At 40.4% G+C, this 144,179-nt stretch overlaps 2 protein-coding genes across 10 annotated transcripts; both read right to left on the bottom strand.

Annotated features, from left to right (window-relative positions):
- Positions 1 to 33,073: 33,073 nt before the first annotated feature.
- Positions 33,074 to 46,619, bottom strand: LOC120306613 (Golgi apparatus membrane protein TVP23 homolog B-like). Of its 2 annotated transcripts, none has more exons than XM_039340195.1 (7): positions 46,483 to 46,619; positions 43,937 to 44,019; positions 39,440 to 39,584; positions 37,905 to 37,994; positions 35,868 to 35,999; positions 35,647 to 35,775; positions 33,074 to 34,835 (listed from the first exon to the last, which is right to left on the bottom strand). In XM_039340195.1, exons 1-7 carry the CDS (start codon positions 46,492 to 46,494, stop codon positions 34,803 to 34,805), a joined length of 624 nt encoding a protein of 207 aa, XP_039196129.1. In that variant the 5' UTR covers positions 46,495 to 46,619; the 3' UTR covers positions 33,074 to 34,802. The 2 variants fall into 2 exon arrangements, with proteins under 2 accessions (XP_039196129.1, XP_039196130.1); XM_039340196.1 differs by having other exon boundaries at positions 46,384 to 46,490.
- A 2,535-nt stretch (positions 46,620 to 49,154) lies between these two features.
- Positions 49,155 to 103,105, bottom strand: LOC120306612 (F-box/WD repeat-containing protein 10-like). Of its 8 annotated transcripts, none has more exons than XM_039340186.1 (20): positions 102,966 to 103,105; positions 102,242 to 102,398; positions 101,378 to 101,473; positions 100,618 to 100,753; positions 96,621 to 96,808; positions 95,247 to 95,348; positions 94,019 to 94,160; positions 83,366 to 83,482; positions 82,162 to 82,365; positions 81,139 to 81,266; positions 79,141 to 79,254; positions 68,718 to 68,863; positions 67,534 to 67,737; positions 67,211 to 67,332; positions 65,064 to 65,212; positions 63,603 to 63,745; positions 61,871 to 62,029; positions 58,319 to 58,590; positions 52,964 to 53,119; positions 49,155 to 50,431 (listed from the first exon to the last, which is right to left on the bottom strand). In XM_039340186.1, the coding sequence occupies exons 2-20, from the start codon at positions 102,242 to 102,244 to the stop codon at positions 49,569 to 49,571; spliced, it is 3,444 nt and encodes a 1,147-aa protein (XP_039196120.1). In that variant the 5' UTR covers positions 102,245 to 102,398; positions 102,966 to 103,105; the 3' UTR covers positions 49,155 to 49,568. The 8 variants fall into 8 exon arrangements, with proteins under 8 accessions (XP_039196120.1, XP_039196122.1, XP_039196119.1 ...); XM_039340188.1 differs by having other exon boundaries at positions 101,390 to 101,473; XM_039340185.1 differs by having other exon boundaries at positions 101,378 to 102,398.
- Between the last annotated feature and the right edge of the window lie 41,074 nt (positions 103,106 to 144,179).

Genomic DNA, 144,179 nt, shown 5'->3' with positions numbered 1-144,179 from the left:
GTTCCTTGGTGGGGTGGAATTCCCCAAGTCCACAATTCCCCAAGACCCCTCTTGGGAGCACTGTCCTGTGAGCCCAAGACCAGCAGATGGAGTGGCCTGAAAAGCCAGTTGCAAGCAATGTCCCATGGACCTGGTGCCTGTGCCTGAATCAGAAGCCGCCTCAGTGGCAAAACCCCCTACTGGTGCCTGTGAAGCTCCACTTTTGCGGACAGACTGTGGTCCATGATCGTAATCGTGGTCCTCCTCCCCCCGAGAGCAGAGTCAGAAGCGGAAGTGTGGCTGGGAAGCCTCCAGCACAGTTGGTCGATGTGTCGACAGAGCACCCAACCATCATCCAGGGCCACTTTGTATGACAGCGGCCCAGTGACTTTGCAGACCACTGCTGTCATCGAGAGATGTCCAGGTCCATAGTTCCTTGCTCAGACTGAATCGCTCACCTGTAGTCTCCTAGGTGCCCGCGGCTGTGACACCTGTGAAGCCACCCGGTCTGGGTGCAACCTGTCCAGTTTTGTAATGAGTCTGCGACCCCAGTGGAGTTCAGCTGGGCTCTTTCCAGTAGCTGTGCAAGGTGTGGTGTGTTGGCAAAGAAGAAAGTCAGCTAACCTGTGATGCCAGCTTCCATGAGTGATCCTCTTTAACCTATGTACAGGAGCCTGGGGCATTTCAGGCCTAGACTGTTAGCAAACAGTGCACCCGTGGATCTGGGCCTCAACCTCTTTATCGAACCCAGGCCACCAAAGATGGCTGCGCACAAGCGCCTTCATCCAGACTATTCCTGGATGTCCCTCATGCAGAGAGAGCAAGACTCTAGTCCTCAATGAGACTGGGATGACTACCCTGCTACCCCATAGGACACACCTCTTGAAGGTGGATAGCTCGTGCTTCCTCTTCCAGAAACTCTGGAACTCTGTGCCAGGAAACGTGTCAGGCCATCCTGACAGCACCCATACCAGCATGTGTGTTAGCGTGTGATCAGTGGCTGTTTCAGCAGCCACGTCCCTAGCATTGAGGGGAAACTCAGGCAATTCCTGAATGGAAAGTATGTGGTGAGCTAGTGCAGGATCTGACTCTACTAGCTGTAGAGGTAATCTGCTGAGGCCATCTGCATGGCCCTTTTCTTTACCTGGTTTGTGAACCAGTGTGTAGTCATATGCAGAAAGGAAAATAGACCATCTCAGCATTCTAGGAGAGATTATATGTGGGGTTTGCTTGTTGGTTGTAAACAACCCCAGCAGTGGCTTATGGTCTGTAAAGACTGTGAAATGGCGACCATATAAAAAGTCATGGAACTTTTTTATGCCAGCCACTATGGCCAAGGCTTCCCTATCTATCTGTGCATAATTATGTTCAGCAGATGATAGGGTCCTAGAATAGTAGACTATAGGGACTTGTGTCCCATCAGCCTTCAAATGACTTAACACAGCCCCAATCCCATAAGGGGATGCATCACAGGCTATGCACACCGGCAGTTGCTCATTGAAATAAGCTAGAACCGTATTTGAAGACAGCAAGGCTTTGACCTAAGCAAAACTCCTTTCATGGACCTTTGTCCACTGCCATGGAGCCTGTTTATCCAAGAGCCGGTGTAACGGCTCAGCCACTGCAGCCTTGTGAGGAAGGAAGGAATGGTAAAAGTTTAACAGTCCCAGAAAAGCCTGAAGTTCACTTTTAGACTTAGGACTTGGGGCCTGCTGAATTGCTTTGAGCCTCTGCCGTTGCCTCATCAACTGGAAGTAGAATGAGCGTTCTCGTACTGGCAGGCAGCATCACAATCTTTGGACGCCGAACTTCCCAGTGCTTCAGGCCTTCTGTGGTGAGTCAACCTATCTTCTCTTCGTCGTTTCCTTTGCATCAGATCCCACCTTCATCGCCAATGTTCTGTTCTCGATGAAAAGGTATTGAGACGAGGCAGGAGTAACAACAGTCTTCTCTTTATTTCAATCACCAACAGAACCAAAATCAAAATGGCACGGATACCTTTTATACCCCTTTGCAGGACAGTGTCAGCCAATCAATGCAACATATTTCTCTCACCTTGTGTATACACAATAGGCTGGAGACAGCCTGTCTGGTCCCGGGCATCCATGTGGTCTGCCTGGGCCTCTCTGCAGCTTCCTGCACCTGCTGAGTCACTCAGCAGCCCCAGGACATAACAAGTCTCAATATCTTTTTTACATCATGGTGACCAAAACCGGATGTGGTATTCCAAGTGTGGCCTTACCAAGGCATTATAAAGTGGTATTAACACTTCATGTGATCTTGATAGCTGCAGCTGTGTGGATTTACAATGAGAAGATTTAGAGGGTTTCATGCTGGATATTCATTTAATCAAAGAGTGTCAATTAATTCCAGGATCAAAATCATTTCATGAGAACTGAGGCCTCTGCATGCTGTGAATAAACCGCCCATCCATTGCTCAGATTACGAGATGCACAGTGACATGAAACTGAAGTGCAGCCAAATGTTCCCTTGACTTTCAACATCCCTGGAAGTGAATCAGTTTTTCCTTGTTTTTATTGCCATGAGCTCTGGATATTTGTTCCTTCCTTTGTTCTGAGTGGAGGAAAAGACAAAAAGCAAGAGAAGCAATAGAACCTGTGGCTATAAATGGCTACTTTGGGACAGGGTGGAGGTACAAAGGCAGGCCAAGGTTGGGGTAGGGGCAGGAGATACTACTCTTACAGGAAGGTCAGGGTGCTCATAGAGCTTGGCAAAGCCTATGTAGCTGAGTGGTTCTGAGATCATCAGCTCCAAGACAGGAACTGTGTTTGAGTACATCATGCACTGACAGCTCAGCTCCAGCCCTTCGCTCCTCTTTCCTCCTCTTGGGCAGTGTTCCTTTTCTCCAAATGCCTGCAGAGTGTAGGTCATTGGAAAGCCTCAGTTACTACATGAATCAGACGCCTCCACATTTAGTGTTGGTTCTTCCAGGGGAAATTCCTGAATGTGAAGCACAGCAGGGAAGTTTGACTCATGCTTTAACTCAGAGCAGTTATCCCATGGAGTGGAATGCCTTGGATTCTGGGAAATATTCCAGATGCACCTGCCTTATTCTCAGTAAATCTGAAATCTGCAAAAAAAAAAAAGAGAGAAGAAATTTTGACAGCCACTTTGTACATGTTTTCTTCTGCAAGGTACATGTTGTTCTTTTATCAAATGGTCCCACAAAGTTACCACACTTTTTGTTTTCTTGATGTGTATCCCTTTGATTCAGTTTTGACTCTTAGATTCAGCCTGAATCTAAGCCCTGCAATTTTCTTGGCAAGATTTCAGAAGTGGTTTGCCAATGCTTGCTTCTAGGGCTGAGAGAAAGGGATTGGCCCAGGGTCACCCAATTGACTTTGTGCCTAAGGTGGGACTAGAACTCATGCCAAACTGGCTCTCCTCTCTAAATGTACCTTTTCCTTTACCAGTGCTTGAGCCTGGGGCCCCAGGTGTACAATGCAGCCTGTTTCCTGGTTGCATTGATTGTGTGCTTTTATATTTGTTCTTGGCTGCTATATACTTTAGGTGATATTTCGTATTTGGGTTTGTTATTTGTAATAGGATTAGCCATCCACAATTACGTATCTGAGATGGGCAGCAATATAAACATAAAAATGTATTCATTCATTCATTCAATAAATTTATAAGTCCACTCATTTCCTATATGTAACTCTGGGTAATTAAGAATTAAGCAAAAGCAAAATAAAATATAGCCAATAATTAAAAATATAAATAACACAGAATAACTGAGAACAATCATAGCATCCCAAAAGTAATATAACCAAGAAATGCGTTCATCCACAGTATCAGGGCCTCAAGCTTGACATCAGAGTCCAGTTTTTAATGACTTGCAAAATGTCAATGTCTTGACTTGACTTGCAAAGTCTCATGGGGAGGGGGGGTATGTTTGAAGGGCATCAAGGCAGAAAGTTTGTGCAGTGGAGCAGCCATCACTCAAATTCTCAGCTATATTACCTTATCCAGGTCTAATCACTGGCCAAACTATCAGTGGTTGGTTTTCTCACCATCTATGATAGTGAAAAGGTGTAGTGAGTGAAATGGGGACTGTGTCCTCTGCCCACAGGCCACAATTGAGACATTAGGGGGAAAATGGTTACACCAGTTTAATGGACAGTAGAATAACTTTGGAGATTGGAAAAAGAGTCATTACCAAGAAAATGGTCAATAAAAGGAATCTGAATTTGAGACAGAACTGTAACTGGAGCAAATATTTCAGATAAGACCCACCCTAATTCTCCCAAATATAAAGGAAGGGAGGGGGAAGCATATTTGAGCATATGCAAGATTAATGTCAGTCCTTCAAGGTAGACCAGCCTAGGAAAGAAAAAGTCATGAAGGCCAATACTAGTTTTATTGTCAGTTTACAGTAACAGAATCTTGTGCCATACAATCAATATCTGGACAGAATTTTTGTGGTTTAGGCAATCTTCAGATACACTGGAGCTGAACTATTAAAAGGAAGCAAGCAGAATTAGGCTTCAACGTAACTAGAAACCTGGTTGAGTTCTCTACTCACCTGCCCTTTCCAAACAAAGTCTATTCTGAAAAATGTATTTTTAGAAAACTTGTGGTGAGAAAACCTCAATTTACATATTGCACATATGTGAGGCCAATTTTCTGTATATTCTTACAGAAAAAATCCATAACTTAGATCCTCCCAAGCTATTACGCTCTGGCTGCATTAGACTATAATTCTCAGCAAGATTAACTGTCTATCTGCTGGCTGGACAGAAAAATAAATAAATGACGATACAGTGGAAAAAAAACAAATTTATTATGGTGATTAAAATAAACTATTAAATGTGATAAAAAAGAGAAGAAGCTAATTAATAAAAGAAAAAAAAGTCCATATAATATCCACAGGTGTCATTATAAAATCAATCCAGTCCTTAAGCTTATCATTAAATCTAGTCATACAGAAACACAGTGCTTCAACTTCTTACTTTTAGACATGGGAATTTCTCAAAAATAAATAATATTAATTTCTTGAATCCAATTCATAAATCAGGAAGACAAGTTTCTTTCCATTTTATGAAATACCGTTTGATTCGTCGCAAAAGACAAAGCTCTTTATGGGATGAACAATTCCATGTTTTAGGGCCATAGTTCAACATTACATTAAGGTCCTTAACTATATTTCTTTCAAAACTGTTTTGCTATATGTAATAATCTGAAACCAAAATGAGGCCATAACTGGATAAAGCCAGGTCATATGCATTAAAGCAGTGGTTTCCAACCTTTCTGGCTTTATAGACCAGAGGAGGGGGGGGGTGAGAGGGGATGGTTCTAAGCAAGCGGCAGGCAAGCCCATGTACAGCTCCATTTGTGCAAGCACATGTTCAAGCTCGCCCACCGGTTCTGTGGCCCAGTTCCAAACTGGGCCATTACCTAGAGCTTGGGGACTCCTGCATTAAAGAATTTTTAGCACATTAGGGGAAACTTTCTATACACATTTATAAACAATTTGTATTTGAGAGTGCCCACTGTAATAAACTGAGGTTGGCAGGAGAAGCAGTGCAGGTATAAAATGTAATCTGTATTTCTTCCCAACTCAAAATATATGAATTTATGTTCATATGCTTCAAATCTACTTTTCAAATAAAAACTTGTGATGGTCTAAGGAAGGACTCTGGTTTGATCATAACTTTACTGTTTATCAAGTCTAGGTTTGTACTATAAATTCTGATACTCTGGTTATGAGTATGTGAAACCACATAAACCAGATCATGAAGCTGAGACATCAAAGACCAAGCACAGAGTATATTGTGCCAAAACAGCAAATGATACCCAGTGGCTAAAAAGAATCAGCCAAGGAACATGCTAGAAGAGAAAAGAGAACTGCTTTTGTGTACCTGTGAGCTATGTAAATATTAACCTTCTATAATCTGGTTTCTTTAGGTAAATTGGATTAGAATTTATATCCCAATTTACTGATATGATGGAATGTAGTCCTTCACATCTAGAAGGAAGCAGATTGGAGATAATTGAGAGAGCTAGAGGATGAACTAATTTAGGAAGGACAAATTTTTCTATGAACTTGTGATGCCTTTGTGTCTCCTTAACTACCCACAAAATCTGTGATGCTTTTGTGTCTCCTTAACTACCCACAAAATCTAAAACAATAGCCCTAAGATTCAGCCATCCTAGAAACAGCATCTCTGATGAGAACAGACCCTCTTGTTTTCAGCACTCTAACCTTAAACTAGCCTCACTTCCCAAGGTTCCAAACTATAACCAAATAAAATGATTCCTCATCTGCCTTCAGCCATCAGAAGTTTCTGCTTTTGGTTTTGACATCCAGTCAAATGAAAGACATGTATACTTTATTTTGGGAACTATACTTTATTTTGGGTGCTGTTGTCTGACCCCAACATTTCAAGGGCAAATTTTATCCTCAACTTCCAAATTGTCAAGTTTTGAAAATCCATTAGATTTTAAAATGTTGCAGAGTTCATTTCAGCCTTAATTAAATCTGATGGGAAAATATGTGGAGCAGTTGAAAGTCCACCGAGAACATCAATGATCCGTAAATTAGTTCAGGCATAGTAACCAAAAAATGAGTTTGTAATAAATGTGCCTTTTAATATATGCAGATTGATGTACTTATTTTCACACAGCAAGAGGCAGTTTGTACATCTCACAAAATTATGGAATGGGGCTAGTAATAGCATATATCACGGGTGTCAAACTCAATTGTGTCACATTACATATTGTGACATATCACGTTTTTTGCCTTTGCAGAGCCAAGGTGGGCATGGCCTGCACATGACACATCTGGCCCGTGGACCACCAGTTTGACATACATGAAATTATTTCCTGTAAATGGTTATGTAAATGGTATAAATGCTTGAGCAGGGGGTTGGACTAGAACAGAGGTCCCCAACCTTTTGGGCTCCAGGGACCGGTTCCATGGAGAGAGTTTTTTCCGCAGACCAGAGGGGGCGTGGTTTTGTGTGCTGCCTGCATCCAGCGAATGGGGCTTTGCTTGTTTGTGCGGCCCAGTTGCTGGCATGCTGTGGCCCAGTACCGGTCCACAGACCAAGGGTTGGGGACCTCTGGACTAGAAGACCTTCAAGGTCCCTTCCAGCTCTATTCTGATTGATTTAGTGACTGAAATATGATCCCATTGCAGATCTGCTTCTGGGAGAGGGAATGATCATTCCCATTTCCCTGGAAAGTCCAAGCAAAGCAAGAAAATAAAAAAGCTCCTGTTTTAAAAACATGATTAAGAGGAATAAGAAATACAGTCTTTCCCTATTTTCAACTTACATTCCGGATTTGTCCTCATTGTACTTTGTGGTCCTGTCTTTGGAAGGACCTCTGTATTTCTTATTTCAGTTTTTCTCAAATTTGACAGCTTTCAGATGGATGCACACTAACTCCCAGAATTCTTCAGCCAGCTTGGGGAATTCTGGGAATTGGAGTCCATACATCTGAAAGCTGCTAAGACAGAAAAACACTACCTTGTTTTGATCTGACACCAGAAAACAAAACAAAATGGTTTATCTATCGAAAAGGATAAATTATAGCAGTAAATTATAGCAGTAATGACCTAGTGAATAGAGAAGGGCTTCCAAAAACAGAGGCAAGAACTAAATAAAGGGTTCAAAAGAAATACTTAGCAAAGGAAAAAGTGCAAATTCAGCACTTCTCTTTGCAGTGTTAAAGCCGCCACATCCTTTGCAACTCTCCCACAGCTCTGCCTGGTTGTCTGGATATTTGTGGAGTATGTACAGAGACCAAAAGGGATGCTTTTAAAGCAGCACTGTAAGCCTTGTAAAAGAAATGGTGGCTTTCACTTTTCAGTATTGGGTGTTTTTTTTTTTATTTAGACACTTTTTAAAGTGTATTTAAAAATTAAAATTTTAAATGCTTTGCACAGTCCTATAGAAGACTACAGATGAAAGTATCAAATGGTTATAAAATGGGTTTGAAAATTTTCTTTTGACTTCTACCACTGTTCTTCAATTACTTTGTCTAAATAGGAGATACTGAAAGAAATCTATTCCAGTGATGAAGGACTGAATTGGGTTTCAATGGATTTTTTAAAATTGCAGCTGTTGTTCTAGGATGCAAAGTGACTACATAATGAAATCAATGTTATACATCAGGCAGTAGTTAACAAAGATGGTATGGTTGGACATTTGACAGCTCATCAATTAAATCTTCTGGATTCAGAGAAAGGGAAAATGTTTTTCAGATGCCATTTATAATTAGAAAACTCCTTCCTTGGAAGAAATATAACTCAGCCTAATTTAGCAACTATGAATATTAACATTCTGCAACACATTACTTTACTCTTTGGTCTTGACTTAAAGTGATGTGGAATCCATTTATTCTGGTTGGTGGGTACAGACTTGTGACATAGAACTATGTGTGAATTGCATTAGAATGGTTTCTTTGATAAACTAGGATTAACTCAAACCATGTTTTAGTGTACATATCCACAAGTAAGCCACCTCCCATGCCCTGAGCATTCTTTTTGATCACAGAGACCTTTTCATTCTATCCTGTTGGTGGAAAGATTGGATGAAGGCTAGGCATTGTGTACCCTCTAAATCATGGGTGGGCAGCCTATGGTTCATATATTCCTCCCAGAGCCATTGTGTAATCCCCAGAACCCCATCAAAATGTTTTGTGGTGTAAAGGTTTGCATTTGATAGCCAAAATAATATACATAACAGATGTTGTTACTGTCTGTCAGGCTTAAGTCAACCATTTCATGCACCATAAATACCTTAATGAAATCCTGTATAGAAGAAAGTCCAATTGGATTTCTCATCAAGGCATAAGATTGCATTGTAAATGACTATCTTATAAATCATTCAATAGACTGATACAAGAAAGAATGCAATATTTGATCAAAAGAGATATTCACGATGTAGATTCCATATGGTTGAATTGAACATTCAGCTATGGAATGTTCATATTTATGCCACAGCATAAATGGCAACAAAGCCAGAAGGATGCTTTATGAATTGGATCCTCCCGTTAAAAGCTTTTTTTTTTGTCCAATCTAGTGTGTCCAGTATTTGTTCTCTAAATACTTTCACAGCACAAAATGTGTAATGGCTAAGTGAATTAGATTAATTCCCACAATATAATAGGTAGCACATGAGACTCGTAAAGTTACATTTAGAAAAATATGCAATTTCTAGGACCATTCTTGCAGAACTACAGATTTTCATCAGATGTACAAACAACATCAGAGAGGTTACGAGTTTAAATTAGAACTACATGACACTCAAAATGGGAACAAATGCTCACCAATTTTGGTCTCCCATTATATGCATATTTCTTTCCTTCCTACAGCAGTGAAATGGTGCAAAGCTCTAGAACATTACAGCTGAAATAATAGACAGAATTAAGTAGTTCTGCAGAAAACCTCTGATTTTGTACTTTTTCAAGGAGTGGTGGGGAATATTTTCTATATGTGTGTTACTCAGCCCACATTTTTTATTTTAAAAGATCAGCCAAACTAGATCACCAGATCTTCTGTTGCTAGGTTCACACAACTCATTGAAATAAGCTGAAATGGAGTTGGATAATTTGTAACAGAGTATTGTAAGAACTGAAGCATTAGCTAAGGATATTTTGTAAATAAGTATATCACTTTAAGCCATAATGTTGGTTTGTTTATAGTATGCTGTGTTTTGTTAACACAAGTACATCCCATTGTGTGAATCTATTTCTAAGAAGGTAAGAAATGGTTGAATTATTGAGACTTGTCTGCTTTTCAGAAAACACTTCCCTGGCAGAAAATGAAGTAAATGAAGTTCTCCATTCAATATGGAGATATTTTTACAAAGATGGACAAAGCAGACAGTAGAGCTTTCAATAGACATAGCCTTGTCTGAGTTGCAAAGCATTTATTTATTTAAACCATTTATATCAGTGGTGGCGAACCTATGGCACGGGTGCCAGAGGCGGCACTCAGAGCCCTCTCTGTGGGCATGCGTGCCGTCACCCTAGTCCTAGGCCTTCAGCTGGGTTTTATAAAACCTTTTCACTTTAGGCCTTCACTGCTGTGTACAAAAAAAAAAAAAAGGTTCAATCAATCAGGCAATTTCAACTTGCGGGGGAAAAAAAAGATCTTGCAAAGTTGGAATTGATTGATTAAACTTTTTAGTCCCACCCAGTCTGCTGTTACCACCGCAGTCACACCCACCCAATGGGCCACTCCCAGCCAGCACCCGACGATTCATAAGTGGGTTTTGGATTGCGGTTTGGGCACTTGGTCTTTAAAAGGTTCGCCATCATTGATTTATATCATCACCCAACTTCTGAACTGCAACTCTGGTAGCTAATGTAGGATTCAAGACAGAAAACAAAATAGCCAAAACACATTTTAATAATTACACAGTATAACAAAAGGAAGGCCAAACTGCAGTCATATCAACATTCCCTGATCCATTTCAGGACTCTGGCCCAAAATCCATGGAGAAAACAGGTTTTTAAGACCTTGTGGAAAAGCAATAAGGTCAGTCCTATCTTAATTTCAGCAGGTGTGCTGTCCCAATTGTTACCAATTTCATTGCATTCCTCCTTTTGCACCAGAGTAGCAGTCCTAGCAGATCTGGACTAACTCCCAGAAACAGTGTATTTGTATGCTAGTCTCCATCTACTGGGACTCATAGATTCTTCTGGCATTCATTCTGCAATGTAGCTTCTTGCCAGTGTTTCTCTTTCCATGAACTCATGCTAGAAACATTTCCACACACCCTTCCCTTGATGCAGGGTTCAGCAGATCCAGGCAGGGAGAAGGGAGCTGTTTTTCATTGACTGCTGCTGCTGCTGCTGAGGGGTAGAAAAAGAAAGTTTGGAAGGGGGGGGAATATTTCCTCCTCACCTAACTTGTCAATCAACAGCAGAGATCAGCTGAGCAATTTTTTCCTAACTGTGCTTATCGTCTGAATGTGAATGAAAGGAAAGGTTTTCTTCAGCTTTCCCTGGAAGATTCTATCTCTGTGGGACAGAATAATGCCTGCCCCATCATCGAACTAGTCCATAGCTCCAGTAAATGGAAGCATTTTGCTTATCTGACTTTTGTCTCACAAAATAATCTAACTCTAATCAGAGCCATTCCTATAACTACAAGGGACCAAATACTGCATTTTCCTGAAAGACCAGGTCTCCCCTTCCCATGACATGCTTTCAGCGTGGATCATCTTAGCTTCATAGCAACTATAACTCAAGCAGCTTTCTTGCTATTTAACCTTGCCTTTCATATCAAAACTTAGGGTTGATGTAATAACCACATATTAAAATTGACTCAAGTGACAGGTGCACTTACTGCAATGCTAACGATGATACAGCATCATTCATCATGTCTGACAACAGCAAAGTAACAAGCTGAGAAGAGTTTGAAGCTCAGTTTCTAATGTGGAACATTTGGGCTAGAGTGGTATCCTTAAGGTTGGATGTATTCCTTGATACTCAAACTCCCACAGCTATTCATTTAAAAATAGGAGCAAAGGACTTGTATATACCTATAAGAAAGAACAATGGATAATTAAGTTTATTTTTCTCTCTTTCTCTCTGTATGTATGTATAATTTTTATTAAATGTTTTTTAAAAGTAAAAGATCTAAAAAAGAAAAAAGGAAAGAAGGAATTAAATATAAAGAAAAAGACAACTAAAGGAACTAAATGACTTTCAACCCTCTTTTAACACATATTAACAAACTCACCATCCCCACTCCCTTCAGCTCTTATTTAACACTAATCTTTTTCAATCACTAAATAAATCATTTCATTTCAATCCATAAAATATTTCCAGTTGTTCAAAAAAGTATTTCTTGCTTTCTCCCTTACTAAACTGGTCATTTTTGTTTTCTTTGCCAGTTCTGACATATTCATAGTCCATTGGTCCATTGTGGAAATTTCAGTGCTAAAACTGAGTGGAGTGCTCTCTACCGCTGCATGTATAATAGTGTATTGTGTGGATACCATATCCAAATTCAAGCTAAATAGCACTTTTGATGCAGCGACAGCTTTAATTGCGTGAGATTAAAAGAGTAAATTAACAGGTCAAACAATATTCCCTAATCTGGTAACCTCCCAATCTGATGGGATTGCAGCAGCAATTCCCTCTGGCGGCCCTGTGACATGGAACCCAGCATGTAATTCTGGAAGCAGAATTAGAAGAGAAGTTCTACACCACCCATTTCCAGCAGATCTCCTCCTAGTGAGGAAAAGATTCACATGTACGTCCTATTCAGTTCAGCAAAGTTTTAAAATTATTTTATTGGCTTAATGGTGATAGCTTAGACTTATATACCACAGCACTCTCTAAGCGGTTTACAGAATCGGCACATTGCCCCAACAATCTGTGTCCTTATTTTGCTAACCTCGGAAGGATGGAAGGCTGAATCAACCTCAAGCCCTGTTAGGATTGAACTCCTGGAGATGGGCAGAGTTAGCCTGCAATACTGCATTCTAACCACTGCACCACCATAATGTAGCACCAGATGAGGACATGAATTATCAGTACCATATTCTCTTGCTGTGGAAAACTACACGATCAGCTGAATCTGGGCTTCTTGGACTTCACTCCCCTTCTCCACTGAACAATAGGCATTGGAATTATGGATCTTATATTTCAGGACAAATGCTATCCCATCCAGAGTAAGCCCCATAGCAAACAATAAACTAGATTTATTTATTTATTTATTTATTTATATTCATCACTTTGCTGTATCACCCAACTCACCTAAATCCATAATCTCTGATTCATGGATAGAGAAAATTCTCTAATCCTTAGTTGAAATATCCCCCTTTCTACTATTTAATATTGTCTTGAGACTACCAATAACATCATTTTCATATTTGGGAAATAGCAAAAATTAAAAGTCCTCATATAATAATAATATTTAATATATTTCAGGTTTAAAAAATCTGCATTTCTAAAGACTTGGTTGAGGTATACTGTAAATTACAAAATGAAACAGTAAATCACAAAATCAAACATGCTTTGATTACTAAATTCAGTTTTGTTTGAATGCCTTTCTAGTGGAACATTTTTTTAAAAAAAAATTGAGGAAAAAGCATTTTTCACACAAGAGTTTTTGTCTCAAGAGACTCTATTCTTCATTCTTCTTAGGAGAGAAACATAATGTGCATTTGAGTTCAAAGGATCAGGGCTGCACAATGTTTGCTATTTAGAGAATGAGCATATGGGAAATACTAATCTGAAAAAGGAAAAATAACCATGGAAAGAATCTTTATTAAATTAAAGATACTCTAATTTACCAAAAAGAAGTAAATACTTTAAAGAAAGAGAGAGAAATCTCATAAAGGCATTTTCAAGAATCCAATTCATAAAAATCAGGCAGACTGATCTTAAGTGATAATTCTTGTTTTAATATTGTCATAATATTTAATCTAATAAATCATTCAGCCTTGGTTCAAATTGGCCCTTGCTCCCCTTTCCTTCCCCTCCTTACTGAATAATTTATCTCATTATCTAACTCCAGAATATCAAACATCCCAACATTTTGCCATGTATGTTATTATCACATGCTCAGTTGTGGTTGTGATGTTACCACACTACCAATGTCCTCTCTGATTCTCTAGGAGTTTGACAGCCAGAAATACATTTTTGTTTTTTGTTTTTTTAAAAAAAACCAATTATAATAATCTCAGTTAACTTAAAAAAAAAAAAAGCCTCCAAATCCCTCTTTGTATCATTCATGTGATTTCTCCAAATCACAATTGGAGAAAACAAGAAAAAAACCTCATCAGTGACCATATTTAGAGAAGCCCAAAGCTGTTTGTTTCCCCTGCTCCAATAGATTGAAAATTAAGCCATTTTAAGAATTTACTGTCCAGAATTCAATTTTACAGATTTGGTAACAACACTGGCCAGATGTTATATTCAGAAGATCATTACCACGGCTCCCAATTGGTAGATTCCCCTTCTTGTTTACGCCTTTTACTTGTGTGAGGAAAGAAAGGGTCAATTGTATTCCTTTTTGTGGGCAGATCTTTGACCAGTTTGCAGTTTCAATTGATAAGACTTTTTATGTAGAAGTTTACTCCTTCTCCTCTGACTCCATATTTGACACCAGGCAAATATCATGCTGAGAAGACAAAAGGGTTCAACCTTCTCTTTGCTCCTCGAGTTAGAAGATGAAACTCATAAAATGTCTGTGATTTCACCTTGAAACAAAGGCCACTCATGAATAATAAAAAAGTGATTTACTTATTTATTAGATTTTTATCCCGCCTTTATTACTTTATAGATAATTTAAGGCAGTGAACATATATAATACTTCTTCCTCCTCCTGTTTTCCCCACAATTTTGTGAGGTGGCTGAATGTTGATGCTGTAGTTTAAAAGTCACCATAAAAAGTTAAATACGAGGACAGAGGAAGGACAGTACAGTTTCTACTCTTTGACTTTTGATCTTTGGGTCATCTGGGGATCTGGTTCCAATAACTGTGCATCTGTGATACTAATAAAACCTCATTTCTAAAACTTTTCCTTTCTTTTTTTTTTAAGACACATCGACACCATCCTTATGACCTATTTAGAGCTGAGAATTGAATGCAATTTCCTTTATTTCCATCACAGCCAAGGAAGAAGGAAGCAGGTCACCATGCATATAGCATATGTCAGTGTGCTGACTAAGGAACTCTGAGAATTGGGAAACAGAAAAGAAACAAGTGGCATTTTGCTTAGAAGGCCTGTGATTTACTTTCTGGAAGGAATGCAATAAATTCATCTTCAGGAAACATGATTCATTTCTTGGATGGAAATGAATTTCAAGAATTTCTCTTGATAAATGGTTTGTATAAAAATACCTTCTTTAGTCACCTCCAAGCACCAGCAGGGCCTGAAAAGGAGCAAAACTCAATCAATTCCTTTCTGCTTAGAAGCTTGAAATGGCCAGTTTTTGTTTTATGAACTTTGTTTCCTGAAGTTTTTAATTTCATGGTGAGCTGCTTCTTCACATATTCATGTAGGGGCAAGCAAAGTATACAAGATTCCATTTAAATCCCCTTGGACTGATTCAGAGCCTCTCCTTTTTTATTCAGAGCATAAAGTTCAGCCTCAACTCAAAAATCTGAATTTCCCCATCTATTAATAGTAGAAATGATTGCTATTTTTCCTCTTTCTCTTGCAATGTTGATGACCATTATCCATAGTCCTTATTAAGAATAATGTGCGAAAATCTTCAGAGGAATAAATGTGGGGCAAGTCCTTTAAGGGCCTTTAATTTTGATTTAAAAACAGTGAACATTGTAAACATATTTTACCTTTTAGGATCAGATGTGATATCTACAGTAGAAAAAAACAAGGTAAGGTTTTCCTCTGTCCCTTTAATTGTTCATTTTTGTTCTAGAAGTGATGAACAAAGACATTAGACAAGATAAAAATATAATGGGATTAAAACTCAAAAAAGAGATGTATAAGTTTAGAGCTTTTGTAGATGACCTGGAAGGCGTTCAAACTGGTCAGTCCTAGAAGAGATCAACCCCGACTGCTCTTTAGAAGGCCAGATCCTGAAGTTGAAACTCAAATACTTTGGCCACCTAATGAGAAGGAAGGACTCACTGGAGAAGGGCCTAATGCTGGGAACGATTGAGGGCAATAGAAGAAGGGGATGACAGAGAATGAGATGGCTGGATGGAGTCACTGAAACAGTAGGTGTGAACTTAAATGGACTCCAGAAGATGGTAGAGGACAGGAAGACCTGGAGGAACGTTGTTCATGGGGTCGCGATGGGTCGGACATGACTTTGCAATTAACAACAACAACAAGATGACCTGGTTTTGTTTTTACTAGATCCCTGAAAAGGGATTGAGTTTTTGATTGAAAAACTGAATGGCTTTGGTTTATTAGCAGGTGTTAATATTAATGACACACAAAAAAAGATCCTGGTGAAGTTCTGAATATACAAGATAAAGAAGACTTGACGAAAAAAAACCTGGCTTAAATACTGAGAAAAGATTAAATATCTGGGTGTTACTTTGACTAATCTGTACTCTATGTTACCAGGATTTCAAAACATGTTAAAGTACAGAATGAAGTTAAAAAATATGTGTTGAGATAGGAAAAACTGCATTTGTCATTACTAGAAGGAATTTCTGTGATCAAATGTTTTACCTAGAATGTTATTTCTATTTCATATACTTAGCTTGATGACTGATTTGGAATTGGAAGATTATGCATGTCATTGGTTTTCCTATGTTCAGCTGATGGAAAGATTTAAATTTGATAAGAACTATGGCTTTGAAAATGGGCAAGAATGAATTTGATGTGGAATTGTATACAATGATCACATTATTGCTGTGTAAACTTTTATTGAAAATGAAAACAGAGGATGAATAAATTAATGACTTATAACAGTGGTGGCAAACCTATAGCATGCATGCCAGAGGCGGCACTCAGAGCCTTCTCTGTGGGCACGTGCACTGTCACCCCAACCCCGCCTCCCCCTGTGGCCCCCTCCTCACCAGCAGCCCCTCTGGAGGAGAGTCACCCCCAGGCGCAGCCCACGCAGAGCAGCACAGCCAAGGACATGGCAGCCGGGCAGCAGGGACAAGACTTTGCCCTCGCACCCCGTCGCACGCAGATGATGCTGCGGGTGGAGGGCGTGGCCTCCATGGCGCTGCAGGACCACCTGGGCAATCTGCTGCGGCAGGCCGTGGAGGCAGTAGGAACAGCGCAGTTTTTGGCACTCGGTGTCTAAAAGGTTCACCATCACTTATAAGATGGGCAAAAAATCTTGGAAATATACCTTGGTACCAATGGAAAAATATGTGAAAAAAGGAGTTGAAATTCACTTTGAATTATAGCCTTAAAGAGAAATAAATGATATATCATTGGTATTTGACACTGGATAAATTGTCAAAAATGCATAAAGGAATTTCAAATATTTCAAATATAATTAATCTGAGATTACATTTTTTCATCTTAGGTGGACATGCAAGAAAGCCAGAAAATATTGGGACCAAATATGTATTTTGCTTCAGAAAATTTAGAACTAGAAATCAGAGGTTTTTCTTTTTGGTGAATGGACAAGCAGATTGAAAGTTCTCATGGAACTTTGTTTTTATATATGATAGCAATGACAAGACTCTATATAAATACACAATGGTGGAAGGACTTACAAATACCTGCATTGAAAGAATGGATGGCTAAACAGATAGAACTGGCGGAGATGGAAAAATTAACAGCTTTGAATATTTAAAATTTAATAAATCATTTTTAAACAATTAAGTTACACTTGTACACAACAGGGCTGGGTTGCTTTGTTGAGTTATTTCAGCGCTATTATTGAACAGTCTTCCATGAAAATTTCAATATAATCTTCCTCCCTTCCTTCCCCCTACTCTTGATCCCTACAGTGGCAGCTTCTTAATTTCCCCTAGAATAAAATAACCTGCCAGGTCCCAGCCTAAATTTTCCCTGCATTTCATAAATAGATACATCCAGCAGAGGATTGTAAATGAATATGTGAGCATGAAAATACTTATGCAACTTGCCTAACTCTCCATCTGCATGTAAACAAAAGTGACCTTCTGACACTGTATTCATCTTGCCTTCAGCCCCTGAGTAAAATCACAGTAAGTTGTCCTTAGTTTTACTATTCTTACAGATACATTTTCCCTTGTCTTGCAACATTCTCCAAAAAGCATCTCCGGGGATATAAAGTCAGTTAAGTTTCACTACCTGTTATTTTGGTGATAAAGTCAGATGACATAAGGCAAGTAGGATCCCAGAAATGTTTATTGGGTGTTTGAGGTTAATGCAGACATGCTGCTCCCATTCAGTATCTTCTGTTGTCTATCAGCAATTATTTCCCATAATAGCTGGTCACAATTTGGGGTGTAAAATATCACAAAACCTAATAAATAATATTAGTGATAGAAAATTGTTTTGTTGCCAAGAAAATTGAACAAATATGACTGTGTATCTACCAGGATTTAAACTTAACTGGATCAAGACTTTTAGGTTATCATTTACATGTACCATGTTTCCCCAAAAATAACACGGGGTCTTATTTTATTTTTATTTTTTTTGTCTCCAAATGAGGCACCAGGTCTTATTTTGGGGGGATGTCTTAACCATCTCGGGCACCGACAGCCTCGCCCAGCAGGTCCACTTCTTCTGCAGCCAAAGGAGCAGCTTCATTCTGCAGTTGCATTCCGGCCTGCATTTTGCAGTCACGTCTTTCCTGAAGGCCTATGCAGCTGAGTACTGAGCTGTGGATTCAATCCATAGCTTGGTCCTGGGCTGCAGAGATCTTGCAGAATTGAGCGATGGATTGAATCCATAGCTCAGTTCTTGGCTGCAGTGGCTTTCCGGAATGGCCTGTGACTGAGAAATGAAAGCCTGGCAGCAGAAGACACCGCAGAAGAAGTGGGCTGGTGAGGAGAGACCTGGCTGCAAGGTAAGTGGGTGCAGGGTGTGGGGCAGCTCCACCCCCACCCTAGCTTGATTTTTAGGTGTGTGCCTCACCCCAAAACTAGGGCTTATTTTGGGGATAGGGTTATATTAGGCCCACCCCCAAAAATCAAGATAGGACTTATTTTCGGAAGTGATTGGCCTGATTAGTGCAGTAATGCTAGGCACCTCCAGCTTGCTTTTATTTTATAGCCTTTTCTGGTTTTGCCCAAAGCTAACACTGAACTGATGGAAAGAGGAGGAAATTCTAAATAAAAATTCTTTCTCCCAGAAAGAATTGCTATTCCAAAGGGAATAGCACATATTTATCAAATTCCACCCTACCGTATCCCAGCTGTAATGTTGACTGTTGCCAACTCAGAAGATACAAAGGATGGAGAGGCACTAGAGTCAACCAATCTCTTTGCTAGCACAATGCCATTATGCAGTGATTCTGAACAGATACAACACAGCAAGATCGCAAGCAGTAATAGGAATAGGGCATTTCATATATTTTGGGTGGACTCAAGGCTAAAGGGATGTCACTTTAATTCAGTAGTATAAAAAAGCTTGAGATGAGATGCAGGCAGCTCTGAACACTCAGTTTGTACATTCCTGATTTAGACAATGACAACACTATATATAAATAATTATACAGCTACTGGACCAGGATTCTTCAGAGCTTACGGTAAACTTTTGACTTTAACTATGCCTGAATTTGCACATAATGCAAAACAAAGTGAACAAATCACATGGAGACTGGTGAGTGAGGAGCAAGAAGTTCAGGTTGGCCAAGACAGAATTTGCAGACCCAGGCTACGAAAATTGGGAGTTCTGAAAGTCTATTTCCACAACTGCAGATTTGCATCTGTTTCTGCTGAGTTAGATGGATTTTAAAAGCAGCTCCCTGGAAGGTAACCAAGCCACGCTGGGAAATGCAGAGAAAATTAGTGCCCCCTCCCCATCTCGCTGCTTGGTCTGTAATGAAAAAAATCTGGTCAAATAGGACTCCAGCCTGATTTCTTTAATATGCCCTGTTAAGTAGGGAGCAGTGCTCCTCCCTGAAACTGGATTCCTGGCACCTAAATGGGATTTTGAAAGCAGCTTGAAAGTCAAACCAAACTTAAGATCTCATCCTCACTTACACCCTCCTGGTCCCAATTTGCTTCTTTCCACTTTACCAGTAGCTCCGAGTTATAGCTTCACAACCATTTCCTGCTATAGCCCCAATCTGAGTAGGAATGAGCTAGTCTGGGAGATGACAGAGTGTAAATAAAGATTATTTCTCTGCTTGGTATGCATTTCCTGTATCGTTCAGCAGCAAATGAGTGGCAATGGGATAGGGGATGTTAATAAAAACCGACATATATTAAGAATAGTACACTGTTGCTCTCAAAGAAGCTGTACATTTGTATATGTTCCCTTTTTCCTGCCGCTGCGGCTTCCCCTCTGCTTTCCAGAGAAATAAAGTTAGGACTGGCGTGATTGTCTTTTGACACTTATCATATTTCAACAGATCTTTGGAACCATGAGTGAAAGAAGGAAAAAGTGCCTTCGAAAAGACTTTATAAAATAAAATGTCGCCATTTTCTAGCCTGCTGTGCCTGCAGTTAGAATAGAAAGAAGGCATGTGGTTCCCCCTGCTGGTAAGATTTTGAATGGGTCTGGATCTAGTGTGATAGGGAATTTACAATTTCGAAAATAAGAAGCCAAACAATAGTTTGCTTATTTCTTCTTCAGGAAAAATCTTGGAAGAGCTCTTAGTGAAATCCAGTCTACTCTGTTTATAATAGTAGAGTTTTGCATATCTGGAGACTTTCCTTCCCTTCCTCAAAAGATTGATCAAACAAATATTGCACAGCAATGGTGGGATTCAACCAGTTCGCACTAGTTCAGCAGAACCGGTAGCTAATTTTTTGTTGCCCAGGCCCAGAACAGACTTCTGGAAGCAGCATCCACACAGAAAATATGTTCACATATTTGAATCCCACCACTGCTGCACAGACCTGACTTAAGCAACGTTTTTACTTGAAGATGGGCTTCAGCATGAGTCCGAAAACTCGGAAGAGTACATCTCTGGTCCCGGTTGATTTGATCTGGCAACATTTTTACTCACCATCCCTTTTTTTCCCTGCTTTCCAACTATCTTAAAGTGCTTTGGGAAACATGGATGCTTGTACTTATTTTGTCATCTTTCAATTTGCCTAAGATATTGGAATTGCCTACATAAACTGCTTCCTGCAATGCAGTGATATTCTGCTAACCATTTGCTGTTGACACGGAGCAACCAATACAAGGCCAGCCCCTACTGAGACAGGCTGAAGTTGATCTAAGATGTTCTGGCAATATAAAAGCATTTTCCCTCTTATGCCAGCAACCGACCTCCCATTCATAGACAATTCAGAGGGAACAGAGGAATGGTCTTTAGAGACTGTCTGCAATTGCTCTTTCCTGTTTAAACACTAGGGTCTGGCCCTTCATGGCCATTTGTGCTGTGGGCTTCTGAAGACACCAGACATCTCTCTTTTTGGCTGTTTTATTTCTCTCTCACGGTGCGGGTGTGGGTGTGTCAGAGAGGAGACGCTAATCACATATAAGACCAAATGCAAACTTTCCTGGCAGATAGACATAGAATTAAAGTCTCCAGGATCCTAGTGTTCATATTGACATGCAAGAAAATGAATTCTTATATCTTCAAAAGACAGTTGAAAGTCATCTTCAGAAGCTCCAATTTTAAATTAGTATTTGTGCATTTCTCCTGACACATTTTACTTTAGATGCAATCTTGTATGCTTCATCAATAATATATGTGATGGGATTGTCATTGGCCATTTGAGGCTGCAATGGGCAGGTCACTCCCTTCCGATTTCTTGGCATTGCTCTCCTTTTTGGCTTGAGATTTAGGACTCAGTGGGCACCTGAATTCCCCAGAGACTCGTGACTGGTGCTTTCTGAAGCAGCTGTCAGGGCTTCTTTAGCATCCTTATATACAGAGGTTTAGCACTTTTCTGAGAAGAGTGTTGGGCTTGCTTCTTTAATGACACATTTACTATTCATGAGAGAATTCTAGTTCTGTGCTGCACAGGTAGATTGCAATTTGGAAAGAGAGCCAGGGTCTGCCAGGGGTGTGTAGCTTGTTGTATAACCAATGAGTGCATTGGAGATTTTCCACTCCTTCTGTTGGCATAAATGTTTAATAATTTTATTACTGGATCGGAGGGCTGCCATTTAGTTCACTCTCATGCCATTGCCTTCTTCCTGAATTACTCCCAGATGTCATTGGCCAGGTTTCCTTGCTGCTCACCTTGGTAATCCTTTGTAGTACCAGTTCAGGACAGAGTTTGCTCTCCATTGATTGTTTCACCTCACACACACCCCATTCACTTTTGACTGTCTATTTTTGGACAGAGTTAGCACTCTTTCAGAAGCACAGTAGGCCGGTGTTCAGAAATAGCCTGATAGACAGGTAAAAAGTGCAGAGCCCTTCTATGCTTGTAACTTGTTAGTCAGGCCATTTGATGTGTGGTCTCACTAGTTGTTCTAAGCACCTGTCTACATCCATCCATCCCTACCTCATCATGATTGATGGTCACTTTTTCCACTGCCAGACAACTTTCAATAGGAAGAGGAACAAAGCCAGGGGACCCCACCAATTACTTTCCTTAACAGGTACCTTCCTTAATAGGTACCATGTTAAAGCTGTATGGACAGCCCCAGTTGCTGGTTTCTTTCCGAGGTAGAGGAGAGATCTGCAAAGAGGGCAGTGCCACTTGTGCCAACATGCTTTTCTGCCAGCTCACCAATTCAAAGATAGTATTTGGCCACCTGTCTGTGCTCTTAATTTGTTTGATGCCAAGAGAAAATAAACAGGAGTAAAGTGATAACAGGAAGTTTTATGTTATGCTTTTTATATTGAACATTCAACCTTACATATTTTCTGGTTTTTTAACTTCTTAAAACTGCCAGAAGTCATTCTGTTTGGGCATGATGATTCTTGTACTCTAATAGATTGGATGGTATCCAGCAGGAATAGTTGATGTAGTTTATTCCTTGCTTCACTCATCCTCTATGTTGCTACTTCTGATGACCACATAATGCCTTTGAAAACATTGTTTCTATTTCTATTATACCAAAAGTTCATCCAAAATCCTTTTAATGTTTACATTCCATCAACTATCAAATTGGGTGGCAAATAAAGGCCACTGCATTCTCACATCATAATGGGATGTGTTGCTTCCCAATTGGCAGGAAAAGCAAGGTTACAAAAAGACTATAATTAGCTAATGTTGTTAGTACGTGGGTGGATTTTGTTTTTTTTTTTGCTTGGGGGGGGAAGTACTCCTAAGAAATTAAGTAAACACAACCACAACAAAAGAAAGAACCAAAGCCCTTCCCAACATGCATTCACAAAATTACATACTATTACAATATTCACTGTAATAGATTTGCGAGTAAATCCACTCATGGATAAACAACCCAATTTTGGGAGGATATTTTGGCACCTAAAATTTTCAGCTAATCTGCATTTATCTACAAGGTTTTAAGAACATCCAAAATCTATAGGTGTGTGGAGGTCTGCACTTTAGGGCTCTGCAAAACAGCCGCTGGTTCTCTTTCTTTTCACATAACGATATTTATGGTCATGTTGTTACACTTTATTGGTACACAAATTCCCCAACATTTAATCTATTCCCTAAATTTAGCAGCTTCAGCCCCTTCATGGAAAAGGTTTGCCAATCTGATATCAATTTTACCAGACTTGCTATCAACTTAATTCATAAACAGCAATCTTTGAATGGAATATAAATGTATTATTGATGCAGTAGTTGACAACTGCTTAAACGCCTCAGGGTCTCGGGGTAACCCTGTCAATTTGCAGTTCCATCTCAAGAATTAGGGTCACTTAAATGAATTTAATCTGCCAACTCATTTTCAAGCACCATTCTCTGCTACTTCTTGTCTGCTGTCAATCCAGAGCTCTACATCTTCAGTAGCCAATGACAGGGGTTGTTCTTTATCTAGTAATGGGCAGCTGGTGGTACTTCATTGAAGGCCTCAGGGCTGGCCATCCTTCTCTGCTAAGAAGGTATAAGACTCTGTGGGCTTTTACAAGCATACAAAGCAGGTGGCTGGAAATAAACTTTTTGTTCTTCTCAGCCACCCATTTTTCAAAGTCTAGGTTATAGCAAGACATGAGATTCAAAAGTTCTAGGGTATTTCCCCATAGATAGATGTGATGTCTCAGTGGTTGAAGACACTGAGCTTGTCAGCTGAAAAGATGACAGCCTAGATTCGAGACCTGAGCGCTGTGCAATGGATTGAGCTTCTGTTACTTGCCTCAGTGTCAGACCCAGCGTGAATCCTACCTGTGTGTGGTCCAGAGTCCGGTCTTCTTACAGACGGTACCTGCTTCTCCAAGCATTCCCGTGTGAGCTGCATCAACAGCGCCGCTACCGGAATGCTACCGGCGCTTCCACAGTGACGAGCGGACCACGTGACCAATTAGTATGGAAACGGGAGAACAGGATACACCGGGACTATACGGGACGGAAACGCTGACCTGGGGGATGAACTATAACGCTGGGTCTGACAAGACGTGGTCGCTGAGAAGAGGGGGCGGGGCGGAGACGTGGGTGTCCCGCTATGCTATGGAACCGATGGACGACACATGGGGGAGACAGGGTGTGGTGTAGGTGGGGTTGTAATTTATGGGGGTAATTGGGATAATTGGGGCGTGCGCGGTGGGTGTGGTGACGGGTTGTATTTAGGACACTGAGACGGGGAGTTTCCCAGAGCTGACTTTGTTTTCAACATAGAGCAATAAACCCTTGTTGACTACTGCAACGTTCCTGGTGGCTTGTTTGATTCACGCACCAGCAGGACGTTCTTACAGTAAGTCAGCTCTCACAATCTCGCTCACTGTGCGGCCAGCTGGTACTGCGGAACTATGGCCGAGGGGACACAGGGAGAGGACCCAGTTGTTGGCGAGGAACCTACGGAGGCCGACGAGCAGCTGGAGAGCCCGGATGCCGGAGTCGGGGGGGGAGGAGCAGCCAGCGGTGCGCCCGAAGGAGAGGGGACGCATCCCTGCGGCCGCGGAGCTAGGGACCAGACGGCGCAGGCCGACATCGGCGGACGGCGAGTGGTGGCTCAATTCAGCCTCAGGCCTCCCGGAGGATGGTAGGGGACGGCGGCTGGCACCCAGTTTCACCGGCTGGAGGGAACGCTGGCTGACTGGAGATGATGAAGAGGACTGGAGCTGTTCTACAGGTCCAGGACAATATACGTTAGAGGTTCTTAGGGAACAATTCGGGGAACGCATTTATCCAGCTACCATCCGCAGCCCTGCTAAGGACAGCCCAACTTACGTGTCCCATTTCCAATTATCAAGTCCAGAGTTTAAACTACAGCCAGGGACTGGATACATGGGGAGTGCGGGCTCAACCGGAAGGTCCTGATGGGGATGGGGCGGGATCCCTGGGAGCAGGACCCCATCCTATGGCGCATCCAGAGACGGCCCCGTATGGTGGCCAGGTGTCGGTCCCATGGCCTCAGCACATGATATGGAATCCCCCTCCGATTTCACTCACATTCGATGGAGATCCGGATCACCTGGCGGTATTCCTTAGCCACGTACTTAACCATCTGGACCGTTATACAACCCTGTACTCGTCCAATTGGGCAATGGTGATCACGGTAACCGCGAGCTTGCAAGGAGAGGCCGCTGCTTGGGCCGCAGACCTATATAGCGACCAGGCTAGGGAGCTAGCCGACGTGGGCCTTTTCCTCGATGCACTGAAAACGAGGTTTGAGGACCCAACATGCCTACAACGGGCGGAGGCCCAGCTAGTGGGGTTGCAGCAAAAGGGTAGACCAGTGCAGGAATACATTCGCGAGTTCCAAAAGGTAGCAGGGAGACTTAGGTCGTGGCCAGACAGCTTGCTAATTCACCATTTCCGCACTGGCCTGGATACCACCATACGTCAAGCTTGTATAGTCAGGGGGGTGGTGGGGCGTCTGGCCGATTGGTTTAGGGCAGCAGTAGAGTTGGACATTGGGTTGAGGGATCGTCCCGGAGGGCGTGAGGATAGACCCCGCCAAAATCAGGACCAGCCCGTGGGTGGCGCCATGCAAGCCGTGCCGGGTACGGTACGTCCAAGGCCTATCTTCAGATGCTTCCGCTGCAACCGGCCGGGCCACCGGGCTGCGGAGTGTGGAATACCCAAGCCAATAGATACACCAACGGCGATTGGTACACCAGGCGCCACACCAAAGAGACCAGCAGAGAAGTCACGGGTTGCCTACCAACTGGGACAGTCACCCATCCAGCAACCCCCCGATGATGCATCCCCTGTATTGCAGGAATACGGGGAGGAAGGGTCGGTGGAGGATCCAATGGTGAGTGAACCCATCGTCCCCTTCACCATCCCGATCACATTGACAAGCCCGGTTACTGGTGAGTCGATGCCCTTCCCGGCATTACTAGACACAGGGTGCACCAGGTGCCTAATCAGTAAGGGAGTAGTGCAACAGATGCGGATTAGGGTGGCCCGATTAAAGTCCCCAATTCGCTTCGAGCAAGTGGACGGCTCTCTGTTAGGAGGCATCCCGACTACATTGGTGACAGAACCTGTCAGAATGGATATAGGGGGCCATTGGGAGATTATAAGATTTGTAGTCGTTCCTACTATGTCCGAATCTGTTATTCTTGGATTGGCGTGGATGGATAAGTGGACACCAACTATCTGGTGGGCGGATGGCTCTCGGCATCTAAGGCTTGCAGTCGGTCCCCAACCACGGGCCCCGGAAGACCAGGATAGGGATAAGAAATTGAACGTCTCAAACACGGTGCAGGAGAGGGGTGATGCCCAATACCCACAGGTATATGATGATCTCGCAGTGGTGTTCAGCGAGCAGGAGTGTGACAGTTTGCCACCTCACAGACTGACAGATTGTGCCATCGAACTCGCTCCTGGTGCCAAGCTACCCAAACCCAGGATGTACCCTATGACATTCGCAGAATTGCAGGAGATGAGGAAATACATTGATAAAAACCTGGCTAGGGGCTTTATAGAGCCAGCACGTTCGAGGATAGCGGCCCCCGTCATATTCCAGGGGAAAAAGGACGGGGGGTTAAGGTTGTGTGTAGACTTTCGAGGTCTGAACGCTGTGTGTATAGAACAAGTATATCCCCTGCCACTTATGAAAGACCTCCTTGCCCATTTGGCGGCCGGGAAAATCTTTACAAAACTAGACCTCCGTGAGGCATACTACAGGGTACGAATTAGAGAAGGGGATGAGTGGAAAACAGCGTTTAACTGTCCACTGGGTAGCTATCAATTCAAGGTGATGCCTTTCGGATTACAAGGAACGCCAGCTGTATTTATGCAGTTGATCAACGAAGTGTTGCATGACCATCTATATAGAGGCGTTCTTGTATATCTGGATGACATACTCATCTACTCACAGACGTTAGAGGACCATGTACAATTAGTACGGACGGTATTGCGAAAATTATTGGATGCCAACCTATACTGTAAATTATCAAAGTGCGAGTTCCACAAAGATCGCATTGACTATTTAGGTTTCAGAGTGTCAGCAGCGGGGATAGAAATGGACCCTAGTAAAGTCCGCAGTGTATTAGAATGGCAGGCCCCGAGAACCCATCGTCAACTACAGAGATTCTTGGGGTTTGCCAATTTCTACCGACAATTCATCCCCTCTTTCGCCGACGTGGCCCTACCATTAACTCAACTGTTACGCACCAAAAATACAACTGGAAAACCCCACCCGAAACAATCGTTAGATTGGACTGTGGCCTGTCAACAGGCCTTTGAGTCTTTAAAACGACTATTTGCAGAGGAACCGGTGTTAATACATCCTGACCCGAATAGGCCATTCGTTGTACAAGACGACGCCAGTGATGTGGCCGTCGGAGCACTCTTGATGCAACGTAATGAGCAGGGTGAACTACAACCGTGCGCATACACCTCCAAAAAATTCACCAACACAGAACGACGGTGGGAGGTGTGGGAGAAGGAGGCATTTGCAGTAAAATGGGCATTGTCCACATGGCGTCATTTGTTGGAGGGTGCGCAGTACCCCTTCGAGGTGTGGACGGACCACCAGAACCTAACGGTCCTCCAAACCCCAAGGAGATTGGCGCCGAAACACGTTCGATGGGCGCAGTATTTTCAGCGTTTCAGATTTCACCTGAAGGTGGTGCCTGGAGGGAAGAATTTCCTGGCAGACGCACTCTCCCGACTACCGCAATACGATAGTAAAAAGGAACAGGTGGTCCAGACTATTATGCCGCCATGTACTATGGATCCCGCACAAGTGGATGGGTGCGCAAAAATAGTAACGTTTGAGGAGGAACTGCAGTCCGTATTGTTGACCGATCCCTGGCTACAGGCGAATCCCGGATTGTTAACCCATCATAATGGATTGGCCTGGTATAGGAATAGGTTATATATCCCTCAGGAGTTGCGTCATCGGGTATACCACCAATGCCACAACTCCAAGGTGGCAGGTCATTTTGGGTTTGTAAAAACGCTACACCTGGCGAGACGCCGGTTCTGGTGGCCGAGCTTGAGGAAAGACATTGAGCGGTATGTCAAGGAATGTCATATTTGCGCACAGGCAAAAGTGGTACCGAAGAGACCAATGGGGTTGCTACAATCGGTATCTAACCCAGTTCGGCCCTGGCAGGACATTGGGATGGATTTCCTCATTGAGTTACCGAATGTCAGGGGTTACATGGTCATATGGACGGTAGTTGACCTATTCTCGAAGCAGGCGCACTTTATCCCCTGCAAGGGACTGCCGTCCGCAAGAAGGTTAGCAAAATTGTTTGTGCAACACATTTATCGACTACATGGAGCGCCCCGTCGAATTATTTCAGACCGAGGCGTTCAATTCACGGCCCAATTCTGGCGTCGATTCCTTGCAAGCATCGGAACCACACAGGGACTGAGCTCTGCATACCATCCTTGTACCAACGGGGCGGCGGAACGGGCCAATGCAGCAATTGCCCGATATCTACGATCTTATGTATCTTACCAGCAGTCGGATTGGATAGATTTCGTACCTTTCGCAGAGTTAGCGTATAACAACGCAGTGCATAAAAGCACCGGATTAACCCCCTTTCAAGTAATTTACGGGTACGACCCAGTTCCATTGCCCAGGGGCGAGTCGCAGGAAGCCCTGGACCAACAACCTGGAGACTGGTTGTCTCGGGCAGGTCAAGTATGGGGTACAGTAAAACATGCATTGCAGCAAGCAGAAAAGGCCGCAAAAGATCAGGCTGACAAGGGTCGTAGAATGCCAATTCAGTTACAAGTGGGTGACCAGGTATACTTATCAACCAAGTATATTAAGTTACAGGTACCATGCAAGAAGCTAGCGCCAAAATACATTGGGCCCTTCCGTATAGTACGTATCATCAATCCTGTTACGGTGCAACTTCAATTGCCGGAAATGCTTGGTAAGATACACCCGGTCTTCCATGTGAGTTTGTTGAAGCCTGTAAAGGGGGACACCCACAAAGACCCTCCAGGACCCATCACTCCGGGGCGGTATGAAATACAAGACATACTAGACTCACGGTGGCGGAAGGGCAACATGTATTATCTGGTATTATGGAAGGGGTACCCCCTATCCGATGCTTCCTGGGTGCGGGGGGAGGATGTCTTTGCCCCTGCCCTCACCCGTCGGTATCACAAGACGTGGCCGCACAGGCCGAGGAAAAGGGGGGATAGATAACACTTCCTGGATAGGTTAGATGATATACGTAACTTCTTATATTCCGTTTCAGAGGGCCCTGTGGTGAGGGGGAGCCGAATGTCAGACCCAGCGTGAGTCCTACCTATGTGTGGTCCAGAGTCCGGTCTTCTTACAGACGGTACCTGCTTCTCCAAGCATTCCCGTGTGAGCTGCATCAACGGCGCCGTTACCGGAATGCTACCGGCGCTTCCACAGTGACGAGCGGACCACGTGACCAATTAGTATGGAAACGGGAGAACAGGATACACCGGGACTATACGGGACGGAAACGCTGACCTGGGGGATGAACTATAACGCTGGGTCTGACAAGACGTGGTCGCTGAGAAGAGGGGGCGGGGCGGAGACGCGGGTGTCCCGCTATGCTATGGAACCGATGGACGACACATGGGGGAGACAGGGTGTGGTGTAGGTGGGGTTGTAATTTATGGGGGTAATTGGGATAATTGGGGCGTGCGCGGTGGGTGTGGTGACGGGTTGTATTTAGGACACTGAGACGGGGAGTTTCCCAGAGCTGACTTTGTTTTCAACATAGAGCAATAAACCCTTGTTGACTACTGCAACGTTCCTGGTGGCTTGTTTGATTCACGCACCAGCAGGACGTTCTTACACTCAGCTCCTGCCCACTAGCAGTTTGAAAGCATGAAAGTGTGAGTAGATAAATAGGTACCAAAAGAGGTAACACTTTGGTGATAAGGTAACCACATTCTGTGCGCCTCAATGTATAGTCATGCTGACCACATGACCATAGAAGTATCTTCAGACAACACTGGCTCCCTCAGTTAAGAAACAGAGATGAGCACCATCCGCTAGAGTTGGACACATCTGAACAGGGGAAACCTTCACCTTTACTAGATAGAATATCACAAACTGAAGAACTGGCCTTTCCAGAAAACTATACCTACTAAACTGCATTTCTTAAGAAAAATTAGGGAACAGACCAATCAATGGACAAATTTGACCATTGTAAATCCAACATATAGATATATTCTGAGAACAGACTATAATAGGAATACTCTGGCAAACTGATGACCTCTAGAAACTTTGAACTACAGCTTCTATAATAGCTTGTCATTTGCCATAGTGGCTGGGATTGATTAGGGAAAATTCCTTTATGTTAGCGAAAAATAAGGTGGAGGTTTTCACACATCTAGTTCAGAAACTGCAGTTGTACAGACATATATAAAGCATTTTTAAATGCTCATTTCTAGACAGCTATCTCACCTTTACGCATACAAATGAAATGTTTCTGAAAGTGAACAAAACACTACAAACCTTATTTCCTAAATTATTTAAAATTTGAAATGTTTGCACACATATTGAAAAGAACCTGAATTCTAAGAGAGGAGATAGGGCAAACAATCACAGTAGCACTGCTGACATTAATTTCCTAACCCCACCCAGTATCTTATAAAAAGAGATTAATGGCACAACTATCATTTTGGACATACATGCTTCTTTTTCAGGGCTTTCCATCTGAAAAGATTATCCCAGAACAGAAAGAAGAGGGCATTTGGGGATGTTGACAGAAGAATAAGGCTGTCTGGATGCTTATCAAATAACTGCACAAGGGAAGTATACATTGTACATTAAGATGCCCATCAAGAAACAGCCAGAATGAAAAATGATACTCATAATTAGTAGAAAGTGCAGTAAACCACCAGGGAAGGCAATAGTCTATGTACAGGAAACACAAATGCATACTAATCTTGAAAAATTTCCAGAAGTAAGAATTATAGCAAGGCAACAATTACAGCTGAAAAGAAGGACAGCTTTGCCTTTTAATTTACAAGCAAGAAAGGCACTTTAAATGAAACTGCTCATTTTGCAATGCCTTTATATACTTTCCAGGTGCAATTATCTTTGGAATATTGTGTGCAAAACCCCAGACTCTCTCTGATAAAAGGATTGTTGCAGAAATGGTGAAGGTGCAGAAAATGATTGTGGAGCTGGAACAGTTTACTTAAGAGGAAAGGAAGGTGACAATGTTCAAGGCTTTTTACGTAGAAAAAAAAGGTAAAGCAGGAGGTACTAATTCAACTCAAACTTGACTCAGTTACTTCATGGATACAGTATGTCCAAACAGATGTGCTAGCAACAAATGGAAGCAGAAATTCAAAATATTGTTTGTTGTTATTGTTGACATCCCAATGTAGCTCACATCTCTATTATTTCCTGGGGGAGGGGGGGTTCTCTCTTGCAAGTAAAAATCAGATCTCATTCAGCTTAGATTTTGGAGATCAACCAGGTTAGCTGTGAGGAAGTCATAATAACAGTGTAAATTTAGACATGCAGACCTTCAGGTTTTTCTCCCTTTAATATAAAAATTTATTCATTCCATAAATCTAAATTGTGGAAGAATCATGACAGAAAAAACCATTCCACAATATACTAGGCAATATACTAGCATACAATACAGCTGGAAGGTTAATTAACTTTAAAAAGCAACTGGATAGATTTATACAGAATAAGGTTATCAGTGGCTGATAGATACGCCTTCATTATGTCAAAGAGGTAGTCTCCTCTCTAAACCCAGGTTTGCTTGAAATCTGATCAGCATTTGATGGACATTTGCTTGGCATCTGATGGGCAAATTTGGAACATAGAATGATGGTTTATTTATTAAATTTAACTACCACCCATCTTTCTAGTTCAGCATGGTCCTTCACTTCTTACAACCATTGGGGAAATTGCCAGTAATTCAATGTGCTATGTAAAAATTATTGCTGGGGAAGGTCCAGCAATGAAAAGTTCCTTGATTTTATTAGATGATACTGTATAGAATAAGAGTTTTAAAAAGAAATTATACTGAACTTTAGAAATGCAAAGACCAGAAAAATTGATGAGTGAGAAGAAAGGAAATATGAACAGCAAAAAAACCTGCAAAATTGGGAGATTCTCAAGAATACCAGCTTGTATATATTTTTATTTTAAAGCTTGAATACTGTTGATACAGTATAAGCAGAAACAAAACATCTCAAAGGTGATGTGATTCACCCATGTAGGCACAACAGTATCTTACTCTCTCTCAGTTAAATGGGTGAAAAGATTTCCTAGAAAATATCATTAGCTTTGCAGTGGTATGAATGTTTTTATGATATTCAATCTTTTGCGACTCATTTCAGATAATAATAAAATTATTAGAAAACAGTTAAGGAAAAATGAATATGCAATCTTAAGTCATTTATGCCAGTGTCCACTGTTTAGATAACCAAGGCTTTTTAATATATCACTAAGGAATGCCAGCAACCAACAAGAAAGTGCTCAATTGGATGACTGCACTGTCCAGCTAAAAAGATAAAGATCAAGTTGATTAGTAAGACTATTAATAATGCACTTGATGAGCATCTCTGAAGGGAATGCAGCCGCTTCCCACATAATACAGTTGTGAAAAAATGGAAACTGACAAAGCTCAAAACTAGATTCAAGATATAAGCTTGTTAATCGACATGAAACTCACTATAGCAGTGATGGCGAACTTTTAGAGACCGAGTGCCTAAAATGCAACCCAAAACCCACTTATGCATCATCGGGTGCTGGGTGGGTGTGGCCCATTGGCTGGGCATGGCTGTAGTGGTACCAGCAGACTGGGTGGGACTAAAAAGTTCAATCAATCAATTCCAACTTTGCAAGATCTTTTTTTTTCCCGTGAGAAGTTGAAATTTACTGATTGACTGAACCTTTTTTTTTTTTTACATGGCGGTGGAGGCCTAAGGCGAAAAGGTTTTATAAAACCCAGCTGAAGGCCTAGGACTGGGGCGATGGCGCGCATGCCCGCAGAGAGGGCTCTCAGTGCCGCCTCTGGCACCTGTGCCATAGGTTCGCCACGACTGCAATATAGTGTATCACCTGAGACACATGATATTGGCACACTAAATCAAACCCATTCAGAATTTCACAGCTTTAAAAAAATATATTTCTTTGTAAAACAGGTTAATTCGAAAGGTCCACAAACATGCACAATGCAAAACAGAGATTTTAAATACACTGTTTCTGTATTCCAAGAACCTTTACTTTTTATATCCAAATATGAACATTAACAATCAGCATTCATGTAGAAACTTGCCAACCACTTTTCCTTTTAAAATGAACAATAAATCACCATTAGGCTTATATTAAAGTTTTTTATAATCAATATTTCTTTCCTAAGTTTATCTTATAAACTATCTGAACAGTAACATAGCTTTAACTCCTGTTTAAGCATCTTGAGAAATATACAAATTGATCATGTTTGAAGTGAAGAATTGGATGTCCATACAGTAATCAGCAATAACTGAATAAATTTTAATTCTGATTTTGAAAAACAGCCCAATTACCAGTAGCACATCGTGACAAGGTAGGCCCTGTACATAGAACTCACTCTACTCAAAGCAAGAAAGTTTGCAGAAATCTACATTCTTAGTAGAGCCTAAATTCACTGAAGCATTGCTTACATTTGCAAATAAATATTTGCAGATGAGCTAAATCAGTGGTCCCCAGCCTTTGTGGCTTGGCGGTCCAGCTGGGGAGGGGACTTGTGCAAGTTGAGCTGCATGCATTTGCGCATGCCTGCTGGCCTGCCGCTTGCACAACTCAAGCTGCAAATAGGCCATGGCCCAGTAGTGAGCTGCTGCCCAGGAGTTGGGGACTCCTGGGCTATATTAATCCAGTGGATTACTTGGGCTAATTTTACATGAGCCGCCTAGTTTAAATTAGCTCAATCTCTTATTTCAACCATTCTAAAGTTGCTTGTTTGGGTTTATTATGAGTTCATGGCTCTAGCAATTTCAGAATAGTCTTTCTATAATATCAATAATCTGTAAGTGGCACAAAGGGGCACACTCAAATCCCTCCTCTCTCTATAGAATGCTGTGAATTGAGATCTACATCCTTGTAGGCTACCATAGTTGTAGCCTGAGAATTCACTTTTACTCAGATAGTAAGCTGAAGGGAACTTGCCCTTGTTCCTCAGGAAATCTAAATATTCAAGAAGGCTCAGATCAAAACCAAACAAAACAGGAAAGTTAATTTTTGCCAGTCAACAGGCATCAGTGTTTTTCTATTCTGATTGTGAAACTGGAACTCTTAGCTCTTCCTCCTGACCTTTAGCTGAAATTATCCAATTGTTGTTGTTATTTTCTATTTTCCTCATTAAGATCTAAAAACCTGCTTAAAAATACCTGATCTCACATTAATGTAGACATTAAGTCATGCGTTAAAGGTTACATTCCACAGTTCTCCCATGAGGAAAGATTGCTCAAGCCCTTATCATCAGACTTCTTGAACAAGCTGGTTTTGAAACAGCACAATATTTGATTGCAAAGTTCTTGAGGACAGATCCGGCTATTTCAGGAATGCAATGTTATAGTCACAGATATCATCACTATTTTTTAAAACCTAATTCAAAGTGGAGAATTAATCATTTAATTAATTAAAGAGTCTAGCAGTCAGTTGAGTCAAGAAGAGCTTTGTAAAATCTAAGTTGTAAGAAATGGTAACAATTAACACTTCTTTGAGACATATTTAATTACAAAAATCCATACACAGATTATAAATTTCCTGTACAGAGGCCAAGAAATAGGGTTTCCCCCCCCCCATTCTCCATAAGGACTGAAAATGGTAGGTAGTGTTTCTTCATGAACCTCAAGATACTGCTTGGTCCTCCTTGGGCGTGGTCTGTAAAAGAAAGATAAATAGCATTAGATCAGGACTATAATGACTATAGTTAAACTCTTTGAAAAATCATCTTGTAGGGTGCACTTGCCCTGATTCTGGAAAAAATATTCTCTGTACCACTTTATGTGGGCAGATACAATCACTGGACCTTTGCCTAGAAAAGGCTGTTATCAAACCACCTGTAGAGTTTTTTCAAGGAAACAATACTGCCTAAACAGCGTCTCTGAAGATAGTTAAATGGAGCAAATAAGATTATTAAAGTCATGAGGATCCTCTAAGCCAGAGGTTCCCAACCCCCAAGCCGCGGCCCACTATTGGGCTTCAATCCACTTAGAACTGGGCCGTGGAAGCAGCGGCAAGCGCATGCGCTACTCCACATGCACGCACAGCAACCATACCTGCCACTTGTGCAAATGGAGCTGCGCACGCGCTTGTCTGCCACTCATGCAGAACCATCTTCTCTCCACCCTCCACCGGTCTGCCAAACCAGAAAGGCCGGAGACCGCTGGTCTAAGCTTCAGACCCTCAAAGTCAAATTTCTCAAAGATCAGTCATATGTATTCAAATTACAGGCAAGAGCACTCTGAAAGCATATGTGACATATTTCCTCAACAGTCCAAGGAAGAGCTGTAATACATACAACTGAAAGAAGCACCCATCCTAGCTATAACAGAACCTGAACAGGCTAGTGTTGGATCTTGAATTCTTTAAATCTCTAGGCCTACAAAAAATAGCAAAATCAGGAAATGCAAAATTAGATAAGCACCAAGGCAAATGCTTGGAGAGGAACAGAAAATAAAATCTGACCTACCTGCCGCAGGAACTGCCTTCCCAAGTAGAAAGTTGCTGCGCTAGTCAGGTTCTTCCTGCTACCCACTTTGCACCGAATATAGCCATAAAGATTAGCTCCTTGCAATACTACACCCATAATTACCACTGCCTATAAAAGGAGAGGAAGATATGTGAGAGAACCAAAGCCTCACTGTTCCCCCAAGAATGAGCTTAGCAGGAACAAATGAACATTTTACTCACCAGCCACTTAACTTTGAAAGAAAATAGGGCACTGAAGGCAAAAATCACCCAGAGTAAAGGACATGTGATTAATCCTAACCAGAAGATTCTGGACTCTGCTTCTGAAATAGCTTTCCTCCCTTGAGCAGATGCCTAAAAATGAATGGTAGTAGTATTTTATTTACACTGTATTTTATTTTTTTAATTAAGCGTAAAGCCACATTATAAAAAGTTTACTTTCGTTAAATACTGAAAAATCTCAGTAATGATAATACAGTTTCTGAAACAGCAGAATCTAATTATTCTTTAAAGAAATCATGCAATAGAAAGCTTTATGTCTTTGGATTTCAGAATGGAAACAGAATGAAGTATCCTTTTATCAAAAAGGGCTATCAAGGGAGAGAGCCCTTCCTGACCAATGCAGCACCACTTTATAGAGCCTCAGCTATCCCTGTCACCCTGTGCTCTGCTGGCCTTGCCATGCCCAGCTGGCCTTCACTGTCTTACTCCAACTGCCCATACCACATGCCTGGTCTGGCTCTATGTGAGGCAGCTGCTGGCTGCAACAGGCCTTTCTCCCAAGGCTGCTCATGATTTGGAGAATATAACCAGCAGTTGCCTCACATAGGGCAGGCCTCATCAGCAGTGGAAGATGGTGAAGGTCAGCTGAATGTGGCATAAGCGTCTGGCCAGTTTATTGCTTGAGGTGGCATTGGGCCCATTGGTGGTGCTGGCTGGCTCTCACTTCCCAAGGCCCCAAGCCACCACTTCAACCCCAGCCGTGCTGCTTCTGCCAATAAGTTTCGTTGTGCAGAACGTTCAAAGGGGCAGAGATGCGGGGAGATAGCCAAAGGGAATTGAAGTGCCCCTGCTGTCATAAATGCAGGCAGCTATTGCCAAGTACCTGAATTCTGATCATGTAACCACAAAACTTCAGGAACTGGGTGTAAATACCATTCGTTCAGCATCGCTGTAACTTCAGTTGCTGAAATGAATGGTTGTAAAGTGAGAACTATTTGTAAAGAACAGTAAATATTGCTTATGCAAGTTTTCATGTTATGAAGACCTAAGGGGATCAAATGTTTGAAAACTTGTAGTTAGTTAGTCAGGAAACAGACAACACAAGAACTACAGTTACTCATCTTTATTGTCATAGAATCCTGGAAAGCCTGACAGAGTTTCTCTGTCCCTTTTATAGTCAAAGTGAAGTAATTTTGAGTTTCTTCCTCACCGCATCTGTATTTCCTAGCTAAGATGTTGTTGTTGTTGTTTTTGTGATGACTGTTGCGTATTCTTCTTCAAGGCTATCTTCATATTCCTGTTCAAGCCTGAAAGATTTATAAACTGAGACCCTACCTTACCCTCCCCTCAAATTCATTTGCATTAGCCTGATGTATTTAAATATTTTCACGACATAAGGTTGAAAAAAGATTTTCAGCGTGCCTAAAAACTGTTGCTTGTGTTTGGTTCTTTAAAGTAATTATAGGAACTCTAAAATGCATTGCTTGTATGATTTGATAGTTTCATATTAGCTCATTCAATCATAATTCTTTAAAACAGGTTTAATTGTTTAATAACAAAGAGCCGAGGTGGCGCAGCAGTTAGAGTGCAGTACTGCAGGCCACTTTAGCTGACTGTGTTCAGCAGGTCAGCGGTTCAAATCTTACCGGCTCAAGGTTGACTCAGCCTTCCATCCTTCTGGGGTAGGTAAAATGAGGACCCAGATTGTTGGGGGCAATGTAAATATATATATACATTGCTTACTGGTGTACACCGCTTAGAGAGTGCTTGCACTTAAAGCGGTATATAAGTCTCATAAATAAATAAATAAATAAATAAATAAATATCATTTATCTCACTGCAAATAAACATATACTGTGCATCTTTTTTGGCCTCTAAATCAGAGGGTAAAGCATGTTATATTACAAATACTACCTTCAATAATTGTGCTGTGATTTGTGTGTAGTGACCTTGTATCCAATTCTGGAATTAAAAGTGCTCTAAGCTGTAGAGTACACTATTCACAGTCATTCCCTCAGCAACAAGGGAGATATTTACCTTCCTGGCTTCAAACACCCAGTGACTTTTGCCATCATCATCAACCTGGTTCCACCATCGGAGGCCAACCATCAACCTCCCTGTGACATTCTGGAGAGAGTTAAATACAGCATGAAAGTACTTCCTGCAACAGCAATCATACATTTTACTAAATAAGCTCCCCCAAATGCCTCCACTGTTGTATGCACAAAACTTAATGAAACAAGAATCTCATTCCTGTTGTGCTGTTCAACAGTAGAACTATGGGCAGTTATTAGAGTCACAGTTCTAAGTGAGCTACCAATTGCTCAGCTTGCCCTAGTATGCCCCTGGGCTACATTCTTAGAAATCCTATTAAGTTTACTGCAAATAGCTGCTTGGCAAGCAAGTTATAATTTCACTAGTGACATGGAGACATGTTGTGACAAAGTCCTCTTAGACTACTATCATGAATATACGTTATATGCCTTCTGGTTATTTCAAAAGCAACAATAATAGTTTGCCATGTGTCTTCCTGCCCAAATAACTCTGGAATGTTTACAACAAGATATAAAACTATTACATGATGGAAGTGTTTTTTCAAACATCCAAACGTATTTGTAACGTATTGTCAGGCATAAAAGTGCAATTATACATATTTAACAATTTGAATTTTCCTATCTCACTTTGACACGCTATCTAAAATAAGTTACAATAATAACAGCATGACCAAGGAGGACAACTGGTCTGTACAAGAGCAAGAGGCTTTTTTTTTTCCTTCAGTATCTGTAATAATGATGAGCAAGCCTAAGCAAGCCAAGAGACAAATCTAATACTGTTTTCCAATTGGAACATATACTCTACCCTCTTAAGCCCTTGTTCTCTTAACACATAATCGTGCTGTGTTAATTAATATATAAATGTGCACAACATCCTTCTACAATGAAAAGTTTTTGCTTTTTCTTCTTTTTATGTTTTTGGCTACATTCTGACTTTCATGAATGCAAAAGAACCATGCATGTTTTCCAGAGGATCTCCATCCTCCCAGGTCAAAAACTGTGTAGTAACTTCTTATGCTTCTATAAAGGTTAGGAGAATAAATATTAAAAAAATTGCTGTCTACTTTGGTGGCAGAAACATCACATAAGCAGGACTCTGACAAAGTAATGTCCCAATCAAAATGTTAATTAAAATAAAAAAGTAGCTATAAAGTGTCATAGAGAGCAAGCTTTCTGCATGTATATACAGGCATGGTAAAATGTCTATGAACAGAATAAAGCATAGAAATAGCCACTTCGTTATATTTGAATGCAAATACAAACTTCATTATACGTTAAGATGGAAATTCCATTCTACACGTGTTCTAATATAACTTTAGTAAAATAGCTCAAAGCACCAAAGAGCACCCTCCCTCCAGCTCATTACTTTGATCTCTGTACTTGAGGAGCAGAGAGAAAAGCAAGCTAAGTAAAATCAAAATTAGTATTCTAATTTTGATTAATAGTACTGTTCCCTGTACTACCAATTTCTCTGATAACAAGCATTTTCAAGTATCAACATATTACAAAATGACTTACCTTCACTGCCCAAAAGTCACACGACAGAAGTAAGATGATTGTCACCATACAAGCAATATAGCTGTTGCTGAGCAATTCACAAAGTAAGTAGACAATTATTGCACTGACCCGGAAGAACAAGTGGAAAAAGGAAGCTATAGGGTGTCTGTAAAAGACGTAGGAAGAAAATAATTTGGTTATTGATTTCAGTGTTTAATCTGGCCAAATCAAGCTTTAGAATTTATGCCATTATTCCAATTTCATAAAGGCAACAATGTTCTTATTAGCATAACTATATTATTATGATTGGTCACACAGTCAGTCAAGTGTTTAGAGTGGATTTGGCATTTTTGTCCATCTACTGAGTCCTTCCCAAGGACCTGAGCTAGGTAGAAGTTGCTTAGGAGTATTAAAGGTATTATTGCAGGATGAAAACTATTATTATTATTATTATTATTATTATGGATCATCGCACAGTCAGCCAGATGTTCAGACTGGATTTGGCATTTTGTCTACCTATCGAGTCCTTACTCAGGACCTGGGATAGGCAGATGTGGATGTTTGATGGTATTATAGATATCGTCGGAGGATGGAAGCAGTTCCTAGTAAGACCGCCTTTTGCAATTGACTAATAGCGAATTTGTCAATGCCAATGGTGTTCAAGTGGTGCTCCAGTTGTTTTGGGATTCCACCCAAGGAGCCTATGACTATTGGTACTACCCTTGCTTGCTTTTGCCACAGTCTTTCTATTTCTATTTGTTGGTCTTTGTATTTTGTGATCTTCTCCAGTTCTTTCTCGTCTATTCTGCTGTCTCCAGGCACTGCCACGTCCATTATCCAGACTTTTTTGTCTTTCTTATCAACAACTGTTAAGTCTGGGGTGCTATGTTGCAGGTGCTTGTCTGTTTGAATTCTGAAGTCCCAGAGCAGTTTAATTTTATCATTTTCTATGACTTTCTCTATTTTATGATCCCACCAGTTTTTGCTTACAGGCAAATGATATTTTTTGCAGATCTTCCAATTCACCATTGTTGCTACTTTGTCATGCCGCTGCTTGTAGTCAGTCTATACAATCTTCTTGCAACAGCTTACCAGGTGGTCCACTGTTTCTTCAGCTTCTTTGCATAGGCGGCACTTACTGTCTGTTGCTGTCTTCTCAATTTTGACTTTGTATGCATTTGTCCTTAAGGCTTGGTCTTGTGCAGCCAGAATTAGTCCCTCGGTCTCTTTCTTCAATTTTCCTGCTCTTAGCCATTGCCAGGTTTTATTATTATCTGCTTTCCCAGCTATTTTTTTAATGTATTGGCCATGTAGTGCTTTGTCTTCCCATGCCTCTATTCTGTTCTTCATTTGGTCTTTCTTGTAGGCCAGTTTGGTCTCTCCAGTAGTCAGTAAGCCTTCCTGATATACTAATTTCAGTGCATCTTCATCATTGTTCTTCAGATATTCTTCCAAAGCCATTTTTTCTTCTTCAACCATCTGATGTACTTGTAGCATTCCACGCCCACCTATTTGCCTTGGTAGATAAAGTCTATCAATGTCACTGCGTGGATGAAGGGCATGATTCATTGTCATTATTTTTCTGGTCTGCCTATCCATTGCTTTTAGTTCTGCTTGAGTCCAGTCCACTATTCCAGCTGTGTACCTAATGACTGGAATTGCCCAGGTGTTGATTGCCTTTATGGTATTTCCTCCATTGAGTTTGGACTTTAAGATCTTCTTCACTCTCTTGATGTATTCACCTCTAATCTTTTTCTTGACTTCAGTGTGCTTGATGTTGTCAGCTTGAAGGATACCCAAGTATTTGTAGTACTCTTCCTCATCCAGACTCTTAATGTTATTTTCGTGGGGCATCTTGATTCCTTCAGTTTTCACTATTTTTCCTTGTTTGATAGTAAGTGTGGCACATTTGTCCAAGCCAAACTCCATTACAATATCTTGGCTATATATACGGACAGTGTTGAGCAGCGATTCTATTTCAGATGATGTTTTTCCATACAGCTTCAGATCATCCATGTAAAGGAGTGGGATAGTCTGGCAGATGTTTTTGATGTTTGATAGCCATGTCCTGAGTTATTCAGTATTGTTGACAGAGGAAACAGTGCAATAACAAATAGTAATGGTGATAATGAATCTCCTTGAAATATTCCTCTCTTGATATTAACCTCTCCCAGTCTCTCACCATTGATCTGCAACTGTGTCTTCCATTGTGCCATCGATCTTTGCACAAATTTTCTGATGTTTCTACTGACTCCTGTTATTTCTAGGCACTTGATTATCCAATCATGTGGCAGAGAGTCAAATGCCTTTTTGTAGTCAATCCATGCCACATTCAGGTTGGTCTTCCTTCTCTTGCAGTTTTCCAAGATCATTTTGTCTATTAGGAGTTGATCTTTTGTTCCTCTGCTATTGGGGCGGTTTCCTTTCTGCTCAGGTGGAAAGAGATTGTTTTCAACTAGATGCTGTTGTACTGCATCAGCTACCACACCAGTTAGTAATTTGAAAGTTGTTGGTAAGCAGGTAATTGGCCTGTAGTTGCCTGGTGTTGCCCCTTTTGCTGGATTTTTTATTATTAGGTAGGTTTTCCCAGTTGTTAGCCACTTTTCAATTTCTCCTCCTTGTAGTATATTGTTGAACTGCTTGGCAATGAGTGGGTGTATAACAGTTAGATGTTTCAACCAAAACCCATGCAGTTCATCTTCACCTGGTGCTGACCAATTTTTGATTTTCTTTGCTCTTTTTTCTACCATTTTTGTTGTTATTACTAGTTCTTTCATTTCAACTTCTGTTCTATTTGCATCCACCTCTTTTAACCAAGCCGCATCCTTGTTGTATTTCTTTGGGTTATCCCATATCTGCTTCCAGAACTGCACTGTTTCTTCCTTGTCAGGTACTGACTGATTCCTTGCAGTTTCTCCATTGATGGATTGGTAGAAACGTTTCTGATTGGATTGAAATTGGAGGTTCTGCCTATAGTTTGCAATTCGAGCTTCATATCTACTGATTTTCCTGGCTATAGCTGTTATTTGTTGCTTTATTATTTCCAGTGCTTCCTTGATCTTCCTTGTTTCTAAGTGGTATTTCTTGATTAGGTATTCTTTGGTCTTCTTGTTCTTCAGCTTCTTTTCTTTCATCTGTTCTAGCTTGCTTGCATGTGATCTTAACTTGCTGATCTTATTTTCTAGTCTAACTTTCCATTTTTCTGGTGCACTGTTTGTTTGTTTTTCTTCTTTGTTAATTTTGCATCACAGGTATTCAGTTATAACTGCAGCTTTGCTGTACATTAGTTGGTTTGTTTCTTGCAGTGAATTGGTGCTTATACTTGATATTGCAGTATTTGCATCTTTTAATGCTTGTGCTAGCTGTTTCTTTGGAACAAGCTTCAATGCAGGCAGCCTTATTCTGTTGTTTTTGTGCTATTCTAGATGCTCAGTTATTCTTTGTTTCAATTCTTTTATTTCTTTAGTTAGAAGGTTTTGTTCTTCCTGAGGAAGAGGTGCCTGGTTTCCAAATGAGAGCAGTTGTATATCTCTGCTGGATTCCTTCACTGCCAACTCCCCTTGGTTTGCCTCTACATTCTGAATTACTTCTGGTAAGGCTTTGATTTCTTTGCCCTGGGTAAACCTTTGCAGTTTGTCCAATTCTGTTTCTGTGAATACTTTATTTTGTATTATAAATCGGCGTTGATCTGCTAGTCTCTGTTCTGTTATTTCTGATTCTGGATGTTGTTCTTTCCAGAACTGGTGCATTCGTTTTAGATATCCTTGTCTTGTTGGATTTGATCTGTAGTAACAGATCATTATTTCTTTGTTTTCCATCACTGTGTATCTGCGACGGGTAAACACCTTTTCTTCCAGTATTTCTGCAGCTGCTGGCCCTGGTTGCTCAGCCAACAGTCCTGAGTCCTGTAACCCATTTTTCACCAGATATCCAGGAACTCCAATATCTAGCGCGGACCTTGTTAACCCGGGCGACATCCGAGCCGGTATGGCATTCTGAAATTTACGTCTCACCATATTTTTTATGGGAGAGACACTCTTTGTCTGACTCCTCTGATGAGACCAATATGGTTGAACTTCTGGCATAGCTCTCATCTTCCTCAGAGTACACAAGCCCCACAACCACGTCAAGGTAGTGCCTCACTGGGGGATGATGATGATGATGATGATGATTATTAATGTGAAAAATATAAATCAAACAAATTCTTTAACTTGAAAGACCATACTCCACAACATCATTTTCTTGCAAATGTCTGCTGAGGGTAAAGAGATAAGTAAATATTGCAGTTCATTTTATGGAAGTCTTCCCCTAAATTTGACCACGAAAGCAGAATCTATGCTGATATTAATGAAAATATTTTCAACCTCTACACCTACACAGGATTCTACCACCATGGTTACTAAATCAAATTATATTTGTAAATGTTTCTTAAGAGACTTAAGTCATGCCAGAACTTTTTTTTTAACTATAGCCCCAAAAGCCTGTTAAGACATAGCAGCCTCTTACTTCCAGACTTACTTTATTCTTGATTTCCTGGGCTTTCTGGACATTTCAACTTCTCCATCAAAAAGCGAAACATCTTCTGTCTCATCATTACTATCCTAGAGAGATAAATATAGATTTAAAACATGGTTTTTTATAAATATATACCCTTGTGCAACAATTCAACAAAAAAACTCCAACCTATGCCATTGTGATAAAACTATAGGTGCCTGGAGGTGAGGATATGGGGAAGATGATTAAACAAACATTCTGATGCAAGCTCCATCCCCTTTGAACATATGATGTGAGGTGGAATGCCACTATGATTCTCACAGAGTTATTATATGAGAAAAATAAGAAGCAGGAGTATTAGGTATGTTTACAGGCTTGACTTATATATATAACAAATCAAGATAAAGCTTTTATCAGCATCAGCATCATTCTGGTGAAAATGCCAGATTCTGTGGTGCTTCCGGATGAAATTTAGAAAATTACATAGAAATGAGGAACCAGTATTTTGGTATAGTAATACATAATTTCACTTGAAATTATTATTTTAAACTCTGATTAAAATAATAGCAACATAATCTAAGTTTTTTATTTTAAAACTCTATAGCAAAACATGGGTCTATTTCTTGTTTAGTTAATATCAATATAAAAAGGAATGCAACAGATTAAACAAAAATTTTATTTCTTTTAATAAGAGTAGTTATTCTATATTAAACTAGAAAATATTTCATGGGCCCTTCAACAAGATTTCTAAAGCAAGTTTTCAGGAAGATGTACATTCTTGAAACTAAGATTATGCAATGTTAAAAAGCAGATGGCTAAATAAGTATATTGGGGACTATGTTTAATTATTTGATATTTGAAGCCAATACCAATGATGCCAAAATCTGTATTACACTTTCACCCTCAGAATATTTGTTTGTCTAATCTTCTGTTTATTAATTAGCAATAATTCTTCAATGCAGCATTTGGGCCTTATTTTTGCACACTATCTTCTCCTTAAAAATTATTTTAAAGGTGTATGGGGAGATCACACTCCTTGTCTCACCATCACTGCAACCATTTACATACTTATTTACTTTATATAACTTGGCAGCTAAAAAAGTGAATAATCATAGTCTTCTTTGTACATAGGTGGAACAAACATGTTTATGAATTTACTGTAAGCATTATCATTGGTATCATTGGTAAGACTGGGGCAAAAAATAAACTCTGGTTATTGGATTTGTTATCGATTTCTTAGCCTTCAATCAACCAATATAATTATTTCAAAGAAAGCATAAAATAAGTGATCAAAAAACAGCACCACAAAGAAAACATCAATTCTGATGATTTTCTATGAATGTGTATATAGCATTTTAACATACCATTATTAATAAACTAAAAATACTTAAAACCTGAGCTAAGAATAACCTAAAATTAAGGATAAAATCATGGCATTGTTTAAAGCTAAAATTATATCCCTAATGAAAACCAAATAACACAATTCTGAAAACATTCTCTGATATCATTGTTGATAATGCTCTGATGTTAGTAAAATTTTACATTTAGAGCTGTCAGATATATTTAAGAAGGTAACAATAGGATACTGGTATCCCTTTACTGCACATGAGTATTTCTTTCTGAGAATCTCTAGCCTCAGCACCCCAGGGTTGTTGTTGCAGGGAAAATTATAAGTGAATTCCAAGTTCATTACTTTGAGCCTGTGAGTGAAGGGAGGGTATAACTTAAATATTAAATCCATTTCTTCATTAATGAATTATAAACCTTCAGGGCCATCTACCCAATTTGGGGAAAAATAGACTCATACTCATAACTGATCTTTCAGAATGATTGTTGGATGACTCTAGAAGATATTATAAATCGTAAGTGGAACATATACCTAGTTGCATAACTACTAAATGAAACTACTCTAAGCATAATGTAATCCTGCAGTCAACCTGCTATTTGTGCGTTATCTTAGGGGCATCTTACAATATTTGAGCTAAAAATGCAGATGACCAGTAGGCAACAGCAATCGTTAGAGTTCGCTATATGCTGCTGTCTTGCTGACGTCGGATTTTCATACCCTATAGTCCTAATCTTAACTTGTTGCTAGAGTTCATCAGAGGATTTTACTTCGATATTATACAATTCCATTCCAATTATGCCTGGGAGCCTTAGAAATGCAACTCCTCCACACACACCCAAATTAAAAGCTATATACAAAAACATTTAACAATTGGGGGGCAGGGACAGAAAGCAATGCTTTGTGAGCATAGCCCAGACATCGCAGGAGAAGGAAGATGCGAGCATAGCCCAGACATCGCAGGAGAAGGAAGAAAGATGAGAGTAAGAACCAAGCTGGTCTTCCCCTCTTCTAACAAAGCAGCTATAACTTGTGTAGGTTAGGATGGGCTTCATCTAGATGTACTCATTTTCTGCAGCCACGACCTTGGCTTGAAAGTCCTCCACCAGATCCTTTTCCAGCTCACCTCCCTCTCCAATATTTAAAAGTCCCTTCAGCCCCGAAGTCGGAAACCCATTCAGCGTCCCTGACCCAAGCGAGGAAATAATAGCCCCTTAGCGCCCACCTGCCGCAACATTGCTTCCGCCTTCTGCCACGTCACAACCGACTCCCCAAGCAAAGCCGTCTACGTCATCAACGTGCGACGGACGCCAAGATATGCGTCCAATTCCAATTCCAATGGAAAGCCGTCAACATTGACTGAGAGATATACAATATAGAGCGCTCATCTCAGTTTTACGATTAGAATATCTCCATCCCAAGTAAAGTAAGAGAGACTTCTCTAAGCCATGTTTTTCAGCTTTATCAACTTTAAGATGTTTGGACTAAAACTGTCAGAATACCATGCCGGCTGTTGCTAAGGTTGAGAAACACTGCATCATAGGACATCCCATTATGACTCTCTGGAGAAAGTCAGGAATTTAAAGTGAATAAAATGGGGAAGGTGTAGCTTGGCACTCAAAATGAAACATATTGCAATAATAATTGTTCTATTCTTTTAGCTCTTAAGCTGCCGGCACAGTGTTTAGCTTTATTATAGATTAGGTGTTGTGCAGCTTTTGGTTCAACTCGCAAAACTGTTCTAATATCTCCCGAAAAATTACTTCATAGAGATGAATAATCCGCACAGCAAAGGGACACTGCACAGGATGTTCTCAGGAGCAGTTTTTCTTTCAGATTTTTCCAGGGATGCCGCCCATCCCAAGGTTAGGCCGGGATCTTGGCTTCTATGTATCCGAAGGAATCAGCAATTGTGCAGATTGAAGAGCAGCATGAAAATTAAGGACACTTACTTATCAAGGCTTTGCATCATTCCATAATTAGATTTGCACTTGTATTGCACACTGGCAGCTGAGCCCATTTATTTCTGGATTCATCCTAACGTTGCAGTTTTTTGAGGAAAGTGTGCTCTTGAGTCTGTCTTCACTCCTGACAACTGCCTGGATAAATCCCTGCAATTTTCCTGGCAAGATTTTTGGAAACGGGTTGCTCCCTAAACATTGCAATAAAGATTGTTTCCATTCCACTATGAAGCTCTCTACAGTCTCCGGGCTGGTCATTCTCCAATTGACAGCAACCTTTTCTTCTTAAACTAATCTCTCTCCTTTTCCTGCAGATGTATAGGATTTGTAGTAGCATGCCAAAACTGGATTTCATCAGTATTTTAAATACAACTAAGTATACAGACTTAGAAGCTTTCCAGGTCTCCCTCAGTTTTTTTTTTTTTTAACTGCAAAGCATCAATGAAAGCACTGAACGTGATTTAACAATGTGGGTGGGAGGAGGGCCCTGATAAAATCTATCTGGCTATATTTTTAGAGTGTTGGATGGATGGCCTCTAGGATCTTCAAGGACATTGACAGATGTAACAACCCATTTTTGTCTTTTTCTGTAATAATCTTGCTCCATATTTGTAGCTCCCATTATCTTCTGTGAAGAAAACTGAGAGATGGATGTCTCTGTGAAAGATCTGAGTAATGATGCAAAATAAAAAATATTTTGTCATAACAATACAATAGTGAATGTTAAATACTTGAGCTTATTTTTTTCCTAACAATTAGTGCACTAAGGAAGTATGTGGAAGTGCATAAGACCCATCTGCTAATACAACCTACTGGCAAAATAAAAGGGTTTTTTTTATATATAGGACATCCCACTATAATGCTTACAAATGATGTTTTTGTGTGTGCTACCCACTGCATACTTGTGAAACATGAGAAAATAAACTTGCCTTTAAATATTTACTATTAATAATTATATGGTTCAAAAATATTTAACTTTCCTATTATATTTTTCTGTCCATGGCTGCTCTCAAAATAGTTTGCTTCATTCTTCCAAAACACATGATTTTAACATTATTCTTAAGCATGATTTGCAGGCAAAATCTTTGAATTTGAATTGTTATTTTAAGTTCTTTCCATATCTTTGAGGAATATAGCCAAATTAAACTACACGCAAGGAGCAGGCGCATAGGCTATAGTGATGGCTGACCTGATGCAGTTAAGCTGAAATTCAATCTTTCCTGCCAAAAGCCTCTGCAATATTTGGGGCCAGATGACGGTAGAAAGCACCCATGCTAAAATATGTTTAACTTCCATCTTACTTTTTTCAATAGCATTTGCATCTCCCTTCCCCACTGTCCCATCTAGTCTGTGAAAAAATGACCTGAAAAAATGTAAATGAGAACCTGGATCTCTTCAGTGCAGACTAATACTTTAGCTTTAATACCATCCATCCATTTTTTTTTCAAATTGTTATTTTTGTGGCCATTGTTTTTCCTTCTGATCAGCTCAGAGTGATGTACAGTGCACTGCAATGTTGTGTCCCAAGTCCTACCCAATTTTTGACTGTGTCCCAAGTCCTACCCAATTTTTGAATGTGTGCCTAATTTTTGATTGCATGCATACTTCAAAGGGGCAGAGCTTTGACAAATGTAGCAAGAACCTATAGATGCTCCTGTTATTTTATAACAGCTTCCCTCTCCCCTCAGGTATCTGCTAACAAAAAGGTATTGCTGGAAGTGTGATTCAGTTGCTCCCAAGGAGCTTTTTATGTGAGGAGAAGGGTCACTAACTTAAATTTTCCTTCTAGGACTATATACAGTACTTCTACCCTGCTGTGTCATTTATGCAAATTATAAATAAAAGCATTTGATTTGATCTCTGTTGTTTTGCAGCTAAGAACAAAGTCTGTAAAGCAAAGACTTACTCTATAAGAAAGTACAGTACAAAACAATACTAATTTCAAGTTCTTAAAAATATTTTGTAAAGATATAATTTTGATAACTTTTATAACTACACAGTGAAACAGTTACATTAAGATATCAGCTAAGTAAGACACAACAGGAATGCACACATATAATTTCTGAAGCAAAATTTACAAAAGGTATCATCAATCTTTTAAATAAACCTGCATGAACAGAACGGGAACTTTAAAATAGAAATGTTGCAAACTGGAATTATTTTGGGAAAGGGAGGGAAACTCAAGAGTCCCAATTTTTGAAAACAAAGGTCTAATCGATATAGTACAGTTTGTCACAGTCTCCCAAAAGAGGGAAATAGGGCAAAGTTTCAGCAGAGGACATCAAGAGTACCTGGGCCAGAATTTTGCATTTGTTTGCAGGGTTTGTCAGTTGTATTAAAACAATTAGTCTCAAATGAAAACATTATCTCCAAGTTCAGGAGCAGCAGTTCTGCCCTCCTTAGTAAAGTCATCTATAGGAAGCCCTTTAATTTTCCTCACCCAAGCATTTTTACACACTTTTTCTCTATTTGCAATAACTTTTGTCTTGGTTGCCTGATACTCTGCAATCTTAGCTTCTTCATATTCTTTCATTTGTTGTGTAGTCAGAAGTTGAAACCCAGAATTATAACGATAAGGATTTACATTAAGGGCATGGAAAAATTTTCTGCGCCGTGAAGTTACATTGGTATCAGGTTGGGCAATCTTCATTCGTGGTATTTTGATGGATTCAACTGAACTTGTAAAGCCACCAATGATATTACTCTCAGCAGCAGCAGCAGATGAGATCTTAAAATAAGCTTTTTTTCTTGACAAACTGCTGCAAGACTTGGAACGTGTGATAGAGGGGGGAGGAATGAAGGATTTCACATTACCCCCAAGCAAAGAATTCTTTGTGTTGAGCTGTAGTATTTTGGTTTCATAAGGTGAGGAAATCTTTTCCATACCTAAAGTGCCACCAGCAGCCTTTAGTTGTTTCACTTGGGTTGCTAGATCTATTGCCTTGTACTTTGAACTTTGAGTAGATAGAGATGATCTGGGCAGTTCTTTCTTGGGCTGAACAGGTTCCCAAGCATCATTAATGTTCATGTTGTATGCCATATTGGCATTGACATCATCATTTTGGTAGGCATGGTGTACTGTACTGACAGTGAGGAGTATCTGATCATTAGATATGGGACCAATAGGATGCCTCTTCTTTATGTGATTTAACAAAGCCTTGGTATTCTGGGCAAATGAGGAAGGGGCTGGAGCTTCTGATACTAATTCCTCATCTGTTTTAAAAAAAGAAAAGAGAGGAGTTTAAGCCTAAAATACTACCTACTGACATCAGAACAGAACTTGAGGACAGAAAGCAGGGGCAACTCAGCAGAAGGCCCCCAACCTGGTCTTCAAAAACTGACATAAAAAGGTACTTCTAGAATTAGAAAAATCAGAAGCTTTACTGAAAACCCCAGGAAACTGTTTATTAATTCAATGAACCAATGTGTCATCTTAATCACAGAGGATTACGTTTTAAAAACATCTGATAATTGACAACAAAAATAAACACAAAAACCATCAACAGTAATAGCCAATGGCAGGAAGAAAAAAAATAAAACCCAATCACAATCATACGACAGGAATCCAATATCAGGGATCAAGTCATAACTCATCCTGTCCCAGGGTCTATTGAGTGCTGTGCCTGGGCTGATACTTGCCAAAGCAACTCTCCTAACAGTTTCCCCAAATATCTATTTTTGGGAGGGTAATAATTTGCAAATCATAATTGCATTCAATGAGCACTTACCTATAGTAAGCTTATGGTGAAGCTTATTTCCAACTGAGTATACATTAGATCAGTGATGGCAAACCTTTTGAGCTTGGTATGTCAAAAATCTGGAAAATGCCTGACTTGATTCTGCTGATGTGTCACATCCCACACAAAACAAAAGAGAAACAATTCTCTATCTCCCCTCCATCTAGGCTACCTTGAACAATGACACTTGACAGTAGCACAAAGGCTAGGCCTGAAGTCAGGGCCTGGGCTTTGACTTCAGTCCTAACACGACTGCTGCAACTGAAAAATAAAACTTGCACCATGCCCCAAAGCCTGTGAGTCTTGGGGAACAGTGCAACTGCACCATAGGCCAGCACTTCCAAGCATGCCCCAATGCTTGTTATTGATGCTCGTCTGAGTTTTTGTAACATTTCACAGTAGGTTTCTGAACTTATCGTCGAACCACGCTCCATGGACTTCATTAGCAGTACTCCTTTGGCATCTTCACATTTGGAGGGATTTTTTATGGCACCACTTCCAGTGTGGTGTTGGTTCACGATAATGCTCGCCCGCACACCGCTAGATGCACCCAAGAACTTTTGAAGCAGTTCCATTGAGATGTTTTTGATCACACCCCGCCATAGCCCAGATTTGGCACCGAGCGACTACAAGTAAGGAATTTCAAACCTTGTAAGATGTTATGACAAGTACCTCATTTTGAATGGCAATTATATCGAAAAGTAATGTAATGTTGTAGTTTTCTAATGCGTATAATAAAAGTTCTCTATCTGCAAGTGTCTATCATTGATAAGCAAACAGAGTTTTATTTCCAAATTGTCCTTGTACATTACTCTAGACCTCAGTCAGATTTTCATTTTTGATAAAGCTAGAAAGCTTTAGGGCTTGTGAAAACCAGGCAGAAATTCAACAGGACTCTTGGTTTCTTTTGTCATTTTTTTTAAAGTGTATCTATATTCAATTTTAAATACAATGTGTAATTCTTGTGCCAAATTCTCTCTTTAGTGTTGTAAATGAGAATATTGAATTTCTTATATTCACAGTGCTGCAAAGGTTGGTAAGTAATAAAAAGATGTGTTTGGCAAATAGCTCAAACCTATATCATTTTATTTATAATTCTAAAAGATTTCTTTTCATTCACATTATATGATGCTGGATGCTGGATGCAGGGAAGAATATCCATTTGGGCTGAATGGTTTGTTTGGCAATGAATGGGGACAGCGCACATCTACATGGAGGTGAATGGAGAGAAAGAATAGGAACAGAGATGGATGGCTACAGCAGAAGGGTTAAGTCAGGGCTAGGCAACCTTGGCTCTTTTATGACTCGTGGACTTCAACTCCCAGAATTCCTCAGCCATGCTGAGGGGAAAAGGAGAGGTTTTCAAGCTGAGCCATACTGGCTCAGGAATTCTGGGAGTTGAAGTCCATGAGTCATAAAAGAGCCAAGGTTGCCTATCCCTGGGCTGGGTAAATGGAGTGAAGGGAGGAATAAAATTACCTTCCAAATCTTTTAGCCAATATTTTTTTTTTCATTTTAAGGGGAAGAATTCATAAAGGAAACTATCTGGTTATAGGAAGATGTGTGGTGAAAAGGTTATCCTAAAGGGGTTTGATGAACGCCTCCAATTTTGACTTGCAAGACAGGACACGATGCTTAATACCCCCTGCTTCTTTAAGAGCATTTTCCATCATTAGCTGAATAATTAATAACTTTAGATTTGCACAGAAATCCTAGCTTATGGAATAAAAATATACAGAGCTGAATAGTCATCTTTTCTAGTTGCCTTTGATTTGGGGAAATCAAATAAGTCTGTGCAGACTTCAAGCCAATTTTCCCATTTTTTAAAAAAAATATCCCACCTTGGTAAGAAATTGGGATATCATGACAGTTTACCCATTTTTTTTACTTTTAGTTCTGCCTATAAATTAAGAATGCAGCTTATTCTTCTACAGTACTAATCAGTAGCCTAAAGGTGGATATCAGTAACTGTTATTACTTTTAAAAATAATACTCAAAAATTCTTTACCAGAAGTAACTTTGATTATTGTGGAAGATCGCTGTTCCTTTAGGGTTTGATGAGCAAGTTCAGAGAGTCTCTGCTTTTGGTATGGATCCAGGATCATGGCTGTCTTACCCTCCCTCTTTCGGGGTAAAGGAGTCTTCACGATTTCATAAAGGAGGGCTAGAAGAGAATCACATGGTTAGCAGTCCAAAAATGTGATACAACAGAAAGCTGTGGAATGTTGTTGTTGTTAATTGCGAAGTCGTGTCCGACCCATCGCGACCCCATGGACAATGTTCCTCCAGGTCTTCCTGTCCTCTACCATCTTCTGGAGTCCATTTAAGCTCACGCCTACTGCTTCAGTGTCTCCATCCAGCCACCTCATTCTCTGTCGTCCCCTTCTTCTATTGCCCTCAATCTTTCCCAGCATTAGGCCCTTCTCCAGTGAGTCCTTCCTTCTCATTAGGTGGCCAAAGTATTTGAGTTTCAACTTCAGGATCTGGCCTTCTAAAGAGCAGTCGGGGTTGATCTCTTCTAGGACTGACCGGTTTGAACGCCTTGCAGTCCAAGGGACTCGCAGGAGTCTTCTCCAGCACCATATTTCAAAGGCCTCAATTCTTTTGCGCTCAGCCTTTCTTATGGTCCAACTTTCACAGCCATACATTGCAACTGGGAAAACCATGGCCTGGACTATACGTACTTTTGTTGGCAGGGTGATGTCTCTGCTTTTTAGAATGCTGTCTAGATTTGCCATAGCTTTCCTCCCCAGGAGCAAGCGTCTTTTAATTTCTTGGCTGCAGTCCCATCTGAGGTGATCTTGGAGCCCAGAAAAATAAAATCTGTCACTACCTCCATTTCTTCCCCATCTATTTGCCAGGAATTGAGAGGGCCGGATGCCATGATTTTGGTTTTCTTAATGTTGAGTTTCAAGCCAACTTTTGCACTCTCCTTCTTCACCCGCATCAAGAGGCTCTTTAGTTCCTCTTCATTTTCTGCCATTAGAGTGGTATCATCTGCATATCTTTGCTGTGGAATAATTCTAATTAAATATGGCCTCATTAGGTTAGAGGGTTAATTCCACAGGGTGATTTTATACAGCAATGAGACTATATATCAGTGGTGGCGAACCTATGGCACAAGGTAGCAGTCGGAGCCCTCTCTCTGGGCACACGTGCCATTGCCGCAGCCTTGCCTCTCCCTGCGACCCCCTCCTCACCAGCAGCTCCCTGGAGGAGAGTCACCCCCCGCGTGGCCCACGTGGCGCAGCGCAGCCAAGGACATGGCAGCCAGGCAGTGTAGACAAGACTCTGCCCTCACACCCCATCGTGCACAGTTGATGCTGTGGGGTGCGGGCAGAAGGTGTGGCCACCATTGCGGTACTGGGCTGCCTGGGTGATCTGCAGTGGGCCATGGAGGCAGTGAGTGGCCCTGCTGGTGGGTGGGTGGGGGCGGAACAGGGGGTGGAGGGAGGCGGGGCCAATTTTTGGGCACTCGGTCTCTAAAAGGTTCGCCATCACTGCTATATATCTAAGTTACATTTGTGTGCATAAAGATCCTCAATATGGCAAATTTAAAAAAATATCAAATACTTTGGGAGAAAAGCATACCAAACCTTTTCAATCTTGAAAGAAATATGAAAAGATAATTCATGGTGTTTGCAGATGAAACTTTTATCATACAGTTATCCTGTTTCACTGCAGAATTTTATAGAAGACGAAACAGGTTTCATATCTTTAGCTTGGAATCTATTTTATCTTACCTTGTCTGTGTTTTTTCCCCATTAAAATATATATTACAGTACAGCAAAATAAAAATATCTATACAATTGTTTGATTGATAGCCCTAAGACAGGGCTTTTCAACCTTTTCACCCATTGTACCACTTTTAGGATATGGCAACATCCGAGGACCACCAGTCACTTAGCAAGGTGTCAAAAACTTGATGCCCCCCCAAAAAAGGAAAAAAGTGATAAAGTACAGGTAGTCCTCGACTTACAACAGTTCACTTAGTGACTGTTCGAAGTTACAATGGCACTGAAAAAAGTGCCCCCCAAACCACAGCCGAGCAAGACGCCTGCCTGCCCGGCGGTGCTCTTCCTCCTGTCCGAGGTTTTCATTGTTGTGAGCATTTCTGTTGAGGATTGGCAGCGGGGGTGGGGTGGGGGGGTGTTTGGTTTTTATTCCCCCCATCTTCTGGGTGGTTGCAGCAGGTTTTAGTCACTTCACATGACCCTGGGACACTGTGACCATCATAAACATGAATCAGTTGCCAAGCATCTGAATGTAAATCACAAGACCCTGGAGATGCTGCAACATTCCAGCTGATCGGTGCTTGTTCTGGGCTCAGCAGAAGCACCAGGATCAGCGCCAAGCTCCAGCTGGAGTCTGGTGCTGATCCTGGCGCTTCTGCTGAGTCCTGACAGCCCCGAAATGCTGATTCTGGCGCTTCCACTGAGCCCTGACAGCCCTGCAGCTCCAGCCGTCTCTCACTCAGGCTTGTGCGGTGCTACCACCAGTTCAGCTCATTCCCCTCCCCCGCTACCACTTTTCTAGAATGGCCGCGTACCACCTGCCAAGTGCCAATGTACCACAGGTGGTACCCGTACCACTGGTTGAAAAGTCCTGCCCTAAGAAACTGTCTGGAGGCATCTCTAGTCCCTGTTATAATTCCACTGTTATCTATTAAAACTTACTGAAATATTTCCATGAGAATTAAACAGGTATAATACTTAGTATAAATAATGGAACATTATAGAGTACATTAAGTACAGAGCCAGGGTGGCATAGTGATTAGAATGCAGTACTGCAGGCTAATTCTGCTGACTGCTGGATGCCAGTAGTTTGGCAGATTGAGTCTTACCGGCTCAAAGTTGACTCAGCCTTCCATCCTTCCGAAGATGGTAAATGAGGACCCAGATTGTTGGGGGCAATAGGCTGACTCTGTAAAGTGCTTAGAAAGAGCTGTAAAGCACTGTGAAGACGTATATAAGTGCTATTGCCATTAAAGCTTAGAATAATTACTTTTGCAGACATAGCAATTGTCCCAAAACATGTGCAACTGCATCACCTTCAGAACTGATTCACAGGTAGATAGAATTTGTATTGCCTCTGGCTGGCAAAAACAGCACAATAGTAATAGTAATAGTAGTAAAGTTGGAAGGGAGCTTGGAGGTCATCTAGTCCAACCCCCTGCTCAGGCAGGAAACCTTACACCATTTCGGACAAATGGCTGTCCGGTCTCTTCTTAAAAACTTCCAGTGTTGGAGCATTTACTGCTTCTGGAGGCAGGCTGTTCCACTGATTAATTGTTCTCACTGTCAGGAAGTTTCTCCTTAGTTCTAGGTTGCTTCTCTCCTTGATTAGTTTCCACCCGTTGCTTCTTGTCCTGCCTTCAGGTGCTTTGGAAAATAGCTTAATTCCCTCTTCTTTATGGCAGCCCCTGAGATATTGGAATACTGCTATCATGTCCCCCCTTGTCCTTCTCTTCGTTAAACTAGACATACCCAATTCTCGCAACCGTTCCTTATATGTTTTAGCCTCCAGTCCCCTAATCATCTTTGTTGCTCTTCTCTGTACTCTTTCTAGAGTCTCAACATCTTTTTTACATCGTGGTGACCAAAACTGGATGCAGTATTCCAAGTGTGGCCTTACCAAGGCATTGAAGAGTGGTATTAATACTTCATGTGATCTTGATTCTATCCCTGTTAATGCAGCCTAGCACTGTGTTGGCCTTTTTGGCAGCTGCAGCACACTGCTGGCTCATATTTAGGTGATTGTCTACTAGGACTCCGAGGTCCCTCTCGCAGTTACTACTATTGAGCATGGTGCCACCTATGCTGTACTTGTGCATTTGGTTTTTCTTGCCTAAATTTAGAACCTTGCTTTTTTCACCATTGAATTTCATTTTGTTAGTTAGTGCCCAGTGTTCAAGTCTGTCCAGATCCTTCTGTATCTGAAGCCTGTCTTCTGGAGTGTTGGCTATTCCTGCCAGCTTGGTGTCGTCTGCAAATTTGATGAGTTCCCCATCTATCCCTGCATCCAAATCGTTGATGAAGATGTTGAAGAGTACTGGGCCCAGAACAGAGCCCTGGGGCACCCCACTACACACTTCCCTCCATATAGATGCAGTTCCATTGAGGACCACTCGCTGAGTACGGCCGGTCAGCCAGCTACGGATCCATCTGGTGGTGATTCTGTCTACCCACATTTTTCTATCTTATCAAGTAGTAGGTTGTGATCTACTTTATCAAATGCCTTACTGAAGTCCAAGTAAATTATGTCCACAGCATTCCTCTGATCCACTAATTTTGTCACTTGGTCAAAGAATGCAACAAGATTTGTCTGGCATGATCTATTTTTGACAAACCCATGTTGGCTTTTAGTAATGACTTTGTTTGCCTCTAGGTGTTCATTTATTTGTTGTTTGATTATCTTTTCCAGGATCTTCCCAGGTATTGAGGTCAGGCTGATAGATCTGTAATTTCCTGGATCCATTTTTTTTCCTTTTTTGAGGATGGGAACTACATCAGCTCTTTTCCAGTCCTCTGGTAGTTCCCCTATGTTCCAGGATCTTTGAAAAATATAGTTCAGTGGTTCCGATATCACATCTGCCAGTTCCTTGAGAACTCTGGGGTGTAATCCATCTGGTCCTGACGATTTGAACTCATCTAGGCTGGACAGGTGCTCACTTACCATTTTCTTGCCTATCTTAACTTGTGTTTCTATTTTGTTTTTTATGGCACTATTTTTGATAGGTTGGTCTGTTTTTTCCCTTTGTGTAAAGACAGATGCAAAAAATGAGTTAAATAGTTCTGCTTTCTCCCTGTTGCTTGTCACCTTCTTGCCACTTCCACCCACTACTGGACCAATCATTTCCTTCACTTTTTTCTTGTTTTTTACATGTTGAAAGAAGCGTTTTTTGTTATTTTTGACTTTGGTCGCAAGCCTTAGTTCATTTTGAGCCTTGGCTTTCTTCACTTCATCTTTGCAGGCTCAGGCTATTTGCTGATATTCTGACTTTGTTATGTTCCCCTCTTTTCACTTTCTATACTTGTCCTTTTTATCTTTATACTTTATACTTGTCCTAGTTATCATGTGATTTTTTTGGACTCTATAGTTCAGTGTATATGTAATGAACTGAGTGTATTTTTCACTTTAACGTAATCATATCACCCTTTCATTTCCTTCTAAGTGCAATGTGCAAAACATACACTACATACTTGTAGATGGTATTTATCTTATTGATCTGAAGAAAAGACTACCTGTTGACCAATCCTACATCACCCTCTGCTCATCCTGACAAAATTGTTGGCAGAAAGGATTCTTCTTGCCAATGTGATATACAGTAGATACATACATATGCATGCAAACACGTACATACCTGGAACACCTTTGGATAATCTTGTGGCATGCTGGGAAATGTAATAGGAAAGCACTGTGTCATCATCTTCTCTGTATAGCTTCCAATTTTTCTTTCTGGCGCGTTTCTCCCGCATAGATTTTGAAAATGGAGAAGGCTTTATTTGGGTTGGTATGTCATGAAATTTGCTCGTGAGTGTTTGGTTAGGTATTCTATCAGAAGGCTGATTATGATCCCATTCTACTTCTTCAAACTGGAACAAGACTACACTTCCTTCTGCATTGATCAATAATCTAGGGAAGAAATTGGATCAGTGGGAAAACATGATGAAATCTGTCCACCGATTCAAGAAAATGATTTGTAATGAAGTGTCTTCAGATTGCTAACACAACTACTCGTCCTTGCAATTAGAGCCCCCAAAATCTATTATTTAAAATTAGAAGATCAACAATAATAACAATCATTGGAATGGGAGGTTGGTCACTGCAAAATGAAGGGAAGATCTTTTTTTTCCTTTTTCTTCTTTGTCATAATCTAAATGAAAAATATTCCTCAAAAGCTGTTTTGTCAAGGACATTTACAATACTTTTCTTGAAGTACTAATAGCTTTGGATGATTTTACAAAGAAAGCAGTTGGAAGAAAGGGCTAAACTTTCCATCTGCTGCATTTTTTATAGAATTAAATAGGGATTCATTTATAGCTCACTTTTTCATAAATTGTTGTATAAGGCAACTAAAAAAATGAGTATATAAAACCAGATTGCTATGTGAGTCACTTTAATACAATAGCAGTAACAAATAAAACATGTCACCTTGGTAGATTTCAAGCTTGTCTCCAAAAAAAAAAGATTTTCATATCAAAGGCTATCAAGTAATCAGTTAATACTCTAATCAGGGAAATCTTTTTTTTAATTAATTTTTACTGAAGACATTTTTACAGATTAAAAACAATACAATTTTTTTAAAAAAGAGTAAGAAATAAAAGAGAAAAGAACAAAAGAAAAAGGGTATATAAAGAAACAGTTAATTTTCTTTATAGCGATTGTAAATGTATTGATATTGATTTTTCACTTCATATTTAAATTCCTTGTATCATTGTGTATATTTTAATCCATTTTTTCTTTTTTTACAAATCCTTCGAGCATTATAAAATGTCTATTCATGTTTACCATATTTCTAATATAAGTTTGAAGCACCTTTATACGTTCTAAAAAGTTTTTCTGATGTCATGTACCAATATAGCATTTTACATTCTCTTTTAAATTGTAACGAAAAGTGAATTTTAGTCCTTTCAACCATATTGTTTCCCATTGATCCATCTGTATAATTGAAGTACTTAGCCCATTTTATCATACACTCTTTAATTTGTTCTTCCCCTGTTTCAAATTTCAGTAAACATATATATTTTAACAATTAAATGTATAATGTTCATCATTTTCACATAATTCAGTTTCAAATTCTGTCTTAAATTGTTCAGTTCCTAATGTCCTTTTGTCTACTTTAAATCTTTCTCTTAACTCTACAGATGAAAACTATTGGAAACTAAATCCCTCTGAGGTCAATTGCTCTTTTGACTACATGTTATATTCTCCGTGTTCTTGTTTTAATAACTCTCAATATGTTAACCATTTCTTTTTGTTATTTCACAAAAGGCATTTTCAGGCACAGCCTGGGTTTGTATCCAGTGGTGGGATTCAGCCAGTTCGCACCATTCAGCAGAACCAGTAGCTAATTTTTTGTTGCCCAGGTCCAGAATGGACTTCCGGAAGCAGCATCCACACAGAGAACCAATTGTTTACATATTTGAATCCCACCACTGTTTGTATCTATTCTATATCCTCAATAAGTGTAATGATTTTTAAAATATACATTAACCTTACCTTTATCATATTATCAAAAACCATGCTATCCATATCTCAGGTTGTGTTCTTTTAGTTTTAAAATTCTCTTATTTCTCAATAACATCCATTATTTTATTCAAACCAAACAGTAGGGTGCAGAGTGCAATTTTAGATTAGGCAATCCCAATTCTCCTCACTCCTTTGCATCCTGAATAAGTCTTCTTTTATTTCTTCCCATATGAATCTAGCTATATTTTTTTGCCATTGCTTAAATGGAACATCAGTTGACAAAAATGGTATTGTTTGATACAAAAACATCATGGTAGGCAACCTCCAATTCTGGGAGCTGAAGTCTACGAGTCATAAAAGAGCCAAGGTTGCCTTCCCGTGTTCTAGGCAATACATTCATTTTATCACAATGACAATTTAGTAATTTTCCCCATCTTAACATATCCTTCTTGAATTCGTTCTTGAAACCTTAGTATAATTAGTTTGAAATAACATATAATTCATTTTATTTTTTTCTCAATCTGAAAATCTCTATCTCATTTTTTACCAGTTTTTGCTCTTCCATCCTTCTTTTAGTTAGCATCATCATTTTCTCATTATTAACTTTAAAATCCTGCTATCACAATAAAATTGTTTAATTTTTTCATTAATATTGCTATTCTTTCCAAAGGGTCTTCCAAAATTATCACCAAATGCTATAATTTATATGCTCAATCTTCTCTCCAGCAACTATCTCATCCTGTCTTATGTCTCTAATCAATACTCCAAGAGTTAAAACAAAGAACAATGGTGACAAAGAATATCCTTGTCTTGTTCTAACCAGGGAATTCCAAAGCCTGAAAGAACCTATAACCTTCTCCCCACCAAATATACAGTACTTCAGCTTGTTGTGGGATGGAAAGTCCCTTCCCAAAGATCTGAAACCAGGAAAATTTGAAGACTGGTTAAATTGGTCCTAAATATCTTTCCCCATAGCTACGTTTTCCATAATGTGCACATGAGATGTAAATATGTATTTGTGATCTGTAAAGGTAAGAGAGAAACTTCAAATGAAATTGGATGGCCTATTCATATTAATAGTGTAATATTGCTGCACTATCATGGTGGCTATCTAAGGTATGCGCCTTGTCAATTCTGTTAAAGGAAGAGTTGTATTTTTAATTTAGTTTGGAATACATTATGATTTTTCCCCGTTTCCCTCAAAGAAAAAACAGTGAAGAGAAAACAATAGAGAAAAACAATACAATGAACACAGAATTCAAGAATTCAGAAATCTACAATTGTTTTCTTCGGAAATAACAGCTATTGAACGGGAACAATGTTTAGCTACTTTTGAAATTCTGTAAAAAGTATTGTGGAAGCAGAAAAACCCAAATTGTCCTTCAATTTTACATGATAAGATTGAACTCTGGAACTTTTTATAGAAGGAAGCAATAAATGAAAGATTCCTCAAAGGTTCCAGTTTAAGTTACATTGATTTGTTTTCTTTACCGTAGTTATTTTCTTTGAAAGTGTACACGGAGGGTCAATGCATCATTAATAGTCAGAGTTGAAAAATATGTGCTTCAGAAGTAACACCCACCAAGTTTAATTAAACTTACCTTTAAGAATCTATATAATTCAAGACTATGTTGTTCAGGGCAGGTTGGATTCATACAATTTCCATATATCTCGTCTTTCACTACATTATTACTGGATTAGGAAATAAGAACTTTTAACATACCTGTTTTCTAAAATACAGAAGGACACCACTGGGTCACCTCTGCTGTTTGCTCTCATAACCCTCAGACAGATTCCAGAAAAGAAGTTAAAAATACGTATCTTCCCATCAGCACAGCCACTGATGACTCTGAGATAAACAAAGGCCAGAGATAGAACCTCCCTATAAACAAGATCAGCAATTAAAAACAAATGCTTATCTTTTTAGTAAAGTTGATACATTGTATTATTTTAAAGTAAATTTCAATGCAGTAATGTTTATTTAATATATTTAAAATTATCAACAATTATTTAAAAAGCCTAAAGTATTGAAAGAAAAAAAGGTAAAATTTCTTCAGTATTAATTGCCATCTAGAACATCAGTATAAGGATAGAATTAACTTTTCATCCAAAGTTGAGTACAATTTTTTTTTTACTTAAATGTGCAACAGAGACAGAAGAAACTCGATGATAAAATGGACGCAAAATTTCAGATTATATTCTGAAATGGCTTCCTAATTTACTGGAGGAAAAAGAGATATATAGCGCAATCAGACTTGCAAGACTGATGTCAGCCTCACTAGATAGAATAAATCATAAAATTAATTCCACAGAATGGCTAAAGTTACTTTGAGATTGGCCACAATAACAGAATCTTCCAAGTCTGATTGTGCTAATTCCCTAATTCACTGAGATAAGGGTCTATGTGAACCACTTCCAAATGTTATTGGATGTTCTGGATTTAACAAAAAATGCTTTAGTATCGTTTGCCTAGACAACACCACCTGCATATCTGTTAGCATCATCTACCTTACTCTGTACACATGTGAACAGCTAACATACATATCCCCTTAGATGCTATCTATAATTCTGGCCTGCCCAGAGTCTGTCTGGAGTCCAATTCTGATTTTTCAGGTTCATCCTTGCTTCTTTTATGAATAATCCTCCAGTAGCTGTCCAAACTCAGTATTTTGAAATTAAAAAAATATTCAAAGTCACTTGTCCTCACAAATCATTCTAAGAAAAATGATTGGACTACTGTACTAAGAAAGCAATTGCTAGAGAAAAATTTGGAATGTATAAAGTGAAAAAATAAATACCAAAACAAACTGAATCTCTTAAATGAAAGCATTCAATGTATATTATGTGGGTTAACTGGGGGGATGCCTGAATTAAGAATTTAAATGCTAACAACAAAAGGAGCAATAAATCAGAGTAGCAAGGAAGTGGGATGCAGAGAAGAGATTATTATATCATTTTGCTGAAACAAAGTGATGATAAAAGAATTATCTCCTTCCTGTTTAGAGACCAATTAGTTATCAATATTATATGAGCTGTTCAAGTGTAAAAGTGAAAGTCAGGGAGATTTTAGTCAATGGTCTCTCAGCTACAACATATTTATATTGTAATACAGATTTACTGGCGATGGCCTCCATTTAATACTCCTATATTGCAGGCCTCTTCTTCCATCAGAACCATATTCAGTCAGGATTGGCCTAATCCTTGAATCACATGGCTTCTGAATTAACATCTGAGCCTGTTCCTGTTTTTCTCATCTGACTGCATCTCTCATTCAGCCAGAATAAAGATAATTTCCTTCTTGTCAGACTATCTTGCTCAGTGGTTTCAAGATTTATCTGCCTCTTTCATGGTTTCAAAATATTTCTCCCAGTGGTTTCAAAGAACAAAATGGTTCTTTAATCGAGTGATTGGTAAGGCTTAAAATGCAAAATGTATTTTATATTAAAAATACTTACTGGGGGTGTCTGAAAGCCATTAGACATCGCTTGTGTTTTCCCAACATGCTCCAGGCCAAAATATATCTATCACTGCTTCCTGTTACAAGATGCCACTCATCAAATGACAAACATTTTACAGGACCTCGGTGACCTTCTAAAACCTGTAAAAGGAGGAGGAGGAATGGGGGGGGGAGGAGGCTTCTCTTTGTGCTCTTTTAATATACTTTCAGGCATTCTTTGATTGTGGCTGTTAACTTTGCCAATAAATAATACTGTAAAGCTAAAAGTATGAAAGGCTTTCCATAGATTTCTTTTGCTAACCTCCCCCCTCCCAAATATCACTAAGGCTAGCCTCATTATTGGATTATAAAATAACCAATGTAGTATTGAGTTTTTTTCCTGCTCAGAAGTATACTGTATAAGAAGCATTTCTAAGGCTTTGAATGATTACTATTTATTGTGTGTAAAATGTTTATCAGGTATTCCTTGTATAAAATAAAAAAAAATGTTAGATGTAAGGTCCAGTAACAAACCCTTAAACTGGAATAAGAGAGTATCAGTCAGTGTATAACTGGTATAAATACCAGTGTAGACTGGTATAAATACTAATGCTGTATAACAATGGCCATAGGCATCTCTTCCCCATCATGAGAGTTAATAAAAAATATCCCCAGCAGGTGTCTCACGAAGTGAATTACGCATGCTTGTTTTCCACAGGAATGGATGTTCCACCTAAAATGTATTAGAGAAGAACAAGTATTGCTAAAGAACAATGAGCCCTATGGGTAGGCATATTAACTACTGACTTTGCTAAAGAAAAAAATAGAGAAGGTAAATTAATACTTTTGATTTCTCTTTGAGCTGGCCTTCCAGTTGCTTTGATACAAGAATGAAATTCTGCTTTTTTTTCTCCTTAAATATCTTTTTGTTTGTCTATTTTGTAAATTCAGGAGCTAACATTTTGGTCCTATAATATGTTAAGCTTCCAAGATGAAACTTAAAAAACTTTTAACTTGTTTTTGATAATCAGCTCACCAAGTTTTTATTTATTTGGGGGGGGGATTTTGTTTGTTTGCTTGCTTGAGAACTTTTTTGCATAAGAAATCCTAGATTATCAAAAACTCTACAAATAGGATCCCAACATTATTTCCAAATTACTGATTTATAGGATGTTATAGAACTATCAGCCAGCTTTGTGATAAATAACAGTAATGAAGACAGACTTTATACCACTTTAAAGGGGACTGAGCATGATTTAAATTACTAGTGGAGAATTGACTCAGGGCTGAGACCAATATCTCCTTGGCATTTCTAATTTATGGCATGATGCCTAAAGGGAGTTTGCATTGAAATATATTTTAAGATCTTTCTGTTTCTTCTGGTACTCCTGTCAGCTTGTGGGTACAATTGCACTGCTGGTTGCTTACCTGAGTTTAAATGTGAAAGAAATTGGGCCAGACTCTTTTGGAAGATTCATACCTTGATTAGTACATATGACTCAGCATGCCAAATTTTCACGAGGCCCTTTTCACAGGAACTCACAATATGGATGTCATTCATTTTAGCAGCCCAAATATAACCTTTGTGTGTAAAAGTTTTAATACATCGCCCGGTTTTCATGTCCCACACTGTAAGAAACACAAGAAGATGTAGTAATTTCTTAGCATGTTGCTCATTACTCAGAAGTCAGTTTCAATGCATTTAATGCAGCTCAGTCCAAGATAGAAAAACATCAGTGAGACTTATCTGGGAGGTATACATCAGAAAAGGCTGAACAACACATTTAGCAGAGTGGTGTGATTTATCTATAGTCAGTTAAATTTTATTTTGTCTTTTTGAAAAATGCACTGCTACATTCCTTATACTTTGTGAGTGGTTCAGAATATGATGTCCAAATATATAAATCAATATAGGCCACATTTTTCAATCCAGAATGACTCCATTATTTTCAGCAACAAGCTCAAAGAGTTGAATCCCAACAAGATTGGAACCTACCTGGAGGCAAGAGAAATTTGTTTACACAAGAGAAAATAACAAATACTTTGCCATAGGAAGTAGAATGGATGATATGGCCGAAAATAGCCATTCCAAGTTGCAACTGTATGAAGGGCTGGGTGTGGAGAGGAGCAGGGAAATAGCAAGATCTTATACAAACCATTGTAGCACTTCCCTAATTCTTAACATAAGAATTAAGCATGGAAAGTCATAGACTGAGACTGATTCACCCTTTGTGCTAAGTCAGTGATTCTCATCCTATGGTCTGCAGACCTCTGGGTGGGCCATGATGTCATCACAGGGGGTCCATGAATGCTTGAAGGAATGTTATGATTTAAAAGCTTGTGTTAAATCTTGGTGGTCCATGGCCACAAAAGATATTTAAAAGAGGTCCATGATGAAGAAAAGGTTGAGAACCATTGTGTTAAGCCATTATAGTTTGCAAATTCTGGCTTATGGCTTACCTGTGGTACCTTATCCCAAAGTGGTACCCTTGTGATTCTGGATCTTTTCCTGGGGAACAACAAGGCTTCCTCCCCCAACCCAACTGTTAATTAAAAAAAAAAAGTAGCTGAGAAACTGAAATATCTGCAAAACCAAATGTTGGTTTCAAGTATAATCTTGATTTCCAACACCTCTTCTGGCCAGCAAACTGTTTGCAATCATTTTAAAAGGATAGGCCTTTCAAACACTTTGATACTTGGAGAAGTGCTAGGGGGTGAAATCATGTCTTTCAGCACAAGGCACCCATAAAACATTCTCCACCCAGCCCCCTTCCAGGTAGTTTATATTTCTACAGCTTGAGGTATAAGTACTCCTTAACTGCCCACCCACTCCTCAAAGACAGAAAGGAAAGCAAGCCTGTGGTCCCACCTATTCTCATGTCTTATTTCTCTTCCACTTTGTTCAGCTTTTTTTTAAGTAAAGAAAAAAAGATAGAAAACAGAGGAAGGTAGCTAGATACCTTTCCCGCCTTAAGTTATTTGTAAAAATAATAAAGGCAGGATACAAAAAGAGAAGAGAGGAGAAGAGGAGCTGTAGAGTTTTCTTCTTAAATGTTGGTAAGACATATTTTTCTATAACATTAGAAAAACAAGAATGTAATTTCACCCTCTGCTGATGAGAGAAAACACTGTAGTTTCTAGTGAGGGTAGAAGGAGTTGCTTCCTAAAGCTCCAGACAAAAAATAGTATTTTAAAATAAAAATGAACAAAGTAAGATTTTTTTAAGCAAGGGAAATATGACTCCACTGACTTTTGGAGTGTGGTTCTCAGCATGCCCAAAGATGTTTTTTCATGAGGCAACTGGACTTTCTTGTTTTTCTTTGAAGACATTTCGCTTTTGACATAGTCCAGTCGCCTTGTGAAAAAGCATCTTTGGGATAACTATGACCTGGATGACTGAGAATCTACATGGGTTCTCAGCATGGTATGTCAAGCTTAATGTAGCCCTTGGATTGAGAACATGCTTCTGTTTTATGTTGGGAAAAATCATGATTGCCCATTATCAGGTGAGTCTTATTTTATCATACAACTTACTAATTTTCTTACTTTACCAACTTTAACATTTTAGCTGAAGTCATTGATTTTTTTCCCCCTACTTATCTAAGAGGAATTAAAACTGATGTTCACATTTTGCTGTGCAGTCTTTGGATCCAGACACAAATCTGGTCTTGCACACATCCAAGCAAGTGAGATTCCCTTTGTGGCCCAGAAAAATCTTCACACAGGTCCCTTTTCTGATGTTCCACAGTCTAAAAAAGAGTTCAAGAGAATGATAAACAAACACCATACATGCAGGAACAGAAAAAAGCTAGAATAAAGCTAGAATAAAACAAGCTGGTCCTCATTGTTGCTGCATCACCATTCAACCCCCCAAAATGGAAACTAACTCCTGAAAAAGGCAGATTAAACTGTCTTGGGTAAAGAAAGGGCATTAAAACCAAAGCACTCACCTGATACTGAGATCATAGCTGCCACTCAGGAGGAATCCTCTTTCTTCATTGAGATATAAGGTTCTGATGCTACCAGCATGCCCAGAGAAGACAGGAGGGATAATTTTAATCTTCTCTATATCTAGAAAGCGGATTTTTCGATCTAAAGAACCAAAGGCCAATAGCCTTCCAGAAGTGCTGTGAATCACTCTGTTGGAATCCAGACTGAAGTAGAAAAATTAAATTAGGAACCTGATTTACTTTAACAGACATAATCTCTACATTCCCCTTTTCTTGTTTCCACCAGTGGATTCCAAAATAACCAAAACGTACTGTTCCCAGACAAAGATGCTTCCAAGAGCTTGGAAGGATAGTTCAAGTGCAAAAGGTTTCATGTGCTGTGGAGTTATATTTTTAAACAATTCTTATGGGTGAGTTGGTGAGATGTATCCTACTTCAGGTTTCAGCCACATATGCACACCTGGTTTCTTGGGCATTTATCAGTTTTACTTTCAGGCAGCAGAGTTTACAATGTAGCAAGCAATATCAAGCAAACCAATTTTGTTTGCAAAGAGGAATGTGCAAGTTAGTTCAGGTTTCAATGAGCATGATGGCTCAATGGTTCGATGCTGAGTTTGTCAGCTAGAAAGCTGACAGGCCGGGTTCAAGACTCGAGCACCAGGCAACAGGGCGAGCTCCCATTACTTGCCCCAACAACTGCAAACCTAGCAGTTTAAAAGTGCAAATGTGAGTAGGTAAATAGGTACCACTTCAGTGGGAAGGTAACAGTGTTCTGTGCTGCTTGGTGTACAGTCATGTTGGCCACATGACCAGAGAAATACCTTCAGACAACGCTGGCTCTCTTGACTAAGAAACAGAGATAAGCAACCCTTCTTTTTACCCTCACCTTTTCAAGAGCCAGGCCAAGGTTGGCAGCTAGTCCAAGAATTTAAAGTCCAAGAGTAGAATTCCTACATGGGAGTTATACAGGAGAATATGTTGTTTCCAGCAAGGAGAACAGAGGCAAAGCAAGTCTCTTATATAGGCAGCAGGCAGATATCAATAATTAGAATGTTTACTCTCTTGGCCAGTCACCTGAAAGAGTTCCTCTGTTCTGTTCTCCCATCTACTTGACCAGAACCTGTGCTGTGACAAGATGAATGGGAATTGAATGAGGATAAATATATTCTGTCATAGACACATACCTGTTTATTAGAACACGAACATTGTAGGCACTACAGAAGACATTCCTTTCCTCTAATTTGACAGTGTCTGTCTCCTGGCCGTGGTATGCTTTCTGCATGTATTCAGTGTCTTCACTTTGACTTGTAGTTTGTTGCTGGTCATAATCCTTCAAGCAAAGCAAACAGTGACAGTGATAATGATAATGAGAAAGGGAAAGCAAATAGCATACATGGAAGTATGTGACTTTCTACTTAAGCTAGCAGAAGTACCCTAACCCCAAATCTTCTCCCCCTTAGCAACCTAACAAGAACAAATATACATACATACATACATACACACATACATACATACATATATATGTAGGTCTTTGGTTATTCGGGTTTTCTCCCACATCAAATTGGAAGTGTCTTGGCTTTGACGCGGGAGAAAACCCGAATAACCAAAGACCTACATACAAACACCCGTGAAAACCTCAATAAACAAATATATATACATACATACATACATACATACATACATACATATATATGTTTTCTGAGGTTTTCGCGGGTGTGTTTGTATGTAGGTCTTTGGTTGTTTGGGTTTTCTCCCGCGTAAAATTGGAAGTGTCTTGGCGACGTTTCGACGAAGTCCCATTCGTCATCTTCAGGCTGGTGCTTTCAGGTTTGTGCTTCAAGGAGCAATGTGTGGTCTTAGCTGTTTCTTCCTTTTAACTGCCAGTGAGGGTCTTGGAGTAGGTTGGTTAATTTGGTTTGGTAGTCAGATGAAACAAACAGTGCATAACATCTCAGATAGGATCCTCACCAAAGCCGAAACCAATGTCCTTTCCAAAGGATTCAACTTTGCAGTCGCTCCCAAACACATCCCCACTGAAACTATTATATGGGGAGTTGAAACCAGCCTGACCAAAATCAACCCCGACGACGCTAACAGAATCAGACTCGAAATCACCAACATCCTCTGCACCAGCAAGCCACCCAAAAACAACTTACCCAAAGAGGAACAGACAGCACTACGTAACCTGAAAGAAGACACCAGCATAATAATCCTACCAGCAGACAAGGGCAACGCCACGGTGGTTATGAACACATCTGACTACCAAACCAAATTAACCAACCTACTCCAAGACTCCACATACAAACCCCTAAATACAGATCCCACCACCTACCTGGAAAAAACCACCAGATCCAAAATAAAAGCCTCCCCCATTAGCGAAGAGATCCAGCAAAGAATCATTCCCAGAGAGAAATCATCCAGATGCCCTAAACTCTATGGTCTCCCCAAGATACACAAAGAAGGAACCCCACTCAGACCTATAGTCAGCTCCATAGGCTCACCTCTACAAAACCTAGCCAAATTTCTCGCCAAACAACTACAGCCCTATGCAGAATCCATCACCTCACACGTAAAAAACTCATTCCAGTTTATAGAGATCATAAAGAAACAAAACTTACAGCCCAGCGACCTACTAGTGAGCTTCGATGTCATATCCCTCTTCACCCAAGTGCCTATCAAAGAAGCCTTGACAGCTATCCAAAACAAATATAACCCCCCCCAAACACATCTTAGATCTGACCAACCACTGCCTATCCAACACATACTTCATCTATAATGGACAAAAATACAAACAAACAGAAGGAGCACCCATGGGATCACCCCTCTCACCTGTCATTGCCAACCTCTACATGGAACACTTTGAAACCCAAGCTCTAGAAAAATTGGATCACAAACCCAAACTCTGGCTCAGATACGTAGACGACACCTTCATAATCTGGCCACATGGGAAAGAAAAACTGGACAACTTCCTCACACACCTCAACAGCCTACACCCCAAAATACAGTTCACCATGGAAACAGAAGCTAACAACCAACTTCCCTTCCTGGATGTCTTAGTCTACAAGAAATCCAATGGCTCCCTAGGACACACCATCTACCAGAAGAAAACACACACAAACCGCTATCTGCACGCTCTCTCACACCACCACCCAGCACAGATCAACTCTGTAGCCAAGACACTCATCTCCAGAACAAAACGCTTAGCTGACGAACAACACCTAAAAACCGAACTACACACTCTCACCAATGTACTAACATCCAATGGATTCCAAAGAAATAAGATTACAAACCTAATTCAAAAAGAAACCCCCACTAAAATCCAAGACAAAGAACAAGAAAACGGCAAAGCCCTCCTCCCATACATAAAAGGCACCACAGACAGAATCAGTAAGATCCTCCATAAACACAACATCAAAACAGCATTCTGCACAAACAGAAAAATATCCACCATCCTTAGAAACCCCAAAGATAAAATTGACTTAGAAAATCAAGGATTATATGAAATTCCATGCACTGCTTGTCCCAACACATATATCGGACAAACCAACAGAAGAATAAGTGCACGCATTGAAGAACATAAGAACTCAGTCAAAAAAGAGGAACCAACATCTTCCCTGGTCCAACACCTTAAAGCCACAGGACATGAAATTGACTTTAAAAATACCAGAACCATTGCCAAAAGTGAACATTTTAATAACAGAATAATCAGAGAAGCCATCGAGATAGAAAAACGCCCACACAGCATGAACAAGCGAGATGATACCTCCCGCCTACCAGCCATTTGGAAACCCACCCTTATTGACAAACGACTCCCTAACACAAAAAATGATACCAGACCCACACTCACAAAAACCACACAGGATGTCACCACCACACATCCACGCAAAAAACAAACCCAAAGCCACACCGATGATGAGGCACGACCACAAACCAGAAGCCAGACCACAGCTGCATCATTAGCCACTTTAAACCCCTCCAATCCATACATGAAGCAAACTGACACCCTCCATGAAGAGGAGGCACAACCACGAACGCGAAGCCAAAAAATAGCAAGGCAGCCCAAAATCTTAAACCCCTCTGCAACTCAGACTAACCTGAGCACAACCAAACAGAACACTCCCCCAGCCAATCAGAGCACAGCCAAGCCAACCCCCCAGCCAATCAGAGCACAGCCAACCCCCCAGCCAATCAGAGCACAGCCAAGCCCCTAACCAATCAGAACACACCTCCACCCAATCAGAACACAGCCAAGCTCCCACCCAATCAGTTCATACCCCCACTGGCAGTTAAAAGGAAGAAACAGCTAAGACCACACATTGCTGCTCAAAGCACGAAGCTGAAAACACCAGCCTGAAGATGACGAATGGGACTTCGTCGAAACGTAGCCAAGACACTTCCAATTTTACGTGGGAGAAAACCCGAACAACCAAAGACCTACATACAAATACCCGCGAAAACCTCAGAAAACATATATATATATATATATATATATATATATATATATATATATATATAGCAAGAAATAAAATGATCACCAGGATAATAAAAACTATAAAATTTATTAAAAAGCGCCTAGCTTTCGCCGTCACCTGCCGGCATCCTCAAGGCTAATGCACCAGGGAGTGAGAGAATCACTTTTAAAGGCATGTCAAAGTCTGCGCACGACTCCTCAGCCTCGTCATCGGGCCCGGTTGGTATGACTGCGCACAAATGGTCTGTTCTTTCCTGTTCATTTCAATTGCGTGTTCATCATCATCCATCCTTCTTTCCCTTGGTCTTAGGGTGGATGGGTAAATATCTCTCTTATTATGGTGGTCCCTATGTTTTAACCCTTCCCCCCCGGGTTCGGGTAGTAATACACATTTCATGTTTGTTTTGTAATCCTCCTTCGTCCCATTGTTCTTCCTACGGCGAGTTTTTCCTTTGATTTCAATACTTTCACTTCTTATGCAAACGTCATCTGGATGATCTTGCAAGTCCTTCCGAAGTGGATGCAAACCACCGGTGGTCTGGGGCTGGGGGATAGGTTGTTCAGTCACGGGAGGAGGGGGTGGTTCCCTAGCTACCATTATGTCCAGCTGCTTTGCGCGTACTATACTGTGCTTAGTCAGTCCGGGGGGAGTGGCGGTGGAATTGTGTTTTCGCTCCCCCCCTGGGTTCAGATGGCAATACACATCCCGTCCCTGTCTTGCACTCCCCCTTCGTCCCATGGCTCCTCCTACGGTGGGCCCCTCCCTTGGCTTCAACACTTCTACAAACCCCGTCTGAGCAATCTCGTGAATCCCTCCGGGGTGAATGTAATTTGCTGACGATCTGAAGTTGGGGGCTAGATTGTTCAACCGTGGGCGGGGGTGGGTGGTTCCTTAGCCACCACTGCGCACAGCTGTCTTATACGCCCCCTGCTACGGGTAATCGGTCCGGGGAGGGTAACGGTGGGATCATGTTCTATTTGATCGTCGCAGCGTCTCTCTTCGATTCGCCTCCTCCCTCTTACATCGTTGTTATCTATACGGGTCCTCCGGAGTTCTCCGGGATGCGCAAACGGGGGGCGTGATGGTCCGGTCTCCTGTATTTTCTCTCCCTCTCCAATGCCGTTCGTGGGTCCACCTCCGATCGCGCTCTGTAGTTCTCTCCCTCTCAATCTGGCCATCCTGGTCCGACAGGGGGGCCTTTCCTTTCTTTCCGAATCGGCCATCATATTTTTCTCCGTGTGTGGGTGAGCTGTCACATCCAGAGCTCCCTCTCCTCTTCCATTGGTCATGTCCTCCTTTATACAGGTCGCACCACCTCGGGTATTCATAGTGTCCGAATTCTGGATTTTGGTTTCCACCACCTCCTTAACCCTTTGGGGCTGTAGTAATGTTACAGATGTAGTAGAGGTGTTCTCCGATTGTCTTTCCTCATTCGGGCTGCCCCGGATCAATTGGGGGGTTGGTTGCTCCTCCTTGATGCCGTTGGGGGTTATTACTGGGACGTCGGGGGTGTTGTCGCTGGTTGTTCGTACTCCACAACCTTAAAGCCATATATGCCGGGCACAGGTCCACATGCCGGTTGATAGAGTTACTGTCCGAGAGCCATGCCTCCCTAAGTAGGCGGCCCCCCTTAGTGTTGTCACTAGCCAATACGCTAACCTCACTGAAATTGAATTTGTGATCTAGCTCCGCCATGTGTGCCCATATTTGGGAATGTTGATCTCCCCTTTTCACTGCTAATCTATGTTCATGGACCCTTGTCTTAACCCGTTTGGCTGTCTCCCCAACGTAATTAGATTGGCAGTCCATACAATTGATCTTATAGATGGCTGCCAATTTTTCAATGTTGGGGAGTGGGTCCTTAGGGCGCATTATAGCTGCGGTCTATGGGCCACTTGTATCTTATGCGGTGCCAAAATTCTTGCTGTAGCCTCTGAGACGTTATGAATATAGGGAAGGGTAACACGTATGGTTGTCTGAGGTGCAAGTTCTTGAGGTGTGGGGTCACTCCGGGGTCCAGGTGGTTTATTGACCCGATTAATGAACTTAGCCGGGTACCCATTACGTTTACACACCTGAAAGAGGTAACTGAAAGAGTGTTGAAGCCAAGGGAGGGGCCCACCGTAGGAGGAGCCATGGGACGAAGGGGGAGTGCAAGACAGGGACGGGATGTGTATTGCCATCTGAACCCAGGGGGGGGAGCGAAAACACAATTCCACCGCCACTCCCCCCGGACTGACTAAGCACAGTATAGTACGCGCAAAGCAGCTGGACGTAATGGTAGCTAGGGAACCACCCCCTCCTCCCGTGACTGAACAACCTATCCCCCAGCCCCAGACCACCGGTGGTTTGCATCCACTTCGGAAGGACTTGCAAGATCATCCAGATGACGTTTGCATAAGAAGTGAAAGTATTGAAATCAAAGGAAAAACTCGCCGTAGGAAGAACAATGGGACGAAGGAGGATTACAAAACAAACATAAAATGTGTATTACTACCTGAACCCGGGGGGGAAGGGTTAAAACATAGGGACCACCATAATAAGAGAGATATTTACCCATCCACCCTAAGACCAAGGGAAAGAAGGATGGATGATGATGAACACGCAATTGAAATGAACAGGAAAGAACAGACCATTTGTGCGCAGTCATACCAATCGGGCCCGATGACGAGGCTGAGGAGTCGTGCGCAGACTTTGACATGCCTTTAAAAGTGATTCTCTCACTCCCTGGTGCATTAGCCCTGAGGATGCCGGCAGGTGACGGCGAAAGCTAAGCGCTTTTTAATAAATTTTATAGTTTTTATTATCCTGGTGATCATTTTATTTCTTGCCATGAATATTCCCAGGATTCATGTTTTTAATCTTCTTAAACGTATATATATATATATACATACACATTCATACATACATACATACATACATACATATATATATATGAAAAAGGAACACCAGGATAAAAATAAACAGGACTATTTAATATAAACAAGCCTGTGAGTAAAAAAGTTACTTACTGAGCTTTCATCAGCCAAACCTACTGACGTCATCAGAGTTAGAATGCTAGGTGATTAGGGAGCTTGCCTATATACAGCTGCCGGTCTCTGCGCCCGGCTCCTCAAGCGTGTCATCGGCCCATTAGCTATGTTACTCTGCAATGTGTTAAATTGATTCTCATCCGTCAGCCTTTTGGTGGATCTGATGATTGTAGCTCCCTCTCCCTGATCCTGCAAAGAACAACTATTCAGATGTTCCTGCTTCATACTCTCCCCTCCTTTTTTGTCTCTCCTTCCAAGCCGTTCGTCATTTCCTCCCATAGCAGCTCTTGCTGCCGCACCTGCAGCCCTGTCACTCCAGTCTTGCCAGTTGCTATCTCATTGTGGTGTCACCCAGCCCCTCTCCTCTTTTGCCAGTTTGCTGTCCTCCCTAGGGATCGCAGCTTCTCCATTTGTAGAGCCATGGTCTTGCTTTTGACCATATGGGATGGCCATCTACTCCGTGGATTACCACGTTGTTTCTCCCATCTTCTGAGAGTCTGGTATGCTGGTAGGAGGTCTATGTGCCGGTTGATGGAATTTTCATCCAAAAACCAGGCTTCTTTGAGAAGGCGGCCACTCTTAGTGGTCACACGAGATATGGTCTGTGCATTTTCCAGATCGAATGTATGGTTCAAATTGGCCATGTGAGCCCACACTTGCGAGTGCTGCTCCTGCCTTTTGATTGCCAGTTCATGTTCGTGGACCCTGGGCCAATGATGTGCTCGAGGAGCCGGGCGGAGAGACAGGCAGCTGTATATAGGCAAGCTCCCTAATCACCTAGCATTCTAACTCTGATGATGTCAGTAGTTTGGCTGATAAAAGTAAGTAACTTTTTTACTCACAGGCTTGTTTATATTAAATGGTCCTGTTTATTTTTATCCTGGTGTTCGTTTTTCTTATATTTTTATTGATATGCCCAGGATTTGCATTTTTAATGATATTAAGGATATATATATATATATATATATATATATATATATATATATATACATACATACATACATACATACATACATACATATATAATTTTTCTGTTTGTGCAGAATGCTGTCTTAATGTTGTGTTTGTGGAGGATCTTGCTGATTCTGTCTGTGGTGCCTTTTATGTAAGGGAGGAGGGCTTTGCCGTTTTCTTGTTCTTTGTCTTGGATTTTAGTGGGGGTTTCGTCGAAACGTCGCCAAGACACTTCCAATTTGACGCGGGACAAAACCCGAATAACCGAAGACCTACGTATGTATGTATGTATGTATGTATATACATCTCAAAATAGCTATCCCAGTCCCCCTTAATTCTTTGTTAGCAATCCAAAAATTTAGGAAATACAAATGATGTCGCAGTAAGCGACTGCTACCTGTGGATGGCTCTAGATTGAGCTGATACAGGCAAAAGATTTCTTCCTCCCATATTTGGGCCTACCGGGTGCATCAAAAAACAACAACACTCAAGGTAAATCTCCTCCCCTGGTGTCTTCCCTCCTTGATACAGCTGACAAAGTGAGAAAGAGCCTATGGCCTAGCTGCCTAACGTACAAGAGCCCAGGTTCGAATCTCAGAAGGGTATGTCTGGCTGATGAGAGCTAACCAGCTCGAAATAGCTATCCCAGTCCCCCTTAATTCTTTGTTAGCAATCCAAAAATTTAGTGTGTGTATGTGTGTGTGTGTGTGTGTGTGTGTGTATATATATATATATATATATATATATATATATATACGTATATATGTATATATATACGTGTTTTTGTAGATTTTCACGGGCATAGGTATGCAGGTCTTGTTTCTATGAAGTGGAGAAGTCTTCATAGAAACAATAAAGAAACAAAACCTACAACCCAGTGACCTACTTATGAGCTTTGATGTCACATCCCTCTTCACTCAAGTGCCTATCAAAGGAGACTTGACAGCTATCCAAAACAAATACAATCCCCCTAAGCACATCCTAATCTGACCAACCACTGCCTAACCAACACATACTTCATCCACAATGGATAAAGATACAAACAGATAGAAGGAGCACCTATGGGATCACCCCTCTCACCCGTCATTGCAAACCTATACATGGAACACTTCAAAACCAACACCTTAAACAAATCTGAACACAAACCCAAACTCTGGCTCAGATATGTAGATGACACTTTTGTAATTTGGCCACACGGGAAAGAAAAACTGGACAACTTCCTCACACATCTCAACAGCCTATACCCCAAAATACAATTCACGATGGAAATGGAAGCTAACAACCAACTCCCCTTTCTGGATGTCCTAATCTACAAAAAACCCAATGGCTCCCTAGGACACATCATCTACCAAAAAAAAAAAACACACACCAACCGCTACTTAAACGCACAATCCCATCACCACCCTGCACAGATCAACTCCGTAGCCAAGACCCTCATCTCCAGAACCAAACGCCTAGCCAACAAAGACCACCTGAAAACTGAATTACACACTCTCACAAACATATTAATCTCCAACAGATTCCAAAGAAATACAATTTCCAACCTAATCCAAAGGGAAACACCCCCCAAGAACCGAGACATAGAATAGTACAACGACATCGTCCTCCTCCCCTACATCAAAGGCACCACAGATAAAATCAGCAAAATATCAAGACAGCCTTCAGCCCCGACCAAAAAATAGCCAACATCTTAAGAAACCCCAAAGACATGATCCAGCTAGAAAACCAAGGAGTCTATGAAATCTGCCCAGCCACATACATTGGACAAACTAATAGGAGAATAAATGCACGCATCGCAGAACACAAGAACACAGTCAGAAAAGAAGAAAAAACTTCCTCCCTCTTCCAGCACCTTAAAGCTACAGGACATGAAATTGATTTTGAAGGAACCAAACTAATCTCCAAAATTGAACACCACAACAAGAGAATAATTATGGAAGCCATCAAAATAGAAAAACACCCCCACAACATGAATAAACGTGATGATACCTCCTGCCTACCAGACATCTGGAAACTAGCCCTAATCAACAAACGAGTCCTAGCCATGAAAACTGACACCGGACCCAAAACAACACAGTATGCCACCACCATTCACCCTCACCAGACCCAAAACCAAGCCCAAACCCATCCCTCAGACGAAATGCAACCATCATCCAGAAGCCAAACTATGATGACATCACCAGCTGCTGCACCTCCCTCCGACCCCCACACAAAGCAAATGGAGACACGCCATGAACACAGAGCTAGACCACAAACTTGGGGCCAAACCAAAACCCGTTATGTCACATCGCAGCCTTCTGCTCTGGACATCACACTACAGAACTCAGGAGGTTACAACGCTAAAGCTCAGGATGTTGCAACACAGTCAACCACCCAGGATGTTGCAACACAGAATTAAGGATATCACTACACTAGATCTCAGGAGGTTATCACACAGCCCATTACCCAGGTCGTTACAACACAAAAGGCTAATGGGCACACAGCCAGCACCTCAGCTACTCAGGATGTTATGAAACAGCCAAACAATCCACAAACTATAACTCCAATACAGCCAACCAACCCACCTACAGCAACTAAGCCAGCACTCCACACCTCCCACCAATATTTATGGAGACGGGAGCTCCAATCACACTTTGCTCGCACAAGCACAAAGCCGAAGACCCCAGCCTGAAGATGACAAGTGGGACCTCGTCGAAACATCGCCAAGATACTCTCAATCTTACACGGGAAAAGACCCCCCCCCACACACACATATTCCCATAATTATACATTGACATTTCTCCTTTTAGAAACAGTACAGTTGAAGGCAGCAAAGCTTCACCTTTCTATGTTGATAGTTTCCATCTGCCACATAGCAGTGAGAAATTATCATCAAAATCCTTTGAGAGTAACATTGCTGGACTCATTCATGATTTGTGGAGAATAGCACAGAAGTAATTTGCCACTAAAATCTTCCAGGATATCTTTTGGTTTTCTGATTTAATCTGCAGCCCTAGAATTCCTTGGTGGTTTCTCATCTATGCTTAACTCCCAAGCCCAGGCACAATCAACTAGGCTTTACCACCCATACATAATAACTATGTAAAGTCCTGGAATTCCCCATCAACCAGTCCATGGAATTCCAGGAAGGAAAAACATCCACAATCTACCTTGAATTGCTTCTTAGTTTTGGTTAGGATTATATCACCATTTGATGTTATGCGAGGAATAGCAACCTTTACTATTCTGGCAAAGGTGGAAATTGCTCCTTTAGGACATAAAGCCTGCAACAAATAGCAAAATTACAAATTCATAATACCGCACAGGATATAGTTTCTTAAATAAAGATGTCCCTGAAAGAGTAAATCCAAAACACTACAAAAATACAGTACACATCTGTCTGTGGAAAGTCAAAATCAGATTTAGAGATGGCTTTGCTCAATCTACTGTATTTAATGGTGCAGGGAGATTTTGGCACTGACATCATTTTAAAACAATCCATCTAATTCAGAGCAAGGAAACAAGCAATTGATGAGTAAGGTATAATTGTGGCCTCATTAAGTTTTCCACATCACATTTACTGTTAAGAGAGATGGGCAGATTCAGTTGGAATAATGGCAGATGACTGGCACTAAAACAGAACTCTCTGCCACACTTGAAGGGAGCATACCGATAGTAAGAGAGCCTTTTGTTCTTTGGCTCTTGCTCTCTGTAACATCATGCCCTTTGATGTAAGATCCACACCCTCCCTTTTGGCCTTCCATAAGGGCCTGAAGACCTGACTCTGCCAACTGGCCAAGAGCTCCAATTGGGAGGTGGTTATTGGATTATGAAAAACCCCACTTCTCCGCATGTATTTTGTGTTTTCCCTCTTCCCCATCTCTTAACAATATTTATTACTCTTTTTTATGAGTCATGGTGGTGCAGTGGTTAGAATGGAATATTGCAGGCTAATACTGCTAACTGCCAGCAGTTCGATTCTGACCGTCTCAAAGTTGATTCAACCTTCTATTCTTCTGAGATCGGAAAAAAATGAGGACCCAGATAATTGGGAGCAATATGCTGACTCTGTAAACTGCTTAGAGAGGGCTGTAAAGCGCTATAAAGTGGCATATAAGTCTAAGTGCTATTGCTATTTTTTCTTTATTATTTTAATGTGTTTGTCAACACTGCAACGATCTTGGCTGAAGACATTTTTGTTTTGTTTTTGGTTGCCACAGTACTGGGAGGGGTGCTTTTAATGTTATAATTTGCCCCGTGGGAACCAAGGTCATCACTGCCTGACTTGACAGGCTGAGCCTTCCATTAGAAAGCCCGCTAAAGTATTCTATTGGGGAATGTAGTTAATTACGTAGTACTGGGGTGGGAAGTTCAACTTTGTAACATTGTTACCCTTGGGAGGGAATTCCAAAGTTGGTTTCACTTTTGACAGTGCTGATACTTTGTAGCCAATACACATGTTCTTTAAGGAAATCTCTTGCCTTGGAGTTCTGCTTTTACTGGTCTCATCTATTGGAACCATGACAATGTTGTAGTTTTAATGTTTGTAAGCCACCCAGAGTCATCTCTGGACAAGATGGGCAGCACATAAATTTAATAAACAAACAAACAAACAAAATTAGAGAAGAGCTGGTTGTTGCCTGAGCCAGTTGCTTCACTGTGACTAATGGTAAAACCAGCCCCGCAGTCACAATTTCCATTGTTAATTGGAGGAAGGAAACACCCATACTAGAGAATAGAATCATTATCAATCCCTTTTTATGACCCTGTAATCCCTTAATTCGGGGCAGAGCCGGGGCGACTGGATTGAGCTGAGTGTTTATAAAGTTCCTACAATGCAAGGCAAATATTTCATTGGGAATGAGTATAATGTTCACAAGAATAGCAAGTCATTGAACATTTGTTAAATATAAACATATTAAGTCAGGCAGATGTGTTCAATGGGAATGTTCTTCCAGAGTTAAGCTGGTCAGCTGTCAATCTTAAAATTTGCCTTCTCAGATGCAGCTAGGAGGAGGAAGAAGAGGACAATAATGCTAAGTGGAAAGGAAGCTTTCTGGACCCTGAAAGCTAAAAAGCCCTGCTCTTTAATGAAGCAATCACAAGGAAGGAATTTTCTCCATGTATGTCAATGCTTGGATAGGAGGAAATGAATTTACTACACATACCTGGAAAAATGAAATCTGACTTCGGAGAGCATAATTTGCTACTACGTCACACTTAAGTTGTTTGACCAAAAAGTTCCAATGTGGATTTACAGAGGCACATCGTGCTAAGGTTTTCATGTCCAACATTCCTGGAAAATTCAAAAGAAAAGCATATTGATTTTGACCAAAACTATTATTTCTTTTTCTTTTTTTCATCAGTTATGGGTCTCATCAGGTCAGCAGAAGAGCAGGGTAGCAACTGAGATGCCCAGTTTGTTCCCTAGTTGCAATAAATTAAAAATGGTTTGATTACAGTATAAGCAGAATCCTCCCAGGTTTCTCAGAGGTTGTTAATAAAGGAATTGTCTTATTAAGCAAGCAGCAAAATGAGTTCTTTGGATCTCTGAGACTTTAGAGCAATAACAACAAAAGCAAAACTGAAATAAACACAAGAGACTTCAGATTCTAAATTGAAGACTGATTCCATCGGACATCAACGGTTTTAAAACAATAAATGCAACCAATAAAATTAACCATCACTCTTACAAGCCTGAACAGTTTTCACAATTTCTCAGACTCAGCAGTGACGGTTCTTGATTTTAGAGTATTTTAGGGCTTCCATCAAGAAGTGACTTTAAAGCCAGCTGAATAGCTGGGCAGATCCTGTAAATATTTCCCAAACCTCCATGTAACCTAGATTATTTTTATCTTGCCAAACGTTCTTCCTATCTCTCGTATCTTTAGCCTGTTAATCTCTCCTACCACTCTCCTGTGTTGTCAATATAGCCCTTTTAGATCTCTGGATCTGGGAAAAATACTGGACAGTTCAATCCCTGCTTTTCCCTCTCCATGCCCCCTTTGATTGCTTTGTTTATCTACTTGCATACTTGTTAACCTCTGAAGAACTGGAGCATTCAGCACTGTTGCAGTCAGCTAGGAAGCTAAGTTGATTGAATGGGCTCCTAAAAGCAAAGCATCCCATTGAAGAGCCACTGCCTATTGAAGAGAAGCCCTAGAAAGGTTGAGGAGATAAAAGATCCTTACTCAAAATGGATTTTGATAAGTGGACAGGCAGATACCGGATGAAATCTCTAAATTTGTTGGGGGACTGCTGAGGAAAAGCAGGTGCAGTGATTGGGTGCAGGGTCAGCATTGAAAAATAGTTAGTCTCATTTTCCAGGTCACACAGTGCTTTTTTGAAGATACTTTCTGACTGTTTGGACCAAATCTTGTGTACACGGATATTACCTGTGGTAAGGGTGAAAAGAAAAAAACAAAACAAGGTACAAGCTATAATGTGCAAGGGCAATAAGATATTAGTGAACCCAAATGCAAAACCTGAGTGATTCATAGATGGACTACTGGATCCCACATTGTTAACCAGGTGCAGTAAAGTGATATAGGCCTACCCCTCTTAGAAGAGAGGTTGAGGAGGCAAGTAAGCTAGCGTCCTGTTAACCTTCTGCCAATAAACCAGCATTTTTTCAATCTTGACAACTTTGAAGATGCATGGACCTCTACTCCAGAATTCCCAAGCCAACCTTCCATCCTTCAGCCAGTCCACACATCTTAAATTGCCAAGTTTGAAAAACATTTCAATAAGCTATCATACTGCACTTGTATCGGAAGCACTAAGCCACTTCCGAGTTGAAAGGGTTAGCCGGCGAAATCATCATTGCTGATGTACGGCAATTGTTTTTTTTTTTTCCCCATGTCTCTGAAGGAGCTGGAGCAAAGGACTGGAGCTCACCCTGCTCCATGGCAGCATTCTGGTCTCAAACACAAGCTTGCTGCTTGTCAAGCCAATGTCCTAACCACGCAAGTCACTCATAAGCTATCCAAATCCATAGTATTTATCACCTTACTTACTAATGCTTATTATCATTTTATGTTAAATCTATGTTAAGGGAACGTAAGACGTATGCTTGTGGGGAGAAATATGCTACATAATTCATTTCCTTTGCACAGGCTTCACTTGTACATGTGCAGTAATTAGCCATTGTGGGACCAAGTTATATACAGGTCTTCAATCTAATCCAAAATAAAATTTCTATTTCCTTATGGGAAACCCATGCTGACAAATAGAACAAATCCAGATGTGGGCATAGATTGACCATACTGCACTGGGAATTCCGTTTACACAATGAAAATAATAGTGTTGTTATCCATATAAATGTGTCGACATGAAGAAATCTACACGTTAAAACATTACATATTGTATATATTATACATAAAAATCAAACCATACCAAACACACTGCTTGCTTTTGAAAGAAACTGGTTTTCAGCCATTTGGGAAACTGTAGTAGATTTCATGGGGACAAGAGGACGCATGTCATATTTGCTCTGCTTTACATATTCTTCTTCTGTCATAGATTGAAAGATGAAAATAATTGAGCAAGAACTAAATGAAAGTGAAAGCAAAACCATTACACAAATACTATTCCAGGTGGGAGGACAAGAGGAACCAACTTCTTGTTCTTCAGCTCTCTCACTGAGATTGGGGCACTTAGTAAAAGCATAGCACTTAGACTTATATACTATGCCATATTGCTTTACAGCACTTGAATAGGAAAAAATAATCTGATATCCTTCAGATATTCCAGACCCCAAGTTTCAGTCCCAGATAGCATGTCAGGTGCAAGGAATGAGAGTGACATCGTAAAGAGTTGCTTCTTTATTATTGCTTACTTATTTACAAGAATCTCCTAGACTAGTTGGATTCTCTTGGGAACAGCCAGATAAAGGCTTCTAGTTATGATTGGACATTTGGCAGAAAATGGAAATAAGGTTGAGCTCACCACAGAACAGGCTGGCACAAGTTCCCCTCACAGGAGTTTGAACAAACAAGTAATTTTTTTAGTTTACTACCCTTGATCTCACAATATTTCTGGGCTCAAAAATTATATACACAAGAATACACGTTTGGAACAGTGACATGACAGAATGCATATTCTGAGAAAAAAAGTTATATTTTGTGTATACCTTAAGAAATGCTGAACATAAGACAGACAAAATATGGAAATAAAATTGTGAAAATATGTTTTATTTAATCTTTTTTAAAAAAATTATATAACCACTCGTCTCACAAAATAAGTCACTCTGGGTAGCATACAACAAATGTGTTTTATTGTGGCTCCTTGACACTCTCTGAACTTGGCTGTTTTCTTGTAGACATTTCATTACCCGACAGCAACCTCAGAGAGCACCAAGGGCCCCACAGTTCAACCTGAGCTGCAAATATTCTCTTCTAAATGTAAATGTGTAAACAATATTGAACATTATTTTTGAAACGTATAAGTAGACAACCTATGAACAGCCTCCCTCCAGGAAATCCAGGTGGCACCCTCCTTCCCAGTATTTAGGAAGGTGACAAAAATGAAGTTCCGGAGAGCTTGTAAGGATTAGAAATTATCAATAAGAGATCCTAGTATTAGCATAATTTTGATAATTCATCATAACACAGAATAAAAGGCTGCAATGTTAGGGAAAATGGAAGGAAAAAGACGAAAAGGAGAACTAGCAACAAGGTGGATGGATTCAGTTCCAGTAGTGCATTGTTAGGAAACTTGAACAAACAGGTTTGGGATAGATCCTCATCACATATATCTAAGTGGTTGCTAGGAGTAAAAAATAACTTGATGGCACTCAATTTTATTTTAATTTTTGTGTTTTATGCTTTGCAATCTATCATGAGGAGTCTGGTGGGAATGTGGTGTTCCAAAAATTGAGAATGTAAATTATTACAGGTAACTATAATCCATACTATAATTTATTTTTTGAATATCAATTTATGCTGCAATCACATTATATATATACAGTATATACTTATTTACCATGGAATCATTCCTTTTGCACTCAGTGTATTTTTCCCTGAATAGCAGATATAGGATTGTATTATAAGTATTATACATTGCAATGCTGCAAGCTAACTGATGATCATTGGATATTGTCAGTGATGAAAATGGGATAACGCCTTGGGTAAACTTTGTTAGTTTATTTATTAGATTTTAATACTATCTTTATTATTTTAATAAATAGTTCAAGGCAGCAAACATACCTAATACTCTTTCCTTCTCCTATTTTCCCTACAATAACGACCAGGTGAGGTGAGCCCAGAGAAAGTGGCTGACACAGTCATTCCTTAGGCTTGCAGCTGCAGCCCAAAGCAGGATTAGAACTCAGTCTCCCAGTTTTTTTAGCCTGCTGCTTTAACTACTAGACCTGATGGGGAAGATCAACAACTAAAACATTGGCCATTTCACCTCCCCCCCCCCCCCCCCCCCCCGCTGGATGCCAAAAATAGCTCCTGCAGTTCTGGCAGATAGCGAAATTTACCTTCTCCCATGTTTTCAGACGTGGCACTCTCGTGTTCAGTTAAGTGGATACGAATCAGAGTAGCAGCCGTCAGCAGCAACTGCGAGTCGCACATTTGCAGCAAAAGAAGTATGTAGTTTGCTTTGGTCCAGAAAGAGGCGCCTAAGAACCATCGCCAAAGATCCGCCATTGATTGTACCAGTTTCTGTGGATCCATTGCCCGATCCAGAGCAGAAGAGGCTCTGAAGGTGGAGCTGATGCAGGAACGGGAATAGATAAAATCCTTGGTATCGATAGCCTCTAGGAGGTTCCAGGAGTATTTCAGGAGGTCGTGACTTTCGAATCGGTTGATGATCCCCACCACGAACGTCCTCTGAGTTGCCTGGCTGGCACGCACAAACCACTCCCGGGTGGAAAAAATCTTCCAGGACAGGATGCAGGATTTGCAGCTATAACAAACTGGAACCAAGTCTGTTTGCTTCTCGCATCTTAGGTCTGGGGTATACTTTAACTTATATTCTAGGATATCTGGCTCAACCTCCGCAACTGACGGGGTCTTCATGACAGCAATCTCTGATTCACAAAGGAAGTCACTAGTTGGAGCAACTGGTAAATCCAACTAGCCTCCTAATCTCCCCTTGCCTAACTCTAACACGATGCCAAGCGGCAACAGCCAAAACTGTTGATAGAAATCGCGGGTAGTTTCTGTTGTTGGAACGCTTTTTTTTAAAACGCCTAGGAGACCCAGCTGCTACCGTAATTCTTCTAAAATGTGCCTCTGTAGAAACTTTTGCAGTAAGCGTACCATGTAAGTTCCGTTACACAAAGCGCATCAAGGATTTAATACAAAGCAGGAAATGGAATTAAACAACGATCAGCTTCAGAATTTAACACCATCAGATTATCTGTTAACTATTTATTATCTGTTAAATGTCAGATGTTGAAGATCTAAAAAGCTGGATGTTAGATGACTGGGACTAATGTTATCTTGGAAATCATGAAATCCTAGATGGAGAAGTCTTAGAAAGTCAGTAATATTCATTGATTCAATTTTTATAAATGAACGGAAGGCAGTCATTTTTTCTCCATTTGTCAGATTCATTTCATGTCTCCTCCAAAGCAAATCGGAAACAAAACAGAATTGTCTCAAACTTAGTTTGATGGTGCCAATGATTCAAGATACAGCCATTAAAATTATATGAATTTTAGAAAAGTCAAGGCCATTTATGAGTATCTTTTGTTAAATTAAATGTTTTCCTTTGGAGAATCTGGCTGGCAGCAAGTATGGCTGAATGAGAGACAGGCTTCCTTGTTGGAACTGACATAGTTTTGATCAGGTACTGAGAAACAGGTCACACTACACCCCAACAGTTTGTAGTACTGAGCTTGCTGTAGTGTCTTTCTTTCCAAGTTCTTAATCCAGCACCTTTCTTGCTTCCTGCTTTCTTTCCCACAATCAGCCTCTCAATATTTTACTTTCTCTTTTGCTTCCCTTTCTTCCCCTTAAATATGCCAGTAATTAACTGGGGGTCTGCTTTCTCCCACATGTTGACCATTACTTTTGATCTGACATCTCTTAAAAGATTTATATCAATTTGAAACAGATTGTAAGATATGCTCACACAGGTGTATTCTAACTTAAAAACTCAACTGTAGCACAGCCTATCTGGTATCGGTTTATGAAAAGTTGTGGCTGGAGGGGGAAAGCACAAGTAAAATTCAACCAGAAATCCATCCATCACTAGAATGCCAGTTTTCCATCTCTGACATCATTCAAATAGGCCACATTTAAGGCTCTTACCAATAACAGTCAAAGATTAATATGTTATGGCTTTACCTTGTCTATGATAAATGTTGTGTCCTGAGCCTGCAAATGCAGGCTCGGGATGTTGCAAGGGTTCCTGGGCTTTGCAGAAGCTGCCCGGGACCAGACTGAGTGGCGCCGACATGCGCAAGGTGCGAAAAGTGCCTGACGATGTTGCCATTATGTCCGGGGATTTGGGACATATAAAAGGAGGCCTGCATGCCTTGCTCATTGTTGGAGTTTTGGCTGAAACGTAATAAAGAGTGTTCCTTGCAAAGATGTGTCTTCATCATTCATCATTACTGAGAGGACTTAACAATAAATGTTCTGCTTCAGCTTTCCTCTAGACATCTATTATGTATCTGGATGCTTTTAAGAATAAGCACCTCTATTTTTATATGGCATCTAATAAAATTATTAGGTTTTTTCCAACTGTTTATTAGTTTTTCATGTAAATAATCCACAATTGGTCTCTCTATGAGACATGAGTCTTTTTTGTTAACCATTTTCAATGGGGGAGAACTATCTTCACATTCTGTTTAAATTGATGTTCTTATTGTTGAAGGAAAAGTCTTCATCAGGGTCCAGTCCAAGCCAGGAATAAACAACATGGTGACTGCTTTAGAAAGAAGGTTGTAGTTTATTGAAGAGAAGAGCCAGACAGAAAGATGGCTCTGGAAGAAAAGAGAGAGCACATGTAGTAGGGAGTGGGTTTTTATACCCTCTTGGGCTTTTGTTTGGAGTTGTTTCCTGTTCCTGTTTGAGGCTTTGTATTTCCTGTGTCATGTACTTTGACCTCAGTCTGAGTGTGCCCCTTTGGCATCTGTGGGTTAATCCTATTATGTCCTATCTTAGAGTTTGGGTAGAGTATGTAGATTTTAGGTGTCTTTGTCTCCCTAAGCTTCTAGCTGAAGGGTTCCAACCTTATTATATCTGCATTTCTACAGAGCTGGTTTCTGCTTGGGAGAGGGAGACTTGGGGCTATTAAGAAAAACTGGGCATGCTTTTCTGCCTCTTTAAGATCCTTTGAGGAAATATAATATTCTGTCCTTTTAATATTCCCTTCTCTGGGGGGGGGGTGACTTCCCACATTGTGAATTCACCCTCATCCCTTTTGAGATTTTTTTCCTTTAGCCACCAGGCTACAAAATCCTGTGAAGTCATTTGAAAAATTGTAGGTATGGTTTTAGAAATTTCTTATATGTCTAAGGTTAAGGATATACAGTACCTATAAGTTTCATTTTGTTCATACTGTTTGTACTTTTGGCTAAATAAACAAGCACAATGAGCATTGAGGTCAAAAAAAATATTTGCTTTAGATAATAGTAAGAAGCTACTCTCACATTACATTGAAATCAGTAAAAGTTATATTACATATGATTCAAATTACGAAACTATGATTCTGTACTATGGTGTCTGTGCATTTCAACAGAGACAAGGAAGCATTGATTAGATTTTGGTTGTAAGAGTCACTGAAACGATTTCATAAAAGGCTGCCAAACTGCATTTTTAATGATATTTTTTAAAATAATTCTTAAATGTTAATTATTCCAATATCTCAGGGGCTGCCATAAAGAAGAGGGAATTAAGCTATTTTCCAAAGCACCTGAAGGCAGGACAAGAAGCAACGGGTGGAAACTAATCAAGGAGAGAAGCAACCTAGAACTAAGGAGAAACTTCCTGACAGTGAGAACAATTAATCAGTGGAACAGCTTGCCTCCAGAAGCAGTAAATGCTCCAACACGGGAAGTTTTTAAGAAGAGACTGGACAGCCATTTGTCCGAAATGGTGTAGGGTTTCCTGCCCGAGCAGGGGGTTGGACTAGATGACCTCCAAGGTCCCTTCCAACTTTACTATTATTATTATTATTATTATTATTATTATTATTATTATTATTATTATTATTATTACATTCGAATTCAATAAATCTTAATTTTTGGTATGGTTCCACTCAGTCTAAAATTGGGGTTAAGGTCCTGTCATACCACTGAAAGGTTAAAAGCAGTCTTTAGCCTGAAAAAGTTTGTGCTTTTGTGAATCAGATTCTCTGGGTGAAATCAAAATTCGAACATCAGGAGAAGTAATAGTAGTGGTGGTGATGGTGATATTTGTAGCAGAACAGTCATTTCCTGAAATATATTTTCAATGCTTTTACTTTTCAACACTCATTAATTTCTGAAACTTTGAATACAGCATTAGATATTTAGGGCTGAGATAGAGGAAAAAATATATTTTGAGACAATTTATATTTTACGTTTGATGGCCCGAATGTACCGATGCTTCCCATTATCCCTACAGCCCATAACCAAGTAATCTAAGTCTATCTCTTTAGGGTCTGCATTGAATTCAAAAGTGAACTTCTGAAGCAGATTAGTAAACGATATGAAGATTTCCATATTAGCCAATGCCTCTCCTGGACATGCTCTCTTCTCTGTAAAAAGAAAAAAAGAAGATAAATAGGAGACAAGAGTGTTGGTTATGTTTGCCATCTTGAGTTATTTCTAAAAATAATAAAGGGGGATGCAAACAAAGAAACAAGTTAATTATCCACTGTCCTTATGCTACTCAGAAAGTAAGGCTTCATCTTAGATTAGCAGATCTACAAGAAAGGCCAAATGAAGAATATAAAAATGACATGGCAAGACAAAGTATGACATGGCCAGTACGTTAAAAAAAGAGAGAATAGCTGGCAAAGCAAGTAACAACAAGACCTGGCAATGACTAACAACAGAAAAATTTAAGAAAGAGACTAATTCTGACTGCACAAGAACACAACAGACAGTATCTGCTGCAAGAAAATTACATAGACTGACTACAAACAATGGCATGACAAAGTAGCAGCAATGGTGCATTGGAAGGTCAGCAAAAAATACCATTTATCTGCAAGCAAGAACTGGTAGGACTATAAAACAGACAAAGTCATAGAAAACGAAAGCACTAAATTGCTTTAGGATTTTGAATTCAAACAGATAAGCACGTGCAACATAACACCCAAGGGGTAACAGTTATTGATAAAAAAGACAAAGTCTTTTGATAATGGATGTAACAGTGCCTGGAGACAGCAGAAGAGAAGAGAAAGACCTGGAGAAAATCAGGTCTTAAATAAAAACTGCACACAGAATTAAAAAGTCTTGTAGCAAAAGAAAGCAAAGACTGTAACAATGCTAATAGGCATCTTGGGTGCAATTCCAAAATAACTAGAGCACCACTTGAACACCATCGGCACTGACAAAATCACAATCACAAGTAAAAGGCAGCTTTACTTGGAACAGCTTACATCCTGCAATGATGCCTTTAACACCATCAGACAAAAACATCTGCCTGTCCAAGGTCCTTGGGAAAAAATCGATAAATGGACAAGAATGTCAAATTCAGTCTAAATATCTGGCTGATTGTGTGCAACCAACCATAATAATAATTAAAAAGAAATACAGACAAACTTGTTTGACAGGCAAGACCTAACAATATTACCCAGATAACTGCCCTGTAGACCTATATGATTTACATTCACACTGGCAAAGAAAATTGTGCCATGGAGATGACACAATTCTTTTTTTTTTTGAAGCAAAAAGGCCACATGATCTGGTCTGATGAAGTTTCCCATTTTTCTGCATGTCATTTCCTCTGCAAAGCTGCATCTAAAGCAGGAACTTTTAACTTTTGTAAATAGGTGAATGGCACATCCTCCCATAGCACTTGCCAAGATTTTGGAGAGCAATGTCACTAGAAACTGAGAATGTGTTCTTCAAGAGCACCTCTTCTTAAAGACTTCCAGTATTGGAGCATTCACAGCTTCTGGAGGCAGGTTGTTCCACTGATTAATTGTTCTGTCAGGAAGTTTCTCCTTAGTTCTAGGTTGCTTCTCTCTTTGGTTAGTTTCCATCCATTGCTTCTTGTCCTGCCTTCAGGTACTTTGGAGAATAGCTTGACTCCCTCTTCTTTGTGGCAACCCCTGAGATATTGGAACACTGCTGTTATGTCACCCCTCTTCCTTCTCTTCATTAAACTAGACATACCCAATTCCAGCAACCATCCCTTGTATGTTTTAGTCTCCAGTCCCTTAATCATCTTTGCTGCTCTTCTCTGTACTCTTTCTAGAGTCTCAACATTTTTTACATTGTGGTGGCCAAAACTGGATGCAGTATTCCAAATGTGGCCTTACCAAGGTATTGTAAAGTGGTATTAACACTTTATGTGATCTTGATTCTATTCCTTTGTTAATGCAGCCTAGCACGATGTTGACTTTTTTGGCAGCTGCAGCACACTGCTGGCTCATATTTAAGTGACTGTCCACTAGGACTCTGAGATCCCTCTCACAGTTACTACTATTGAACAAGGTACCTCCTATACCAGTGGTCCTCAACCTGTGGGTCGGGACCCCATTTGGGGTCGAACGACCATTTCACGGGGGTCACCAAACAACGCAGTCCGCCATTTCCCCCCCTTTTCCTTAGCTGTGCTACTCCTTTTTATTCTATTGGCTTTTGAAAGCCAATAGAATAGTCTCTCTTGAATAGAGTCTAATTCTATTGGCTTTCAAAAGCCAATAGGAATTGTCCAGGCTGTCTCTGCCCTGCTGAACCCGCCAAAAGTCCCATTCTGCAAATGGTGCTGCACCAGTTGAGTAGTTCTCGACTTACAACTGGTTGAGTAGTCCTCGACTTACGACCAGTTGGAGGTCGCGGCATTAAAAAGGTTGAGAACCACTATCCTATACTATACCTGTGCATTTGATTTTTCTTGCCTAAATGTAGATTGAAGGCAAACAAAGTCCAGGCAGAAGAAGAACATTGTGGCTTCAAAATCTAAGGGACTGGTTTGGACAAAACTCAGCAGCACTTTTTCGTGCGGCTGCTGATAAAAACAGGATCGCCAACATGATCGCCAACGTCCGATAACAGATATGACACTAGAAGAAGAAGAAATGTAGAACCTTACTTTTTTCATTGTTGAACTTCATTTTATTAGATTGTGCCAGTGTTCAATTCTGTCAAGATCCTCCTGTATCTTAAGCCTGTCTTCTGGAGTGTTGGCTATTCCTGCCAGCTTGGTGCCGTCTGCAAATTCAATGAGTTCCTCATCTATCCCCTCATCCAAATCATTGATGAAGATGTTGAAGAGCACTGGCTCAGAACATAGTTGCTAGAGAAGCTATAAAAAGGAGGGCTTATGCCAAGCAACATTTTATTTTGAGAAGTGAGAAGGCCATGCTGTAATGGTTTCGAGGGAGAGCCATTGAAACCACTTTGATGACTGCAAATGAAAAAGACTGAAGAAGACTCCTATTGAAGATTAACCTAGAGAGTGCAAAACCTACTCTCCTGCTTAATATTTTTTTAAGAAAAAAATTAGATTATATCTACAGACAATGCCAACTCAATGCAAGTCAATGGAGAGGAAACTGTAGCAGTAACAGATTTTATTCCAGTTTCAAAACATAGTTTGTAATCATGAAATAAAGAGATATCTGCTTTTGGGGAGAAAGATTATAACAGGTACTTGAATGTTCTTGGAGCATTTTAGTAAATTAGATTTCTGCTTTTTACATTAAGACCAAACTAGATACAAGAGCAAGGGAATCATAATCAGGTTTTCTGCATCTTCCTGGAATCATAAAATTAGCCAGCAGAGGGAAGGGGTGGCTACATATCAAGACTATGTAGCACTGGGAAGAGGCACTAACTCTCTGCCTCAATTTCTCCACCCTACAGCAGGTGGAAGCCTCTCCTCTCTGCTCTTCTCTTCACAGAGTAACAAAAATAAGGAACTAGAATTAGTCACAGAACTTTGTTTTTATATATGACAATTGCAGCAAGATTATTATAAGCCCAATATTGGAAACATTACTCGCAATAGAGGAATGGTTGGTAAAGATGATGGAACTTGCAGAGATAACTAAATTAATTTCTTTGATTAGAAAAAAGTCAATGGCTACATTTATGGCTGTATGGAAACCTCATAGGCTAAAATGACTCATGGTTTCAATTATTAGGGAAAAAATGGATAATAGAAAAAAGTGAGAGTTTTCTCAATTTTTAAGGAGATAACATTGCAATCATACTTGTATATGCTGCAAAAGAAATTGGAAGGTTTTTTTTTTTAAAAAAATTCATTCTTTTTTTTCCTGCACTTTTGTTTTTTCTTTTTTGTTTTTGTTTTCTTTTTAGGCTCTATTAATTTTTTATGTTATCTTTAAAACTGTTAATAAACACTTTTTAAAAAGAAACTAGGGAAAAGGAAACAGCATCAGGAAAACTGCAAAGAGGAAAATATTAATGTTTCCCAGTGCTTTGGTCCTATCACGATCTGCATTTCTCTCCTTGCTCTGTGACAGAGGTCTTCAAACTTGGTCCTTTAATGACTTGTGGACTTCAACTCCCAGGATTCCTCAGCCAGGCACGCTGGCTGAGGAATTCTGGAAGTTGAAGTCCACAAGTCATAAAAGGACCAAGTTTGAAGATCCCTGCTCTATGTCTACTTGTGGCTTTTGAAGAAAAGTCCTCCTTCAGTGGAGGAGTTGATTAGCAGCCACTGTATATCTTCTGGTTCTAAAAGACTAAAAATTCTCCTTCATGATTCAATCAGATTCTCTCGGTGATTTCGCCATTTACCTATGCATGTTCTGGGCAGCCTCATCTGAAACTAATACAGGTAGTGGGAAGGGCAGGCAGGAAGAACATCACTCATCACCATAGGTGAAGTATAAATTCAGCAACCTTACAGGTAACTGGCCAACCTTGAAGACCCCAGATCACTAAATCAGCCATAGCACCTCTGTTACCTGCAGAGAAAGGCAAATAGGCATCCTTCTTTAGGAAGTCACCATTCTTATCCAAGAAATGACTTGGGTCAAACGTTTTAGGATTTTCCCAGCAGAGAGGATCAAAATGCACTGAAGCCCACAATGGAAGAACAGTTGTACCCTTTAAGGAGACAAAAAGATACAAAGAGCAAAGGTGAGGCTTTTCCCCATAAAGAAACAGACTGTTCTTAATTCTTTCATAAATGTGAATTCTTGGAAGATTTAAAAAAAAAAATCATTGATGCAAGTTACAAGGTTTTTCCATGCCTGGTATTGACCAATGCATATTCTCACTTTTAAACACCTTACAGAAAATTATATTAATTGCATTAAAAACATAACAAGATTGAATTGTCTTCTATGTTTCACAAACATAATCTATAGTTATCCAAATTTGAATTATTAAATTTTATAACATTCAGATTACAAGTAGAATTCAAGGTAATTGCTAAATTCTGAAGCTTCACTGTTGTTATCTAAGTTACCAAAACAAATTTAGTCATAAATTGGAGTGATGTTATTAAAAATTCTTGAGAAAAGATTTCGTTTTTTTCTTCATCAGAAAAAAGACCTTATTCTGAATTATTTTAGAAATGGCCCCTACTTGTGTTAATATTGTGCTGCCTTGGCATATCAGCACCATTTTTATTTAGTGACTTTGACACATTTCTCTGTTGTGCTCTTTATTGAGAATGAGGTTGAGGGATTAAACCATCCCAAATCATTACATAAGGCTAGGACAGACACAATGGGTGCCTACTTAGCCTATTACAGTTGCTCACTGATAATGTTATACTCGGCCTTCACCATTCTCTGGCAGACCTTCCTTTCAGCTTGTTTTTTTTTTTTTTTTGCAGACATTTCATTATCAGATTAATAATGTCATCAGCACTCTGAAGTGGGGAAATTAATTGGTTTCTTGTTTACAGCATTCTGTGGATTTGGGGATATTGTCTTTCCTTGACTGTTCCTGCTTATTTGAGTAATTAAAGCGTATGTAATGGGGAAGATTTATTCAGGGCTGTTGCCTCATGCTTTCCACTTTATTGTTCCTTTTGGAATGATTTATCAATTAGATTTATTACTGTATTATCTGATGATAGTTCATTTTTCAAGTTCCAACTTCTAGGAATTCTGTTGCATTCTGAATCCTGTTTTGATCTCTAATACATCTAAAGTTTCTTAGTGAAATCGTGGTTGAACTTGCCTGTATATTGTGAAATTTAATAACTTTTGTCATATCTTCTGACTGACAATTGAGGTTGAGAGATCCAATCTGCATGTGTTGAAGTGTACTGTTGCTATATCCCTGTAGAGATAGAATGTAACTATATTTAATTATATGGCATTTTATACAATGACAATAAAAATGATAACATTGAGAAGTTTGAAACTTTAAAAAGAAATTTGGATACCAAACAGAGTTTTAATTAGAAACCAAAAACATAGGAGCCAGTGCTTCAGAAAGGCTCTTCTTTTAACAGAGGAGTTTCTAAAGCATTGCTTTATTATTTTTTTCTTCCATTCAATTGTGTCTAATTCTCTGAGACTTTGAGGACAAGTCCCTGCAGCTTTCTTGGCAAGGATTTTCAGAAGTGGCTCACCATTACCCCCTTCTTAGAGCTGAGAAAAAAATGACTGGCCCAAAGTCACCTAGTGCCACCTTCTTGCCCGAGGTGGCGCTAGAACCCATGGCCTCTCAGATTCTAGTTTGGTGTTTTAACCACTACACATTAGCTTTCTAATATTACTTATATTCATATTATGTTCTGCTTATAATATCAATAGCTTCTGTAATCTGACATAAATCTTCCATTATATTATTTTACAACTTCATACTATATACAAAAAAATATTTTCATTGTGTATAAAATTTTAATTATATTTTATAGATGATATTTTACATGTGGTTTCTGCAAAACTGTAGAGGGAGGGAAAGCGACTAGAAATAGATTTTTTCCATACTCATTTCCATTCTTTGTATATTTTTCTCTCTCAAAATTAATTACCTGTTTTAAAAACTGCAAAAACTGCAAAAAATTATCATTTATTTGGGAAACAAATTATTATTTCAGCATTTATGCTGAAATACCTGCAGATATCAAAATGAAAATCAGATTCAGTACTCCTATAAAATATAACTTTTCTTCTATCAGGAAGGCAGAATTTTAGAATCCAATAGAGGCAAGCTAAATTCATTAATCCATTATTTTTACTGATAGTTTTGCTTCCTTTTTCCATTCTGGGAGAAGATTTCCATAATTATGTTATGAATAAAGGTTTACCAATAAAAAAACATTAATCACCTTTCTAAAATTCCTTAGTTTCTTGTACAAGCAGAAAATAATTAATTTTTGTAGCTAAGAACCTTAAAGGAAATCAATAAAACTCTGCAGAATGGAAAATGTCTAGAACTATGAATAACATTTCCCTTTGCAAATAGAACATCCTGTAAAATCCAGCGGCCTAAAATTCAAATGGTATTCGGAAAGTATATGCAGCAATTATAGCATATATACTGCAATTATAGATACATATCTATGGACAAAGAGGATCCCAGACTTTGAGATTTTTTTCACACCTGAGGGATGAAGTGTCCCTTGAAAATCACATTCTGGGTTGCTGTACGTGGGAAGTTCTCACTACTCCCAGGCTGAAAACGTAGCATCTCATGAGCGAATGCATTGGTGTAGGTCAGCTTTATCTTATCCTCCATGGAGGGCTGACAGTTTTGTCCCACAACCTCACCAATTTCCTGCTGGATTTTTGCTGCAATGAATCGTACTTTGTTAAAGCAAACAATATTATTTTTTAAATTATTCCAGACCTAAACCGTGTTCATCTTTATATAGCAGATTATCAAAGATGCACAATGTGCTCTTAAAGAATAGTTAAACAGGTTATCCTGTGCCACTGTCCATTTACTTCTCAACTTGATACTTAAGAATAATGGCTAGCAATTTTCTCTGGCTGAATGTAGAACTTGAGGAAATCCACCACCAATTCCCATGCAGAATGTGGGCTAAGTTGGTGGGTGCTTTGAAAGTTCATTTTCCCACCCAACCCTCTTTCCCCACCTCCCCTAGAGGACATTTAGCTTATCCACCACTAGGTAAAGGTGAAGGTTCCCCTGTCCAGTCATGTCTGACTCTACGATGCAGAGCTCATCTCTGTTTCTTGGCTGAGGGAACCAACATTGTCCAAAGATATTTTCTGTGATCATGTGGTCAGGATGGCTATATGCCAAGGGAGCACAGGCAGCAAATTCTTCATCTCTTTAACTGTAAAATAGTGGTCATCCAGATATATGTAATCCAGATGCATCTGCTGCATAAATGTTCTTGGAGTCAGAGTTCAAGAACGGTACTTTGGTGAATGGAAAAAACTTGTTTTCTATTAGTTCCACATGGGCAGGGGTAGGCAACCCAAAACACTCAAAGAGCCACTTGGACCCATTTCCCACCAAAAACAAAACACCGGGAGCCGCAAAATCCTTTTGATATCTAAAATGAAGATAACACTGCATATATCCTTTTTTACCTTTATTATAGGTGTGTGTGTGTTTGTGTGTGTGTGTTTGTGTGTGTGTATATATATGTGTGTGTGTGTGTGTATGTATGTATACACACACACACACACACACACACACACACACACATATATATATATATATATATATATATATATATATATATATATATACATATACACATACATACACATACATACACATACACATACAGGTAAAAAAAGGATATATGCAGTGTTATCTTCATTTTAGATGTCAAAAGGGTCTCTCTCTCTCTCTCTGTCTGTCTCTCTCTCCCTCCCTCTCTATCTGCCCTTGGTCTGCCTGCCACTCCTCTTCCCCCACTCTCTTTCTTTCTCTCTCTCTCTTTCCTCTCTCTCCCTCCCCCCCTCTCTCTCTTTCTCTCTCTCTCTCCTATCTGCTGCTCACCTGGCAAGCTTCAACCTGTTGTCCAACAAGCTCAGGGGTAGGCAACCTCGTCTCTTTTATGACTCATGGACTTCAACTCCCAGAATTCCTGAGTCAGCCTAGCTGGGCTAGCTAGCTCTCTCCTGCCCTTCCTGCTTCCTGCAGAGACGCAGCAAAGGGAGGAGCTCCGTCTAGAAAGCTTTTCAGCTCCTCGGAGAACACTGTGAGTGCAATCTTTTACACACATACACACACACACACACACAGAGAGAGAGAGAGAGAGAGAGAGAGAGAGAGAGAGAGAGAAGGAAGCAGGGAAGCGCAATTGCCTCTCTCTGTCTCTCTCTGCAAAGGCAGAGGAGGCTGGGAGCCACCGGGGAAGGCTCAAAGAGGCGCATGCGGCTCCGGAGCCGCAGGTTGCCGACCTGTGCACATGGGTTTCTCCAAATGACAGCATATACACTGCTCTGATCATAAAAAAGGGTAGGAGAAAAAAACATGGGTATATTTTGAAGTTTGATCTGTACCAGGCCATTTTCAATGATACACCACACTTTTCAAACTAAATTACATAAGCAGAAAAACTGAGGAATCACAATTTTCCCAAGAGCAGTGATGAACATTGGAAAGGGAATTCTTTTCTGCCTAGGCTAGACAAATGCAAGACCATCACCTTTCAGTCACATTTTCAATTAAGTGGATAGTCTAGTCAATTTCAGGGCTTCCACATTTCTCCAAAATGATTATTGACCTCTCAACCCCTAGTAGATAGCGAGAATTAGAGTTTTTCCCTCTTTTGGCTATCAGGTAGTGGACTACCATATTTATACAGTTGGATGAAACCACTGGCTGAGTTGTTGGAATTTGCAGTTTACAGTTATATTTACATCAGCTTACATTCCAGGATAGAATGCATTTTAAAAAAAAAAGTAGCATTCCATGAGAAAAACTAAAGAATTAGGGCTTCTGGCATTCCAGGATTACTAATGAATTTCCTCACCCTACACATTAAAGAACAAGAGATTTTCCAATTATATTCATTAAGATAGGAATAGGCAGGGCTTTTTTTTGTCATAGAACGCCCAGAATGGAGTTCCGGAACCTTTTTTGGATGGTACCTTGTAAGCTAGGCAAGGTGGGTTGTATGACATGTATGCACCATTTTTTTTTACACAAAAAGCACTGGGAATAGGCTAATCAATTCCAGGACTTTGTAATCAGCTGATGGGTCAATAGAAATGTCTAAAAGGTGGGGGAACCCATATGATACCCCAGCCATATGACACCTCATATAACACTGTAAAACAGATGCTGGCCCCAGAACAGGGCAAATGAAGGTGGTTCCACAAGTGAAATGCCAAGACAATGCTAGCTGAATAGAGTAGACCTTTCAGTTGTGTCATCTTAAGCTTCCTCAAAGCACCATGAATTGTCTCAAAGGGAAGACATTTGGTTTTCATCATTTTCCTGTTGGAACTTCTTGAACCAGCTTAAGCCTTCCTTAGCAACAGGACAGAGGTTCCATTGTGAAGATACATCCTTATTAAATGATAAGTGGATATCTTATACTACAATAACGATGCCGAATGGATGAATCCCTAGAGACCAGCAAAAGTGTGGCAGGAATGGTTGGCTACTGTGGGGTGGGGGAGGGTGTGCAACTGGCCAGCAAGGCATGGCAGGGCTGGGCAGGGGAACTGTGTTGGTGGCTGGCATGGCACAAGCATAGCAGGGCCCAGAATGATGGCTACAAGCTGGGGCAGAGCACAGGTGACTTATCACAATGATTTGCAACCTTCCCTGCCAGTTTGCCCTCTGATATTGCTTCTGGGAAGTCGGCAGGGAAGTTGTAAATCAAGTGACTGTGGGATTCTACAACCATAATAGGACTGAGCCAGTTGCCAAGTGTCCAGATCATGGTCGTGTGACCAAGAGGTTGCTTGTATGGCTTGCTTTGAGGACTGGTTGTAAGTACCATTTGTTTATCTCGGTCATAACTTTAATGGCTTTTGAATGAGTGATTGTTAAATGAGAATATCAGTATTTGAAATATGCATTTTCAAACATTGTTAAAATTATTGAATTTCAGTACAAACTAATGGGGGGGAATATTGATGCATATTTCTGGTCCTGATTTTATTCACAATATTAATCACAATATTTGATGTGGAAGCCTTGCGGGTTCTTCCCTTCATAAAGGGGCTGATTTTTACGATATGTTCATTACCACAGGTACATGCAAGTCACCAAGGAAACATATTTAGAGTTATATAACATTGCTATTAGGTTCCTACTATTTGAAGTCTCATTAGTAGACTAACTTGGAAAGTGTGATCTAGCAGTTAAGGCACCAGGCCAGAAGCCATTCCCACTTTGGGCATGAAAGCCACCTAAGTCTCCCTTTCTAAACTCAACCGACCTCACAGGGTTGTTGTTGGGGAAATAGGAGAAGGAAGGAGTATTTGGTATATTTTCCACCTTGAGTTACTTTTAAAATAACGAGGACAGCATAAAAATCTAATAAATATTTGGAAACATGGAAAAAAATGCAAGAACATTCCAACTCATAGTTTTTCTTTGCAGAATATTTGCCAATCCATATTTTAAAGGGAAAATATATTAAAAAAATCACTCCACATACCTTGGACCTTTGGGAAACTGGCCAGAAGGATAATACCATATGCAATAGCATTGGATGTACTTTCTGTCCCAGCAATTAACAGCTCGAACACAGTCATGACCAAGTCTTCCATACAGATAATCTTAGAATTTTGTTCCTGTAAGGTAAGGTAGAAATAAAATAAAAGCAGAAGTTTATAATGTGTAGCTCATCATGTCATCAAATTGTCCAACTACTCTACTTCTTCTCACTTTACTTTTCTTCTAGCCCAGGGCTTTTCAACCAGTGGTACGGGTACCACCTGTGGTATATTGGCACCTGGCAGGTGGTACGCAGCCATCCTAGAGAAGTTGTAGCGGGGGAGGGGAATGAGCTGAACCGGTGGCAGCACCGCACAAGCCTGAGCGAGAGATGGCTGGAGCTGCAGGGCTATCAAGGCTCAGCGGAAGCGCCAGGATTGGCGCTTCTTCGGGGCTGTCAGGGCTCAGTGGAAGCACCAGGATCAGCGCCAGACTCCAGCCGTTGCTCAGCACTGATCCTGGTGCTTCTGCTGAGCCCAGAAGAAGCGCCGATCAGCTGGAATGTTGCAGCCTCTCCAGGGTCTTCTGATTTACATTCAGATGCTTGGCAACTGATTCATATTTATGTTGGTCACAGTGTCCCAGGGTCATGTAAAGTGACCAAAATCTGCTGCAACCACCCAGCAGACGGGAGGAGGGAATAAAAACCAAACACCCCCCCCACCCCACCCCCGCTGCCAATCCTCAACAGAAATGCTCACAACAATGAAAACCTTGGACAGGAGGAAGAGCACCAAGACGACTCTCTTGTGAGGTCCAGGAAGGAATTTCATGACATTTGACATAGTGTTGTACATCTGTAACATTGTGATTGTAAAAGTTAGCCTTTCTCAGCTCTTTTGCTTTGCCTACTGTGCAGCTGCAGAAAAAAACTAGCTTCCCAGTAAAGAGTCCTCTTAGTTTTATTTTTTTAAAATAGATAAAATGCAAGACCAATATAGACATTTTCATGAACTGTGCAATGCCTGCTAATCAAATGAATATAAAATATAAGCCCATGGAACCAAGTTTATTTAGTTATATTTTTTTTCTCTTTAGTTATAGCTTCTCAATTACTATTTGAGAAATAATGGAATGAAAGCTGAGGAGTTATGGAAGACTTAAAAAGCAAATATTTATGAAGGCCTCTGTGAAATGGCAATAGTTAGAGCTTAGAGCAGGGGTGTCAAACTCGCAACATCACGTGACAGGTCGCGATGTATCACAACTTTTTCCCCATTGCCGGCAGTGGGGTGGGCGCGGTTTCGGCGTGATGCATCCGGCCCTTGGGCTGGCAGTTTGACACCCCTGGCTTAGAGTAATTAGCTGAGAAGAAGAAGGGCTAAAGCTTTATGCATCTTCAATAACTGTAAAAAGAATCACTGCTAAGTTGCCATATGAACTAATTAGGAGCAACAGGAACAGTCACTTGAACAAGAGATGGAGGGTGATTCTCACAAACACACCTTTTAGAAGGTCACTTTAAAAAGTGTCCAAGATTTGTAAGTTGAAGGGAACTAACTGAACCCTCTTAGTCTTAAACAAAGAGAAAACCCTGCTTATAGAACAACATAAAGTTGGCATACCATTCCAAGAGGACTCAAAAAGAAATTTACGAACTTCTTCAAAATTTCCAGTATTTGAAGATTTTATCATCATAAGAAAATCGTTTCCCAAAGATAATAGCACATATCACATTAGAAACAGCAGCTGTGATGGTTGGGACTACATCGAAAGGCTTTTCTGCAACAGCAAAAAGAAAGAAGAGATTGTGTGACCATGTTTTGCATCACCAAAATCTTTTTCTCTAGTGACTTTGTGAATTTTCTTTACACTACATTCTGTTTAGACTTTACACACGTGGAATCATTATGGTTGCAGTGACACCTGCCTGGAAATTTCCAGTGTACAGTTTGATTCTAGTAAATTAGGTCATGGTTATAATCTGTGTCTCTCTGAAGACAATGGAAGTGCAGGTGGGCCATTTTCAGGAACTTCTCAATCTAGTGAACAGACTTCAGAAGCCAGGATTCAAGACACACCATGTGCCAGCTAGGTAGGTTTCAATCCACTTTTTAATTGTAATCAGCTACTTTCAGAAGTATAACCAGAAAGGCAGAATATTAATTCAAGAAAAAACAAGTATTTGTTTCTGAACTTAAAGATGAATAAATAAATACAATATCTCACAGTTTTGTTGTTGTGAAGCAAATGGAGGCAAGAGCATTATGTTTGCTATCTTGTGTTGTACACACAAAGATGGGATATAATTCTATCAATAAATAAAAATATTTTGCAACATAGGATCACCTTCAAAGCTTGATATCTTCTCCACCAAATAGCGACTCTCTTCTGACATCCGTTCAGCCATCGACCTCTTTCCCATTCCAAAGTTCCTTAGTGTAGTGAGAGTAAAGTGACGTAGAACCTTCCATCTTTCATCTTCACCAATAAACCCTGACAGGATAGAAATTGCAGTAATAAAGAACAGATATTGCAGCATTTTTAAAAAGAACAACAAAAAAGCAACCTGCCCAATAGTCTCCCTCACCCACAAAATATCTACCCTTCTCAAATGTAAAAGTAAACATGCATTTCTTTTTCTAGGAGTCATTGATAATTTGGCAAATGGAAAAGAAATTCAATTTTCTCATGTTTGCACTCTCCTTATTCAGATTATAACTTGAACAATGTTACAAAATATTTTGATATCTATAATAAACATCTGAAAAGGACAGCTTTCCTTTTTCTCAATATTCCTGTTTAGAGTTAATGTCCTCTATCCATCATTCCTATTATTTTTGAATATCTTTCCGGTTCAGGTATTTTACAATTTCCTCATAATTGATGAATACTCTTCCCTAATGTAATTTTGAAGCATTTTGAATCAGATTAGATCGCCCCTGAATCTCTCATCAAATCATGCCTATGAAATTCCTTCTAAAGACAAATGTGACTAATATTAGATATTCTAAGTCATTTTAAAATATATTGTTAGAAGTTTCTGCTGGTTTGACTGAAAAAAAATCACTATTTAAATTTTGAACTTGGTCTTGTTTTAACTAGTTCACTTTTAAATTTGGCTAAAACAGAACTGAGGACATTGCAGCTCTGAAATCTGTTGTTTGTGAGGGAATATTAAACATAGGGTATAATTTCCCTTAGACCACCCAACTGGCTACCATATTATTTGGATCCTCATGCCAAACAGCTGAATGTGGGATAAGTGACTTCAGTTGTACTGCTCTTTTATAGTTTGATACTTTGTCCTCTAACCAGAGTTTTGATTGAACAACTTTTCAAGTACCTCCAAGAGGTTTAGTATTTTATTTTTCATTACTGAAAATGACCACCATCACTTTCCTAGAAAAGTTAATGTTTTTATCTTTCCTCTAGCAATTGGAAACTAATTCTCAAATTGAAGTGAAAATAATCTGCACTCACCATAGCCCCCGGTTATTTGATCAACGATAGGTACACGAGATCGTCCTCCAAATTCTTGATTACGAATTACCAGGGCATCTTTCACTGCATCATATCCACAAACTACAACCAATGGCTTTGGTCCTAGCCAGATAGTAAAAACTGGACCATACTTCTTAATAAGCTTAGGACAAAAAACATCAAAGGTGTGAATCAGTAGAATTTGAGGTCTCAGTTTTGGACATCTGACTCAGTTAATAGCTCTGAATACATTTTAATATTTATCACTTAACTTTAAAAAGTTATAACCAATGTAAGAGCTAAATAGATAGACCTCTTCCTAGTCTAACATAAATGATTTCAAAGTGCTATTTTAATTTTCATGGCTATTAGTGTTAGAGATATCCTTTGGATCAAGTTTTCCCAACCTGATATTTTTCAACTTGAATTTTAATTTACTATAGTTAAAAGCCTTGGTGGCCAAAAATTATGGTAGCTGGTCCAAAATGTATGATTCAAAAATGGTGCAGAATAAATTCATTATGATTAAAAGAAACAGATTTATGTTACAGTGACTTTGCTTTCACATTGAAGCTTCATTCTGGGTTCTCCATTAAATTTGCATCACAACTGTAACATTCAAATATCATGCTACAACATGCTTTGCTTAATCCTGGTTTGTTTATTAAATTTAACTCCCAAACTCCCAATAACTCTGTGCAATTCACAAGTAAAAATAATGAAACACAAGAAAAAATACAGCAATTAAAAAAAAAATAAAGTGACAAAGATAGGGGGAAATAATCAAAAGAACCAGCATGAAAACGAATGGAACTATACAAACCAAAGGGAACTTCCTTGTCCAATAAAGCAAATACAGTTTTTCTGCCTAGGCAGAAAATCAGGCCTTTGAGGGCCTTTAAAATGCCAAAAGAGTGAGGGCCATTCAGATGGCAGGTAGAAGCATATTTCAGAGCACTGAGAGATGGCATTGTTTAATTAAAGGAACCCACAATGCGCCAACCCTACAGGATCATACCAGCTGGGCAGGCACTATGGAAGAGAGGTGGTCCCTCAGGAAACCAAGTTCTAAAACATGTAGGCCTTTATTGGTAATAACCAGCATCTTGAATCATATTCAGAAGCAAACTGGAAACCAGTACAACCTTTGAAGTAGAGTGTTACATAGGCATGTGAAGGCGTGCTTATCATTACCCATGCTACTACATACTGGATCATTTGAAGCCTCCGAGTGATCTTTAATAGTAGCCTCATGTAGATACATTGCAGTAATCAAGCCATGAAGTGCTTGACTGCCTAAAGGGCCTAATAAACTAGGCACACCAGAAGAAGCTGTGCAGAGGATTTCTCAGCTGCTGTCTGCTCATTAAATAGGAGCTGTGAGCCAAGGAAGATCCAAGGATTACACAACATGTTTCAGTGGGGAAGAACAGCCCCGTTCAAGGTCAGAAATGGATCATCCCTAGATTTCAGTGGCCAAAATGCTCACAGCTTCTTGGTCATGGTTAGACAGAGTGCAAATTATTCCAAATCCACACAGTCTCCAGACAGTGGGACAGGACCTTGATAGGCTCACTTGGCCAGCCTGGGATTGAAAGATATAATTATGTATCATTAACATATTGATATTGAACCTCATCAATAGAGAATGAGAATGACTTCATTGAAGGGTTTCATGTACTGTAGAGACTGAAAAACTGAGGACAGAGAATAGAATCAGGAGGCAGACATGGGGCACTCCACAAAGTAGGGGACCAGGAAATGATCTGTTCTCCCCTCAACCAACACAAGAACCATTCCCGGAGAAAGATAGAGAACTGCAGTAAAATGGTGCCCCAATTCCCACATCATGTAACTGGATCAGAAGGAAACTGGTTGACAATATCAAATGCCATTAAAAGATCAAGAAGCACAAGAATGAATGCATCAGCTCCACCCTGACTCCACCATAGGTCATCTACAAATCCCACCAAATTTGTAATGATTTGTGAGAATAATTGTGGGAAACAGGAAGAGGAACCACAACCTAAACAATATTCAGACAAAAAATATATATGACTGCCCACAAAAGGAATGGGAGAATGGGAAGCACCTCAGAATGAACCTGCCTAATTCTCTGGAAAGTAAAACTAAAGAAAGTGAAAAGTGCTTTCTGACTTGCAAGATTCAATTAGTGTAACAATAATAAAGGTAGTGTTAGAGTTCACAGTTTTGGTTTCTTGTCTGCACTATATCAAAGGGCAGACAAAACCTGTCTTAGAACTAAATTCCAGCCTGGAACCTGACTGGAATGAGTCTTGATCAGAGGTGTCAAACTGCCGGCCCATGGGCCGGTTGCATCATGCAGAGGCCGCGCCCATCCCAGATGTGGCAATGTGAAAAAAGTCACAATGCGTCATAACACATCATGTGACACGGCGAGTTTGACATCCATGGTTTAGATAATTGGTTTCCTCTATGCTTCACATCACTTGCAGACTACCAATCATCTCAACAACCTTCTCCAGAAAGGAAACATATAGTTATTGAGACTATTGGGTCAAAGCAGAAGTCACCACATCCTCCATCAGAATGCCTACATCACACTAAAGACCCAACCATGAGAGCACAGTTTCTGCCATTTCAATGAATTCTTAGCTAAGATTTGGTTAGCTAACAATCCAAATTGCACTTCTCCATATGGACATTACCAGATGGAGTATATACAGTGGTGGAATTCAAATACATGAACAATTGGTTCTCTGAGTGGATGCCACTTCCAGAAGTCCATTCTGGCCTGGGACTCAAAGGCCCAGTACAGACTTCTGGAAGTGGTGTCCATATACTTCCGGTGGGCCATTCTGGGCCTGGGAGGCCTATTCCGGGCCTCCAAGGTCCAGAACAGGTTTCTGGAAGTGGCATCCACATACTTCCAGAGGGCTCATGAAAAAGGGCTAGGGCTTCATTGGGTGCCAGTGGTGGGATTCAGCTAGTTTGCCAAACTCAGCAAAAAATTAGCTACCAAACCAGTGCAAACCAGCTGAATCCCATCACTGAGTATATAGTAATTAAGCTGACTGAGTATATTATTGCTAAAATGAGGTGGAAGAGCTGCATAATTGAAAAAGCCAAAAAATACCAAAGAGAAGGATGTGCTTCATTGTTTATAGAAAGACCTTTAATAGTGTTGATCCCATCAAGCTGTGAAAAGTGTTCAGAAAAATAGATGTCCCAGAATATCTCATTGTTCTTCTGAGAAACTTATATTCTAGTCATACTTGATAGATCAGATGCAAAGGCCTTCGAAAAAATATTCAAATGCCATGCTGTGTCTATACCTATAAAGATCAGACACATGTAAGCATATTCTCTGTGACACTGTGCAGAAGTGAAACACCTGACATGGAGGCAGGGATTGCTGAACCAGTGATGAGGCCTAAGGTGCGGGAAGCAAGGCCTGTAGCTTCAGTGATCGGGGTCTAGGATGCTGAAGTCCTGGGGCCTTTGGGGGAATGGTGGCACAGATCCGCACTTACCAACCCGGATGCCGGTCAGGGTCACACTGGGTGGCGTGGGGCCTCTGATGGAGTGGAGGGAGAGGCATCTTATGGAGGAAGACGGTGAAAAATGGAGCTACTCCACAGTGCCCAGATAGCAAACAATGGACATCCTGAGGGACTGGTTCAGGGAGGCCGGGTACCAGGTTCCCCCCCCCCATGGCCAAAATGGGAGGCAGTTCGAGAGATGGCATCATGGCACTGGACAGAGGCACAGCTGAGTCAGTTGGATCCAGTCCGGTTCCACCTGGCCAGCTTGAGACTCAGAGCAGTTCCTGGCCCTGGTACTCCCCAGGTGGGCGGCTCTGGTGTGAGTGCACCAACAGCACAGTCACAGCTTGTGTGGGCAGGCAGGTCATTGATGAACCCAGAGGAGTAACCACCAGGCAGACGGCCAGGCCACCTGGGACCCCAGACTGGCAGGGGGTAGGGTCCGACTACCAGGGATTGGTAGTCCGACTACCAGATAACCACAATGAGATGGTCACTGACCTTGAACCAGACATCCTAGAATGTGAAGTGAAATGTGCCTTAGAAAATCTGAGCAACAACAAAGCTAGTGGAGGTGACAGTATTCCAGCTGAGCTATTCAAAATCTTAAAAGACGATGCAGTAAAAGTGCTGCACTCAATTTGCCAGCAAATTTGGAAAACTCAATAGTGGCCACAGGATTGGAAACGGTCAGTTTACATTCCAATTCCAAAGAAAGGCAATGCCAAAGAATGTTCAAACTATCGCACCATTTCACTCATTTCACATGCTAGTAAAGTTATGCTTAAAATCCTACAAGCTAGACTCCAGCAGTATGTGGATCGAGAACTACCAGAAGTACAGGCAGGATTTCGAAGAGGCAGAGGAACTAGAGATCAAATTGCCAACATACGCTGGATCATGGAGAAAGCTAGGGAGTTCCAGAAAAACATCTACTTCTGCTTCATTGACTATGCAAAAGCCTTTGATTGTGTGGATCACAACAAATTGTGGCAAGTTCTTAAAGAGATGGGAGTACCAGACCATCTCATTTGTCTCTTGAGAAACTTATATGCGGGTCAAGAAGCAACAGTGAGAACTGACACGGAACCACTGATTGGTTCAAAATTGGAAAAGGAGTCCGGCAAGGCTGTATACTGTCGCCCTGCCTATTTAACTTATATGCAGAGCACATCATGAGAAAGGCAGGGCTAGATGAATCAAACGTTGGAATTAAGATTGCCGGGAGAAATATCAACAACCTAAGATATGCAGATGATACCACTCTAATGGCAGAAAGTGAAGAGGAACTAAAGAGCCTCTTGATGCGGGTGAAGAAGGAGAGTGCAAAAGTAGGCTTGAAACTCAACATTAAGAAAACCAAAATCATTGCATCCGGCCCTCTCAATTCCTGGCAAATAAATGGGGAAGAAATGGAGGTAGTGACAGATTTTATTTTTCTGGGCTCCAAGATCACCTCAGGTGGGGACTGCAGCCAAGAAATTAAAAGACGCTCCTGGGGAGGAAAGCTATGGCAAATCTAGACAGCATACTAAAAAGCAGAGACATCACCCTGCCAACAAAAGTGCGTATAGTCCAGGCCATGGTTTTCCCAGTTGCAATGTATGGCTGTGAAAGTTGGACATAAGAAAGGCTGAGCGCCAAAGAATTGAGGCCTTTGAACTATGGTGCTGGAGAAGACTCCTGCGAGTTCCTTGGACTGCAAGGCGTTCAAACCGGTCAGTCCTAGAAGAGATCAACCCCGACTGCTCTTTAGAAGGCAGATCCTGAAGTTGAAACTCAAGTACTTTGGCCACCTAATGAGAAGGAAGGATTCACTGGAGAAGAGCCTAATGCTGGGAAAGATTGAGGGCAATAGAAGAAGGGGACGACAGAGAATGAGATGGCTGGATGGAGTCACTGAAGCAGTAGATGTGAACTTAAATGGACTCCAGAAAATGGTAGAGGACAGGAAGACCTGGAGGAACGTTGTCCATGGGGTCGCGATGGGTCGGACATGACTTCGCAATTAACAACAACAACAAAATTATAAAATACCTGTTTGGGGGATTCCTGGACAAGCAATTCAGGGGGTTTCTAAGGGGGTGACTTTTGATAATATTTCGTATAAAGAATTACTTATTTGGTCGAGTACTGATTGGCAGTTAAACTCTTTAGATTTGTTAAGGCAAGAAAATATTTTACAATCATGGTTTCAGTATTTACAAATAGTGGGCAGGTGGACCTTAGATAAGAAAGTCGGAATAACTTTAGGAGATGAAAATTTGGTAATTCAGATTAAAGATCAGAAATATGCTCATATTAAAAGAATTTATAATGAGTTAATAAAATTGGATTCGGAAACAGAGTTAGTAAAAGATTGTATGATTAAATGGGCTCAGAATATCCAGGAACCGATTTTATTGGATCTATGGGAGATAATTTGGATTAGAAATGTTAAATTTACACAGGCCCAAAATTTGAGGGAAAACTTTTATAAAATGTTTTATAGATGACATTTGGATCCTAAAAAGTTGTCTTGTATGTATCCGAAATTGCAGCCCAAATGTTGGAGACGTGGTAGTTTTGATGCAACTTATTTTCATGTTTGGTGGACGTAAAAATATTAAAGCTTTTTGGATTATGATTTGGTGGAACATTCAAAAGGTTTTTAAAAAGAAGATTAAGTTTACTTCCCAATTATTTCTTTTGGGTATTTTTGTGGATTTTGATGCTAAAGAAACTAGTTTAATGTTGAATTTAATAACAGCAGCTAGATTATTGGTTGGTCAATATTGGAAGAAGGACTCTCTGCCTTCCTTAGAAGAATGGGTATTTAAGGTTTCTAATTTAGCAGAAATGGCTAAAATTTCTGCTTATTTAAAGGATCATTAACAAGAGAGATATGTTATTGTATGGAGAAGATGGATAGAATATGTTCAGAAGAAATATGGAACTACAAAATTTCATTTATTTTATGAGTAATGGATTTGTTTATAAAATTATGATGTTAAAGTTTGAAGGGAGTTAAGGGTTAGTATGATTTTGGTTATTGTATAATTAGTAAAGTTAAGTAGATTATGTTTAATATGTTTGTATAACCCTGTACTTGGCTCTGGGAAGTTGGGGTGCAGGGGGGTGGGGGGAGGGGGGAGGGGGAAGGGAAGGTGGGTTGGAGGTTTAATAGGTCAGATAAGTAGAAAAAGTTTTATTGTATATAATATTGATGTTGTAATTTGGAGAGAGGAATTGCTCTGGCGTTTTCCCTGGACCATATCCGGAGTGGGATGAGGAGGTAGGGAGAAGGGGAGAAGTAAATAGGAAGGTGGAGGAGAAAGAAGAGAGGAGGAGAGTGGTGAAGAAGAAGAGGGAGGAAGAGGGAAGTAAGGGAGGAAGTTAGAGGGAGGATACGGTTTGGGGGGAAATGGGTGAGCAATACTGAAAGTTGTATGTATAAATTTATTTTATTTTTTATCTGAAGTATTTTGTAAGAGTGTAATGAAAAATGGAAAATAAAAACTTTTCACAAAAAAAAGAAAGAAAGAAATGTCTTCAGAATTTGCAGCCTAATAGAAACCAGGAATCATTTATAAAGTGTCTGCAGTACCACCCTCCAAAAAAAAAAAAAAAAAGAATATTAGTTCAAAAGAGAAAAGAAAAAAACAAAAACAAAAATTACCTTTCTACTCTATTATACTTTATGATCTATCAATCCCTCAATATCTATATCAAACTCCTTTAACCCCCTCCCAAATTACTATATCCACAACAAACATGTTAATACACAAACAAACATCTTCTTGTTAAATTCAAATCTTTAATTAATTTTTATTCAATCTAGCATCTTATTTAACTATCTTAAACCATAAATCAGTCCATATCTAATAAGCCTTTTAAATCCGTTATATAGAGCCTTGAATCATACTCTTAAATCTTATTCTAGCTTTCTTTTTGTGCCGGGCAGGTTTCCATAGCAACGCCTCTATATCAATGAACAAGTCTTCCAGTTCCGGATCACGGCATTTGCAGCTGTGCAAAGAGACTACTCTCTTCACCGGCTGATTGTCCGCTGCCAGTAGACCCTTAATCGGGTCGAAAAGCCACCCTGGAGGGGCGGCTATCGTTGAGGAGGTCCTCATTGGCTATGGGAGAGTGGCAGCTTCTTCCATGGCCCAAGATTGCTCCTTAGGGCCGACGATGGAAAGACCGGCCAGTAAAATGGCCGATCACTTTGCCGCTGTAACCAGAAGTCAGAAGAACATCTAAGCGCAGGAACCACCGTGGCTGAGCCGGGTGAGACTTTTTTTTTATCCCTCTCTTGGTTCTCCTTTCTTTTTTGCTGCCTGTAAAAAGCATCTTTGAAATTATTTCCCTGCTCCAAGAAAGGGGCGTTTGTGAGCGTGAGAAAAAAAGATTAGATGGACTGAATTAACTTAAACTGACTTTTTATTTATTTATTTATTTATTTTATCCACTTTGGAGTCTTAGAAAAAACTTTTAATATTGAATTTACTACTGAACTTAGTCTACACGTGAAGAATTTTCTCTTTTTTTTTGCTTTTTCTGATCTTGTTAAGGTCATTCCTGGTGTCTGGGAGGAGATTTTATAGTTTACTGAGGACATCTTGTGGAGAAAGTCAAAATTGCAACTGTCTTTTTCTCTGATGGTGAGATTGATTTTGACCTTCAGATTACCGTAAAAGGGGAAAGACAAAGAAACTTAACAGCTGTATTTGTGGGGGTGGATACTGACTAAATGTTTTTTTGAGCACAGCCTCTACTAAAAGATAACAGACTGTTTCTAATTATTATTGAAATGGAAAAACCCTATTCTCAACTTGATTACAAACTCATATTGGAAAAAAATTATGAAGCTATTGAGCAAATATGCTTGCAAATAAAAGAGTGTACTATAGTAATAAAAAACAGAAATTCTGCTTTGAACCTACAAACTGACCTCCAGATTCTATCTGAGCATTCTATAGACCAAAAAAACAACACAAGCAAAACCAACCAATATTAAAGAAGATTCTACTTTAGTTCGTACGCAACCTAATGAGATTTCTGAGGATCAAAAAAGGACTGTAATTAAACCACTCACAATTTCAAAACCAACAGACATGGATATACAAGCTCATCTAATTGAGAAGTATGATAGCTTGGATAAGCAACTATTAACTACAAAGTTGGACATAACCGAGTCTGCTATTCAACAGATCCAAATGTTGAGACTTAATCTTTACAACAACAAGGGACTATTTACAAAGAAGTCAGGTCTCTAAAACAGAAAAGGGGATGCTTTTGCTTGACCCAAATGATACTACAAGATATTAATTTTCTAATATTAAAGAATGAAGACACTCACCCAGCATTTGCCATTTGTCACATTGAAGATATCAAACTTCTTTGAAACAGTTAATAGGCAATTTCTGAAGTTGGTTAATAAGGACAGTATGTAAACTTAGTTTCCTTTGAAAAGGCTCTATTTGTAGCTGGAGCAATTTTGGTGAATTCCTTAATCTACCCATTGCCTCTGCCACCCTCCTAAAATTTCTGTATTGCAGACTCTTTATACACAAAAGGGGAAATAGCTTGGGCAACCTCGTGTCCTCTTTTTGTCTAGACAAAGTTGTAGCAGGCAAAGCAAAAACCAAACAAGTAAGGAAAAAGTGGAGTGGATGTTTGCAGAAATAATTAGTAGATCAGCTACTATCAGGACAACATAAAAATGTTTTTAAACCACTTAATAATTGAAACTAGGTACTCCAAAGTTATTACAAATAAGTAATATTCACCTGAACAATAAACTTCAACTGTTTATTTAAAAGTACTATAGAATCGGAATCCTCCAGAACACATTTCAGTACTGACTGTCATTGAAGAATGTTAGATGCTGTTAATATATCTAGATGAAATTGTGAAACCAAAATAAATATACTGCCATTCAACAATTTATTCAACAAATCTAAAAAAATCTGATTGGCAATTTTCTGATTTAAATGACTACATGTTCTTGAATTCATATATTGATAATGCATTGATTCTTTTTCATTTCCTGATCTTTTCCACAAGCTACAGCTGGAAATGTTCTATCTGCCTGGATTTGTTTCCTATTCCATAGTTTATTTGGTTCAGATATTTGTATCTGAGAGTGTCATGTAGAAGTCTGAATTTACATTGCTTGATGAAGCTGTGGGCAATAAATGAAGTATTGTCTTAACACCAATTTATTAACTTATGTCAGAATAATATTTTCCCTCTTGAATGAATGTCTTACACAGTTCAAGATTCCCAGTGATTCCAGGGCCCTTCATCACTCCAACGTTAACATTCCTATCACCATTTTTGGTGTGTGAAGCTAGATGCTTACAATGCTGTGATAGTTACAAGTGCATAAACATAAACTTGGTTTCATTACAAGTGATCAACAAAAAGGTGAGGAGAGCAAACAGGAAAAATTGTCTAGCCACATTAAATGACCCAAATGTCCCCTATATCTAAAAATTTAATGAACTGAGAAAAGGAAACAAATTACTGTTCTCTGTATGTATTCAGTAATTTGTTTTTCAAGAATTTGGGGCACATGTACTCATCTACTTTATAAGTCTTGTTGTGACCTCCATATAACTAAGCATATATTAGTAATGAGAATAAAACAGACTTTTACAAAATTGTACATAAACAGGCCTATCCTTTCCCAACATCCCAATGGGATGGTGTGTTATGGAAATATAATCACAGAGATGTTCTCTTTGGGCAAGAATGGGGGGGGGTAGATAGGAAATGGTGTTGTGATATGGGGATATAAACTCTACTACTTTTGTACTCATGCTGTATATATTTTGCCATGTTGGCATCCTTGTGATTTGGGATATGGATACCAAAGGATATGTATCATTTGTTGGATCACATTGTCAGCCTGGGAATAAATGACATTATTTTTCTGCCAGAACCATAATGCTATTTCACTATGATTGTGTTGTTATTATTTATTATGATTTTGGAGGAGGAATTAATCTTCTGTTCACCCCCAAAGATCTTGCAATGCAGAAATAATAAGTCAAAATCATGTGTAAGGGACAGAGATTGAAAAACAACTATATGTATTGTTGGGAACCACTTTTTGTTTCTTTGTTTATATATTTATATGTTGATGTGTATAAGTACATAGGGATGACAGAATAAAATTGCATATAAGTGCTCATGTGCACCAGATATATCATTGGATCCCAAATGATTACTTACTTCTGTTCTATTGCCCTCAGCAAATTCTCTTGAGATGACCAATTGTGTAATGTTTACAAATGAAAAAAGAAGATATCTGCCCAAAGGGAATATTTTCTTGTTCCCCAGGTCTAGGCACTAATTAACAGTCCTATTAAATATATAAAAAGCTGTTATTGTTTTTTCCAGTGGTCCTCTAATCTTAAACCTCTGCATATTTTCTACAATTTCAATGTAGATATGAAGGCAATTCGGAAATAAATCTCCATTTGAGCATGTGCGAGAAATAAGCAGGGATAGCGACTCCTGTCCTATGGCGTTGTGCACAGTAGTTCAGTAAGGAGTGAGGAGTGGAAGGAGAAGTTTGTGTTGCAGTTGACTTGTCCGCTAGATCAATTGAAAATGAACCCTGCCATAGAAAATCGCGCCAAATATGAAATGCGTGAAGTAATACAATTCCTGTGTGCGAAAAAACTTTCGGCAGCTGTGATTCATCGCGAACTGTGTAATGTTTATGGACCAAATGTGATGAGTGAAGCTGTCGTACATCAATGGTGTCGCATGTTTAAAGATGGACAAACTGATGTGCACGATGAGGCAAGAAGTGGTTGCCCATCTATAGTCAGCAATGAACTTGTGAAGAAAATTGACAAAAAGGTCCATGAAGTCCATCAGTTCATGATATTTGCACTTTCTTTACACTTTCCTCAAATTTCTCAGACTGCTTTGAACACTTGAAGCAGTTCTGTTGGGAAGTTTTTGATCATCGCTCCTATAGCCCAATTTGGTACCGAGTGACTACTACCTCTTCAAGCATATAAAACAGTGGCTTGCATCACACCGCTTTGACAATGACAAAGCGCTTCACGATGTTGTTACAGGGTGGCTTCAGTCTCAGGTGGGAGATTTTTTTGCAGAAGAAATTTCGAAGCTTGTAAGACATTATGATAAGTGCCTCAATTTGAATGGCGATTATGTCAAAAAGTAATGTAATGTCGTAGTTTTCTAATGTGTATAATAAAAGTTCTGTATCTGCGAGTGTCTATCATTGATAACCAAATGGAGGTTTATTTCCAAATTGCCCTCGTATTTTTGGCTCATAACTGTAAATGATCATTGAATGACTGGTCATTAAATGAAGGCCACCTATATAATAATAATAATAATAATAATAATAATAATAATAATAATAATAATAATAATAATAATAATGCAGTGAGGCACTACCTTGACGTGGTTGTGGGGCTTGTGTACTCTGAGGATGATGAGAGCTATGCCAGAGGTTCAACCATACTGGACAGGTCTCATCAGAGGAGTCAGACAAAGAGTGTCTCTCCTATAAAAAATATGGTGAGACGTAAATTCAGAATGCCATACCGGCTCGGACGTCGCCCGAGTTAACAAGGTCCGCGCTAGATATCGGAGTTCCTGGATATCTGGTGAAAAATGGGTTACAGGACTCAGGACTGTTGGCTGAGCAACCATGGCCAGCAGCTGCAGAACTACTGGAAGAAAAGATGTTTACCCGTCGCAGATACACAGTGATTGAAAACAAAGAAATAATGATCTGTTACTACAGATCAAGTCCAACAATAAGAGGATATCTAAAACGAATGCACCAGTTGTGGAAAGAACAACATCCAGAATCAGAAATAACAGAACAGAGACTAGCAGATCAACGCAGATTTATAACACGAAATAAAGTATTCACAGAAACAGAATTGGACGAACTGCAAAGGTTTACCCAGGGCAAAGAAATCAAAGCCTTACCAGAAGTCATTCAGAATGTAGAGGCAAACCAGGGGGAGTTGGCAGTGAAGGAATCCAGCAGAGATATACAACTGTTCTCATTTGGAAACCAGGCACCTCTTCCTCAGGAAGAACAAAACCCTCTAACTAAAGAAATAAAAGAATTGAAACAAAGAATAACTGAGCATCTAGAACAACACAAAAACAACAGAATAAGGCTACCTGCATTGAAGCTTGTTCCAAAGAAACAGCTAGCACAAGCATTAAAAGATGCAAATACTACAATATCAAGTATAAGCACCAATTCACTGCAAGAAACAAACCAACTAATGTACAGCACAGCTGCAGTTATAACTGAATACCTGGGATGCAAAATCAACAAAGAAGAAAAACAAACAAACAGTGCACCACAAAAATGGAAAGTTAGACTAGAAAATAAGATCAGCAAGTTAAGATCACATGCAAGCAAGCTAGAACAGATGAAAGAAAAGAAGCTGAAGAACAATAAGACCAAAGAATACCTAATCAAGAAATACCACTTAGAAACAAGGAAGATCAAGGAAGCACTGGAAATAATAAAGCAACAAATAACAGCTATAGCCAGGAAAATCAGTAGATATGAAGCTCGAATTGCAAACTATAGGCAGAACCTCCAATTTCAATCCAATCAGAAACGTTTCTACCAATCCATCAATGGAGAAACTGCAAGGAATCCGTCAGTACCTGACAAGAAAGAAACAGTGCAGTTCTGGAAGCAGATATGGGATAACCCAAAGAAATACAACAAGGATGCGGCTTGGTTAAAAGAGGTGGATGCAAATAAAACAGAAGTTGAAATGAAAGAACTAGTAATAACAACAAAAATGGTAGAAAAAAGAGCAACGAAAATCAAAAATTGGTCAGCACCAGGTGAAGATGAACTGCATGGGTTTTGGTTGAAACATCTAACTGTTATGCACCCACTCATTGCCAAGCAGTTCAACAATATACTACAAGGAGGAGAAATTGAAAAGTGGCTAACAACTGGGAAATCCTACCTAATAATGAAAAACCAGCAAAAGGGGCAACACCAGGTAACTACAGGCCAATTACCTGCTTACCAACAACTTTCAAATTACTAACTGGTGTGGTAGCTGATGCAGTACAACAGCATATAGTTGAAAACAATCTCTTTCCACCTGAGCAGAAAGGAAACCGCCCCAATAGCAGAGGAACAAAAGATCAACTCCTAATAGACAAAATGATCTTGGAAAACTGCAAGAGAAGGAAAACCAACCTGAATGTAGCATGGATTGAATACAAAAAGGCATTTGACTCTCTGCCACATGATTGGATAATCAAGTGCCTAGAAATAACAGGAGTAAGTAGAAACATCAGAAAATTTGTGCAAAAATCGATGGCACAATGGAAGACACAGTTGCAGATCAATGGTGAAAAGCTGGGAGAGGTTCATATCAAGAGAGGAATATTTCAAGGAGATTCATTATCACCATTACTATTTGTTATTGCACTGTTTCCTCTGTCAACAATACTGAATAACTCAGGACATGGCTATCAAACATCAAAAACATCTGCCAGACTATGCCATCTCCTTTACATGGATGATTTGAAGCTGTATGGAAAAACATCATCTGAAATAGAATCGCTACTCAACACTGTCCGTATATATAGCCAAGATATTGTAATGGAGTTTGGCTTGGACAAATGTGCCACACTTACTATCAAACAAGGAAAAATAGTGAAAACTGAAGGAATCAAGATGCCCCATGAAAATAAAATTAAGAGTCTGGACGAGGAAGAATACTACAAATACTTGGGTATCCTTCAAGCTGACAACATCAAGCACACTGAAGTCAAGAAAAAGATTAGAGGTGAATACATCAAGAGAGTGAAGAAGATCTTAAAATCCAAACTCAATGGAGGAAATACCATAAAGGCAATCAACACCTGGGTAATCCCAGTCATTAGGTACACAGCTGGAATAGTGGACTGGACTCAAGCAGAACTAAAAGCAATGGATAGGCAGACCAGAAAAATAATGACAATGAATCATGCCTTCATCCACGCAGTGACATTGATAGACTTTATCTACCAAGGCAAATAGGTGGGCGTGGAATGCTACAAGTACATCAGATGGTTGAAGAAGAAAAAATGGCTTTGGAAGAATATCTGAAGAACAATGATGAAGATGCCCTGAAATTAGTATATCAGGAAGGATTACTAACTACTGGAGAGACCAAACTGGCCTACAAGAAAGACCAAATGAAGAACAGAATAGAGGCATGGGAAGACAAAGAACTACATGGCCAATACATTAAAAAAATAGCTGGGAAAGCAGATAATAACAAGACCTGGCAATGGCTAAGAGCAGGAAAATTGAAGAAAGAGACCGAGGGACTAATTCCGGCTGCACAAGACCAAGCCTTAAGGACAAATGCATATAAAGTCAAAATTGAGAAGACAGCAACAGACAGTAAGTGCCGCCTATGCAAAGAAGCTGAAGAAACAGTGGACCACCTGGTAAGATGTTGCAAGAAGATTGCACAGACTGACTACAAGCAGTGGCATGACAAAGTAGCAACAATGGTGCATTGGAAGATCTGCAAAAAATATAATTTGCCTGTAAGCAAAAACTGGTGGGATCATAAAATAGAGAAAGTCCTAGAAAATGATAAAATTAAACTGCTCTGGGACTTCAGAATTCAAACAGACAAGCACCTGCAACATAACAACCCAGACTTAACAATTGTCGATAAGAAAGACAAAAAAGTCTGGATAGTGGACGTGGCAGTGCCTGGAGACAGCAGAATAGAAGAGAAAGAACTGGAGAAGATAACAAAATACAAAGACCTACAAATAGAAATAGAAAGACTGTGGCAAAAGCAAGCAAGGGTAGTACCAATAGTAATAGGCTCCTTGGGTGAAATCCCAAAACAACTGGAGCACCACTTGAACACCATTGGCATTGACAAATTCGCTATTAGTCAATTGCAAAAGGCGGCCTTATTAGGAACTGCTTCCATCCTGCGACGATATCTGTAATACCATCAAACATCCACATCTGCCTATCCCAGGTCCTGGGTAAGGACTCGATAGGTAGACAAAAATGCCAAATCCAGTCTGAACATCTGGCTGACTGTGCGATGATCAATAATAATAATAATAATAATAATAATAATAATAATAATGTTGGAAGGGATCTTAGAGGTCATCTAGTCCAACCCCCTGCTCAGGAAGGAAACCCTATACCATTTCAGACAAATAGCTGTCCAGTCTCTTCTTAAAAACTTCCAGTGTTGGAGCATTCACCGCTTCGGGAGGCAGGTTGCTCCACTGGTTAATTGTTCTAATGGTCAGGAAGTTTCTCCTTAGTTCTAGGTTGCTTCTCTCCTTGATTAGTTTCCACCCATTGCTTCTTGTCCTACCTTCAGGCGCCTTGGAAAATAACTTGACTCCCTCTTCTTTGTGGCAGCCCCTGAGATACTGGAACACTGCTATCATATCCCCCCTCGTCCTTCTCTTTGTTAAACTAGACATACCCAATTCCAGCAGCCTTTCCTTATATGTTTTAACCTCCAGTCCCCTAATCATCTTTGTTGCTCTTCTCTGTATTCTTTCTAGAGTCTAAACATCTTTTTTACATCGTGGTGACCAAAACTAGATGCAGTATTCCAAGTGTGGCCTTACCAAAGCATTGTAAAGTGGTATTAATACTTCACGTGATCTTGATTCTATCCCTCTATTAATGCAGCCCAGCACTGTGTTGGCCTTTTTGGCAGCTGCAGCACACTGCTGGCTCATATTTAAGTGATTGTCCACTAGGACTCGGAGGTCCCTCTCACAATTACTACTATTGAGCAGGGTACTCCCTATACTATACCTGTACATTTGTTTTTTCTTGCCTAAATGTAGAACCTTACTTTTTTCACCATTGAATTTCATTTTGTTAGATAGCGCCCAGCGTTCAAGTCTGTCCAGATCCTCCTGTATCCTAAGCCTGTCTTCTAGAGTGTTGAGTATTCCTGCAGCTTGGTGTTATCTGCAAATTTGATGATTTCCCCATCTATCCTCTTGTCCAAATCATCGATGAAGATGTTGAAGAGCACTGGGCCCAGAACAGAGCCCTGGGGTACCCCACTACACACTTCCTTCCATGTAGAAGTAGTTCCTTTGAGGACCACATGCTCAGTACGCCGGTCAGCCAACTACGGATCCATCTGGTGGTGATGCTGTCTAACCCACATTTTTCTATCTTATCAGGTAGTAGGTTGTGATCTATTTTTTCAAATGCCTTACTGAAGTCCAAGTAAATTATATCCACAGCATTCCTCTGATCTACTAATTTTGTCACTTGGTTAAAGAATGCAATAAGATTTGTCTGGCATGATCTATTTTTTGACAAACCCATGTTGGCTTTTAGTAATGACTTTGTTTGCCTCTAGGTGTTCACTGATTCGTTGTTTGATTATCTTTTCCAGAATCTTCCCAGGTATTGAGGTCAGGCTGATAGGTCTGTAATTTCCTGGGTCCATTTTTTTTTCCTTTTTTGAAGATGGGAACTACATCAGCTCTTTTCCAGTCCTCTGGTAGTTCACCAGTGCTCCAGGATCTTTGAAAAATATAGTTTAATGGTTCTGAGATCACATCTGCCAGTTCCTTGAAACCCTGGGGTGTAATCCATCTGGTCCTGGTGATCTGAACTCATCTAGGCTGGACAGGTGCTCACTTACCATTTTCCTGCCTATCTTAACTTGTTTTTCTATTCTGTTTTTTATTGCACTATTTTTGGTAGGTTGGTCTGTTTTTTCCCTTTGTGTAAAGACAGATGCAAAAAATTAGTTAAATAGTTCTGCTTTCTCCCTGTTACTTGTCACCTTCTTGCCACTTTTCCCCACTAATGGACCAATCATTTCCTTCACTTTTTCCTTGTTTTTTACATGTTGAAAGAAGCTTTTTTTGTTATTTTTCATTTTGGTCGCAAGCCTTAGTTCATTTTGAACCTTAGCTTTCCTCACTTCATCTTTGCAGGCTCGGGCTATTTGTTGATATTCTGACTTAGTTATGTGCCCCTCTTTTCACTTTAGTGTCCACATTATTGGACACTAAGTGAACTGAAATATTGTAATTGAAACCAGACAAAAGTTAAAAACAGGATATAAATGTTTTAAATGATTGAGTCATAACTAGCAATTTATTAATTTGAATTTGGTATAATAACTAAGGGAAACAGAGAGGAAATTTTTGAGGATGTAAACAGATATACGGATAAGCGTGTTACTGGACTATGTATTACCCAACCATCATGTTGCTTCCGTAAATACCTGAAGTTTTGTAAAAATGAAAAAATAATAAAACTTGTTTTAAAAAAAGAGTGGATCACATCTGGCTAAAACTGCTTGTTCTTCCACAAGGAATGCACTTTTCATCCACCTCTTATTAATTCTTTTCAAGTGGACGTTTGCATATATTTTAGTCACAATATCTGTTAGAGAAATGGGCCTGGAATTGCTGGGATCCTTTTTAGTCTGCTTTTGATATAGAGGAATTACACTTGCCATCTTTGACCCAAATGGGCATGGTGGATATTATTTATATGTGTAAATGTATCTGTCAACGGAGGGTCCCACCAGTCGGGATATTTCTTGAATTCAGCTGGTAGAAAATCCTCTCCAGAGGCTATATTGCTCTTCAGAGCTTTTATAATGAATTTGATCATGAGAATGTTAAGGCCAAAAATAGTTGATAAGTTGCCTAACATATTTGTAGATTTTTAATAAAATGGTTGGTTAATATTAGCAGCCCCTAAAAGGTTCATAATACATATATGTTTTATCATCAGTAGGAAAGGGAATCCCATAGGACTTAGTTTATAAATCTGAGATTTGTTCATGATTGAGGATATGATTATTTTGGCTAAGACCGTATAAAAAATGTGAGTTTTCCATCAATACTGCACATTCTTATTGTACAGAAGTTCATTTGATTGAACAGAGAGCCTCTCCTTGCCTTCACAAGTGTGCAGCAGAAGACTCTAAGCAATTGGGATGATGTCATGAAAAGACAGGTCTCTTTTGATCCTTGCTTCCTCCCAACTGTATATCCCAATCCTTATTTATAACACTTACAAATACCATGGTGAAAAGATTATTTGCAGCAGAACCAGTTCTTAAACACCCTGATCCTGAGGAACCTTTCATCATCCAAGCTGATGCTAATGATGTTGCGGTGGTCACAGTCCTCCTACAAAAACATCTAAGGGGAGATCTGCAGCCCTGCACCTATACTTCATGAAAGCTTTTGGGAACAGGGAGGAGATGGGCTGTTTGGGAGAAAGAGGCTTTTGCGGTGATTGGGCGTTATTAACTTGGCACCATTTCTTGGAAGGGAGTAAAGTCCCTTTCGAAGTATAGACTGATCATTATTATTATTCAAAATAATATTGAATTACCTAGAGAAAACACGGTTGGATCTATTGCTTACACACCAACACCCCACTCACTTTACAGAAAGGGAAGGACAAACACAAACCTGTGGGACTTTGTAGGTGCCTGCTAATGTTGACATCTGGATGGAGCTGTCTCTCTCAGCTGCATCAACAAGAGCCAAAAGCATCTCCTTGCTTCCACAGCTGTAGTTGGGAACATTGGCTTCCCCAGTAGAGAGCATGTCCAGCAAGGCATCTGAAGTGCCCAAGGTGTTATCATAGTTGTCATGGATCTTGTAGCCAAGTGTGAGATTGTTCAGGAGCTGGGGATTCTCCCTCAGCAGTTCAATATTGCAAATCTTGGGTAGTAATATTAGCTGTCCATAGGGTAAACTAGTGTAAAACCATAATCAGGTTAATATTAGCATCAGCAGCAGCAACAACAAAAATACTTTTTCTTCATTTAATCATCTTTTTTGTCTACAAACTAGCTGAAACATAAGCCAATATTGATCCAAAACTAGAGGCAAATGATAGTCACCCATCTCCCTTTAATATTGTTAATGTTGAGGATGAGGATAGTCCTCAACAAGGTTTAACAAATCAGAAATATACATTTATTTTTAGCAGTACTAATATTTATAGGCCAGAATAATTCAGTCTTTAAAGAAGAACCACCATTAAAGGAAGGAGATTTTTGATAAGTGACCTATGGAAGCTGTTCTAAAAACAAGTCATCTACTATTCCTTTAAAAATCAGACGTTGCATACCAATCAGTTATAAAAATATGAAAATTGTTGGGTAGAGGAAATTGGAACCATTTCAATCATTACTTTCAACCAAAGTCAGTATTCCAGTCGTGAATTTAGGATGGAACAGAGAGAGAAAAATAATGTGGATTTCTTTCAGGTTACATTTGTCTCATGTTTCTACTCTCAGAAAATAAGGCAAAAGAGAGAGGCTGTTTTTAATCAAAAGGATTCAAAAAATTTGTCAGTTCCTGCAAAATAAGAGTAAGTAAAATAAAAAGAAAAAAAGAAGAGTATTAGAACTGCAAATGGAGGGAATGAAACTCCATCGCATGACTTACGGCTGAATCTGACTAGGAGGAGCCATGTTGAAAGGTAATGTTGCAGGTGCTATTTTTGATGCAGAGATGACTATACCAATGAGAAGATCTCCTGGCCTATAATAGCTCCATGGCTTTTCTCCATCCTGGTGGTCCAAATTCAGTGGGCACTTCATCCTCAGCTTCCCAGAGAGTGGCTGGGACAGCAGCAGCACCAGAAGTAGAAGCAGAAGCAGGAGGTCCATAATTCATGGGGCGGAATCAACCTCCTTCCTCTTTCTAAAAAAAGAATTAGAATTCAAACACTCTGACAGGGTGGAATATCCAGTGGCTTTCCTAATTCAAACAGAGAAATCAAGATTCACCTGAAAGAGAGAGAAAATATATTCAAGAGCACAGCTCCTGTTTGTTCTGTAATGTGAGTCACAAAAAGCATAACCTGTGATATTTATCCTTTTCTAATGCAAGATCCCTTCCATGTTGCTTCAGTCGGATGTTTACATCACAGGAAGTCACTGGAGACCTAGGAGAAGAGGTCTCAGAGACGGGGATGGTGATGATTGAAGTGAGAAGGAGCTTCTGCTCTTGGGACTCTGAACTTCTTCCATGTAAAGAGGGGTAGCTGGAGAAAAGCACATGAGAGGAAAGTCACAGATAGACCCCTTGGGGCAGTGTTCAGTAGTGGTCTTAGTCTTTCCTGTTAGGACATATCCAGAAAGTCATGCTTTATGGAGAAAGTTCAACAGCCAGGAAAGTGACTTCTGCTGTCCTTCAATGGGGTCTCTTGCCTCCAGAGGCTGCTAGGGAAGGTCACCCAGAGTTATGGACTTTGGTGCCATTCTAGGTGGGTGACCCTTAACTCTAGTGCTGCCTGTGCTTTATCTCAGCAAACACTCAGTATACTTGAACCAGTCTAATATTAAGAGTTTGAGATTTTCTTTTCAATGAGATCTCCATGTATCAATCCTAATTTGGAGCTTATTTTATAGTTCCTTGTAACTGAAGTGAAATTTCATTTGTCATCTGTTCTAGAAAGATCATTTTTTCCATGATAGCTGGCTAGGAGGCAGGAAAGTGACAGCCTTGGATAGCACCTTTGGCACAGAGAGAGAAAATTGTAGTATGGGTAGAAATTTTAATTTCCTTGACACTTTCTGACTTGTCTTTCCATACTGATACAACGAGAGCCATTAAATTTTGACATTTCTTGGTTTAAATAAAACAATTGTGCTGTTATGTCCCATCCTCTGTTTTAGGAACCTGACTCCTTTGTAATTGATCCTTGTTGTTTTAAAAGTTCAAGTCTCGACATTTGATTCTGCTGAATACGACACTCAATTTTGTTGTTAGTAGTTGGTTATCAAAATTGTCATAGTTCTCAATCAATTGTGTTTGCGCGTCTATTCCTGTTACTTTTAAAATTGTATATGGTTTAGTTAAAGTCACATTTTGATCATCAGGAGTCTCAATAGGTTGTATATAAAATGGCGTAGAATCTTCTTTAGTGTTGGTTGATTCCTCTTCTGTTGTTTTTTTTTTTTTTGGTCTGTAGGATACTCAAATGAAGTCTGGAGGTTGGTTTGTAAGTTCAAAGCAGGGTTTCTGTTTTTTATTTCTGTAGTAATCTCTTTTATTTGAACGCATATTTGCTCAGTGGCTTCATAGATTTTTTCCAATATAAGTTTACAGTTGAGCTGTAAATAGGGTTTCTCCATTTCAATAGTAACTAGAGACGCTCCTGTTATCTCAGTACCTGCCTACCAGATCTTTGGTGGCTCCAGATACCAGTCATTCTTTCTGAATGCCAGGTGGATGTGTAACATGGCTTCTCTTGTCCATGGTGTTCCCTGCCATGTCTCCCTGAAGTCTAGTTGTGCCCAGAGGGGAGGAAACCTCTCCTCAGTTGCAAATGTGGCCACCTGCTTTGTGGGTTTGCCTCAGGTAAGAGTCCAGGGAAGTGGAGGAGGGTTGGCTGTGGTCATCCATGGTTTACTGTAGGCTCTAAACAGGTTGCACCTAAAGCTTTCTTTTGTCTCAGGGGGGTTGCAAGAAAATTTCTCCAGCCTGCTGAAGTATTTTGTGTGAATGTGGCCCTTACTAGAAGATAAGGGCTTCACCCAGATTCAACCTCCAGAAATAAACCATGATTAAATGTTGCAAGTGTGAATGCAGCCATTGGTGAAGTGAGCAGGTTAAGTGGGTTGTATGACTATAACCAGAGACGGTCTGGTGTAGTGGTCAAGGTGTCAGACTAATAACCAGGAAACCACGAGTTCTAGTCCTGCCTTGGGCACAAAGCCAGCTGGTTAAACCTGGGCCAGCCAACCTCTCAGATCCCTGGGAAAGAGGCAATGGCAAACCACTTCTGAAAAACCTGGTCACCTATGGTCATTCTGATTACTTTCACACACAGCTGGGTGAGGCTCTGGGGCTTTCTGATTCTGGTTTCAGTTTTGCAAAACCAGCCAAGTGGACTCCAATTTGCTAAACATGGGCAGATTTTTTTTAATCTGGTTGCTCTCTGTAAAAGCAGCAGGAAAACTCCAATCCTGATCGTGACAGTGAGTAACAAGTCCTCATGAAGGCTGCAGACAGGCCAGTGAAGATGGGGTCCTGGAAGGGCAGGAGAGTTGCAGGAGGTTAGGGTTAGGGTTAGGGTTAGGGTTGTCCCTTCCTGTCAAGGCGTGCTGGAAAAGAGGAAGACAGATGGAGCCCCTTCATGATTCGGCTCAAGCAGCCTCAGGCATGGTTGGAAAAGGTTTCTTTGAGGGCGAAGCCTTCCTAGCAGACAACAAGGGTGGGAGAGCAGCAGTGACATCACAGCAAGGGGGGTTCCACAGATTGGGGGGTCCAGGTCAATGCACCCCCTTCTGTTAGCACCACAGGGCAGCATGGATGGTCAGGCAGGAACCCCTTCAGGAGGCGAGTCCCAGGCACCTGCAGGCTAGGAGAGCCCACCTGAGTCTTGGGTGTTTGAACTCCTGTTTGCACTTGGCCAGGCTCAGCACAGCCAGCATTGGTGGGACCCCCTCAGTCCCCTTTGCAGGATCAGTTGCAGAGACCCTGCAAGTGTGTTGTGTGTGAGTGTCCCACCAGGTGGCTGACAGTTGTGCGTGGTCTACAGAATTGAACCGACTTGAGTCAAACTCCGCTAACCATCATGGAAGTGTGGGCTCTCCTTAACCTGGATGGGGGAGAAACCCTCTTTCCTGAGCTGGGTGGAGTCATCAGCTGAAAAATGGGTGAGGTTCACAGCTCATGTTTAGGCCATCCAGGCTCAGGACAACAAGTGTTAGACTGACGCCCACAGAGCTACCACAAATTGTGCAGTAGAATCATAATTGCTAACCACCCTGGCTGGGGTGCCTAGTGGTGCTCCTCTTGCTATTCCGTGGGACCCCCCATGGCTCCAGCTTCCAGCCAGAGGGAGAGTTCCAGCTCTCTTCTAGCTTCCAGCTTCCCTCCCATCTCTCTTTTATCCTATCCAATTTCACTGCATCTTCCTCCTTTTTATCTGTTTTTAGTTTCCATTTCATATTTTCCTTTTGTCAAAGTCTTGAATTTTTCCTTCATTTTAAATATAGTCTTTTGTGTTGTAATGACCTGGGTAATAGGCTGTGTGTAGTTACAACACTAAAGATTAATGGGCACACAGCCAGCACCTCAGTTACTCAGGATGTTATGAAACAGTGAAACAATCCGCAAACAATAACTCCAACACAGCCAACCAACCCACCTACGGCAACTAAGCCAGCACTCCACACACTCCCACCAATATTTATAGAGAGACGGCAGCTCTGATCACACTTTGCTTGCACAAGCACGAAGCCGAAGACACCAGCCTGAAGATGATGAGTGGGACCTCATCGAAACATCAGCAAGATACTTTTAATCTTACATGGGAAAAGACTCGAATACGCCAAGACCTGCATACCTGCACCCGTGAAAATCTACGAAAACAAATATATATATATATATATATATATATATATACTATATATATATTATATATATATATATATATACATATACATACACATACTCTTTCATTTTCTCCTAAAAGACAGAAGATTTTGCCTTCAACTCCTCCAGCTCTGAGCCAAGACAAAAGCCCCGCCCCTCTCTCTCCCTAGTGGGTGCCTCTAGTCCTGGCCTGCCCCTGTCGTCGTGGCAACCCAGAAGCAGCCAATCAGGAAGGAGGGCAGAGACAAGGGTTGCCTGGGAGCTCAGCCACCAATCAGACTCCTGGAGAAGAGGCTGAATGAGCAAAGACAAAGGGGGAGGGGAGAGGAAAACGTCCAATAAGGAGAGAGAATTAGAGAGTTTTTCCTGTGATGAGAAAGAGGCAGAAACTGCCAGAGATGCAGAGGGAGGGGAGGCCGGAGTCCTGGAAGGGCCTTTCCCCCCACCCAGAAATCCCTGCAATGGAGGGCTTCTCCTCCGGGGGGGCTTGGGCAAGGGGGGGGCAGGGGCTGCCCAGGAGAGCCCGGCCGGAGGGACTTTGGGGGCCAGGAGGGACCCCCAGGATGCCCCTTCCTCAGAGCCCCAGAGGGCCCCTCCAGGGAGACCCCCCCGGCCTTTCCCTCCCCAGCAAAGCCGGATCCCCCTTGGGAGACCCAGGCCCTGCATGGCTTCTCCCCCCCAGGAGCCTTTCCTGGAAAGACACGAAGAGGAACCGGAGCCTCACAAACCCCCCTTGGCTGCCTCTCCCCCTGAAATGCCACTCCAAAGCCCATCATCCACCTAGCCTCTTCCCAGAATGGGGGGAGTGAAGGGTTCCCCCAGTTCCCCTCCTCCTTCCTGAGCCTTTTCTATGGGCAACGTGACACGTCTGGGCTTTGCTTTCCCCCCTCAGGGCCCCATGTGTGGAAGGGAGTGGCAGTGGAACATGGGTCCTTCCCCTCCCTCTCTTCCTTATGTGGGGGGAAAGGCATCCTTTATTTCTCTCATTTATCTCTCTCATTGTCTGTACATGGGTGTGATTTTTTTTAATTATGTCATGTCCTGATGACTAGCTTTTAAGTAGCACATTTTTTAAATTATTTTATTTTATCCTGGTCCCACTATTGCATCAGTCTTTTTCTATTGCTGCCCTTCAACATTAACTTTCAAAATAAAGTAAACTTTGTTTTTAACTCAGTAGGAAGCTATTCCAGTTCTGTGACATGTTCAGGCATTAAGTCGTCCCCGGGGTTTTCTCTTTAACCGCTGTGCCCACAAATATCAGCTTTCTTTTTCTTCAGCCACAGGTGCCGTGTATTCCCTCTGGGGCCAATTTCAAGCATGGAGCTTCCCAACCTCTCAATTCTTGCTGAAAGGTTTAATTCTAGCTCTGCCCTCTCATTTTGAATCCTCTGGGGATTATTCCTCTTTCATTCCTCTCCAGAGAAGGGCCCAACAAACTCTGAGTCCCAGAACTAGTTGAATTAGCCGGGATCTCTGGTGAGAGGGAGAGTTATTATTATTATAATCCTCAAAGTTTCCGCTCTGCTCTTTGGCCGAATCCTCCAGGGAGACTTTGGGCAGAGACAGATGGAACCAGCTGCAGTTCTCTGCTTCTCTCTCTGACCCGGGAGGCCCAAAATGGAAATCTTTCCTGGGGGAGAACTTGGCTTTAGGCAAAAAGCCTCACTGGGAGATTTCAGACTTGGGACTTCCCTCCCCACTCAGGATCAGGGCTGTCTGTCTTCCTCCACACCAAAGTGGGCCACCCTGGGGGAAATAAGAGCTGAATGCCAATGCAGCCATGTTGCTGCCTGCTGGGGTCACCCCCCCAAAAGACCCCCCCTTTCCATCTCCTCTCCCCAAATGGGAGCTCTTTCTTCAGCCCCTCCTTGACTCCCTTGTGCCCCCACCAAGCCTCTCTTTAACGTAGAGAAGTGTTGGGGGTCCTGTGGCCTTCCAGATGTGGCTGGGTAACATCTTCCCCTCTGGCTGGAAGCCTCTCCCCCTTCGATCCTGCCCCAAGGGGACCCTGCAGTGCTTGGGCCGGATCCTCAGGCCTGCCGGAAGTGGCCTCCATTTTGAATCCTCCGAGGAGTCCTTGTAGAAATGGCGGCTGCTTTTGGAGCTTCCCACCCTGATCCTCAGGCTGTTGGGAGACTGCAAAGCTCTCCTGGCTCTTGCTGGGCTTGGGAAACCAGACCCTGCATGACGATGGGGCAGCTTCAGATGAGCTTCCTGAAACCTTTTCCTGGCTTTGACCCCCCTCACTCCCCCCAAATCCCACATTTCTTCAATAAAGAACACACAAAAAAGCTGGAAGAGACAAACCTTTTCATCTTGCACTGCCCCGTCCCCCGAATTATGTGCTAAAACTAAACTCCCCACCTCTGCCCTCAAATCTCTATCCCCGTTAACACTTTGCTAAATATACTGCATGCCTGAAACAGAAGAGCAGAGTTGAAAGGGACCTTGGAGGTCTTCTAGTCTAACCCCTGCTGAAGGAGGAAACCTCACCATTTATCCCGTCAGACAAATGGTTGTCCAATCTCTCCTTAAAAACCTCCAGTGTTGAAGCACCCACAACTTCTGCAGGCAAGTCGTTCCACTGATTGTTTTGTCAGGAAATTTCTCCTTAGTTCTAGGTTGGTTCAAAATCTTAATTTACTTACTTAAGTAAGTTACTTATTTTGACTCTAGAGAGTCAAAGAATGGAAAGAAGGAAGGAAGGAAGCAAAGAAAATTTTGCTCTGTGTTGACAATGCTGACTGTGATGTTAGTGATGCTCAACAGCCTCCCCCCCATATGTGAGGAGGGCCCCTCCCTCAGAAGAGAGGTTTCTGATCCCACCCAAGGCTGCCCTGACTGGATTGGGTTGGGGGCTCTGCCTCCCCTTCTCTCTTCCAGAGCCCCCTCCCTGCCCTTGCCAGGAAGGCCCACAGGCATCCTATAGCCTCTCAGTCATTCCTGGCTCTCCAGGACCAGTGATTAATTGCCCCATCCCCCCAGTTGCCTTCATGAGGACTTGAAACATATTCTCCTTGTCAGGATGGGGAGATTCTTGTCACCTCTCTGCAGCACAACCAGCTGCAAAAAAAATGGCCCAATTTTAGTGAGTTGGAGGCCACCTGGCTGGGCTTGCAAGAACAGAGCCAGGCACAGCAATGGCTTGTGAAGAGAAACAACAGCTTCTCTCATCTTGTCTATGTTGCCGTGCTGGATAGCCAGGGATCCCGAATCCAAAAGCAGATCCTTTAAAAGTTTCAAATTCTCCGTGCAGACATACTGTATTGGCCATCCCACAGATGGTTTGGGGGAAATCTAGGTGAGTTCACACAACACCCTTAACTTCTGGGTAAGTTTACACAACACCTTTAACTTTTAGGTTAAGGAAGGAGAACTGCTATGTTGGCCTAATGTACCATGCCAAAATCTATATAATTTGGATACTGGGTTATCATGATGATCTGCTACATACATTTGCACAGGAGAAGGTTCCCAACTATTGGAATGTATGAAATGAGATAAACATGTTTTAAGATCCCAGTCCATATTGTCAGGGGCTTCATGGCTGATCAAAGATGAGTCCCCTGCTCCTTCGAGGTATGTTTGGAGATGCAAGGGAGAAAGAAGCCACTTTTAATCTGGTTCCCTCTGAAGCCCAACATCTTTGCCCCTCCCTGCAGCCAGTGCCAGGCTGAGATGTGTCCAGCTTGCTAAAACTATTGCAGAAATGCCTGAAAAAACCTGGATGACCTAAACATGAACTGCGAACTTCACCCGTTAATTCAGTTGATGAGTCCACACAGCTCAGGAAAGAGGGTTTCTACTCAATCTAGGTTAAAGAGAGCCTACGCTTCCATGATGGTCAGTGGAGATTGATTCACTCAGCTCAACCACCTGGTGGGACACTCACACAACACACTTGCAGGGGCTCAGCAACTGAGTCCTGCAAAGGGGACTGAGGGGGTCCCACCAATGCTGGGTGTGCTGAGATTGGCCAAGAGCAAAGAGGATTGCAAACTCCCTGGACACGGTTGAGCTCTCCTAGCCTGCAAGTGACTGAGACTCACCTCCTGTGGGGGTTCCTGGCTGACCATCAGTTCTGCCAACCAAAAGGGGGGCCTTGACTTGGACCCCCATTGCATGGAACCCCCCTTGCTGTGATGTCACTGCTTCTCTCCCACCCTTCTCGTCCGCTAGGAGGACTCCTCCCTCAAAGAAACCTTTTCCAACCATGCCTGAGGCTGCCTGAGCTGGATTGTGTAGGGGCTCCACCTGCCTTCCTCTTTTCCAGCAAACCCCCTACCCTTGACAGGAAGGGACATCAACCTCCTGCAGCCCTCCTGCCCTTCCAGGACCCCAACTTCATTGGCCTGTCCGCAGCCTTCATGAGGACTTGAAACTCGCTCTCGTGATAAGGGTTGGAGTTTTCCTGCTGCTTCTACACAGAGCAACTAGTTCTTTTAAAAAATCTACCCGTGTTTAGCAAATAGGAGTCCACTCGGCTGGTTTTGCAAGACTGTAGCCACAATCAGGAAGACCCACAACCTCAGTTGTCTCTGTGTGAAAGCAATCAGAAAGACCACAGGTGACCCGATTTTCCATAAGTGGTTTTCCATTGCCTCTTTCCCAGGGCTCTGAGAGGTTGGCTGGCCCAGGTTTAACCAGCTGGCTTTGTGCCCCAGGCAGGACTAGAACTCATGGTCTCCTGGTTACTCGTCTGATTCCTTGACCACTACACCAGAGTGGCTCTGATCATAGCCATACAACACATTTAACTTGGTCACCTCACCAATGGCAGAATTCACATTTGCAACTTTTAATCATGGTTTATTTTTGGAGGCTGAACCAGTGAGCCAGTGAATTGTGAATATTAATTTAGCAGGTGAACAATCATTGATAACAGAAATAAGCTGGAGACACTTCTTGTAAGGACCACATTCACACAACATACTTCAGCAGGCTAGGGAAACATTTTTTGCAGACACCCAACCTTGGGCGAAAAGACAGCTCTAGGTGCAGCCTCTGGAAAGCCTGTAACAAACCATGGATGACCCCAGCCACCTCTCCTCCATTTTCCTGGCTCTCACCTGAGGGAAACCCACAATGTAGGTGGTCACATTTCCAACTGAGGTTTCCTTCCTTCTGGGGGGTACAACTAGACTTCAGTGAGACAGGGCAGCACAACATCATGGGAGAGAGAAGCCTTCTTACACATCAGGCTGGCATTCAAAAGCAACAGCCAGAATGGGAGCCATTGAAGATCTGCTAGCCAGGCAGTGAGAGTGGAAGCTGAGAACTGAAGAGTGGGACAACTTACAAATGATGGACTTGGGATATTGGTCATCCTATGGTCCTCATTGTAAGTATCAACCTGCCCATCCCATCAGCTCCCTGGCCACTCAACCCCCCCCCCCCAGTTCTCCCTTCTAGGCCAAGCTGTCCATATTGACATCCCCCCTCCAGATAAGAAACATAATCTATCAACAATTGACCAAGATAAACCAGAACACAGGGACTCCAATCTATAAGCACTTGGAAGTCTTCTAGGGAGGACAAACAAAGCCTCAGAGATGGGAATGTCACAGGAGCTGCAAAACAGCAAGTGCATCTATACAACCAGAGGAACTGCCTAAACCAACTTCCGGGTGGTTGTGGCAAGAAATCAGGTCACACCATCCACAGCACTGTGGGTGTTGCCACCATCTCAACTGCAGACCTAACAGCACAATTGTTTTATTTAAACCAAGAAATGTCAAAATTTAATGGCTCTAATTGTAACAGTCAAAGATCCTGGAGCATTGGGGAACTACCAGAGGACTGGAAAAGAGCTGATGTAGTTCCCAACTACAAAAAAGGGAAAAAAATGGATCCAGGAAATTACAGACCTATCAGCCTGACCTCAATACCTGGGAAGATTCTGGAAAAGATAATCAAACAATCAATGAACGAACACCTAGAGGCAAACAAAGTCATTACTAAAAGCCAACATGGGTTTGTCAAAAATAGATCATGTCAGATAAATCTTATTGCATTCTTTGACCAAATGACAGAATTAGTGGATCAGATGAATGCTGTGGACATAATTTACTTGGACTTCAGTAAGGCATTTGATAAAGTAGATCACAACCTACTACTTGACAAGATGGAAAAATGCAGGTTAGACAGCATCACTACCAGATGGATCCTTAGCTGGCTGACCGGCCATACTCAGCGTGTGGTCCTCACTAGAACTGCATCTACATGGAAGGAAGTGTGTAGTGGGGTGCCCCAGGGCTCTGTTCTGGGCCCAGTGAGGGAAGTGTGTAGTGGGGTGCTCCGGGGCTCTATTCTGGGCCCAGTGCTCTTCAATATCTATATCAACGATTTGGACGAGGGGATAGATGGGGAACTCATCAAATTTGCAGATGACACCAAGCTGGCAGGAATAGCCAACACTCCAGAAGACAGGCTTCAGATACAGAAGGATCTGGACAGACTTGAACACTGGGCACTAACTAACAAAATGAAATTCAATGGTGAAAAAAGCAAGGTTCTACATTTAGGCAAGAAAAACCAAATGTACAGGTATAGTATAGGGGTACCTTGCTCAATAGTAGTAACTGTGAGAGGGACCCTCGGAGTCCTAGTGGACAATCACTTAAATATGAGCCAGCAGTGTGCTGCAGCTGCCAAAAAGGCCAACACAGTGCTAGGCTGCATTAACAGAGGGATAGAATCAAGATCACGTGAAGTGTTAGTACCACTTTACAATGCCTTGGTAAGGCCACGCTTGGAATACTGCATCCGGTTTTGGTCACCACAATGTAAAAAATATGTTGAGACTCTAGAAAGAGTACAGAGAAGAACAACAAATATGATTAGGGGACTGGAGGCTAAAACATACAAGGAATGGTTGCTGGAATTGGGTATGTCTAGTTTAACGAAGAGAAGGACAAGGGGGGACATGATAGCAGTATTCCAATATCTCAGGGGCTGCCACAAAGAAGAGGAAGTCAAGCTATTGTCCAAGGGACCTGAAGGCAGGACAAGAAGCAATGGATGGAAACTAATCAAGGAGAGAAGCAACCTAGAACTAAGGAGAAACTTCCTGACAGTTAGAACAATTAACCAGTGGAACAACCTGCCTCCAGAAGTGGTGAATGCTCCAACACTGGAAGTTGTTAAGAAGAGATTGGACAGCCATTTGCCCGAAATGGTGTAAGGTTTCCTTCCTGAGCAGGTGGTTGGACTAGATGACCTCCAAAGTCCCTTCCAACTTTACTATTATTATTATTATTATTATTATTATTATTATTATTATTAGTAGTAGTAGTAGTAGTAGTAGTAGTAGTAGTAGTATTGAATGACAGCTCAGAAAGTGTCAAGGAAACTAAAACTTCCACCCACTCTACAATTTTCTCTCTCTGTGCCAATGGTGCTCTCCCAGTCTGTCACTTTCCTGCCTCTTAGCTAGGTCTCATGGAAAAAATGATCTTTTTAGAACAGATGGCAAATGAAATTTCACTTCAGTTACAAGGAATTATAAAATCAGCTCCAAATTACATGGAGATCTCATTGAAAAGAAAATCCCAAACTCTTAACATTGCGCTGGGTTCAAGGATACTGAGGGCTTCCATGGAGATAAAGCACAGGCAGCACTAGAGTTAAGGGTCACCAACCTAGAGTGGCACCAAACTCCATAACTCTGGGTGACCTTCCCTAGCAGCCTCTGGAGGCAAGAGACCCCATAGAAGGACAGCAGAAGTCCCTTTCCTGGCTGTTGAACTATCTCCATCCAGCATGACTTTCTGGAAATGTCCTAACTTTACTCTAATGTGCTTTTCTCCAGCTACCCCTCATTTCATGGAAGAAGTTCAGGTTCCCAAGAGCAGAAGCTCCTTCTCACTTCAATCATCACCATCCCTGTCTCTGAGACCTCTTCTCTTATGTCTCCAGTGACTTCCTTTGATGACAACATCAGACTGGAGCAACATGGAAGGGATCTTGCCTCAGAAAAGAATAAATATCACAGTTATGCTTTTTGTGGCTCACATTACAGGACAGACAGGAGCTGTGCTCTTGAATATATTTTCTCTCTCTTTCAGGTGAATCTTGGTTTCTCTGTTTGAATCAGGAAAGCCACTGGATATTCCACCCTGTCAGAGTGCTTTGAATTCTAATCCTTTTTTTTAGAAAGAGGAAGGAGATTGATTCCACCCCATGAATTATGGGCCTCCTGCTTCTGTTTCTGCTTTTGCTTCTCCTACTGATGCCAGTCTCTGGGAAGCTGAGGATGAAGTGCCCACTGAATTTGGACCACCAGGATGGAGAAAAGCCATGGAGCTATTACAGGCCAGGAGATCTTCTCATTGGTATAGTAATCTCTCCATCCGGAATAACACCTGCAACATTACCTTTCAACATGGCTCCTTCTAGTCAGTTTCGGTTGTAAGTCGTGATGGAGTTTCATTCCCTCCATTTGCAATTCTAACACTCTTTTTGTTTCTTGTTTTACTTACTCTTATATTGCAGGATCTGAGAAATTTTTTGAATCCTTTTGATTGGCACAGCCTGTCTCTTTTGCCTTATTTTCTCAGAGTAGAAACATGAGGCAAATGAAACCTGAAAGAAGTCCACATTATTTTCCTCTCTCTGTTCAATCCTAAATTCATGACTGGAATACTGACTTTGGTTGAAAGTAATGATTGAAATGGTTCTAATTTCCTCTTCCCAACCATTTCCATATTTTTACAACCGATTGAAATGCAATGTCTGATTTTTAAAGGAATGAAAGATGACTTGTTTTTAGAACAGCTTCTCTGGGTCACTTATTAAAAATCTCCTTCCTTTAATGGTGGTTCTTCTTTAATGACTGAATTATTCTGGGCTATGATTCTTAGTACAGCTAAAAATGATTGTATGTTTCTGATATGTTAAACCTTTTTGAGGACTATCCCCATCCTCAACACTAACAATATTAAAGGGTGATGAGAGACTATCATTTGCCTCTAGTTCTGGATTAATAATGGCTTACGTTTCAGCTAGTTTATAGAGAAAAATGATGATTGATTGGAGAAAAAGTATTTTTGTTGTTGCTGTTGATGATACTAATATTAACATGATCATTGTTTTACACTAGTTTATACTATGGAAAGGTACTACGTATGATTTGGAATATTGAACAGGTGAAGAAGAACCCCCAACTCTTGCGCAATTACACACTTGGCTACAACATCCATGATAACTATGATAACACCCTTGGCACTTCAGATGCCTTGCTAGACATGCTCTCTACTGGAGAAGCCAATGTTCCCAACTACAGCTGTGGAAGGAAGGACAAGCTTTTGGCTCTTGTTGATGGAGCTATCAGAGACATCTCCATCCAGATTTCAACATTAGCAGGCACCTACAAAGTCCCACAGGTTTGTGTTTGTCCTTCCCTTTCTGTAAAGTGAGTGGGGTGTTGGTGTGTAAGCGATAGACCCAACCATGTCTTCTCTAGGTAATTCAAGATAATCTTGAATAATAATAATGATTAGTCTATACTTTGAAAGGCATTTTACTCCCTTCCAAGAAATGGCACCAAGTTAATGATGCCCATCTCAAAGCAAAAGACTATTTCTCTCAAACAGCCCATCTCCTCTCTGTTTCTGAAAGATTTTGTGTAGGTGCAGGGCTGCAGATCCCCCCTAAGACGTTTTTTTAGGAGGACTCTTCCCACCGCAACATCACTAGCATCAGTTTAGATGATGAAAGATTCCTCAGGATCAGGGAGTTTAAGAACTCATGCAAGAGTCACCACGATGTAAAAAAGATGTTGAGACTCTAGAAAGTGTACAGAGAAGAGCAACAAAGATGATTAGGGGACTGGAGGTTAAAACATATAAGGAAAGGTTGATGTAATTGGGTATGTCTAGTTTAACGAAGAGAAGAATGAGGGGGGACAGGATACCAGTGTTCCAATATCTCAGGGGCTGCCACAAAGAAGAGGGAGTCAAGCTATTCTCCAAAGCACCTGAAGGCAGGACAAGAAACAACAGATGGAAACTAATCAAAGAGAGAAGCAACCTAGAACTAAGGAGAAACTTCCTGACAGTTAGAACAATTAACCAGTGGAACAACCTACCTCCAGAAGCGGTGAATGCTCCAACACTGGAAGTTTTTAAGAAGAAACTGGATAGCCATTTGTCCAAAATGGTATAAGGTACCTGCCTGAGCAGGGGATTGGACTTGATGACCTCCAAGGTCCCTTCCAACGTTGTTGTTGTTTTTGTTATTGTTATTATTATTATTATTATTATTATTAACATTAGCATTATACACTTACATTGAACTGAACTTTGGGATTTAATTTATATCACTATTAGAACAAATCCGATCATATCTTCTGAGAAGTATCTTGAGGGTGGATGAAAGAACTTCAGCTGCTACCCTCAGAGCAGAATTGGGAATTTATACAATTTATAAAATTGAGGCATATAATTATTTTTAATAAAATTAACGGTATGGAAACTGATAAGAGTCCCCAAACGCTATTAGAACAAACAAATTTCATTTAAAACATTCTTGATTTTATATTAGGAACTGTCGTCTCTCTGTCGTAAATTCTGGGGTTATAAAGAAATACTATTTTCATTCATTATGCTTATTCTATTGTACTTATTTTTCTAAATTCTGTTTTTACATGCAGTCGTTAATGTTCTCTGTTTTCTATTCTGTATCTTTATATGGCGTAATGACTAATCAACAGGAAATGTTCTAATATGTGCATGAGAAAAAAGTTGGATTCATTAAAAGCTAAAAATTGGGACTTGGTAGGATCCCAAATCCAACACAGAATTTTTCATTGTTTTTTAGGTCAGTGATATAATTACTTCAGAGGCTCTGAGTGATAAAAGTCAATTCCCTTTTTTCCATCCGATGCTCCCCAAAGAAGGGATCCAGTACCCAGCAATTGTCCAAATTTTCCTCCATTTTGGATGGACCCTGATTGGTCTCTTTGCTCCAGACACAGAGAAGGGAGAGAATTTCATGAGGACTTTTACTCCTATGCTTGTCAAGAATAAAATTTGTGTTGTTATATCACAACGATTCCCAATGACTGGACATACTGCATTCCTCAGGGATGCCCTCTCTCAATGGAGACAAGTCAACGTCTTTGTACACTTCATAGAATTTGATTCCATTTGGGACACAATTCTTCCCTTCCATTCAGCACTTGAAGGTTTGCCAGGACCCATTGAAGGGAAAGTCTGGATCATGACAATGGCTGGAGTATTTTTAGGAAGAAAGGATTGGCGTCTCAAGCACATCCATAGTATTTGGAGCTTTCCCTTTCAGTGGAAAAAGAGTTGGAAAAATGATAATACCTATAAAGATCCTTTCTTTGTGGAACCTAAATTTCAAGCTGAGTATTTTCACTGTTCTGTTTCAAAACGCATCTTTTCTGTCAAAGGCTGGAGAAGATGCACTCAGAAAGCACCAATGGAAACCCCAAAGAAAAAGTATAGGATGCAGGTTCAAAATGATGGCTATACCTACAGTGTCATTAAGATTCTGGCCCACGCCATGAGTGCTGCATCCAAACCCCAGAGAAGAAGGAAGAAGGGTGAAGAGATGTTGGGGGCTTCAAGGTTGCAGCCGTGGAAGGTATGGGGTCCCAACAAGGATCCATCAAACTAAATTCCTTTTCAGGGTCTTTGTGCTCTCTGGGCTTGGTGGTTTAAGATCTTAAGCTTCTGTACAACATCTCCTACTTATCGGAAGAGTGCTGCATCCTCCATTCAGCAGCCAAGATCTTTTACATATTTGGAAAAAAGTTCCCAGACTTTTTCAGATTTGAAGCTCCTGTAAACTAGGATAAGAAACAATGGTTGGAAACTGATCAAAGAGAGAAGCAACCTGGAATTAAGGAGAAACTTCCTAACAGTGAAGGCAATTAACCAGTGGAAGATATTGCCTTCAGAAATCGTGGGTGCTCCATCACTGGAGGTTTTAAAGAAGAGGCTAGACAGTCACTTGTCTGAGATGATATAGGTTCTCCTGCTTGAGCTGGGGGCTTGACTAGAAGACCTCCAAGGTCCCTTCCAGCTCCTATTCTTTTCTATTCTGTTCTGTTTTGTTCTATTCTATTCTATTCCAACATGGCTCTTCTGCTTGATGTCTTTCTTCAAGGCTTAAAGCGGCTCCTTCCACTGGATGACATTATCAACAAATTAATAATACTATTATTATCATAACATTAAAATATTACTATTTTATGATAATCAGAAATCATCCTGCACAAAGAATAATGTGAGAAAAACTACAAATGAAATATTAATACAGATTATAGCTGCCATTCATTAAATTCATACAATTGTGTATCACGTTACATAGAAAGCAAACACAGGGTGAGTCATAAAGGACTCAAATGTTTATACACCATTGCACAGAGTATGAACAGCAAACAGGGTGAACTAGAAATTCAGGTTAATGAGGGCAGATATGATATTGTTGCCATTACGGAAACATGGTGGGATGAAACCCACACATGGAACACACAGCTAGAGGGATTTAAATTATTTAAAAGAAACAGACCAAATAAAAGAGGAGGAGGAGTTGCTCTCTATATAAGAAATAACTACATCTCTATAGAAATAGAGCACAACAATGATAAAAACTGTCTTGAATGCATTTGGGTCAATATAAAAGGGGGAGGGGAAATGACATTGCCATAGGTGTATACTATAGGCCACCCAACCAAACAGAGGAAATAGATGAATGTTTTGCTAGTCAGCTAACTAGGTTATGTAGGAAGCACATAACAATAGTAATGGGAGACTTTAACTACCCTGACATCAACTGGGAGACAAACTCTGCACCAAGTGGAAGATCAAGCTGATTCCTTGCAAACCTAGCAGACAACTTTGTCTCCCAAAAGTAGAGAAGGGAACTAGGGGATTAGCCATTTTGGATCTAATTCTCACTAACAGAGATGAAATGATAGAAGGTGTTGAAGCCACAGGAACATTGGGAGGAAGTGATCATGCAATATTGGAATTCAACATTATAGAAGCACAAGCAATAGAACACAGTCAAACTACATTACCCCTGAATTGTATCTGAAGAGAGATGAGAGGGAAGAAAGCAGAGGAGAGAGAAAAGAGTAAAGGAGGGGAGAAGGAAGTAGGAAGGTTGGAGGAAAAGAGGAGAAGTGGGGAGAAAGGGGAGGAGGGTGGTGAAGGAAAGAGAAGAGGAGAGGAAGAAGAGGGAAGTAGGGAAGAAAAGAAAGGGTGAAAGAAGGTAGAGAAGAAGGAGTGTGGATACAGTGAAAGGGGAAATGGGCGAGCAACACCAAAAGTCATGTGTATGTATTTATTTCATTTTATTAAAAGTATCTTATATGAATGTAAAAAGAATGTATATTAACAGCTGATAAATATTATGGTATATGTGTGGGGGAGAGTTTGGAAAAATAAAAAAAATAAAAAATTATTAGAAAAAAAAAGAACACAGTCAAACTAGAGTCTTGGACTTCAAGAGAGCGAATTTCAATAAACTTAGAGAGGGCTTGGGAAGGATTCCATGGATGAGAATCCTCAAGGGGAAAACAACTCAAGAGGCTTGGGAAATTTTGAAAAATGAGATAATAAAAGCCCAGTCTAGCACAATACCAACAAAGAGGAAAAATAACAGCTCTCAAAACAAACCAGCATGGCTGCATAAAGAATTCTCTGATAAATTGAAAGATAAAAAGGACAAGTATAGAAAGTGGAAAGAGGGGCACAACTAAGTCAGAATATCTGGAAATAGCCAGAGCCTGCAAAGATGAAGGGAGGAAAGCTAAGGCTCAAAATGAACTAAGGCTTGCGACCAAAGTGAAAAATAACCAAAAAAAAGCTTCTTTCAACATGTAAAAAACAAGAAAAAAATGAAGGAAATGATTGGTCCATTAGTGGGTGAAAGTGGCAAGAAGGTGACAAGCATCAGGGAGAAAGCGGAACTATTTAACTCATTTTTTGCATCTGTCATTACACAAAGGGAAAAAACAGACCAACTTATGAAAAATAGTGCCATAAAAAACAGAATAGAAACACAAGTTAAGATAGGCAAGAAAACGGTAAGTGAGCACCTGTCCAGCCTAGACGAGTTCAAATCACCTGCTCAGGCAGGAAACCCTACACATTTTGGACAAATGGCTGTCCAGTCTCTTCTTTACAACTTCCAGTGTTGGAACATTCACCACTTCTGGAGGCAGGTTGTTCCACTGGTTAATTATTCTAACTGTCAGGAAGTTTCTCCTTAGTTCTAGGTTGCTTCTCTCCTTGCTTAGTTTCCATCCGTTGCTTCTTGTCCTGCCGTCAGGCCCCTTGGAAAATAGCTTGACCCCCTCTTCTTTGTGGCAGCCCCTGAGATATTGGAATACTGCTATCATGTCCCCCCTTGTCCTTCTCTTTGTTAAACTAGACATACCAAATTCTAGCAACCGTTCCTTATATGTTTTAGCCTCCAGTCCCCTAATCATCTTTGTTGCTCTTCTGTGTACTCTTTCTAGAGTCTCAGCATCTTTTTTACATCGTGGTGACCAAAACTGGATGCAGTATTCTAAGTGTGGCCTTACCAAGGCATTGTAAAGTGGTATTAATACTTCACGTGATCTTGATTCTATCCCTCTGTTAATGCAGCCCAGCATTGTATTGGCTTTTTTGGCAGCTGCAGCACACTGCTGGCTCATATTTAGATGATTGTCCACTAGGACTCCAAGATCCCTCTCACAGTTACTACTATTGAGCAAGGTACCCCCTATACTATACATGTACATTTGGTTTTTCTTGCCTAAATGTAGAACCTTACTTTTTTCACCATTGAATTTCATTTTGTTAGATAGCGCCCAGTGTTCAAGTCTGTCCAGGTCCTCTGGTATGTTAAGAGCACTGGGCCTAGAACAGAGCCCTGGGGCACCCCACTACACACTTCCCTCCATGTAGATGCAGTTCCATTGAGGACCACATGCTGAGTATGGCCGGTCAGCCAGCTACGAATCCATCTGGTAGTGATGCTGTCTAACCCGCATTTTTCTATCTTATCGAGTAGTAGGTTGTGATCTACTTTATCAAATGCCTTACTGAAGTCCAATTAAATTATATCCACAGCATTCCTCTGATCCACTAATTTTGTCACTTGGTCAAAGAATGCAATAAGGTTTGTCTGGCATGAACTGTTTTTGACAAACCCATGTTGGCTTTTAGTAGTGATTTTGTTTGCCTCTAGGTGTTCGCTGATTCGTTGTTTGATTATCTTTTCCAGAATCTTCCCAAGTATTGAGGTCAGGCTGATAGGTCTGTAATTTCTTGGATCCATTTTTTTTCCTTTTTTGAAGATGGGAACTACATCAGCTCTTTTCCAGTCCTCTGGTAGTTCCCCAGTGCTCCAGGATCTTTGAATGATGATTAGGGTCTAATTGTTTTTCGTAACTCCCCACTTTTACCAGTAATATTAATATTTATTTGAGTACAATTTTTGTGAAGGTTTTCTCCACTTAATTATCTCATACCATCCAGAACTTAATTAACTAGATCTCCATTCATCACACCATGAAGCATTTTGTTAATTCTTTGTTAAAAACAAATTATACCACCTGTTAAGGAAGTTTAACAATGTGTGTGAATGAGTTCAGAGGACCAGAAAAAGAGATGCAGGGAAGGATCAGAGAAGATGGTTTGGGGGGGGGCAAAGAACAGCTGTGTAACAGTGAGAGAAAGAAACTCAGAAAAAGTCCCCCCTAAATTTTTTGACTGTCAAAAGAGATGGTGAAAGATTTGTACTTTCACACTGCAAGATTTTGTTAATATATCCTTACAATAAAATAGAATTACTTCCTCTGGTCATTTTTCCTATCTCCTCTACCTGAATGAAGATTAGCCTTGCAACTTTCTTCTTAACAAATCCTTGCTTTCTGGTAATCACCCTGTTGTTTGCAAGGAGTTTATGAATATTCTAGTTATTTGTGTATTTTGTTTACTTGATTGGAGACCTTTGCTAGATTGTTAAAAGTGACTGACAATTTTTGTCAATTACATTTATTGCTGAATCTTTGTACTTCAGTTTTGAAGATAATGGTAACACTTGTTCTCCCAACTCACAATATTTGCAAGTTAAACAACCATAGAAGAAAGATTCAAATTAAAAAGTGATCAGA

This window comes from Crotalus tigris, unplaced genomic scaffold, assembly GCF_016545835.1.
Source record: "Crotalus tigris isolate CLP2741 ecotype Arizona unplaced genomic scaffold, ASM1654583v1 scf7180000017742.2353718, whole genome shotgun sequence".
NCBI lineage: Eukaryota > Metazoa > Chordata > Lepidosauria > Squamata > Viperidae > Crotalus > Crotalus tigris.
The sequence above is the reverse complement of the archived record's forward strand: the minus strand, read 5'-3'. Positions and strand labels throughout refer to the sequence as shown.

Bases quoted from the DNA above. Each gene is read 5' to 3' on its own strand.
- LOC120306613 (XM_039340195.1), bottom strand. The intron at 39,585-43,936 runs GTAAGTCTGGAA...CGTCTTTTACAG, and splicing joins CCCAGGAAATCAAGAATAAA to ACACCCTATAGCTTCCTTTT. The intron at 37,995-39,439 runs GTAAGTCATTTT...AACTCTCTCCAG, and splicing joins GTGACTTTTGGGCAGTGAAG to AATGTCACAGGGAGGTTGAT.
- LOC120306612 (XM_039340185.1), bottom strand. From the start codon at position 101,482: ATGTTACAGATGTACAACACTATGTCAAATGTCATGAAATTCCTTCCT. The intron at 95,349-96,620 runs GTGTGAAAAAAA...CTATCTCTACAG, and splicing joins AGGGACACTTCATCCCTCAG to GGATATAGCAACAGTACACT. The intron at 94,161-95,246 runs GCAAGTTCAACC...GTCTCCTTAAAG, and splicing joins TTAAATTTCACAATATACAG to GGTACAACTGTTCTTCCATT.